The sequence below is a fragment of the Marmota flaviventris genome, chromosome 3, assembly GCF_047511675.1.
Source record: "Marmota flaviventris isolate mMarFla1 chromosome 3, mMarFla1.hap1, whole genome shotgun sequence".
Classification (NCBI taxonomy): Eukaryota; Metazoa; Chordata; class Mammalia; order Rodentia; family Sciuridae; genus Marmota; species Marmota flaviventris.
This window is the reverse complement of record NC_092500.1, coordinates 637,965-758,868: the sequence shown is the minus strand read 5'-3', so window position 1 is coordinate 758,868 and position 120,904 is coordinate 637,965. Positions and strand designations below refer to the sequence as shown.

Here is a 120,904-nt window from a genome sequence, read left to right as displayed (position 1 = left end):
ACCCGCCCTGGCACTTAGGCCCCTGCCAAGTCACAAAGACCGCGGTCACACCCTGCCCCTCTAGGGGCACCAGTCCAGGCCCTCGCCCCCTTGCTGCCCACAAGACACCCCACCCCAGCCAGAAGTAGGGGGTGCAGGGGCCGGTGTTGTGGTGGGGTCCTTCCCCACAAACTGCATAGGGCCTTCTCCCTGGACAGGGTGTCCTCTAGAGGGTGATGGCGATGGGGCGGCAGGAGCAGCTAATAGGTCCCACAAGGAGCCTGCAGCAGCCTTGGCACCCTTAAGGTCATTCTTGGGAGCAGACGCACTCTCACATGGGCACTTCCTGGTGTTTTGCTGGACCCGTCTTCCTGGCCAGTATTGCTTGCCATGCAGGACCCCTGCAGTTCCTTTCTTCTTTGTCCCTGCCAGCCCAGCTTTTTTGGGGGGTGGTGAGGAGAGACCCACCCACTCCATCAGGGCATTCACTGCCGGGGATGGTTTAGAACATGGAGGTTATCTACATTTGGTTTAAATGCATCTTTATTTTGGAAGTTCTCCCCTCTGTGCACAGGTGGGCAGCTTCTCCTGGGCTGGCCAGTGCCTTCACCCACCAACACCTCTGCTCTGCCCCAGGCCCCACCTCCAAGGGTTATATCTAAATCAAGGAATCGATACCAAGGTGCCCTCAGCTCAGCTCACCCTCCTGTTTTACATCTCCATTTGTTAAGAATGTGGGCAGGCAGATGCCCGAACACCCCACATAAACAAACTGCTGGCCACATTTGTATGTTAGCATTTATTTATTGTTCTAGCGTATTAAATGATATATAAAAAAAGTGTAAATCAGAACTGACAATTTTGAAATTCCACTTGGGTTGTTTAGTTCTGTGGAGTGCAAGCCAGTAGTGATCCTCCAGCCACATCTGTCCCCTGATGACCACTGCCCCAGGGCAGTCCCTGTGACTCCCACCCACTCTCAGGAACAGGGGAGCAGATCCCACCTGGCCTCCTCAGGGCAGAGCTGCAGGGAGGCAGTGGCCTAGCCTGAGGACCTGGGCCTCACGTAGGCAGGAGAATGACCTCCATGGTGGTGCTCGTCTGGGCATGGCCTAGCTGGCCCTGACTTTGTCCTTTGGAGCTGCCCAGGACAAGGGCTGCAGAGAGGTCACCCAGGGCTGGAGATAGCTGCTTTCTTGGCACCTTCCAGCTTCCTGAGTCTTATCTGCATTCCTCTTCTCCAGCTGAACATAATGACCTCCCAATCATGATTCCTGGCAACCAGGGCCACTGGGATCAAGAGTAAGATCTGCTGAGAAGGTCCTCACATCCCCCTGGCCAGGCTGCCCATCCCACCCAGTCCCTGGTTTACAGGTCCATTGGTGATAATGGCCTCCAGGCCTTTCTTCAGCCTCCCTGAGGTGGGGGCAGCAGTTAACACCCAGCAGCCTCCCTGAGGTGGGGGCAGCAGTTAACACCCAGCTCAGTGGACAGCGAACATCAGTGCCTTCCTGAGCACGGCTTCTCCTCTTGTGCAGGGAGGGAAAAAACATTTTGACTGCAAAAAATGCTGGAACCCAACTCACCAGGGATTAACAGGTGCCATGTCAGCGGGAGGATCCTGTGTCCTCGGAGGATAGGCAGAGGGCACACAAGCCAACTTGTGGCCATGGTTTTAACCGAAACCAATATTATTCTCACCCAAACTGTCCCTGTAGCCTGGCAGCAGGCAGTGACAGACATGCTGGAGAGGTACACAAGTGCCTGAGACACCAACAGCTGACCCTGGCCAGAGCTTGGTGAGCAGGGATCAGTCAGGCAGTGAGAGGCCTGGGGCACAGGGACTGCCCGCGCTCAAATGGGGTCTATCCTGCAGGAGCCAGGCAAATGTGGAGAGACCAGCTTCAACTGTCACTGCCGCAGGGTGGTGAGTGGCTATGCAGTCAGATCCATTTTTCCAAAGCCCCACAATCAGCTCCCTCCCTGAGAACACTGGCGGTCAGTGGTCATGCAAAGCTCCAACTGGACCTGAGGATCCCAGGGACACCCTCCAGGGCTGGGGAGGAGGTGGAGCCTCTGGAATGTATGGAAGACCCGGTGGAGACTTGGGGTGTGGGAAAGCAGTGGCAACTATGTGAAGTGGCCAGTTCTAGGGGTGGGACAGAGCGCTGGCCTGCTCTGCGGGGTGGGGAAGGATGCTTGGCGGGCTGGGCCCTTGAGAGGTGTCATCTCAGAAGGGGAAAGCGCAAAGTGAGGAAGAGCCACAGCACACACAGGCCACAGGGAAGGGCACACCAAGGAAGCTGGACCAGAGAGGCCTGGAATGTGGAGAGACCTCTGCCCAGCTGCCCTTCTGCCATCTTCGCAGGGGCCTGGGTGGCTGGGCCACCAAAGTAGCATTAAGCTGACGGATCCCACAGGACAAAACAGCCCACATTCACCTACTTCAAAGTTAAGTCTGATGAGAATAAAAGCTGCCCTCAGGAAGGGAAAGGGTGTGTTAGAGAGTCGTGGCCACAGGACAGTGGGGTCTGTGCAGCTGGACGTCTACTCTGGTCACTGGGCCATCTGCACCACAACGGCTCTCCAGGCTTTCTCCTTGTCAAACTCCTTCAGGGGGCTTCTGGCCACCTGTGAGGGAGACAGGACCTGGGTTAGCTCACCAGAGCCACGCCTGCTGCAGAAGGCAGAGCAGCAGCCCCCAATGCACCAGCAAGCTGGACAGGAGGTTGAGAGAGGCCTCCACTGTCCTGCTGTCCTCAAAATGACAGGCCCCTCACTCAGGGTTGGTCTCTGAGTCTCTGCACGTATGGAGCCTGGGGTGGGGCAGGCTCCAGGGGTGGCTGGGCACATTCCTGGCAGCTGAGGAACAGGTCACCTGAGGCAGAGGTGACTGCATGCTGCCAGGCAGCAGGGAGGACAGCAGCCAGCCTCGTGGTGCACCCAAGCGCTAGCATGGGCAGTTCTGGACTCTGGAAGCACAAGGTGTCCACCTAGCACTGCCCCATTCTGGACTTGACGCAGAACCAGGAGGGTCTGCACTAGGCCAGGGACAATGCTGGGACAGACCGGAGACCTCCCTGGAGCAGAGAGGACCAGGTACAGGGGCCCTGTGGCTGCTGCTCCCAAGGGGCCATGAGCAGCTTTGTCCAGGGACACACTGCCTGGAGGGGCAGCCCACAGAGAGCTGCTGAGCCCCTGCTGTCAGCTGTGGCAGCCTCGGGACTCAGGCTGGCAGCAGGAGGTGGGCAAGAGGCAGGGTCTGAGCAGAGGGCCATGCAGGTGGCTGTGGCCTGGCCGAGGGGTGGGCATGACAACCTATATTCCAGGCTGGGTGGGCACCCCTCCCCTGCAGACCTGGCACCCTCTGGAGCCAGGGAGGGAACTCTGATGCATGGGAGTCCCTGGAAGGAGGCTCTATGTTTGTGAGAGCAAAGAAAAGCCTGAGGCCCTGGTACTTTTCAGGATCAGAAATGGGTTTGTATTTGCCTAATTTTTTTTTAAAATAATGTATTTCCTAATTTACTTCTTCAAGATTTCTTTCTGGGTTAATTTTAAAATACAAAAAAGCATGAAAGGTTTTGAAGGACATTAGTGCAGGGGATGGTCACCTCCCCTGGGTTCTCAGAGGCCCCCAAGACAGGGAGTCTGTGAGAACAGGCCACTCACCTCCCCCTCTGGGCGCTCCTGGTGGCCAGCCTGGGTGTCCCAGGACGTGCACTGCAGCTTCGTGCTGACCTTGAAGCTCACGCACTGGATGGCGGTGCCAGTGTTGAGGCCGCCCTGCAGCAGCAGCACCAGTAGCAGCAGCAGCAACAGCAGGTCATAGGACTGCAAGGCAGATCGAGCTGTGAGCAACCAAGCAGCAGACCTGCCCACGGGCTTCCCCAGCACCCAGCACCTGCCAGATCCATCAGCCACTACCGTCCCCTGCACCTTCTGCTGGTGGTGTTAACAGGCCTAAGAGTGCCCCAGAGGCCGCCAGGCCCCGTGGACAGCATGGCTGCTGCTCCTCTCCTCACCTCAAGGACCCCAAGGACAGATAAGGAGCCTACAAGACCACTGTGCTTCACACTCAGAGGGGAGCTGGCAGAAGGAACCACAACCTTCCAATGAGGGAAGGAGAGAGAGGGTGGGGGTCCTGGGCAGTGGGACTCTGACCCACCAGCAGAGTGGCCCAGCTGCTGGAGACGCAGGACCGAGTGCCGTGAGGAGGGGAAGGAGGTGGGAAGGGCTCCGGGGAGGAGGACAGGCCCAGAGTCCTCCTGGTGGCCAGAGAGCCCAGGCCAGACACAGCACCTAGGTGCAGCAAGGGAAAGCCCCTGTAAAGCACCCAGCACCTTCTGCTCCACACAGGGACGTCCCTCTAGGTGGCCCATGAAACACAAAGCACAGGAAGGAGTACAGCTGGCACTGAAGGGGAGGAAGTGGGAGGGAAACAGGGCACAGTTCCCAGAGGACCGCAGTGCTGGCCTCCTGCAGCCAGGCCCTGGATCTGAAATGCATGTAGAAAAGCAGGTGTGCCCCAAGAGAAGGCACCCAGCCCTGCCTGGCAGAGAAGGAGGCAGGTGCCCACTCTACCATGGGCACAGGGTCCTGGCACAGGTGAAGATGGCCATGGCAGAGAATGGGAAGAGAACAAACAGACCTCCTGGGTAGGAGCACTGCAGATGAAGGGGCTGAGGAAAAGATGGGTTTTTAATTTTTAAAAAAATGAAGGGTCTCATGACACAGGTCTAGCTGGGTCCCGGCCTGTTCTTACGAAACCTGGCTGAAGACACAACTCAGATGTCCAGATGCAACTCAGGACATGTCGAAGAAACTCCCCCATGCAGGGCCAGGAGCAGAGGGGAAACCACTGCCAGGCCCTGAACCCTGCTCCACACCTGGAGGGCGCCTCCCCAATAGCAAAGCCCCCTAGAAAGTGGGCTGGAGATGGGAGCAGAGCTTGCCGGGCTCAACGAGGCCACACACGCTTCACCTGCATGGCCAAAGCAGTCTCCCCTGCCTGAGGAGGAGGTGACCAGCCCACAGCATGGATGCACCTTCCCCTGCAGGCCCTCTCCCAGCCAGCACTCCGATAAAGTGCTGTGCAGATGGCTGGCAGCGGCCGGGCTCCCATCCCTAGGGCTGGTGGGATAAGGGCTGGTTATAGCTGCACGGGGTAGTAAAGGAGGACAGAGGAACACTGACTCCTGGGTGTTCAGGAACCACCAGAATAAATTAAGTTAAAAAGAAAAAAAGTTGGGTATGGTGGCCACACCTGTAATCCCAGCAACTGAGGCAGGAAGATTGCAAGTTTGAGGCCAGCCTCAGCAACTTAGTGAGGCCCTGTCTCTAAATAAAAAATAAAAACAAAAGGGCCTGGGAATGTAGCTCAGGTGTTGAGCACCTCTGGGTTCAATCCCCAGAAACAAACAAACAAAAAAGGGCCAAGGTCCAGAGTGACGGTTTTCGAGTCAACCTGTCCAGCATGGAAGGGAAGACTGTGGTGATGTGGCCACCTCCTGGACAGCAAGTCAGCAGGGCTGGCACCAGCCCCCCAGCAGGTCTTTACACAGCTTTGACTCTCGAACCATACAAACGTTCTAAACATTTACAAAATATCATTAAAAAGGAAAAAGGAGGGGCTGGGGTTGAAAGCTCAGTGGCAGGGCACTCGCCTTGCATGTGTGAGGCACAGGGTCTGACCCTCAGCACCACATATAAATACATAAAGGTATCGTGTCCATCTACAGCTAAAAAAATAAGAAAAAAAGGAACCAAACCCTAAAGCTGAACACATTCAGAAACCATACACTGGGCATGGCACGACCCTCGGAGAGCCACACAGCAGGTGCCCGCCCTCCTTGGTGGGATGGACCTTAAGACTGCCAGTAGGGACGCCAGCCCCTGCGGTGGCAAGCAGCTGTGTGTGCCTGAGAAGACAAAATCTGGAGCCAGTGCATGGCAGCCAAGGAGCCCCATGCCTGGAACTGGAGCAAAGAGGAGCAGACCCAGGACTTGCAGAGTCTGACTGGAGACAGCATGCGAACCCCACTGCTGAATAAGTCTGTCCGGCTCTGTCCGCCGAAGGTTCAGGAGCTGTGGTCCTCAGGAAGGTGTCAGTGCTCGCAGCCCCATCTAAGCTGTGCACACTGTCCCCACCCAGCCCTCGTGCATGTCTGGACAGAGACAGAAAGGGCAGGCCTTCCGGTGTCTACCAGAAGCACAGTGCTGGCCACATTTGGGTCAACTTGAGTATTGAGAGAGGGACAGCTGTGACCCTCTAAAGCCTGGAAAACTTGGCGGGTCCTTGGCAGTGCTCAGCAGAGGAGGGTGGCAGCCCACCACACAGAGTGCCAGCACAGGAGCAGAGGAGGGGTCTGAGTCCCCAGGCTTACCCTTATTCACTTCCTGAGGTAAAAATGCCACCCTAGTGCCCTCACTAGACCAGGGGAAGACAGCAGGGACTAGGACCTGTGTGCAGCCAGAGCCTGGCCAGAGCCCAGCTCCACAAGCACCCTGCACCACATATAAATAAATAAAGGTATTGTGTCCATGCGCCCCATGCATCCAGGTGCACGGAGGGCCCTCCCAGTCAGGGAGGAAAGGAAGAGGGCCCCTGTGCTAAGGAGCTAGAGACCAGGCATCCACTCTGGGGCTAAAAATCACATGAGGACAGACACCAAACAACACTGTGTCGGAATTTTGATGGTCACAGGTGTGATGATGAGACTGTGATATGTGGGGGCAGCTGTCACTTTTAGAAATGCTGACCTAAGGCCAGCCAGCGTGAAGGGTCAGTTGTCCACACCAGACTGCACTTTCAGATCTTCTCATCAGTAGGAGCAGCAGATGCGGAAGGCAAGCTGCTATGGCACCTGTGTCCACTGCATGGTCTTTTCAGCCTGTGCTGAAGTTTCTGGGAGTGAACTTGGGGGACACCACTTATGCTGGTCACAAAAGACGCAAAGTATCTAAGGAGCCGTGAGGAGGCAGCTGGAAGGCCACGCAGAGCTCCACCTGGAGACAGTCAGACTCTAGCTTTTCTCTGACTGACCTGCGCCCTCAGTGCAATTCCGAGCTAGACCCAATGACAGCTGGTTCTACCGTGGCACGATGCTCAAGATCAAGAAACCCACTGCCACTGTGGAGGAGGGCGGGGGCCTGTGCAGGCTGTGCTAGGGCAGGCAACGTCCCACAGCTAGAGAATTCAGAGGCAGCCTGGGTGGAGGCCAGGGCAGAGCTGCCCGCTGAGCGGCAGCAGCAGGGCAGTCAGGTGGGCAGCCATGCCACTGTCCAGCGGGAAAGGCACGTTAGATCCACCTCACCGTGCACGCATACTGGCTGCACCTGCGGCCGACTGAGGAGCCACTGTGGCCACGTGGTAGGTGCTTGTCTGCGCTGGCCACTGCCAGGACAGATCCAGTCTGCCCCAGAGTCCTCCTCAGACTCCCACTGACTACGAGTGGCAGTTTCTAGGAAGTTTCAGAAGAAAATGAAGGGATACGTACTTTGATGGCTGGTGGGTAATCTTTGAAGATCTCCACGAGCCTCACCACGCTGAAGGACAAGTACCCGGACGCCGTGAACAGCAGTGGGGACGTCAGGCTGCTGATGGCCAGCAGCACCTCCACCTGGGGAGGCAGGCAAGGGCAGACGGGGCGGGCCGTGTCACTGCAGTCAGGCAGCGGGCGCCAGCGCAGGGCAGCCTCGGGAGCAGTGGGCATCACAGGTTGCCCAGCCCTTCCACACACCACTCCGCTCACCAGTCCCTGCCTCTGAGATCTGTCCCGCTGACCTCCCCATCTTCCCAACTCCTAGGGTACTGCAGGTCAGACTGGGGAGGGGCTTTGAAGCCAGGAGCAGATGCTGCCCGCACAGAGCCTCAAGCATGGGCAGCACAGGGCCGAGGACAGCCCACTGAGAAAGGACTGGTTCCTCCCCTCCCTTGCTCAGCCTCAGGAGTATCTCTGTCCACATCCGAAGTGCTCACTTCCCTGCTACCCACAGGCAGGCAGCCCTGAGCCCTCTGCTGGGGGTGGGTCCAGCTGCAGCCCTCCCACTGCCTCAAGAGCTGCTCCTCCCTGCACCCCCCCCCCCAGCCCTGCAGCTGCCAGTGTGGGCCAGAGCCTTGTCTCTGGCACGGGGGAGGGGCGGGCAGACCTTCACCCACCAGGCACTTGCTGGGACATTCCGCCGTCACATGACTGGCAATGGCGCTTGGAAAACACTAGAAGAAAAAAACAATAACAGATTTTTTTCTTAAATTTTGAGACAGGGTCTAAGTTGCTGAGGGCCTCCCTAAGCCACCCAGGCTGGCTTTGAACTGGAATTACAGGATTACCACACTCAGCTGGGTTTTGTGAACAAAGAAAGATCTCAGAGCCGCTGCAGTAAGATGGAGTGTTGTGCTCTGCTCCGCCACGCTGAGCAGAGTTCCTGCTTCCAGCCAGGGCCGAGGAGCTGGGGCCCTTTGGGGCTGATGGCTGGCCTGGGCTGTTCCCTGGGGGCCTGGAGGCAGTGGTCTCTCACTGGCTTGGTGGGCTCCTTGTTCCTTGAGCATTCATTAAAAATTTTAAGCCCCTAGAAAATCTACAAGAATGGTGTGACTCCCCAGAGTCACCTTGCTGGTGCCTTCTGTGCCCTCAGCTGAGCACCTGGTCACTTGTGTCCACACACTGGGCGTGGTCCTCACACAGCAGGTGTGGTGCAGTCCTGGCTGCCATCCTGCAGACCCTCTGCTTCCAGATCCAGGGCCCGGTCCCCATCACACTCTGCACCTGTCTCTTCTGTGGGCCAACTCTCGGCTCTGGCACCCCTGAGGGCTGCGCACCCCTGCTGCTCAGGTTCTCCCTGGGAGTCCAGGTGCTTCAGGGCTAGACAGGGGCTGCAGCTCCCAGGCGTCCACGTAGCCCACAGGGTCAGGCATCTGCTGGCTCTTCCCCTTTGAACCAAGAAGTGCCTCTTCCCATCTACCTCAAGGAGCTTGATCTAGTTCCAAGGCCAGAGCAGGCAGAGGGAAGGTGGTGGGTGGCTACCCACCTGGGTGTGCCCTCTGGTCATCCCCCTGGGCCATCACCCCTAGGCCTCCGAGTGCCTGACATGGCCTGGTGAGCTAGTGACCCAGGCAGTTTCCCAGCTCCAAAGTTCCTATCCACACCTTGGGGCAGTGGTGTTGGCCAGTGACGACTGACTCCTCTCAAACAGGAATGACCCTTTTGTCAGGGCCCTGAGGAGAAGGTAAGTAAACGCAGAGAGAGTTGATGAGGGAGGTGAAGAAACTGCATGTGCAAAGTCCCCGGGGTTGGACCAGATGTGGCTGCAGAGGTGGGCTTGGCCTCAGCCAGGAGGCAGAAGCATCCACACATTTCCCAAAGGGCCTCTGGCTACAGCAGGGCAAGTACTGAGGAGGGAATAAAAGATGGGGCACAGCCAGTTAGAAAGCAGCTGGGGTGGCCACCCACCATGGGGAGAATGGGGAGGACCCAGCCTTCAGCCTAACTCCAGGCCCTGGACCCTGCCTGGCGTCCAGTGATCTATGCCCTTGACCTCTCTGGCCACCCCTGGCAGGGATGCAGGCAAGCCGAGCCAGGTAGCTTCCTACCCGAGAAGGTGTCCCACCTGAAGTGCCCCACCCTCTTCCTGGGGTCTCCTTACCCCATAGCTGCTTGTTCCCTGCAGGAGGAGGGAGGGCACTGTGGGTGCATTTAGGAATGGCCAGGGGACAAGGAAGAGCACCTTCCATTGTGAACTTGGTCTCTGCACTCAGGGGCACAGGGTCTAACCCCCACTCAGCTCTGTTGCAGACACAGATATCAGACATGTCCCCTGCTCCTTCTGGGGACTGTGTGCTCAGGCTGCACCCTGGGGAGTTCTCCTCCACTGGACCTGCCAGCTGAGTGGCTCACCCCACCCCGATTCCTGCACTGTTCCAGGAGCCCCTGGGCAGAGAGGTCTAGGGAGTCACGGGCCCCCAGGGGGAAGCAAGCTGCGGCCCCCATGCACCACCCAGCACGTCAGACTCCACCAGGGCCAGTTTCCCTACAGTGGGGGTCGACTGCAGCCAAGCCTGCGGGGCAGCCTCAGGAAGGACCGCTGCTGCTCTGAGGAGATGTGGACAGGACACGGGTGCTTGCCATGTCCTGTTCTTTTCTATGAGATGGTAGGGCAAAACTGAAAGGTCCGCAAGGCCAGGCACCCAGCGCGGACAAGCTGTGGCTGGCGGCTGGGCACACAGGTGGCAGGTGCAAAATGACGCCTGGGGCCCAGGTCTTCTGCACAAAGTACAGAGGGATAGCAGCTCTGGGTGTGAAGGGACACTGTGGTGTGACGGTCCCCAGGGGGGCCAGGATGGCCGACTGGTACACACTGTGCAGGTTTGGGCTTAGCCCTGAACAGCGTGAGATCACATGGCAACTGAAAAGACCCGCACAGTGACCCCAGGACCAAGTTCAGAACAGAGGCCATGCGTCCACACTTCCTTCGTGCCAGGTGTCCTGCTAAGCATCTGCTGTATCAGCATTTAGTATGAATTACAGCAGAAGTATCACATTTTATAAAACACATGCTACAAGTTGCATGGGATAATACAAGTAATTGGCTGTCTTAGGAAACACAGGAGTGATATAAAATATTAGCAACGAATATAAAATCACACGCTGATCGTCCAGCCCTGTTTCCAAGTGTTCTGGGTCAGGGGCCAGCAGGACTCTCTCCAGGTGCTTTCCTGTCAGAATGCCATAAGACAGAGCTCAAGACCAGCCACCTTGGTTCAAGAAGAGGAGCCCAGAGCTGTGGCCAAGACTGTGTGGCCAGAGCAGCTGTGCATGGACAGGGTGGCCAGCCAGGAAGTACTCACAGCCACTAAGATCCAGAAGAATGTCACTGAGAGGTGTGGGCCTGAGACCGCTTCATCCACGTTCATAGCAATGACCCCACCGAGGACAGCAGAGACACCAGCAATGACCTCGACCACCTGGGAGGGGACAGTGGGACAGCATCACCTCACAGGGCCACCACTCTGAGGGTCTGCACCCACCATGAGGGAGAGAAGGCACTGTGTAGATTTCGGCTCCCAGGGTAGGCCATGGGGTCAGTGGGCAGCCTGCTCTCAGGCTGAACAGGCTGAGCCCCTAGAAGCTGATGCAGGGGACCCAGCTGGCCTTGGGTGAAGCTCACGGAGGCCACGGGAAAGCTGGATGTGGATGTGGCCAGCAGGAGTGCCAGAGGACACACTGTCACAGGGCTTGTGCTGGGGACAAGACCGGCCGGCCATCCTCCTTGCATTCAGACCCCACCAGACCCCACATGGACAAAGAAAACTGCCCCGTTCAGAGCAGTCACAACACAGGACAGAAAGCTCCCCAAAGAGAGGACACCTGCAGAGGGCGGTGGCAATGGCCCACCACAGACCCGCAGGGACACCGTTGGCCTGGAACTAACACTCTACTGGGCAAAACAGTCTCCATGAATGAGGTGACCTGCAAAAGTGGAAGCTGACCAAAAGAGACACCCCTCCCAAGGTGTCTGAGGAAGATGCACTAAACAGGAGCAAAGTGGGGCAGGAGGAGGACAGAAGCTTGGCAGAGGTGGACACAGAGGCCTGGGAAGCCCAGGAGCAAGTCAGGAGCCAGATCGCGGAGGCAGGAAGGCACCTGGCGCCCTCCCCTCCCCAACCAGGCCAAGGGGAGAGATGCACACTGTCTACAGGAGGCAGACTGAACAGGAGGAGGTCTCCAGCTGAGAAATGTGCAACTTCTAGTCCAAAACCACCATGAAGAGGACAGGAGAAGCCTCGGCTGGAGGTAAAGGCAGAGGAGAAAAATCCAGAAGTAGGGAGGAATAAAAAGGGTAAAATAGATAAAATTATGTTAGAAACCACTCTCAGAGGAAATGGGCTAAACTCAAAAGCCAGGCAGATTAGACAGAAAAACTAAAATAGAGCCTTGCACCATTGTAAGAAACATACCCAAAATCACCAGAACAAGATAAGCTGGAAATAAGAAGGGTAAAGATGCCTTCGGCCGAGGCCAGCAGAGGACAGTGATGTGCTCACGCAGTGGGAAGAGTCCGTGGCCGGCCCTATCCGACACAGAGAATGTCGCTACACAATGCTCAAGGAAGAGCTGCTTGTCTGTAACTGAGAACACGGGCTCCCAGATCCAGGCTGGAAAGCGACAGAATTACAAGAAGTCAGTACCCACACTCTACTGGAGGTTTCTGTCTGAACTTCCCCAGGAGAACAAGCGATCCTGAACAAATAGGAAATGGAAAGGGCCTCCAGAGCTGGAGGTTCCAGGGCACAGTGCAAGCCAGGCCCCTCCTTCTTCAGCTGAGACCCCAGAAGCTCAGGAAGACCAGCTTCTCTGAGCAAGGCGCTGCTGGCCCCAGTGATGGATGGCTGCAGTGGCTTCAGACGAGGGCAGGACTCACGCGCACGCCCTGGCCAAGTCCTGGACATCTTTAAACATGAGGACGAGGATCTGACCCAGCCTCACACACCCCACCAGTGAGAGGAAATTAAAAGGGAAGTTTTTCTTACCGAATAGGATTTCAGGACCCGAGCAGGAAACGGCACTTCCTCCAGAGTGTTGCTGCTGTCGGAGATGGAGCCCTTCAAGGAAGCGAGGCTCATCAGCCACAGTGCATGGGCTCGGGGTTCAGCAGTGCTGACCATGGTACGAAGGGGCCACTGGGTGGTGTGGCCCAACAGACTTAAGGGGCATGCTGAATTGCCACCACTGTGGGTCCCAGGCACCACGGGCCCCAGGCACTGTGGGCAGACTTGGGGGCAGAGATGCCTTCCTAGGTAACAGCCAGGGGCACCACCCCACGCCCGCCTCCTTGTGGCCTGAGTTGCCTATGGGGATCCTGGGGCAGCCAGGCCACCTCAGGGTCATGATGCCATTGTGGAGGCCACCCACCTTCTTCCTCCTGCAGGGCTCCTCACTGGACCGTGCAGAGATGATCACTGTGGCTGCCATGAGAAGCTCCAGCAGGAGGAGCAGAATGAGGTTGAAGTTTATCTGCAAGGGAAGCAGGAGCCTCAGCCGCCCTGTTAGCCTCTCATGGTGGCACAGCAGGCCAGGCTGCGGGCCAGCGCCCAGCCCTGGATGGGCCCTGCACCCTACACTGCCTCGGTCCCACGCGGGCCTTTGGGATTTTTGTTTATTTCCCCACTCTCATCAAGGGCTATGCAAGAACAGGCTGTGGATGGATCAGGTTGCTGGGTGGCATCTGCCGTTCCCTGAGCTAACCCTCTCACTTATACAACAGGCTGACACTCGGTTTACAGCAGCTCCCAGCGTGACTGCCAAAAACTGCAAACACAGGGGTCTGAAGGGAAACAGAACTATTCTGGGTCCTGACTGCACTGGCAGTTTCCAGAATTTGCACACTTGTTAATATTCTCAGAACCAAGCCAGTCAGAGCCCCTGAGAAAGGCAGATGCACTCTGAGAACTGAACCAACAGCCTGTCCACCAATAAAAGATGGTATGTGCTTCCTCCTGTTTGCCAGCCCTCAAAAAGTATGCTGTGCACTCCTCCATTCTCCACTGGCTCACAGGATCGCTCAGCCTCAAAACCAGGGCATCACTAAAGCTGGAGGCCTGGCCTGCCCATCTCCAAGCAGGGACTGGACCAGAGCCTGGCTCCACACCACCACTGGCACATCTGCGCTCCTCCCTCCCTCCCCTGTGGCTGAGCCATGGAGTCTAGAGCCTTGCCTGGCAAGTGCAATGTTCTGGATTTGATCCCAGCCCCACAAATACATAAACACGATAACAAGACAATTTAACTGATAACTAAAAAATAAATTTATAAAAGAAAGAATGTGCTGGATACAGTGGTACACAACTGTAATCTCAGCTACTCGGGAGGCTGAGGCAGGAGGATTGCAAGTACTAGGCCAGCCTCAGCAACTTAGCAAGACTCTGTCTCAAAATAAGATAAAAAGCATGGGGGTGTGGCTTAGTGGTAGAGCACCCCTGGCTTCAACCCCTACATACTGCAAAAACACATGTGGAACCACATGAAATTAACAATAGCATCTCAAAATACACAAAGTAATTAATAACAGAACCACAGGAAGAAATAGGTGAACCAATGGTGATAGGTGAACAATTTGACATACTTTCCTCAGAAACTGACAGAGGAAAAAGACAAAAGTGTAAGAACTCTCACAATCACAAGAAAGTTGCTGCATTAACCATGTCTCCTTTGACGCTCTTCCATCTGGGGCTGGGCTGCCCGGGACAGGCTGCCCCTCCTAGGGCTGGCTAATTCTGGGATTGGCCAACGACATCATGTTCAAAGCACCCAACCTGCGCCCTTCTATCTGCTTGCCCATGTGGGGCCACCACCCACCTGCCCAGTCACCCCAAGGCAGCCAGGGACAGCTCTGTGTCCAGTACCTGCTGAAGGTATCCAGACTGGCTGATCCTAAGCCCCCTACGTGCCACGCCTGCTCCTTCCTGACTCCGCACCACCACTAGTAGATCCATGCTCCTCCCTCCTGCCCCTGTGGCTGAGCCACGAGTCACAGTGGGGATGCTTCCTCTGCCTGTACCAACCCTGATGCTCCCCTGAGTGGCCCTGCGTGCCCCTCCTCTGGGGTCTGTTAGACTGTTAGAAGGTCTTTCAATAGCCGGCATCTCCTGCTCTGCTGACCTCACCATATCTGAACAGTAAAAAGCCTAGATTTTAAAACAAATGCAACTAATAAGCTCATCTACAAAACTCTGCATGCCAAATAAGGCAGAATTTCCATTCTTTATAGTAGTTGTATAGTACTAACAGAACTGAGCATCTATTAGTCCATAAACAGGCCTGGTAAATTTCAAAGAACCAATGCACTCTAGATCATGTGTTCTGGTCATAATACAATAATGTCATGCAAAAATAAGCAGCTGATATTTAAAAATAGGGACTGGGATTGTGGCTCAGCTGTAGAGCGCTCACCTAGCAGGTGCAAGGCCTGGGTTCGATCCTCAGCACCACATAAAAAAACCAGACCCATGCATCTGTTTTATTGGGTCCTAGATAGTTTATGGACTTTGTTGTTGACAATAATGGAGTCATGTTTTTTGTTTTTTAAGTTGGACACAATACCTTTATTTATTTATTTTATTTGGTGCTGAGGATTGAACCCAGGGCTTTGCACGTGCTAGGCTAGCCCTCTACCGCTGAGCTACAGCCCAACCCTGGAGTCTTATTTTTTTTTAAGTTGTATTTTCAGATAGACTACTGCTAGTACAGAGAGACGCTTATTGAATTTTTAAAGAAAGATTTATTTTGAAATATTTTGAACTAAAAAAATTGTAATAATACTACAGACTTCCTATATGTCCCTTTTAAATATTTTACATTTTTATTTATTTATTTTTTTTAATTTTGAGAGAGGGTCTTGCTGAGTTGCCCATGTTATGGGCCAGGCTATATGGGCAATGACCAAACAGACTCCATTTTGCCCTGAAACTCCACGTCCTGTAAGAAATGCTTCCCCCAGGGAAAGCCCCACCTCTGTACCCATCAACAGTTGCTTAGCATAGCATGTTTGGCAACACAACATGGCAATTCTTATACAATGTAAAATTGTTCTCTCTTTGGTTCCCATTTTTCTTGGATAATGTACCTTGTCAGAGATTGAGTGTCTAGATGTTAGAAACCATTCTTTAACTTGTACACAACTAGAGATGTTTTGGCCCACTCTCTTTTCTGCTTGATTTTAGATCTCATGACATTTGTTTATGGGTTTTGAATCATAGCAACAGTCATGTAGACTTGCAGCCTACCCGCTTGGACCACCAGCTGGTGGACCCGGACCTCCAACTGGTGAATAAAGTTTCTGTCTCCTGCTTTAAGATTGACACGGTGATTTATTGCAATCTTGTCTTAACACCCAGATGGCCTTGAACTTGTGATCCTCCAGGGTCAGCCCCCAAATTGCTGGGATTACAGGTGTGGACTGTCACTCTCAGCAACTTACACTGGATTTTTATAAGTTGGTTTTGTGTTTCACAACTTTTCAGAATTCTTATTTTTCTTCCATCCTAGGAGTGAAACCCAGGGGCTCGTGCATGCTGAGTAAGTGCTCTGCCACTGAGCCACAACCCAACCCTTCATCTTGTTCCACAGTTTAATTTGTATCTTCATGGCAACTATCATGCCAGTCTTTTCAGAGACCCAGCTTTTGGGTGTGCTGAGCTCTGTTCACTTGTTTGCTCCATGTTATTCTTTTCCTTCTATTCAGCACCCTTTCACCCACCGTACTGTCCTGATGAGCTGGTTTCCTTCCAGCTCTGGAGCGGCCTGTGTTCCAGACTGTGACCTGGACTAGTCTGGAAGTTCAGGCAGGCTCTGCTACACTGCTCTGCTGGGGGCTCTCTGAGCATCCCCTGCCCCTTCAGCCACCTGCTGCCCCCCCAGCCACCCTGTGCAGACTGTGGGAATGATCCCCTCCCTAACTGTACACTCCCTTTTGACTGTCCCTTCTGCTTCTTGCCAGACCCTAAAAAACAGGAATGTGGGGCTATCTTTAAGTAGCACCCACTTATTGATTTATAATATCATTAGATTATGACTAGAATACATGACACTCAGAACTGCAGCTCTGAAGGCCACGTGAAAACAAGAAGTCCGTATCTCCGCTGTCCTCTGACTGGGAACAGTGTGAGTTGATGACCCCGGGCAGGCGAAGCTGCGGGATGCTCAGGCTGGTGGGGAGGACTTGCAGCAGGAGGCACTCTGAGCCTGACAGAGCACAGGCATGACCCACAGCCAGCAGCCTCACTCCTGTGGCCCAGAGCAGCCTGGCCTCGGGGGCTAGAATGCAGAGTGCGCAGGCGCAAGGCGATGACATGCCACCAACAGGGAACGTGGTGGTTTGGAACTCTGGGGAGAGTGACAGGCTGCAGAGACCTATGACAAGATAGGCAGGTGGAAGGATCAGGAACGGGTGCGCTGTGCCACCAGCGGCCAGCAGTGTACACCTCCGAGAGCCCAGAGGACCTGGTGATGGCTAACAGGACACTCATGGCACACAGAGCGTGGATCCAGCCTCCAGCCTGTCTGGCTCTTTCCCACTGTGTGGTGTCCTGCCCCATGGCTCCTGCCTGTGTCCTTGAGCACAAGACAAGCACAAGCAGCTCCAGGCTTCCTTCCTGGGTCCCCACTGCTCAGTCCTGTCACAGCTCTGTGGTCGGAGCTCGGGTGGTGCTGGGATTCTGCAGGTGCGAGGCCCAGGAGATCCATGGCCACCAGGGGATGTGGTTCACCCCCCTTTCACCACGTGGTCATCCGTCTTGTCTCCCACTCTGTAGTTCACCTGCGTGCACAGGCACTGTTCTAGGTTACGGACATCTGTTTAGACAAGGAGTTTGTGATGGCAAGTGTCACTGCTGTGACCTTCACATGTGTACTGCCTGGTCACAGGTGTGAAGCAGTTCTCCAGGGCTTGCACCTGGGGTGGCACAGCAAATATCTTAGAATGTCTACCAAATCCTTAACAGTTTTTCAAAGGGCCGGCACTGGGCATCAGAGTTTCCCTGGGTGTGCGCTGAGCATGTAGATGGCTCTCGCTGGCTGTAGTACGCCTCTTCTCCCTGCTGCGCGCCTCTTCTGCCTGCTGCCAGGCAAGCTGAGCCCAGCCCTCGAAGGCTGTGGCTTCCTCCTGGGGCACTGGTCTCCCTGGGGAACTGAAGGGGCGCTCCATGTGTACTGGGCAGCTTCCCCATCCATCACCCTCTCCCTCACAGCATGCTTCAGAGTCTCAGGTCTGGATCTCCATGGCAGGCGGGAGGTGGTCCACCCCAGGTGACCAGGCACTTGTTGCGTTCCAGATCACAGACTGCCATCCATACATGTGAGGAGGCCCAGGCTGACCCAGTCAGGGTTGGTTCCCCTGCCTTTGCCAAGACCACCCTGGCAAGGACAGCTTTTTAATAAGCCTGGGGGTGTGCCCCAATCTGTTCTTCAAGGGGCTTCCTTTCCCAGCCCGAGTTCCTGTGCAGAGCTGCAGGAATTCCATGCATTCTGGAAGATTCCAAGAGGTATCCCCCCCCCCATGCCAACATGTATGAGTCTCCTGCATGGCCTTGCCCTCCGATGGTTCAGGATGTCTTGAAGAAAGAAGCCTTGTATGCCTGAGTATCTGATAATAACTAACAGAAAAGACTCTTCTAAAAGTCATGTTGTCCTGAGTTAATTTGTCTGACCAACAGAACTGCAATTGACAAATCCAGGTCCCAAAATGTGCACAGGTACCCAGAAGCCATGTAGAGCTCCCTTGTCTGCTTTGTCTACTGCTGCCTTTATCAAGGCCTCGGGCTGCATCCTGCGTTTCTTCATCTCCTAGGATCTTTCAGACTGCAACAGCCTCTTGGTTAAGATGATGTCAACATAAGATGCCATCCGTCCCAGCAACTGAGACAAGTCTCTTCTGTCCCCATTGCACCACACTGACAGAGACTTCAGATCCCTGGCTAGACAGGGCCATCACCCCTATCATCTCAAAGCAGCCACAGAAGATACATCTTGACCCTTTAAGAATAAGGGATCACAAGGCTGGGGGTCGGGGTGAGATAGGAATTTGGGGATACAGAAAAGGAAAGACAGCCCATCCCAAAAGAGAAGTACCCCCAGAGCTATTGGGATGCAGGAAACACCCATGTATTTTTTCAATGCAAAACAAGCATTGTGAACAACCCAGCCCGTCCTTAACCTGCACTGGGGCCCTTACCCTTGATCCTTGCCCTTGCCTGCAAAAGTTACCCAGGGGCCATGACCAAGTGCAGAGAAAACTGGCCTAGAATTGTGTACCCTGGCCCTGGCTTCACCTCTAGTGCACCTTGTGGCCCCTGTACCTCCACATTAACACTCACATCCAAGGGTTGCTGTCTCTCCCTCTGGAGATGGCCTGCATTCTCCCTTGAATGTATATTTCTTACTTTACCCCAAAAGACATCTCCCTTGATACAGCCCACATCTTCCCTGGAATGTATATCTGCTTTCCTAAAAAAGGAAGGGCGTGCCATCATTTTTTCACTGTAGGGTCTCACAGATCTCAGATTTCATTGGATTTATCCCAGGAATTTGATATGTTCAATTCTACAGAATGATATCTGCATGTAGGTTGTTGATACGGTTAAAAGTTTTATGCTGTTTTCATGTTCAGCAAGTTTGCTACATGCTCTGAGTCCCTGTGTGAAACTGGCAGGAATCGTTCTTTCTGTAGGTGGCAGGTAGAAGTCCCTTTCCCATCCTTCATTGTCCTTTCTGTTTCTCACCTTGCAAGGCTAAGACACTTCAAATTTTGTTGAGGTTTTTGTTCTGTTTTGTTTGGTACCAGAGATTGAACTCAGGGGCACCCAACCTCTGAGCCATATCTCCAGTCTTTTTTTTTTTTAGAGCCTCACTAAGTTGCTGAGGCTGGCTTTGAACTTGCAATCCTCTTGCCGAAGCCTCCCAAGCTCCTGGGATTACAGGCACGAGCCACTGCACCCAGTTGGTGATATTTTTATTTGGAGGCAAAATGAGGTGACAATGTTCTTCCACTTCCCTTAGTAATATGTAAACTGACTGTTTCTTATAATCAACAGCATCACAGTTATTAAAACGTGTTTTTGTCCTGCCAGGTATGGAGCCCAGAGCCTGCTCGTGCAGGGCGAGCACTCTATCACTGAGCCACATCCACAGCCCTGTTACTATTAATTTTTTAAGAGTTGTTGCAAAAGAGATGTTAAAATATTGCTTATAAATAAATTAATTCACTGAAATCAGTTAAGTGTTCAGTGGAGATAATTCTCCTCAAAAGCATGAATCCAGTTCTCAACACTGTCAATTTGGGAGTCTTGGAAAACATCAGGGCATATCCCCACTCACTCAGACATCCACTGCACCCCCTCAGTGCTGGCAGAAGCCCAGCAGCTGATGTCAGCAGAAGGTGTGGCCCAGGTCCCTTCCAGTGACTCACGTTGATTGCTGATGGATTCAGGACCAGTTTGCACCCAAACCATATCAAGCACGTGGTGGTGACAGCAAATGTGGAAACAAACAGTATCTGAAAGTTGGGAATCTGGAAGACAAGGCAGCTCGTCAGCTAGAACCCTGAGCACATGAGGGGAAGCACTGGGGGTGGCCCCACCTATCCCTGGGCAGCCCTATGGGCAGCCCTGTGGCTGACCCACCTCCCTCCACCGCCCTGCCCTGTGGAGGCTGCCCAGAAGGACTTACCGCACTGACATTTCTCCTTGAAACAGCGAAGCTCACGATGGCTGAGGGGATGCACTGCAAAGAAAGCAGAGCTGGTGAGCACCCTGCTGGCCATGGCTTCAGTCCCAGCCCTGCAGTGACAGCAATGCCTGATGGGATAATCCCAGCCATGTTGGCAAACAAGTGTTGGGAGTCACTTGATGCAGGGGACCCTCGACACTGACAGCCCCAGTTACTTCAAGACAATTCATCCTGAAAAAGGGTTTCTAGCCAGGCACACTTGGATCCCAAATATAATTTAGTATCATTGCACAAGACCAGAATGTTCTCACCTGGAGAACTACACAGAAGGAAAAAGCCTTGGTGGGGAGGAGGCACAAGAGTTCTCTGGTGTCCAGGGTCCCACAGCCCAGGAGTGCTCATCCAGGCCACACCCTCTGACCCCACTATGGTCCCAAGGCTGGGAGTGGGCCAGCTAATAAGGGGACCAAACCCTGGGGGGAGCTGTGGATAGGGCCTCTGAGAAGCAGAGAGGATGTGTCTGCAGACAGTGGGGATGCGAGCAGGAGGAGCCCATGGGGGGCCTGAGCTGAGGATCCAGGGGGACAGGTTGGCTGGTGTCCTAGGGGCCAAGCTCTGGTAGCCAAGACAGGCCACCAGAGGCAGAGCTCTCTCCCAGACAACTATGAGGGGGAAGGGACACTGCTAATGTGGAGCCGACCGGGAGCACTCTGGGTCTCAGGTGGAGGTCACTGCCCCCGACAAGGGCAGCTCCCACGGTGAGGACCTGAGGCCAAGAAGGTGGTTCCAGAGAGAGCAGGAGGGAAAGGTGTCACCTTCTGCTAAGAAGGTCTGTCCTAAGAGCCCAAGGGAGATGCTGGGCGTGGGGCGTGAGGAAGCTCATGTGTTGTCTTTTAGGGCATGTGGCCACTGATGGGGTGGGGCAGGAGAACTAGCTGGAGGCTGGAAAGGGACAGACTCCCAGGACCTTCTGCCTGTACAGGCCTGTCACCAGCTGGAACCCCAAGGAGAACCCAGACCTTGGTGGCTTTCCCTACTGACATACAAGACCTCAGTGGACAGTATGCTTTGTGATTGAGCTGGCCAGACAGGGGATGGCTGAAACCACAGGCACTGGAGGTCTGCGGTTGTCTCTCCTCCCCTCCTGTGAGGACCACTGTCACTCCCCAGCCAGCCTGGGCACTAGTGAAATTCCATAAACAGGGCACCAAGCTTTGGTCCCCCAAAGACAGATTCCCCCACCAGCTCACTGTCAGCTGGAGCCTATGCAACTGCAGGTAGGAATCAAAAGTGCTATTTCTTGTACCAAGTCTCGGGAATGAGACTCAGACCTACTTAACTGGAGCTTTAGAAGTAGTAAACCCTATTTGAAATTAAAGTCATACAAGAGATCATTGAATGAGAAACAAGTGGCAGGGACCCAAAGTCAGGGCAGGGACTAGGGCACTGGCAGGCATGGCTGGAGGGCTGCTTACAGAGCCCGCTGCACACCGTAAGTAATCCATCTCAGTGGGGAACACGTTGCCCAGGTAGAGGGAGAATCCCGAGGTCACAAGAAGGCAGCTCTGCAAAACAGCAACACAAACTCAGTTCACAACATGGTTCTGTCTGCAAATTACACATGCAAGGAGTGAGTGGCCTGACACTGCAGCATCTCAGAGCCTGCATCTGGCCCTGTCTGACCAGGGCCCTCTCCAGGGACAAACGAGTCCTATGCCTAAGGCCAGAGCAGGGACCCCTGTGCTGTTATTTAGTGGAGAGGACAGGGGCTGTGTCAAAATCAAAGGCAAGAAGTGGTACCTCTCCCCAGGGAAGCCCTAGCTCCACCTGGTGTGACCACCTGACACAGGTCCACTCAGAACCTGGACACAGTGCCTGCCCCACCGCTCTGCAGAAGTAAACCCTAGCAAACATCTAGAACTGACTGCTGGAGTCAGACTCTACAGCCCAAGGTCCGGGCTAAACCTGGAAGAGGCTGCTGAGGGCCAGATGTGGTTGTGGCCATCCATGGGGGTTGCTGCAGGTTGGCCAGAAGAGCCTGGGCAGGAGAGAGGTTGCAGCCAAGATGTTGATTCTCAGTCCAGAGCCACAGGGAACTGGGTCCTGCCGTGGAATGGTGTGTCCAGGGGCCTGTCCCTCAGCTATGAGGACCACACCACTCCTTCAGGTCTCCAGTTGTCTGCCATCTATGTAGGAACATCCCAGGAAAGACACTCCGACATTTGATGCAGCCCTGCCTGGGGCCAGCTCAGACCTGAGACCCCCTCCCACCCTTGCAGCCCCGGCCTCAGGGACCCACAGGAGTAAGGAGGCCACCTTGAGCTAGTGTTGACCGTGGGCTCAGTACAGTCTCCTGGTGGGATAGCCGTAGACCTGAGTGGTAGGTGCTAATTGAAAAAAACAATTCAGAGGACACAAGCATGATAAACTCATCAGTCTCCAAGAGGCTCTCCAGCATTCACCTGGTGGCTGCTCCTGCCCGTCTCTAGCCTGGGAACAAGCAACACCTCCGCCGGGGGCCTCGGGCCACTGTCTTCACTGAAGGGGTATGCTTGTGGACCTCACCCCAGGGCCGTTGTCAGGCTACTCACCCCCATCAACACGGAGAAGACCCAGGTCTTGTAGCTGAAGCACGAGGGCAGCCTCTTAGACAGCCGAAGGTCGCCAGGCTTTGCGTCCGGGGTGTAGCTGCCCTGGTCCTGCCGGCCTGGGTCCTGCCGTCCCCGCTCCAGTGTGGGCATTCGGTCGTAGCCCAGCTCCTCCCTGAACTGCCCCTCCCGTGTCATGGCACTGGGGACAGGCATGCTGCGAGTGGTGACATGCGGCCGTGCTGAGACTCACAGTTACAGGCCAGCGTTCACTGGTTTGTAACAAAATTATCAACTTTGACCCCTGAGAAAGCTTCAATTGCAATAAGCTGTTTTCAAGAAATAATTTTTCTTAACAAAGAAATATTGTGCACACGGAAATGCTATGAATTTAAAAAATAAATACTTATTTCTATAAGTGAACAAATCACTTTCCCAGTAAGACAGACCTAGGCAACATGGATTCGGGGTAAGACTTGAGGCTTCACTTGCTTTGGCAACCTGGGTCCTCAAACACACCCCACTTCCACTCAGTGAGCAACTTCCTACACACCTCACGCTGCCCTGGGGTCTCACTGCTACTAGGCTCAAGGTGGTGACTGCCCAGGAGACAGCCCAAGACTCACTTGTTCTGCAGCTTACGTCTGTGTGCTTACCTCCGCTGCTGTCCGGCCGTTGGGAGAACTTGTCTTGGGGTGAGGGGCTTCCAGCAAGAACTATTCACACATGGAACAAAAGCCCAGCAAAACTGCACTTGAGCCAAGGGAAGGAGCACTGCCTCCTGAATTTCAATGAGATGGAGTAGATCCTAGAAACATCGCTGCTTGGTTGTGTAACCATGGCTCAGAGCCGTCCTAACCCAGCAGGAGAGAAAGGGCCTCCCTGCTCCTGCTCATCACAGACTCGCCAGGTGGGCATCTCCGAGGAAGAAGCGTAGCTGAGAGCAGAGTCCACCATGTGCAGGATCCCGGCCAGCCTGTGCCTGGAGCATAGCTCTATTCAAAGGGTGTACTGCATTCTCCTGCAGCCCTTTTCTGTCCCCTGTGATCACATGATGGACTCTCCTTCACAAGGTCACACAGACCTTTCTGTTGAGGACTGGCTGGACTGGCCCTTGCTGTGGTCCAGGTTCCGCCCACTGGTTCCTGTGGCAGTCCCTAGGGCTGGCATGGTGTCGCTGCACCCTTTATTTCTGCTCACCAAGCAGAGAAAAAGGACATGAACATATTTCATCCAGAGACACTGGCCCCTGGCAGTTTCTTTGTGAAAACTGAAAAAAGTACTAAAGTACTTTGAAAAACTGGCTCTTTAAACCACAAACCCACATCAAACCTGGACACTGTCGTCAAGTTTCAGATCACGGGGGGTTTGCTTGTATCAGCTTCTCAACCAAGCAAGCACTAGGGATGATTCACAGAAACTAGCACCTGTGAAGTCAAGAACTTATTTTGAGTGGGTTGAGAAACTTTCGAAACTTTTAATTTTAAGGCAATTAACAGTTACAGGAATTGGTCCAACTGGATTGAACCCTGTGTTTCTTTTTGTTTGAAGAAAAATGCGGAGCCAATTTCACCCTTTGGAATCTTTCAAAAGCTGCTCCCTACCAAGAAACAAACAGTGGCCTTGACTCAGAAGTTGCAAAGCACACCCCAAGGCCCCCAACGCACAGAGCAGAAGTGCATCCTCCTGGCTGGAACAAGTCCTGTGCTCCTGCATGCTCTTCCAACCATTCTGTCTCAGAGCTCTCCTCTGCCCCGACATTTACACGGCCTTCAGCAAATATCTGAGTGAACAGCACAGTGAACAACACAGTCCTCCACACAAAGGTTCCTGCATGGACAGGAACACGTGTGCACCATAAATCATGTCAGCCGCATGGCACCTGACCTTCTGTCTCCAGGAAGAGAAACAGGAGGGGGACAGGCCTCAGTGAGAAGACATGAGAGCCAAGGCCCGGGGTGGCCTGGGCAAGGCTGGAAGAAGTGGGCACATGATCCTGGGATGCAAGGGTGTCCAGGTACAAGATGCCTGTGGGTGTGCAGACCACTTGCCTTTGACTCTGAGACAGACCTGCTGCAGGGGTCTGCTGGAGAGCAGGTGGGGAAATAGGGCACGTGCTGCCTGGCACCAAGGTGGCAGCACTGGGAGTGGAGAGAAGAGAGCCATTCAGGAGAGACCTGAAAGAGTCAATACTATGTGCTGTCAGTGGCGTGGGCTGTGCTCAGCCAGCCGGGGGGAAGCAGGCTCAGAGCTAGGGTCTTGCTTTTCATTTTGGCAAACCTGTGGATGTCTCAAGTAGATGGAGTTCAGGGATAGTCCTGCCTGGCGGTAACTTCCACCACAAACCACCCCTGTTGGGAAGCTGGACCCGTGAACCCAGCCCCCATGTCAAATGCCCTGGTCTCTAGGGTGTCTCTTCCTACCAACCCAATACATCCCTGGGATCCTTCTCATTCACCTGTGAACTCCCAGGATGAGTCCCAGGTGGAGGCATGGCAGGACTCCACAAGTGTATAAGGAAGGGGTCACTCCCTCCCAGCCCTCAGAAAGGAGGTTGTCAATCAGACTGTCAGGTCTGGTCTAGTAAAATACAGATGTCCTGATCAGAACTAAGTGGAACCCTTGGCCAACACAGCAGAACACACATTGCTTATAGCAGTATGTGGAACATTCTGGTAAGAAAACTATTTGTGGGCTGGGGATGTGGCTCAAGCGGTAGCGCGCTCGCCTGGCATGCGTGCGGCCCGGTTCGATCCTCAGCACCACATACCAACAAAGATGCTGTGTCTGCTGAAAACTAAAAAAATAAATATTAAAAGAAAAAAGAAAACTATTTGTAAGAGAAAGAAAGCCTCAATAAATTTCAAAGACTGAAACATCCGGGTTTCATTCTCCAACCATGACCAAATTAAACTGGAAATCAGGAAAGTTCTCAGGAAAATCTCCAAATTTTTATAAATTGATCAATCTACGTTAAAAAAATTAACAAAACAAAAGCCCCTGTGGTCAAAGTAGAGATCACAAGGGAAATTGGAAACTCAATGAAAATGGAAGTCAAATAAATCAGAGGATACAGGTAAATCAGAGCTCAAAGAGAAACTATTAAATCTTAAATGCTTACGTTGTCTAGAGAAGAAAGTTCCCAAATTAATTAGATAACTCTCCACCTGAAGAAGCTAATAAAAACACAAATTAAACCAAAAAGGTAGGTGAGAAATAATCAAAAAATAACTGAAATAGTAAAGACATACACAATAAAGATCAATGGAACTTGGAGGTGTTTTTAAAAAGGCAACAAAATTGGTAACTCTTAAGCCGGTTGAAGGAAACAGAAAGCTGACTTGAACAACTGGCATCGGGAACAGACGCTCTGCGCTGCAGACGGGAGGGACAACTTCATGCCAGCAATCTGTCAGGTGGGAAGAAACGGACAGGTTCCTTACAGGGCAGAACCAGCAAACCTGGACAACCCTACAGCTACGGCCCGATGAGTCCCGCCAGCCCTACAGCCTCCACAGGAGGAAGGGGAGAGGGCCGGCCAAGAGGAGGCCAAGGCCAGAACGCCGCGGGGGGCGGAGGCAAGAGCGAGCCCTGGCCCCGCCCCGCCCCGCCCCGCCCAGGCCCACCCCTGCCCTGCGGGGGAGGCCTACCCGGACCCGCCTCAGGCTGCTGCACGCACTACTCAGGCATGACGTCACTGCAGAGCGCAGGGTCTTCCAGAATGCTGACCAACGCCAACCGCCAACCGTCGCAGGCACGATGAGCTCCAAGGGAGTCAACGCAGGCGCAGGCGCAGGCGCAGGCGCAGGCGCAACCGCGGCGCCCCCATTGGCCAGGAGCAGAGCGAGGCGATGGCATACGCAGCAATCCCATTGGCTGAGCTCCGCGGGCGGCGCCCCCATTGGCCGAGGCAGGTGGCCGCGTGCCGTGCCTCACGTGGCCCGCGAAGTCAACTCGGCGGGGAGAGCGGAGCCATGCTGCGCCTCGCGGCCAAACTCGTGGCCTTTTTCTGGAGGAGGGAGGACGTCCCCGAGGAGGAGCCCGGGCAGCCGGAGCTCGCGGAAGGTGCGCGTGGGGTGGGCGGGCGCCCCTCAGAGAGCCTCCGCTGGGAGTCCCAGGGCTGCGGGCTGCGACCAGCCTGACCTGTGACCGTGACCCCAGGGAGCCGCCTACCCTCGCGTGTTGGGGCCGCAGCACGTTCTGCGTTGCGCGCGGACCAGGGCCTCGCCTGTCCTCCAGCCCCGTCAAGCTGAAGCCGCGCCTTCAGCTTGGCCGTCAGTTCCTCCCCTCCCAGCGGAACGCCGGGCGGCCCTTTTGGCTTATGCACAGTTCCTGGTTTGGACGCGGGTCCTTCCCACCCTTTCTGGGAAGAACGATCTGGCGGTCCATCTCCCGCCGGGACGTCGCGCCCCCTTGCTCTCGCGTGTGTGCCTACGAGGGCACCTCCGTCTCTGCACGCCTCTGCCTTATCTCTTTCCCTGGCGTCACTTGCAGTTGTGAGCTTTCCTCATTCCAAAAAAACGTCATCCGACCCTCTTCCAGCGTCCTTTCTGAATGTGATGAAATCGCTCCTCCTCTCAGATTCTCTCCTTTCTTGTGCCGCTAATGCTGGCAGACTGCCTCTCCCTGGTGCAGCTTTCCCCCAAGGTGGCAGCTGTTTCTCCCTGTTCCTCCTTCTCTACAGGAATTGAGTTCAGGGTAGTGCTTCCCTTTGGCTTTCTCTAACCTCTAAAACGATGACATTCTCCACAAGAGAAGCCAGAAATAGAGTGAATTGGGGCAGCACAGTAAAGGCCACCCTATGCTGATGTGTTAAGGCCTACAGCCAACTGCAACCTGGAGCAGGTCACTCATCCAGCTGGTCTCATCTATAGAATGGCTTTCAGCAACAGCTTGCACTCCAGCAATGTGCATCACTGAGATTGCTCAGCTCTGATGTGGCCTGGGCCCCAGGCTTTCTCCTGTGAGAAGTCGCAGGGAAGGCACAGCAAGGACTGCAATTACAGTTCTCAGGAGATCTCTCTGGCTGAGGGCCAGTTGGTCCTTTCGCAGTCTCCCTGGGCTGCTGCCGCTGCTGCTCTTGATAATAATAAGGGAAGATGATAGTAACAGTTCCTGAAAGCCAAGCAGGAGTACGTTGTGTGTGTGTGTTGGTACTTGACTCTCCAACAGCACTCATGGGTAGTGACCAGTATTCTCTCCATTTCACAGATGGAAACTGAGAAGCCCAGGGTGACACATGGCAGTAGAAGAGCCAGGAGGCAAAGCCAGACAGTTTGGGTTCTCCCTACCACATCTACCACCTATGTCCCCCGGAATCTGAGCCTACATTCCAAACACTCCATGCCATGTCAGGGTCTCTACATCTCAAATCCCGCCCATAGGCTCCTGTCCCCTGTGGATGCTCATGGTCTTTCTCTGGTAGGGCAGAATTGTAGCTGATCTTTCTAACCTCTTTGCTTGCCTGTTTCAGGTGACACTAGGTTGAAAACTGTTCAGGGTGTCGTGACAAGGTACTGCAGTGATTATGGCATGATTGATGACTTGATCTACTTCTCCAATGAGGCTGTGACTAGCAAAGTGCTTCTGAACGTTGGACAAGAAGTCATTGCAGTTGTTGAAGAAAACAAAGTGTCAAATGGACTGAAAGCAATCAGGGTGAGTCCGGATTCATTCAGGAACTGTCTGCATGCTCCACATTTGTCAGCCTCTCAGATATGGCCTGGCCAAGGGAGAGTGGAGTGTACCTGAAGGGGAAGCGTTTGTTTTAAAGTTCAAAAGGTAAAGTTTGGGGATGTAGCTGTAGCTCAGTGGTAGAGCACTTGCCTGGCATGTGTGATGCATGGGTTTGATCCTCAGCACCACATAAAAATAAATAATTAAAAAAGGTATTGTGTTCATCTATAACTAAAAAAAAATTCAAAAAGGTGAAGTTTGCTTATAAATGTATGTTAGAATACTGTTAACAGTTCGTTGTTCTTCTAGCCATTTTTAAAAACTGTTCTTTAAATGATAATGATTGAATCCTTTATTAACAGGTCAGCAAAACTCAGTGGACTCTATTATTCAGCAACTTTTTCACATAAAATAGTATTTTTGTAGCACAAATTCTTGGAGGTACAGTTGCTAAGTCAAAAGGGTATGGAGATTTCATAAGATTATCATCAATTTGGCATCAATAATATTGTATGAGTTTATAGTCTCAGTTGCAGAATGGAGACTGCCTGCTAACTGGTGTTTGTAGGGATATCGTTATTCCTGAGCTTGGAAATATTTGCCAGTTTACTAAATGAAGAGTGGTCTCATGATTTTATTTGTGTGTAAGCCTTAAAGTATGTTAATTTTTCAAATTTTTCACTGAGATATCTTCATATCCTTTATCAACTTTTTGTTGGGTTTAGCTTTTTTGCTTATTAAAGCTTACCTAATAATGAAAATTAGAGCTTTTTTTAAATTTTTTATTGTTGGTTGTTCAAAACATTACAAATTTCTTGATATATCATATTTCAAACTTTGATTCAAGTGGGTTATGAACTCCCATTTTTACCCCATATACAGATTGCAGAATTACATCAGTTACACATCCATTGATTTACATACTGCCATACTAGTGTCTGTTGTGTTCTGCTGCCTTTCCTATCCTCTACTATCCCCCCTCCCCTCCCCTCCCCTCTTCTCTCTCTACCCCCTCTACTGTCATTCATTTCTCCCCCTTGTATTATTTTCCCTTTCCCCTCACTTCCTCTTGTATGTACTTTTGTATAACCCTGAGGGTCTCCTTCCATTTCCATGCAATTTCCCTTCTCTCTCCCTTTCCCTCCCACCTCCATCCCTGTTTAATGTTAATCTTCTTCTCATGCTCTTCGTCCCTACTCTGTTCTTAGTTACTCTCCTTATATCAAAGAAGACATTTGGCATTTGTTTTTTAGGGATTGGCTAGCTTCACTTAGCATAATCTGCTCTAATGCCATCCATTTCCCTGCAAATTCTATGATTTTGTCATTTTTTAATGCAGAGTAATACTCCATTGTGTATAAATGCCACATTTTTTTTATCCATTCGTCTATTGAAGGGCATCTAGGTTGGTTCCACAGTCTTGCTATTGTGAATTGTGCTGCTATGAACATCGATGTAGCAGTGTCCCTGTAGCATGCTCTTTTTAGGTCTTTAGGGAATAGACCGAGAAGGGGAATAGCTGGGTCAAATGGTGGCTCCATTCCCAGCTTTCCAAGAAATCTCCATACTGCTTTCCAAATTGGCTGCACCAATTTGCAGTCCCACCAGCAATATACAAGTATACCCTTTTCCCCACATCCTCGCCAGCACTTGTTGTTGTTTGACTTCATAATGGCTGCCAATCTTACTGGAGTGAGATGGTATCTTAGGGTGGTTTTGATTTGCATTTCTCTGACAGCTAGAGATGGTGAGCATTTTTTCATGTACTTGTTGATTGACTGTATGTCCTCCTCTGAGAAGTGTCTGTTCAGGTCCTTGGCCCATTTGTTGATTGGGTTGTTTGTTCTCTTATTGTCTAATTTTTTGAGTTCTTTGTATACTCTGGATATTAGGGCTCTATCTGAAGTGTGAGGAGTAAAGATTTGTTCCCAGGGTGTAGGCTCCCTATTTACCTCTCTTATTGTTTCTTTTGTTGAGAAAAAACTTTTTAGTTTGAGTAAGTCCCATTTGTTGATTCTAGTTATTAACTTTTGTGCTATGGGTGTCCTATTGAGGAATTTGGAGCCCGACCCCACAGTATGTAGATCGTAGCCAACTTTTTCTTCTATCAGACGGCGTGTCTCTGATTTGATATCAAGCTCCTTGATCCATTTTGAATTCACTTTTGTGCATGGCGAGAGAAAGGGATTCAGTTTCATTTTGTTGCATATGGATTTCCAGTTTTCCCAGCACCATTTGTTGAAGATGCTATCCTTCCTCCATTGCATGCTTTTAGCCCCTTTATCAAATATAAGATAGTTGTAGTTTTGTGGATTGGTTTCTGTGTCCTCTATTCTGTACCATGAAAATTAGAGCTTTTAAAGGAAATTTATTATGTGAAAGTGTTAAAATTATTTTCTCTAAGATCATCTTTGACTTTGTTTTACAGTTTCATTTAAAGAGAGAGAAAGAGAATTTTTTAATATTTATTTTTTAGTTTTCGGTGGACACAACATCTTTATTTTATTTTTATGTGGTGCTGAGGATCGAACCCAGCACCCTGCGCATGCCAGACGAGCGTGCTACCGCTTGAGCCACATCCCCAGCCCTACAGTTTCATTTTATGTAGTTAAAGGTGTCTTAATTTATTGGATGGATTTGGGTCTCTTAAGCATCCTTTGAGAAGCCGGGCATGTTGGCACCTGCCTGTGATCCCTGTGGCCGGGAAGCTGAGGCAGGATCGCAAGTTCAAAGCAGCCTCAGCAGCTTAGCAAGACACTAAGCAACTTAATGAGACCCTGTCTCAAAAAAATAAAATAAAAAAGAATCCTTTGAGAGGGTTATTCTACTTCTTATCATAAATATTCACTCAGATTTTCCTCTGAAAATTATTTGTTTATTGATATTAATCTTGAGTCATTTGTTGTGTCCTGTAGACTGCCAGATGTTCCTTTTCTCACAGCTCACCAATCACCCTACTGAGACATCTACTTTTTTCCTGCTGACTTGAAAGGTTTCTTTCCATGTATCAGAATCCCACTTTCTTGTGGTTATGGGTCCCTGTGTGTCCTTTGGATCCCTGTGGCATGGCCACTATCACTGATGGTAGGCAGGTTTCCTTTCCTTACCTTTATTTGTGGGTGGAATTTGCTTGGCTTTCATATGTTCTGGGCGAGATGTATTTTTTGTTGTTAATTTTCTGCTCTGATTGTTTTTGTGCTGAGTTTATGGATTCCATTTAGGCTTAATTGACATAAGCTTCAACTATAAATTATGTCTGTTTATTTATGTAGTTTTTTTCACAATTTAATAGTTTTTTTAAGGTTCTGCAAACTTTTAAGTTATTTCAAGTAATTTTGGGGTTTGTTCCATTATTGGTATAATTTTATTTTTTTATTTGGTACCAAGGATTTAACCTAGGGACACTTAACCACTGAGTTCATCCCCAGCCCTTTCTATTTTTTATTTTTTGAGACAGGGTCTTGCTAAATTGCTTAGGGCCTCACTAAGTTGCTGAGACTGGCCTCAAACTTGTGATCCTCCTGCCTCAGCCTCCCAAGTCTCTGGGATTACAGGTGTGCTCTGCCACAAATATTCAGTATAATTTTGCATAGTATTTTCAAATTAATCTTTTTCTTTATAGGAAAGCTATTGATTTTTAATGTAACTTATAAGGTGGCAAACTTATTGAGTGCTTAACTACTTCTTGGAAATGTGTGGGTTATATAATGTTATCTTAATGTTTCATATCATAATTTTTAAATGATACATATAAAAATAATTCAGATTGCAGAATTACATTGGTCAGTGTGTAGCTACTTGAATTTATTAAAACTAAGTAAAATTTAAAATTGGTTCTTCAGTTTCTTCTACTAGTGCTATTTGTAGTAGTAGCTGCCAAGTCAGGTGGCACAATCAAAGGAAGTCCATGCCCCACAGAAGGTGCTTGAGGCAGCCCTGGCCTGGATGCTGTGATGTGGGAAGCAGAGCCTTTCCATGCTCCCAGCTGCATCTCACCTCTCACACCTGCGTCTTCCAGCCACGATGCAGTGTATTTCCACTTATGAGGCTTCATTCCCTCCCTCAGTGGTTTGCAGTTGGTAGGGTAAATCTTACGTCTCCTTGTTGTTTCCTAAGTATCCTCTTTCTTTTGATGCTCGATTTCCTCTGCAGATTCTTCATAGAGTCTTATAAAAATAAAACTAATTTTGTGTGTGGACTTTGTATCCTGCTACTTTGCTGAGTTTATCAGCTCTACATTTTTGGGAGGGTAGGGACAAAACATGCAGTTGTAGCAGTTCTCATGAATACAGATGTGTGACCCAGTCAGCTCCCAGAGGCCTCACCTGCTGTCCTGGGGCAGCTTTAGGTATTTTACATGTAAGATCAAGCCATGTGTGAACAGAGATAATTCTACTTCTTCTCTAGCTTGGATGCCTTTTATTTCCTTTCTTTGCCTAATTGCTTTGGTGAGGACTTGCAGTGCTGTATTGAATAGAAGGAGAGAGTGGGCCTCCTTGTCTCCTTCCTGATCTTAGGGGAGAACTATTCATCTTTCAGTGCTGGGTTGATGCTAGCATTGAACTTTTATTTATGACCTTTATCACATTGAGGAAGTTTCCTTTTACTCCTGGTTTGTGTAATGTGTGGTGAAGAGATGTACAGTTTAATCAGATGCCCTTTTTTTTTTTTTAGATGGACACAATACCTTTATTTTATTTATGTATTTTTATGTGGTGCCGAGCATCGAACCCAGTGCCTCACACTTGCTAGGCAAGCGCTCTACCACTGAGCCCCAGCCCCAGTCACATGACAGGTCATGTGGTGTCTTCTGGTCAATGTGGTATGTTCTTCTGCTGGCTGGGTCTCAGGTGTTGGGCTGCTCTTGAGTTCTGGGATAAGCCCACTGGGTCAGGGAGTATAAACCTTTCAATATGCTGTGCACTCATTTTGCTATTTTGGTGAAGATTCTCATCTGCATTCATGAGGTATTGCTAGATAGACTTCTCTATGGTGATCAATAGTATCAGCAGGTGGGCCTTTGGGGAGTGACTGTCATGAAGGCAGGGGCTTCATAAATGGGATTCAGGCCCTTGGAGACTACAGGGAGCTCCTCATCCCTTCTCGCATATGAGGACACGTTATGAAGGTGCCAGATGTGAATCGGGTGCTGAAACGGCTGCCTGATCTTGGACCCCAGCCCAAATGGACTAAGACAAGGCGTTGGCCTGCAGTCTGCTTATCTGGTCCTCCTTTATAACGCTGCACGTCGTGGGTGTGTGATCTGTCTCTACAGGTGGAAGCTGTCTCTGATAAATGGGAGGACGACAGCAAAAGCTGCGGCAGAGGGCTGTCCGACTCCAGTCCCCGGGTGCTGATCGGCTGCGTGACTTCCCTGATGGAAGGCACTGGCTATATCAGTCAGACCACGTACTTCTCTCTGGAGAGCGTGTGTGAAGGTAGCTGGATGGGCTTCCGCTTCACATTTAAGATTGGGCTTTGCGATTTAACTGGCTTGGATTTGAGATGGCAACGTGCATTCTTGGAAGGGTTGGGTTCAGTCATGCCTCTGCCAGTGCCAGCCCTGTGCAGGGGTCTCCATGCTAACCGTAGCCCCCCAAAATGAAATCAACAGGCAGCTGCTGGGGATTTTGAAATCTGCTCTCTCTGTGGAACTCCTGAGTCCTGGGAAATGCTGCCTGGGATTGTCTGTTCCCCTCAGCCATACCAACAGGAGCCGCTGCCTCGGTGGCCTTGTGGAGAGAGGTCTCATGGAGAGATGGGGAATGTTTCATGCTGTAGATATTGACAAGAGACACACAAGGGAAGGCTTACCCTGAGGAGTAAAGACAAGCCCAGGCAGAGGGTTTTGCTGATAACCGAAAAACTCAATTGAGGCAAAACCAACTCCTCTGGAAGCTGAGGGAGGGTCATGCTCAGAGATGTCCCTGGGTGGCAGAATGGCCCTGATGTAATCCTCTGGCTCAAACTTTTGAGCCCAAACTGTGAGTGGAGGCCTAAGGGCCCTTAGCCCAGTGGGGTCTGCCCTGTCTCAGATGTCTTTCTGGTAACCAATATGGTTGCTCCAGGGACCTATTCTCATCTTTGACATTCCCAAGGTCCTCAGATTGTTGCTCTAAAGCCTGTGCCCCATCACCGCCCCCCCATCCCTGCTGTCTAACAAAAGAAAAATCTGGATATGTTAGAACAGTTGTCATATTGATAATCTGAACTGTGCAGTTGGATGCCATTTCTCTCTTGCCATTTCAGGTTTCCAGCCATGCAAAGGAGACTGGGTGGAGGCTGAGTACTGGATCCGGCCAGGCACGTGGAGCAGTGAGGCCATATCAGTGAAGCCGCTGAGGTACAAGCGCATGGACAAGGTAGTGTGTGACAAGTGGCTCCTCCCTGTGTTTCTGCCACACCTGCCTCCAGGATTCACTTCCATGCCCCAGGTTCTCCCAGAGGTTCTGGGAAACCTAGATGAGCACAGCTCAGCCAGGCCTGTGTTTCCTCGGGGAAGTAGAGACAACCTGAGTTCTCATAGATGTGGGCGTGTTTAACATGTTCTAGGGGCAAAACGTGCCTGGTAGAGAATTGTGGGGTGAGTGGGTGGGCTGTGGGACTTGCCCTTCCTCCTGAGCTGGTGTGATTGGGGAGTGAGGTGCGAATGAGGAGGAATTGAGTTTGCACCAGGGCGAGATGGGGGCACGGCTGGTCCGTGACTGAAAAGTGGGGAAGGTATGTGGGCCACCTCCGTAGCCCTCTCAGCCCTAGCTCACAGACCCCGCACGTCCTCCTGGGTCAGGCCTCCTGGGTCTGCTGCAGGGTTGGAGAGCTGTGCCCCTTGCCAGCAGTGTTGTCAAGCTCAGCACCACACTCGCAGGTCTGCGTCTCCAGCCTGTGTGGGAGGAACGGGGTGCTGGAGGACAGCATCTTCTTCAGCCTGGACTCCCTGAAGCTGCCGGAGGGGTACACGCCACGGAGGCACGATGTGGTCAACGCCGTGGTGGTGGAGAGCAGTCAGTCGTGTTATGTGTGGAGAGCGCTCTGTATGACTCCTGTGAGGAGGAGGTAAGCAGCAGCACTCCTGTTTGGGTGGGGACAGGCCAGACTTGAGGAGTCAGTCACGTGCTGTGCCACAGTGGTTTGGATGACCGTTTCCATGCAGTGCTGGTCCCCTAAGATACACTGCTCAGTGACATTGCAGCCTTCCTAGTTCATGTAGGTACACCCTGGTGCTCACACTAGGACGGACTTGCCTGAGGACAGTCACATTTCTCAGAACATGTCCCCATCTGAGAACGCATCACTGCCCTTTGGTGAGGCAGAGAGCAGGCCTTCCAAGTCCCGCGTTTGCTGTAGGAGCTGAGTGTGGAGGCTCGGCCTCCCGGTGGAGTGCAGGTAGATTTCCAGTGTCCTTCTGTCTCTTAGTCCCTTCGTCCTCCTAAGGTGATGACTGTCTAGGCCTCTTTTCTGTTGCTAATGACACAGTACCACAGACTGGGCAAGTCATAAAAGAAAGAGGTTTGTTTTGGCTCAGGGTTCTAGTCCAGGGTCAGGGGCTGCATCTGGTGATGAGCTTCTTGCTGGCAGAGCCCCTAGGCCATGCAGGGCACTTCATGGCAAGAGGCCAGACTGGCCTTTATTTGCTGATCCCTGCAGATGACTATTAATGCATTAATCGCATGAGTGGATTAACCCCTTCATGAGGGCAGAGCCCTAATCACCTCTCTAAGGTGCCACCTGGTCCCACTCTTACGATCTTGTAATGGGGACTAGATTTCACCTGAGTTTCAGAGGAGACAGAGCATAATCAGATCATAGTGATAGTTGCCATTTGGTGTAGAGTCTTGTATCTTTTGTTCTTTCATGTTTTGGCATTTAAAAGCACATGTTGGACATAGCAGGTTCTTGGGGTGATTGTAAGGGCATCCTTGCATGTGGTGTCCTTCTTGTGTGAACACACATAGCGTGGTGTGGCCCTTCCTGAGCCCTGCACATGGCTGCCCAAGCCCTGCCTGCCTTTTCCCTGGGCAGGCTCCTCACTCCTTTATTATTCTCATCACCGCCCCATTTCCTCAGTTGAGTGCAAGCTCTGTGTGGGGAGTGTTTTGTCTGTTTTCCCGCCCCACATCTGGGGCCCAGCTTGGTGTCTGGGTTGGGCAGGCCAGGCCTGTGTCTCCCAACGGCCACAGGTGCATGAGGGAGGTGCATGAGTTGACCAGTGGTGCTCTGCCCTCACTCTGCTCAAGACCTTCACCTGACTCTGGCCACGTGGAGCCTGTTTCCTTTCCCAGGGGACCCTGCTTTCCTCCTGGGGCAGGGAAGAGAGATGTGGCCCTGTCTGCCAAGCAAGGCCAGCTGATCACTGACTGGAGCCCCAGCCCTGGGTCTTGATGACCACAGGCTTCCTCTGCATTGTGCCTTGCTGTAAAGCCCCCTCCGTGGCCTTGAGAAGCATGGCCAGCAGGTCTTACTGTGGGCCTGTGGTTGGCATGACCACTTGAAGGACATGCCCCACCACTCCACCCTGCTGTCTTCTTCAGGCCACAAGTGCATGGAGGTAGGTGTATTTCTGCCCCACAGCACATCTGTCTTCTCATCCTCGCTCGGGTTTCCTGTCCAAGGTGTGGTGCTGCTAGGCTGTGGAGTCGCACGTACACTGCCCCTTCTTGCTGGGGTCAGGCCTCATGTGCAGCTACTGGGCTTTGCTTCCAACTTTGGCTGCCCCCTGTAATTGCAGACTCCTGGTATCTCCCTGTGTCTGATTGACAGCACAGATAAGCAAGGAAGCGTCTGTTCAACTCTCAGTTCCAGTACCCCCCTGAAAACAGCCTGTCCTGTACGTGGGTTGAACCAGAAACCTGGAGGCTGCTTGCCTCCCTTCTTACTTCCTCTGGCCTCATCCATAGCAGACGTGGACAGTGCACACCAGGCCTTTGCACAGAGAGGGGAGAAGAGAAAGGAAGGGACAGTACAGACCCAAGAAGGGACCTCTGAGTTTGTGAGCAGGGCCAGAAATGGAGAGGTTCATTCTTGAGGCCTGTTTTCTTACGGGCTGCAGGCCAGGGTAGTGCTCAAGACTGGGTTGACCTTCTGGGCAGAGTGAATGGCAGAGGGAAAAGACACTCTGTTTTGAGGCAAAGTAAAAACTTCTCATCTTCTAAAGAGCCAGACTTGCTATAGTTGGCGCTGCTTAACCAGAGGTGTTGGGAGTGCACGCTCAAAGCCCTGGTGGTGATGCCTTTCGCCACACATTGCCATGCCGAGCTCAGCAGGTGTGGTGAGGTCTGCCTCTGAACACAGATGTGGGAAAACTACCATAAGTGTGAGGAGGCGACTTTCAGCTCCCTTTTAGTGTTACAGTACCACTGTCACACATGTAGTCCCTTGTGAGGACACTGTCATGCTGCCTGTCACTGCGTGTCAAAGCAGAAAGTGTCTCTTCCTCCCTCCCTCCCTGCCCTGGACCCTGGAGCTGGAGAGAAGGGGAGCAGACCTGATGACATCTGTGCTGCCTGGTTTTCTAGACTTCTCTGTGGGATAGCCTGCTATCCCTGGAAATTCTGGGTCTTGGGGAGTTTCTGCCTGTAGTCAGGTGGGCACCTCTAGGCTCATCCACAGTCTGCCCTGGAGCTAGAGCAGGGGCCTTCTGACGTCCCACACCTACAATTGGCCCTTGCTTCAGAGACCCTGCTGCTGCTGGTGAAGCCCCAGAGGAGTCCTGGGGAGCCCTGCTGTTGAAAAACAAAGGCAACATTGAAGTCACAAGGATGACAGACTTTGGAACCCTGAAGGAAGGAGGAAGCAAAACCATGGTGATCTGCATAGAGTAAGTGCCTCTGGGGGTTTGAATAAAGCCACAGGACAGCAGTAGTTTCAGCTGCATGCCTGTAGATTTTCGAAGGCCTGTAGAACCAGCTGGACTTTCCCTGTTTGTTGTTTCCCTCTGAGAGTATTTTCAAACTTTTGACTCCAAAATGTCCTTTTAACTTAAACCCATAAAGGCATTTGCAGTTGCTGTTCGCCAGGTTGATTTCTCCTTTGGGGTGACTGCGCCTCAGCTCTGGAAATCTGCAGGCTGTTCTCTCCTCCTTCAGGAATAAAGGAGACGTTCCTCAAGACCTAGTCAGCTGCAAACTGGCTGGCTGGGACAGAGCGCAGCAGTTCAGGTTTCAGACCCTGGACAAAGGCCACACCTGCCTAGAGGAGTCTGTTCCAGAGAAGGAGAAGCATTTTTCAGATGACGATCTTAATTCGTTAAACAGCTATCAAAAAACCCGCAGTGATGGGGCACTGGAAAACACAGAAGTCTCTCCAGGTAGGCAGTCCAGCTGCTAAGGAGGAGCCCGTCCACGCAGCTGTCACAGCATAAGGACTGGGATCTGAGGCAGCTTGCAGTCCACGAACCAATGGGGTCTCAGCCTCGGCACTTGGTAGTGGTCTATGCTAAAGTCTTGAGTCTGGACCCTTCTGCTCTTAATGTTTCAGGGCTAGGGAGGGGGACCAAAACAGCCTGACGTACCAACTTCAGCTTCCAGCAGAGCCTGTGTCCTGGTGGGGCGGGTGGGCTCCAAGGTCAAGCTGTAGACTGGAGTTCCTGTCTGGAGACTCTGATGACACACTTTCCTCCTGCCGGCTGCTTCCTCCTGAGATTGGCTTTGTGTGCATCTGAGTGTTTCTGTGTCTGGCCATTCATTTCCAGCTACATTAGAAATGACTTACCTTTTGGTCTAACTTTGGATTTAAACTTCCTCCTCCAGGTGGCTGTACCTGTGAAGAAGAAAGTAGAGAAAAAGAAAACAACCCATCAAAGAAGCAGCTGACGGAGACCAAGCCCGGGGGGCTCATCCCTCCAGGGGGAAAAACCTTCATTCCCATTACGTGTGAAGCCAAGTAGGCCACTGGGGGGCTGCAGAGAGCTCCCTCGGGGCCCTGTGCATGTTCCCTCTACACGTCATCTGGGGTGCTTCTCGGCTGGGTGTCCTAAGAGCACCTGTGGCTGTCTGGGATGTAACCAGGTCGCAAGGAGAAGCACAGGTCCAGAAAGCAGCCAGCCGAGGCAAGGGGTGCCCAGCCTCAATGTCTTTCCTAGTTCTCAGCAAATGGCCCAGGGTCTTTACAAAGAAAATAGAACATTCATGATCCATCGGGCATGAGCTCCCTCCACGACTTGTGAGCCCTCCTGATTGTAGCCCTCTAAGGACTCCTGCACTGCGTGCTGGGTCTCTGAGGCCTTGGTTCATCCCTGTGCCTCCCCACCTCCCCGGGCATCTGGCTGAGACACAGTGCCAGGAGCGAGGGCCAGAGGAGAGAAAGATAGGGATGGAGCTTCCTTCCCACTCAGACCCAGCTTACACATCTGGCCTTCATGCCCCCCTCTTTCCCCTGGGCCCCTAAACCTGTCCCTGGTTCCTCCTCAAGTCCCGTGTGGAGGCTGCTTGCCAGTGAGTGGCCGTCTCTCAGCTGGGCATTCGAGTCCCATCCTCCTTTTGTCTCACCAACCATCTGAATAACTGTCTTGCATCAGGGCCATCGGTGTCCAACTGTGAGTGACAATCATGCACCAGTAGTCCTTTAGTGAATCACGTGAGATGCTGTCCACCTAGCTGTGGTAGCATAGGCATAGGTGAGAGCAGAGCACACCTGCACAGAGTATGCTAGGCTGGCCACTGCTGGAAAGGAGAAGGGAACAGGTAGAAAGCAGTGCTATTGGTGGTTAGGTGACACTCTTCTCACTTAGCATGTCACCTGGAGCTGGGTGTGGTGCATGCCTGTAAGTCCCGGTACTTGGGAGGCCAAGGTAGGAGGATGGTTGATTGCAGGCCAGCCTGTTCAACTCACCAAGACCCTGTCTCAGGATGTAAAAAAAAATTGAAAAGGACTAGTATTGTGGCTCAGTGGCAGAGTGCTAGCCTAGTGGCGGGAGGCCCCGGGTTGTCTCCAGCACATGCTCCTGTACACATGCGTGTGATCTTGGCAATGTTGAAAACAGTGTTTGTTCTGATTAAGTTAAAGAGAACTACAGGAAGGACAGTTTTAAGCCCTTGATTCTGTCTTGGGAAAAAGCATTGTTTGTTTTATGAAGTAAACGTGTATGTAGGTTCTTAAAGCCTCAGCCTGACTCTCCTCTGTAGCCCTGTCACTTTCCCTGTGTGTGCCGAGGGGAGCTATGGCCCGTCTGGCTGCTGATTGACGGTTTCCCTTGTTTCTCAAGGCACTCGGGCCGCTGCAGGGAGCTGCTCCTGCTGTGCTTCTCCAGCTTCCTCATCGGGCGGCACCTGGAAGTGAATGTGGTCAGTGGCGAGGAAGCGCTGATTGCCATACGTGAGCCCTTCTCCTGGAAGAAGCCTAAAAGCTCCCAAGCGTTGGCCTCCACAAAGACAACTGTCGTGGTGACTACACAGAAGAGGTGGGCCCCTGAATCCTGCAGCTTGTTGGTCAGTACCGGCTCTGGCTGTGGACAGGCGTGCGTCCTGGCAGGCTGGGTTTGCAGTGCTTTTTCTTCCTGTATTTGGGGCAGGGTGCATTTTTACAGAATGCTCAAGGTCAGATTTTGTCTTTGCCACTGGCACCACCATGGCAGTGTGGAGGACAGGGCAAAGTGCCTGCATGTCCCAGTGCCCTGCTCCACCCTGGAAGGTCCCAGCGTGATTCTCGGAACAGACTGGACTTGCCCTCTGCTCCTTATGACCTCTCCTATCTCCTGAGGTCAGGACGAGCTCTGGCATCCAGTGTCCACACATGTGCCCAGCAGCACCGTCAGCCTTGGGTTAACATGATGCTGGCTAGTGTCCTCCGCGGTAGCTCAGGCGTCCCATGCAGCTCACACGGGGCACTGAGATTGCTGGTTGCTCAGGCTGTTTGCAGGAGTGCCACCGTTTCAGAAGGAAGGGAAGGAAAGCAGCATGTTCTCTGTTAGCCGCTGGCTGGGGATACATGGTGTGCTTTAGTGGCTGTCTCCTGCACGATGGGGCATTAATCTGGCACTAGCACCACAGCGGGTTTGGCACAGGTGCTGCCCAGAACCCATTGGGGTGAGAGACAATGCTTTTCTAATACTGGAAAATTCCAGATTTCAAGTCACATGTTATCCCAGTGATAGTTTGAGATAAGGGTCAGGGGACTTTTGTCGATGAAGGCCACAGGGAAGTGTGATAGCAGAGAAGGGTGCTGTATGACTGGTCAAGTCCAGAACATGGTTTGAGTCACAGCACTACTACCAAGAAGCCGTGTGACTTTGGGCAAGTTTTTATCGTTCTCTGAGCATTGGTCTCACTTATAAGTGGAGTCCCTGCCTCAGAGGGCTTGAGGAGTGAATGAGATAGAGCATGTCAGATGTGCAGCCTTTGGGCACAGAGCAGGCAGTGAATGCTGATGGTGCTGCTCGCCTCAGGGCACGTTCTAGGTGGGGACCCAGGAAAGGAGCAGCTGTCTCCATAGCCTGCAGCACAGAGTCCTGGATGATGGCAGCTGGTGACACCTGGTTCTCACCCAGGGGCACAGGAGTCACAGCGGCTCCATAAGAGAGAGTGCTGCACACACCAGCTGCCACCAGCGTCTCAGTCCCTGGGCATGTATGTCCTTGATGTGATAGCATAGCCCCCTTCAGGTGTCTCTAGAGCACGGTCGTTGGTTTCCTGGTGGTCAGCCTGTGGACCAGTGTGCCTGGCCCTGGTTGGCTGCAGAGTGCCTGCCCAGGGCCCACACCAGGCGCTGGTGTTCAGTCTCACTGCTATTAGACCTCTCTACCAGCACCTCCTTGCCAAGTCCCCAGTATGTTGTGCACTGAGGTCAGAGTGGCCAGTGGTCTACCACGTCCTGGTCTTTTGGTCTCCTTCACTTTGTATCTGTGAGGAGTCGGTGCCTGGCACTAAGTCTTGAGCGTCCCTGCTTTCCCAGCGAGCTTCCCAGCTGTGCTGCTCTGGTGTTGCCCTCTGCTCACTCACGGGGAGGACACCCTGTTTTTTGGTGGGGGCAGTGGCCTGCCATGCTGTCAGTGACTCTGGGGTGGCCTGCAGCTGTCCAGCCAAAGCTGCACTCGACCTAGGTGGACGGTCTCTGAAATTCCAGTCTCCTCATCTCCCTGGTCCTTTTTCTGCATCACTGTTTGACTCAGGGTCTCGTGCATGCTAGGTAAGTCCTGTACCACTGAGTCATACCCCAGTCCTTTTAAAATTTTATTTTGAGGCCAGATATTGCCTCAGCCTGGCCTTGAACTTGAGATCCTCCTGTCTCAGCACCACAGCACACATGCTAGAATTACAGGCATGGCCACTGCACCCAACTCTCAGAATCTGAGTGACTCAGATGACCCTGTTCTTGGAGAAAGCAGAGGCTTGGAGAGTAAAGCCAGCTTTCCCCAGGGAGTCACAGCTGAAAACAAAAACAGTTAAGGCTGCCCGTGTGTTCTTGCAGTGATGTGTGGGTATAGTTTCTGATACTCGTGTCCTTATTAGAAACACAGTCACAGTTGGGCTCAGAGGGACATGCCTGTAATCCCAGCAATTTAGCAAGGCCCTCAGCAACTTAGACCCTGTCACAAAAAAACAGGGTGGGGGGTGGTGCTTGGAATGTGGCTGAGTGGTAAAGCACCCTAGATTCAATCCCCAGTATCCAAAGAAAAAAACAAAACATGTAGTGAAAACCGAGCTCATTCAAATTCCCTGGTCCAGTAGGCTCCTGGGAAGCCAGTCTGGCTCCAGGGGGAGGAGCAGCCCTGCTGCCCTGCAGAGGTGAGAGGCCAGCTAGAGCTGGGGAACTTGGGACCCAGGACCAGGAGCAGAGGCTCGGCACAGCCAGCCTACGCCGGTGGCTCCTGTATCTGGTCCTCCTGAAGCAGGAAGTGAAGTCTGATCAGGTTGAGCACTCTTCATTTGAAAATTCAAAATCCTGGAGTATGAAGCTTCAGTGCTGATGTGGTGCTCCAAAAGCTTCAGATTTCGAAGCATTTCACATATGGATGCTCAGCTGGTAGAGTCCACACAGGTATTCCAAAATCAAAATCTCCAAAGTCTGAAACACTCTGGTCCCAAGCATTTCGGATAGGGGATACTCCAAAACTACACACGGAAATCTGGGGTAGCAAAGAGCTGCTTTAACTTGTGGATTTGTGTCTTAAGGAACTCGCGACGACAGCTCCCAAGCTTTCTTCCACAGTACCCTATACCAGACAGGCTGAGAAGATGTGTGGAGCACAAAGTGGACATCCTGACCTTCCAGCCACTGCTTGCAGAGGTAGGACATCAGAGGGTGCCAGGGCATGCACCCATGCCCCTCACACAGTGTCCCAACAAAAGCAGGAGGACCCTTCAGTTTCACCATAGACAGCCTGAGCTTAAGGGTGACATGGGAGGGGCAGCTTGGTGTTTCTCTGGAGACTGCCCCTGGGGATGTGGGGCAGGGAGCAGGGCTTTTGCCAAGCCCAGCCTCTTAGGTGCGAGCAGGAGGGTTTCCAGTCATGACAAAACCCTAGCACTCCAGGGGCCGACGGAGCTGGCTGTCAGGGGAGGCTGAGAAAGTTGGGTCTGTGGGAAAGCCTTGTGGACATGTGAGCCCTTGTAAAGGTCAGCAGCCAGGCGGGAGAGTTGGGGGCAGAAGTGTCCACCTGGCCTCAGGGGGAGCATTGTCCTGTGCCGGGAGGCACTTGCTGTCAGGAATTTGAGGTCATTCATCCAGAAGCAAGTGGGTGACTGTGAAGTGGGGCATGGCACGACCCAGGGACAGGCTGGATGGCTGGAAGCTGGTGTCGGGTCATGGAGTGCTTGTTCTGCAGGACAGGCCTTGAGCCGTCAGCAGGCTAGGGTGAGAGCCATGCAGGAGGGACAGACAGACCTGCGTGGAGGGTGGGCCAGTGCTCCTGCAGGCCCGGCTCAGGGCCCTCTGGAGCCTGAAGTGCTTTGTGCCTATGACACTGACGAGGCCGGCAGTTGGAATGGTGCTGGCTTCCGTCAGCATGTGGTGGCTGCGTGGCCATGCAGCTGAGGTGAGCCTGATACGTGTCTGCTCCTTGGTTGACCCTGGTTTCCCGCCCCTTGCAGGTTGGTCTCCTTTCCCAGAATTCTGTGTGAATATTACCCACAGCATGGACTTTCCCTTTATTCTAATTTCTACTCAGCAGTTATTTTAGTTTGAGGTTATGGAAGGGCTGAGTAACAGCCCTTGCTGATGTCCTGATCAGTGCCTGGGAGCCAAGGATGTGACCTCTGTCAAGGGAATGAGGTCGAGAACCTTGACCTGGAAGATGACCCTGACTGAGTGGCACCACATCATCTCAAGGTCCTTATAGAGAGGCAGGAGGGTCCAAGGTTGAGGAGCATGGCATCTGCAGAAGCTCAGACTACGCTGCTGCTCCCTGGAGCCTCCAGGACGAGCCGCCTGCCATACTTCAAAAAACACCCCTGACCCCTTCTGTGTGCTGCCAGGCCACAGGGTTGGTTGTGGTGGCCTAAAAAGCTCACCTGGCCTCCGTGCTGTGTGAACATAGCCAGGCTTTTCTGGCTTGTGCCTGGTGATGCTGAGGGAGGGATCCCACACCCAAGGTCACAGTTTGCGTGATTCCATTTGTACAGATTCCCAGAACAGGTTAGCCCTCAGAGACCAAAGAGGTGGACAGCTACCAGGAGGGTGCTGGACGAGGCGTGTCCCCTCTGGGCTGTTGGGTGTCTTGGAAGGATAGGTGTGGTGGTTGCAGGAGGTCGTGACTTCTCCGAGTGTCCTGTTCTGTGAAGTGGTTCATCTTAAGTGCTTTTCCTGCCTCTCTTGAGAAGACTGTGTGGCTTTCTTCCTGAGTGTATTGCCTTGGTGACTCGCATTGGTCTTCAGGGGCTAGGCTCACCTCGTGTCCCTGGGTGGATCCCCACCCACGGTGCTGTCATTGGTGTGTGCATTTTACTCTGCAAGCCCCAGACTCTGGGGGGTTCCAGTGCCAGGGCTGGGAATGAAGGGAAGCCCGGCGTGGGTGTTGGCAGGGTGCCCTGAAGGACCCTTTTTACCTGCTGGACAGCCTCATGACAATAGTCTGATGGTGCCGTGGTCCCACCCCCAGGAAACTTGTTCACGCTGCCAGGTGCATCTGACCCGCTTCAGCTTGTGCTACCTGACCCTCACTGCACACAGCTAGTGCAGCCAGCATCCTGTGGGAAAACCTGGCCTGCTCCAGGGCAGCCCCTGGTTCTTGAGATCCACTGTGCGAATTTGACACTGCCTCCCTCCAAAAAAGGTTCTGGGCAGGGAGGGCCCCACGAGTCAGAGGGCCGTCCTTCCTCCTGAGTCCCGCCAGACCAGAGAGACAGGTGGAGCTGCTGGAGAGGCAGAGGCAAGTGGCCCTGGGTGTTCAGTCTCCCTCGGGGCCAGAGAGACTCTAAGCCTCGCTTGGCTCTCCTGGGCCCTTGGGTGTGGCAGCGTCCTCCCGGTGCCCAGGCAGCACCCTCACTGTGCATCTGCCGTCACACACCACATGCCCACTGACAATTTTGCACCTGTGTTGGTGGGAGGTATTGGTCTGCAGTCTTCTTTCCTTGAAGGGTCCTTCGTAGGTGCTGCATAGTGCCCTCAGGGACTTGGAGGAACTCTGGCCTTGTGGCCGTCCTAGAGTTCATGCAGAACTGGCCCCACATCTTCCTAGTGGTGATGGAAGGTTCCAGTGATGCCTTGTGACTGAGCTCTTGGCCCGCAGACTGAGCCAGGAATTGCTTCTTCTGGCTCCCTGTTGGTTCTCTTTTCTCTGCGCTATGGGGATTTTCCCCCTGAAAGAATGTGCGCCTTTCGTCTGATGTGCCTGACTGGTTGCACGCAGCTATTGGGCTCCTGTTAGGCTGTTGGTGATGGTGCTTCTCTTTCCTCAGGCACTGGGCTGGCAGAGGGGGCTGCTCGCTGCATCAGTCTTCTCAAAGAAACAGCTCTTTGCTTTTGTTGGTTTTGTCTTGTTCTGATTTCCCTTTAATCTGTCACCTACTGTGTTCTTTTGTTTTGGTTTTTTGTCTTTTTTTTTTTTTTCTTTCACTAGTGTATTTGGTTTCTTTTGCTCTTTTTTAAAGAAGGAAGCCAAAGTCATTTGGTTTAAAATCCTTGGTTTTTTGCTAACATAGGTTTTTAGTGTTAGAAAATTTCTTCTTAAGTACTAAATTGGCTGTGTCCTGCAAATTTTAATACATTATATTTGTATTTTCATTTAGTTCAAAGTGTCTCTTTCTTTTCCTACTGACTTCTGATCTGTGGTTATGTAAAAGCATGTTGAGTTTCTGAACCTGTGGGTACTGCTAACTTGATTCCACTGTGGCCGTCAAACATACTTTATGACTGAATGCCATTGCATTTATTGACAACGCAGCCTCTTTGGGTAAATATTGCTTGTATGTTTGTCTTGTCTCAGGAATGTCAGATAGGTGAAGTCAATCGGTGGAGCTCTTTATTTTATGTTTTTCTTATTTTATTGTGTTTTAAATTTTGAGGTAGGGTCTCACTGTATTGCTGAAGCTGACCTGGAACTCCTGATCTTCCTGCCTCAGCCTCTCAAGTTGCTGGGTTCCTAGGCGTGCACCACTGCCAAGCTTCTAGTGCTCCTTACCCTTTTGTATAAATCCAGATTTCCATTTGGGATCATTGCACTCCTGCCTGGAGGACTTGGACTCTTCATGTCATGCTTGCCTATGGGATTGATTCTTTCAGTCTTTTATTCTGAAGAAGTCCTATTTTACTTTCATTTTTTAATAGGCTCTACTGTAGAGCAGTTTTAGGTTCACAGAGGAAGGTACAGACATTTCCACGTAGCCTCTGCACCCAAGCTCAGCTCCCCGCCATCTACATTCCCACCAGGGTGGTACATTGCTGAAATTGATGAGCCTACATTGACATGCCCTGGTGGCCAGAAGCCCATAGTTTATGTTAGTGAACTGAATGTTGAACATTCTGTAGTTTAGGACAAAAGGATAATGTCATGCTGAGCACAGTGACTCTCTCCTGCAATCCCAGCAACTCTAGAGGCCAAAGCAGGAGGATCACCAGTTCCAGGCCAGCCTCAGCAACCTAGGGAGATCCTGTATCAAAATAAAAAGGGTTGGGATGCAGCTCAGTGGTAGAGCACCCCTGGGTTCAGTTCCCAGTACAAAAAAGTTAAAGTATAATGTCACGTGTGCACCATTATAGTGTCACACAGAGCAGTTTCACTGCCCTGAATCTTCAGGGCTCAGCCTTTTTGTTCGGCCCTCCCTCAGCCCATGGCAGCCACAGCTGTTTCTTGTGTCTGTAGTTTTCCTTTTCCGGAATGCCATGTGGTGGAGTTACACACATGCAGCCTTTTCAGGTAGACTTCTTTCACTTACAAAGGCACATTTGATTTTCTTCCATGTCTGTGCATGGCTGGCAGCCCTGTTCCTTTTAATGCTGAGAATATCCCATAGTCCGGATGGACCACAGTTTGTTTATCCACTTCCCTTCTGAAGGACATCTTGGTTGCTTCCAGTTTCAGAAATTAGAATAAAGCGTGATGAGACACCCAGTGCAGACTTTCTGCTAATTTTTTAAAATATTTTTTTAGTTGTAGATGGATACAATGCCTTTATTTATTGATTTTTATGTGGTGCTGAGGGTCAAACCCAGTGCCTCACACGTGCTAGGCAAGTGCTCTACCACTGAGTCACAACCCCAACCTAACCATACAGTTTTAATGACTGTGGCTTCATAGTAGGTTGTGAAATTATGAAGTATGAGTCCCCCATCCTCGTTCTTCTTTTGAAAGATGACCGTTCAGCATCCCTTGAGATTTTCTGTGAACTCTAGAGTGAATTTTTCTTTTTCTGCAAAAAGTATCAGTGGAATTGTGATAGGAATTGCATTTAATCTATAGATTACTTTGGTTAATGTAGACATTTACTGTTCTAACATTAAGTGTCCATGAACATGGGTTGTGTTTCTATTTATTTTTTTCTTTGAGCAGTATTTTGTAGTTCTTAACATACAAGTCTTTGACACTTTGGTTAAATTCATAAGTGTTTTTGTGCTATTATAAATGGAATTATTTTGTTACTTTCTTTTTTAGAGTGTTCTTTGTTAGTATTTAAGAGATGCAACTTGTTTTTGTGTTTTGACTATATCCTGCTGCTTTGATGAATTCACATATAAATTCTAACAGTTTATTGTGAAATCTTTAGGTTTCTTACATGTAAAGTCATGCCATCTGCAAACAGATGATTTTACTTCTTATTTCTAACTTGGACACCTCTATTTTCTTTTCCTTGCATACTTGCTCTAGCCAGGAGTTCCAGAAATGTGTTGAATGGAAGTGGTGAGAGTGGGCATCCTTGTTCTGTTCCTGACCTTGGAGGAAAAGCTTTGCATTGAGAAGATGTCAGCTATGGGCTTTAATGACCTTTACTGTGTGGAGGAGACTCCCTCCTCCCTGTAGCTCACTGTCCCTTGATGAGGGCACTGGACTTGTCATGCTCTTTCTGCATTAATTGAGCTCGTGTACGTTTTCCACTTGGTCCTGTGAAGGTGTACACTGCTCAGCAGCCTCCAGAGGCTGCACCACCCTGGGTCCCGGGAACAGGCCTCCTGGTCGTGACATGGGGCCCTCTCAAGGGCTGCGGCTTTCGTTTGCTAATTAGTTGTGTTTGCATCAGAATCTCTTTTCTGGTCAGAGTTGTTTTTGTGTTAAGATGGGTCTCGCTGGGTGGCCCTTGGATTTCTGGACTTAGATGGTCCCTCCCTTCTTGGGCTTCTGAGCAGCTTCAGTGTGTGCCTCCAGCCCGTTCTCTCTCTACGTTTTTTTAAATTTTATATATATATATGTGTGTGTGTTTTTCAGTTGTCAGTGGACCTTTATTTTATTCATTTATTTATATGTAGTGCTGAAAATCGAACGGAGGGCCTCACACCTGCTAGGCAGGTGCCCACCACTGAGCCCCAGCCCCAACCCACGCTCTCTCTTCTTGAAGTCTCTTAGTCTGGCTTTGGTATCCTTGCAGCGTGGCCCCTTTGAATGATTTTCAAATGTCCTCTTCAGTGTTGGAACAATGTGCGACAGGTATCATTCTTCTTTAGTGTTTAGTAGAGTTTACCGTGAGGCCCCCAGGCCCAGGGCTGTTCTCCAACAGGAGGGTTTTGACCACTGATTCAATCTCCTTAGAAGCCGTAGCTCTGTTCAGAAGACCCAGTAGAGAAAACAGTGATGACAGAGGCATGGTCGCTAGGGAAGGGGTCTTCCTGCCAGAACTCCCTGGTCCTCTGGAGGCTGAAGGCTGGGAAGCATGCTGACTTAACCCTCACCAGGGCAGACCCGTGGGTGGGTGCCAGCCATGTGGACATGCTCACGCTGGGCTGCTGCTCCCTGGACATGGGCCTACAGGACCTGCTGCTCTGCTCTCACGGATGTAATCCTGTTTTTTTCAGCTTTTGAACATGTCAAACTATAAGGAGAAGTTCTCTACTCTGCTGTGGTTGGAGGAGATCCATGCAGAAATAGAACTGAAGGAGTACAACATGAGCGGAGTCACCCTGAAGAGGAACGGGGACCTGCTGGTGCTGGAGGTCCCCGGGCTGGCGGAAAGCAGGCCCTCCCTATATGCAGGTGCGCTGGCCCTGGGGGCTCCCTCCCACTGTCTCTCGCATCTTGTCATGGAGCACTCCACTTGGACACCGTCAGCGCTGTGTAAATGTTAAGCATGCCACTTTGCCAACTCACAGTTGTCTGGGAGCTGATCCCAGGACTGTTCTTCGTTCACATCCTCCGGGCTTGGTTTCACAGTGTAGCAGGAGACATTTGTGATCTTGTCTTAGTTTGACACATGATAATTTATGTTTTGACTAGGTGACAAACTGATCTTAAAATCCCAGGAGTACAACGGGCATGTCATTGAGTACATTGGCTATGTGATCGAGGTAAGAGGACTCCCTCCTGACCCATTGGGCTGACCCATTCATTCTCAGGAAAGGTGCTCCCTTGGGCTTTGGCTTCCTGTTGGGAAGTGTGAAGATAAAGTAAATCTTTAAATAATCTTTGATGTGTGAAAGGAACTTGGTGTCTAAAGAGATTCTGTCATTTTCAACCTCATAAGTCACCTATGTTGTGATGCCTGCATTGGGTTGACTTGGGCACACTCTGGAAGAGCCAACAGGGCAGTACCCTGCACAGGGAGGACTCTAGAGCGTGTAGAGCTCGGGGTGGGGCAGGAGGTCCCGTTGGCTTGGCTCAGATCGCAGCCTGGACCTCCCTGCCTGCATGGTATGTGCTTCTCAGGCTGATTTTCACTGCTTCTATCCTGAGCCAAGTCCCAGGAGTACTGCTGGGAGCTGCATGGGAAAGGCCTGCTCAGTGTGTGCAGGGAGCCCATGCTGCCCAATGTGGAGAGGGAGGGGCATGCCCAACTTCACTCTCAAAGGAGAAGGACTGGGACCAGAGGCTCTGACGAGGATTCCAAGGGGACCCACAGAGCTCTGGTGTGGAGCTGTGCTGTGGCTGAGATGAGAGGGAGGTGTTTTCCTGAGCTCCAAGACTCTAGTGACCCAGAGCCTCAGCTGTTGATGGCGCTGCAAATCACACTTGGCCCCGGGCTCATCCTGGGGGTGCATGAGTGGCAGTGGCGGAAGGTGCAGGGAGGACAGGCTTGTCAATCTGCCTGACAAGAGGAGGGTGCCTTGAGTAGCTGGAGGGCGTGGAGAGCCCTGGAGAGGCACAGGGACTTGGCAGCACTGGAGGCTAGCGGCTTTGTGGTCAAGGTGTCTAGTCTTTGGACGAGGCTGGAGCAAGCTACCTGACCACGCCTCTTGCTGTGGGTGTCAACTGTGCGAACTGGTGGAAACAGAACAGTATGATTCTGAAACAGTGGGTGGCCCCAAAGCTGCCACTGAGGTGGGCAAGCCAGAGGAAGGGGCAGGTGCAGAATGCAGCCAGCCAAAGTGCGTGGCCAGGTCTCAGGAAGACACACCCTGCCCGCCCCCTACCCTCCTCCTACAGGTGGCACAACGGGCATCACTGCACCTGGGGTCAAATGCCAACACCATGGCTGTCCTCAGAAGCAGGTCTTCCGTCCCTAGGTCAGCCTGGAGTGTCTAAGCAGTACAGTGCCCAGCACAGGGACACTGGGCACCTGGCACCCCTGTAACTGCTGCGCTGCGATCCCATTATCACGCCTCCTTTTCTTTGAGTTTGAATTCCACCTGAGACCGGCTGAGCAGCCTGAGTGGGAGCCAGCTGGAGAGCTGTCCAGCCGCAAGTCTCCTTTTCCTGGTGAGGCTTCCACTCTGTTAGGCTGTAGGCACCATCCTGTCACAGCTTCCGTACCCACCCAGAGGGGGTTCAGAGCAGGAGCCAGGAGGAGAGTCCTTGTCACCCGAGAGAGTGTCAGCCTGCACTTCTTCACAGGCCCTGAAGAGCTTGCTCCAGCTTCTTTCTCCAGGATCACACCCATGAGTCCTGTCCCCCCACTGGCACGCCCTGCACCCTGACGTGTCGCCAGCACATACAGTATTGAGAGTGAGAGGATGGGGAGAACGGTTGTGAGTACCAGCATGATCAGGGCAGGACCCTGGCCACAGCCCATCCATCCAGCTGGCAGTAAAGCCAGTCCCTCCTGCTGGTCAGGCCCACCAGGCCCAACCATACTCCATGTGGGAAAAAATCACCCTTTTGTGCTTATACCCGTGGGCCCCTGAGCACTCATCGTGAGTGGCAGTGTGGTGACAGGGCTCAGGGGTCTGTTCACCTTGCCAACTCTTTAGCCCACTCCAGCTGTTGACAAGTGGCATGAGGATCCCACAGATTGCCAGGCGACTGTCTTACCTTTCACACCACAGACCAGTTACGCATCAAGGAGGAAAGCCCTGGGTACCAGAGCCTCCAAGTAGGACCAGAGATCTCAGCAAGAGGCACTGTCCACTAATTCCTGTGGGGTGGTGGCACCACCTGGGCACTCGCGCAGAGCTCTGGTATTGGAGGCCGACTAGCACTTGACTGGTCTGACTCCCCTGCTGACCGGTGCGGCATCCTAGGGTCACACTGTGATCTGGATAGCCCCGTCTTCTAGAGTGTGAGCGACTGTGTCTTGTGCATGGGCGTGCCTTCCCACATCCTCATGGGTGGAGCTTTGCTCACCTGTTCCTTTGTGATATTACCTCTTTCCTTTGTGTGTCCCTGTCTCTTACTGTGCCCTTGGGTGTGGCCTTCCTAGGTGTCAGTCAACCTGCTGAGAGCAGACATCATGAAGATAGACTCAACCCCCTAAAACCTGACCTCTTGCCTCATTTGAATGGCTTCTCCTCAATAAAAGGGGTCAGCACATGCTCACTCTCTTTCTGCGGACCCTTAAGGTCAGAGGAGCCGTCATAGCACCCCCAAAGAAAAAGGTATTTCTGTCTCTTGGTGGTTATTTCACGCAGTCCAGTTATTTCAGTTTCCCTGGAGTGACCCCGGAGTATTTTAGTCATGTGCAACCCAGCAAATGGCGTCCCTGGGTGGGCAAAAGGTCTGAGTGTTTAAGTTGCCGGGAGAGTGACACTCTGGGTCTCGAGGCAGAGTGGGCCACCCACTGCTCAGGTGGTGCATTCTGTGGGTCCCCCTAGCTGTACTTGGTTTTGCCATTGGTGTCTTGGCCAGAGAGCACGGTGAGGGACTCAGGTCCTGAATGGCGTGGCTGGCGGAGGAGACCCAGAGAACAATTAGTCACCACACTGAAGTCAGATTGCCATCTCCAGCCAACAGGGACACCACTCTGGCGAGTTGGGCCCTCTACAGGTTAGCAGTTCTGGAGCCTGGGGAGAGAAGGCTCCTGTGCTGAGTCTGTATCTAGCACTGCCCACTGGCCGTGCCCACAGAGGGCCTCCTGCCTGCCCTCCTGTCTCCCTCTCTGTCCTCACTTCTCAGTGCCCTGCGTGGTTTTGTAAAGCTGCCCTGACCCTTCATGTTGCCTGGTGCTACTTGTCTTTGTCTTTCGCCTTCTGACTCCAGGCCCAGCCTCTTAGATTCCTCTAAGTGGTCAAGTCAGCCTGTGGCATCCTGACATCAGATCTGCCACAGGCTCTCTGCCCTTGTCCTTGTGTTAGGAAGCTAACACAGGTTAGTTTCCTGTGTGTGTGGTGATCTTTGGTTATGAGCTCACGTTCATTTCTTGCAGTTTCCTCTGGTGAGCTGGCTTTCCCTGTAATGGAGTTGTGGCCACGTCTGCTGAGAGTAGGAGGGCGTTGACCGGGGTCCTTTCCAGCATTTGACTCTTCATTGACCTCATGCCCATGGTTTCAGTTGCTCAAATTGCAGCTTCTGCACCCTTTGCTGGTGTTGGCCTGGCCCTCAGGAAGTGGCCCTGCCTGAGTGGTCCTTATTTACCTGAGAAGGTTTGAGCTCCTTCTGCAGCTCTGAGTTTTCCTTCCTATTTTTGCTTCCCATGTTTGCTCAGAAGTTTCCTCTTCCTGCTTGCCCAGGAAAGAATATGAGGATTGTTTAATGCAGAATCTGGCCTCACCCCTTCCCACTGCCAGCAGGAGGGCAAGTCTAAATGATCTTTCTGTGGCAGCTGTGACCGACAAGAGCACCTGGCTGCACCTGCAGCTGTTGGCTGGTTGGCCTCCTGAGTCGCAGCCTGGCTCAGCCCTGTCTCCTCAGAGCCTATGCCTGGGGAGACGCTGGCCAAGTGTGGCTGCTGTGAGTGGAAACACTGACCATTGACTCCTGTCTGTGTGACTTAATGACTTCAAGATGTGATTCTTTCTGTTAATTTTGCAGATATCTAAGATATAAAATGTGGCTCACGTTTGTAAAATGAGTTTTTCTTGTTATGTTGCTGGACATGGATGGATTATTCCAAGAAGTCAAGGTTAATGTAAGAACTTGTCTAATGTAAATCCCTTGTCTTTTTTCAGATTCACGAAGAAGATGTAACTCTTAAACTTAATCCAGAATTTGAGCAGACGTACAACTTTGAACCCATGGATGTGGAGTTTACGTACAACAGGTAGGCGCCAGGTAGTCCCACCATGCCTTCCTCACCATGATGGGCATGCTCCCAGCAAGGCCACTGACGTCTCCCTGGGGATAGGGGAGCTGCTGTGTTGATGCCGTATCTGTGGCTTTGGTGCTCTGTGTATCACTTGCCTGTGCCTGTGAGTACAGCTTCATTACAGATAACTTGTGAGATAAAGACGCAGATGATTCTCTGCCCACTCATTTTTGGAACTTCCCTGCACCCAATCCCGTCGCCCACGTCACCTCCAGTCCACCAGCTCCTTCGCCTCGCCACCCCTTTCTGTCTCCCACTGACCTTTCCAACCATTAACTGGAGCTTTTTTTTGGTGGGGGGGACTTGGCCTGGGACCTGTGCTTCTCCTGCCTCAGCCTCCCAAGTACTGGGATTACAGGCGTGTGCCCTCACTTTTATAAGACATTGTATGTCTGTGTATGCACATGTGTGCACATGAGAGGTGCGTCCTTTGGCTTCAGTTCTTCTGAACCTTTTGGAAGGCTGGTTGCTGCGTGCAGTTGCAGGAGCTGTGCTTCTCACTGAGAACCGTTACCAGGAGCGCCCCGGTCCTGTCTGTAACTGGGGCTCCTATTTCCACCACTGTACTCTGCGCTGTCGTGTGACTCTCCACCCCCATCTGCTCCTCCGTTGATGCACATTCTCATCATTTCTGAAGTTGACGGTTTGTTTATTGAACAAGCTTCGTGCACACTGGGGTGACATTGCAGGGTTGGAGTTCAGTGGCAGGTCCACACCTCACATGGGTGCACCTGTGCTTCCAGGAACAGTGTGTTGGCCCGTGCCCCTGAGCCTGGTGGTTAAACTTCATAGTTTGTTCCAGCCAGGTGGGCAGATAACACACTTCATTGTGATTTTTTTTTTAACCCAAGATTTTTTAAAATATTTTTTTTTAATTTATTTTTATGGGGTGCTGAGGATCCAACAGGACCTTATGCGTGCGAGGCAAGTGCTCTAAAGCTGAACCATAACCCCAGCTGCCCTCATTGTGATTTTACCTTGCATTTCTTTACCTACAAACTGAGAATCTCCACATTCATTGGCCATAAAATTTTCATCTTCTGTGAAATATTTGCTTGTATCTTTTGCCCTCTTTTTTTATTGAATAATTTGTCTGACTTTTATTATTTGCAGGAATTTTTCTGTATTCATTATGTGAAACTATTCTGAGATTTTAAATCTTTTCTGGGCTTGTCATTTATCTTTTAACTCTATTTAAAATTCTTTTATTAACTGAAAGTGTTAATTTTTTCAGGCTCATCAGTTCTTTTCTTACCGCCATGCTTATCCTCTATGGTTTGAGAAGTCAGGGCTGCACCCAGTCTGGGCTGTGTGGAGGGTGAAGGGGCTAGGGAAATGGAGCAGTGGAGCTAGTTCTCTTTTAAGGTGTTTGACCGTGGAAGCAGAGGGGCAGTGCGTGTGGCCTCCACAGGGACACTGGGCTGTTTGCTCTTGGGGTGAGAAGCAGCAGAGCAATGAGACGTGTTTGGAGCCTGGGAGAATATGAAGTGCAAGGTTGAGGGAAGGTGTGACCAGGTGGGCCACCGGGTCAGCGACCTGTGCAGGGATGTGCAGGGGTCCATCTTGCTGGGGTGGGAGGGCTGAAGATCTCAGCTGGTCAGTGAGCCTGAACTTCTGGTAAAGCCGTTGCAGCCAGCGGCAGTATGGCTGGTTGTGAGTTTATTAGCATTCCTCCATTGGTGAGGAGCGGGACACCTTTTCACAGTCGTGCCATTTGTACTTTCATGGGTCACACTTTCAGTGAAACATCTTAGAAATCTTTGCTTAACTCAAGATCCTGAAAGAGTCCTCTGGGTACCTTTTGTAAAGACTCTAGTCCTGTTCATGAAGACAGAGCCCTCATGGTCTTCTGTCCTTTCAGAGACCCCACCTCCAAACACTGTCCTGTTGAGGATTAGAGTGCTGGGGGATGCACACACTCCGTCTGTTGTGTGTGGCTTTGTGGCAAGTTCAGGAATCAGGCAGGCCGCGCTCCACCTCGCTCTGCCCGGAGTTGTCTGGTCTTCTAGGCCGTCTGTGTTCCCACACGGGTTTTAGCTCATCCGTCAGTGTCTATAAAAAGCCTGTGAGATTTGGATCAGAATCACGTTAACTCTAGGTCGGTTTAAGGGAGAATTGTTGATGTTAAGTACTGAGTCTTCCAATCTCTGAAAACGCTGCGTCCGTCGCTCCATTGATTCTCCCCACTTCTTGTCTCCATGTCTTTTGCAGTGGTTTGCACTATTCAATGTACAGGTTTTGTGTATCTTTTGTCAGTTATTCCTACTTAAAGAAATTTTAACTATTGCAAGTATCAATTTTAACTTAAGTTTCCAACTACTAATTTTCAGTATTTATAAAAGCAATTGATTTTTGTGCCCTTATCTTACGTTCTGCAAAATTGCTAAACTCACTTAGTTCTAGCGGCTTTTTTACAGATTACATAGGATTTTCTACATGTGTAATTGTGGTTTTAAATGAAAGGTTCCTTCTTCCTGTCTTGCCCTGTGCATTTTGTGGTGTCCTTCACCCTGGGGCGTGGCCTGAAGCCTCTGGGGAGGGTTGTGCGGCCGTGGATGTGGCCCACCGCCTTATTCCTGACCTCGCAGTCTGCCAGTCTCACAGCATCAGTGCAGTGGGAGTGGAGGATGCTGTGCCGTCCCTTGGGGGGAGGAGACATAGCCCTCACTGGCTGGAGTTTCTACCTGGGGATGGACGTGATGGTGTCCAGGGCTCTCTGCTACAACGCCATGGTGCTCCTGTCTCCTGAGCGGTGGAGGTGCTGGTGAGCTCCTGGGAGCAAGCACCGTGGCTGTGACCAGGTGCTGTGTGTCCAGGTCTCACCTGCAGGTGTGCCACTCGTGTCTGCATCTGTGTGGAGGGCCGTGTTAGGCTGTGGCGTCCACTCCTCCGCCTTTCTGGGAGTGTGTGTGGAGCGAGTTCCTTTTCTCCCTAGGTGTTGGTAGAATTCACCTCGAGGCCCTCTGTGGCTCGGCTCTTGTGGGGCACTCTTCTTTCCCGGTCCCAGGAACGGAACCCAGTGGCCCTCGCCCCCAAGCTCCTTTGCCTTTTATTTTGAAGTAGGGTCTTGCTGAATCACTGAGGCTGGCTCCGCTGGCCTTAACTTGCCATCGTGCTGCTGTAGGCATGGCCACTGCGTCTAGCTGTGGGCACTTCCATACTCCCTGTCCTTAAAGACACAGGACCCTTGGGTTGTCCGCTTTTCCCTGAATGGGCTTTGGTGTCTGAAGGAAGCTGATCCACCCAGCTCTAGCTGCTTTGCGAGAGTGGCTCCGTCTCCGGTGGCCCCTTCCACAGCTCCCGCTACTTCTGGCTCCTGGTGTTCTCACGTGTGCTCTCTTCCTGTCTCTCAGCAATCTGGCCACGTGTCTGTCATTGGATGATCTTCTCGCAGACTCTAGCGCTTCTCATCTCACTGCTGTTCTGTTTTCTCCAGTGTCCGTGGCCCTGTCCCGCTCGCCCTGGGTCCCGCCTGCCTCTCTCTGGTTCCCTCTGGTGGCGAGGAGTCGGGGGTCTGAGCCTTTCTTCTTGCTTGGTGCTTGGTGCTGGTGAGTGCCACCCTCGGGGAAGTGCCCCAAGGGCTCTGCCCCTGGCCACTGTGCCACAGGACCATCGAGCGGAGAGGTCCTTTTACCTGGGTGCAGTGACGCTCAAATGCAGGGGGAATTGTCATCCTTGACGCTGTATCCTCTTCTTGGACAGTGGCTTCTTTCTCTTCCTTGTCCTTTTTTGGGATTCTCGTTTACTGTCTCTCTCCTGGCACCCTCCTGTTTTCTTTTTTCTAGTAGTTTTCTGGTGCTTTGTGTCTTTGTCTTGTTTCTTATTTTAGGGAAATGCCTTTGGTATTTTACCCCTCAGTGTCTTGATTGGTCAGGTCCTATTTTAAGAAACTGATTTTGAATATTTTTTAGTTAACCTGTTCAACATTTCCTGAGGTAATTGTGTTTTCCTTCGGCCTTGCAATAGGAAGTATTTCAGCTGGAGAACTTTGACCACCTTTCTTCTATACCCAGAATGGAAGGAGGTGTTTTGGTGCATCCCGAGCCTCTAGGCTCATGGCTGGGCTGCACTGGTGTTTCTTCATGGCTCTTGGGAGGCCAGACAGTGGTCTCCGGGTGCCGGTGTGGTTTTCTTGCCTGCTGCTTTCATTGTCACGTGTTTGGAGTCTGTCGTGTCCCTCTTCTCTCTGCCTTGGTGAGGCTGGGGTGCGTGGGCAGCTGTGTTACTCCTTGGAGGCAGTGCTGTTGAGTCCTCCGTGTATCTTTTCTAGCTCTTGCTCCTCCTTGGGTGGAGGTGGTCATGCCCAGGCAGGGTCCATCAGGGGCAGAGAACTGGATGCCCTCGGGAGGCACTTTGGTACACCTCACAGACCTCTTGCCGGGCTCCACGCCATGGGGGTGGGTCCTGCAGTGACCTTGAGCACCACCTGCCCTGGCTGTGCAGTTGGGGTTGAGGGGTGGCCCTGCAGGCCCATGTCTGCCCTTTCCAGGTTCTGAGAGGCTGCAGCAGCTCCTGGGGGACCCCTGCTGCGGGACCCTTTACAGACCATCCTCTTCATTTGCACTTTGGAGCTGTGGCCATCCTGTGTCACTGAAGATGGCTTTTATTTTCCATGTTTTTCTTCTTGGTTATTTTCAGTGAATTTCAAGAGAGCAAACCCTTAAAATACCATCTCCCTTCTGTTAACACCGTGATATTGGCATTGTCCTGACACTTCATGGCTGCACCTTCAGCTTCTTCTACGCGCCTGCTTCATGCATAGAATATAGAATCCAAGCTCTCCTGATAACATAAACTATCTTTTTTTATAACTTGGAATAAAACTTGTGATTTTGTGTAGATAGACTCAGTAAAGCACTCCTCACACCCCAGGGCTGCCTTCAAGGCCTTATAAGACCTGAGCTCTACCATGGCCTTTATTTTCCAGTGCTTTGTGAAGGACATGTTAGTTTGACGCCTTGAAGATTCTCATCTTAGTCTGACTTACGTTGCTGTATCAGAATGCCACAGACCAGGCAATTTATAAGAAAAAGACAATCATTTCTCCCAGTGGTGGCAGCTGGGGAGCCCATCTGGCGAAAGCTTCTTGCTGTACCTTGAGGAGCAGCAGACACCAGGGACAGGAGAGCATCTGGAGGGAGGAGGGCGGGAAAGGGGAACTCGTCTTCCTGACAAGGCCTATAAATGCCCCATAAGTGTTGGAGGGGATGTTCACCCATGCCGGCCAGGCCCGTCCTGCGAGCTTTGCTGGCCTTCGTGGCTCCAGGCCACGTGGCTCACTGTGCTTTCTCTCTGGCAGGACCACAAGCAGACGGTCGCACTTTGCCCTGGAACAGGTGGTGCACTTGGGTGTGAAAGGTAGAACTTCGTGGCCTGCTGGCCTTGCTTACGTCTGTCTTCCCAGCGCTCTCCCAGGCTTCCTGCAAGACTGTGTGTGAAGCAGTCTCTTCCATCCTGTGTCAGAAATGAAGCAGCATAATATCCGTGGTTTTTACTTTTCTGTTGGGAAGCTTGCGGGTCTTTTACTGGTTCAACTACATAAAAAATAGCATGCTTGGGCTGGGGTTGTAGCTCAGTGGTACAGCATTTGTCTAGCCTGCATGAGGCACTGGGTTCAATTCTGAGCACCACATATAAATAAATGGATAAAATAAAGGTCCATCAACAACTAAAAAAATTAAAAGGAAAAAGAATAGCATGCTTAAATCATTGGATATAGGTCCATTACCCTCTGCATAGCTTCCCTTGTAATGTAAATCATTTTTGTACTCACAGAAAGACAAGTGGGTGACTTTGTTGTGAAGAATAGGCAGTACTGGTGCTATGCTGAGTTCACAAGTAGATGAAGGGGGTCCAGAGAGGAATAGAGTGGCATGTGGGCCGCTGCACACAGTGAGCCAGAGACATTCCAGGTGCTGCCATGTGTTTCTTCTGAGCTCTTCAGTAATATCTACCCTCTCACCTTTTCTCATTTTCAAGTGTTGTTTCCAGAAGAAATCATTTTGCAGTCTCCTCAGGTTACAGGGAACTGGAGCCATGCCCAAGACACCAGGAGGAACAGAGAGCCCACCACCAAGGTAGTGCTTTGACGACTCCCACTGTCTAAGTAGGTGATGTTACAAATTCACGTCCAGGTAGATTAGCTCATGTGGACTAGAGAATTAGAGGAACGTAGTCCTCAAATAAGCAAAATCAGTGAAAACCAAAGTATGCATAAAATTGATTTAGTGTGCATTTATATACAATTACATATAGGTGTAAGATGCTGCAATAAGTGGGGAAACAAGATCTAGGTGTGTATGTGATCTTGTTGTTTTATTTTAAAATTGGTTTTGGATACATTTACATAATTATATATTCATAGAAAATGAATGCCCACTCAGCAATATTTTTCTTCCATGTTGGAAATGGAAGCCAGATGTTGGTGTAACAGAATGCCACAGACCAGGCAATTTATAAGAAAAAGAAAATAATTTCTCCCAGTGGTGGCAGCTGGGGAGCCCATCTGGCGAAGGCTTCTTGCTGTACCTTGAGGAGCAGCAGACACCAGGGACAGGAGAGCATCTGGAGGGAGGAGGGCGGGAAAGGGGAACTCGTCTTCCTGACAAGGCCTGTTAAATGCCATCAATACTTTTGCCTCACACATGCCAGGTGAGCACAGTACCACTGAGCCACCCCCCAACCCAAGCAGCTCCTTCACATCTGTGGTTTTGTGAGTGCTGCAAAGAGGTGCTACCTTTGCTTCTCCAGTCAGTCCCTCCATAGTGGCAGTGTGGCACCTGCTGTGTGCTAGGTGTTGTCCCAGACTCTCAGTGTATTTTTGAATAAAACAGAAGCCGGCTGGGGAGGCAGCTCAGTAGTTGACTCACACTCAACATGGGTGGGGTCCTGATTAAACACAAGCCACAAAGAGAAAGTCTGACTGATTAGAGCCACCTCCCCCCAGAATAACAGCAGTCACAGTTAGCAGAGACGTTGAAACAGGTGTTGTAATTAAGTGCATCCAGGAGCCTCAGAGAAAGACACGTGCGCATTCAGTGGACATGTGAAACAGGAGGCACACGTTGTCATCTCGAGGTGAGAAATGTAGTGCCTGTGATGAGCAGTGTGCTGGACAGAGTGGGCATGGGACCGTGCAGTCCACAGGAAAAGGGAGAAAACCAAACAGAGAAAAGAGAGCAACCCCACTTTACTCTAAAACTAAATCTCTTTAAAATATGTAACGAGCACTGGTGAGTCGTGGGCCAGCTCGGTGACCCTAGGTTTGTGTGCCTGGAGTCCCAGAGAGGGGCACAGGGCCTTCTGAGAGCCACAGTGGGCAGCTGTGGATCTGAGAGATCTGCATGTGGGAAACTCCTCAAGCCCTCAAGAGAGGACTGGGCAGCGACTGGACACGGGACACCAGATCCCTCAGGGCCAGTGATGGCCAGCAAAGTGCATCTCCCGGCTGCGTGCAGCAGTGCCTCCACACAGACTAGAGATGGGACAGCCCCTTTCTGAAGCAGCACAGAGCAGGTTGCATTGGGATGCTGTCTTTAAAGTGTGGAAAGGAAAGAGAAAACTGCCAGCCTGGAAATCTGTGCGACCTCCTCACGGCTGAGACATTCCCACACACCGTGGTCATGACCCCTGGCAGAGGCGCCAGAACGTGCTGGAGAAAAGAGCCTTATAACAAGTGGTGCTGGGAAGACTGGTTGTCCACATGGAGAGGAACGGCCTGGGCCCTGCACAGTCAGCCCACCGTGCATCTGCCTGGGGACGGGCCAGGAGCTCCATGTGCCTGTGGGTAGTACATGTGCCTGTAGCTAGTACAGCCACTTTGCAGTCACCAGGGAGGCTCCTCAGAGACCAGGCCTTGACCCGCCATGGGCCCCAGCTCTGCCACTCCTCAGTATTCACCCTGAAGAATCAAAGTCAGCGTGCAACAGTGAGACATACACACCCTGTTTACACCAGCACAGCTCATAGTCACCCACTGTGGACCAACCCAGGCCCGCCAATGGACAGTGGATGAGTGAGTGGATAAAGGAAATTGTGTGTGTGTGTGTGTGTGTGTGTGCACAGAATGAGGTTTATTTAGCCTAAAGAGAAATAAAATTATGTCATTTGTAGGAAATTGGATGGAATTTGCGAGCATTATATCAAGCAAAATAAAGCAGATTCAGGTCAAGGTTTGTGTTTTCTCTCATGTGGAAGCTAGAGAGTAAAATGGAAATAAGGATCTTATAAAAATAGAAGGGAGCCATAGGGTAGAGGAAGAGGTCAGGAAGGGGTTGGGAGGCGCTAGGGAGTGAGATTGACCCAGTGCTGTTCTTTGCGTGTGCATGTGTCACAGTGAATGCAGTTTTTGTATGATTATTATGCACTAATAACACTTTTTAAACATTTATTTTTCAGTTGTAGTTGACAAATACCTTTATTTTATTTTTATGTGGTGCTGAGGATCGAACCCAGTGCCTCACGCATGCTAGGCAAGTGCTCTTCCTCTGAGCCACAACCCCAGCCCCATTAATAACATTAAAAAAAAAAAAAAATCTTTAGATGGGCCGGCTTGTGGCTCAGATGTAGAGCACTTGCCTAGCATGTGTGAGGCACTGGGTTAGATCCTCAGCATCCATAAAAATAAACAAATAAAATAAAGGCATTGTGTCATCTCCAACTTAAAAAAAAAAAAAAAAACATTTATTTAAAAAAAAAAAACTTTAGACATACAAAATCTGAAAGATCAAAGAATTAGTGACCAGCATACCTGCCTTGCTAAAAATAAAGTCCTTCAGGCATGAAGAAAATGATATCAAATGGGAATAAGGATCTATACAAAGTAGTGGAAACTACCAGAAATTAATTATACATATACAGGTAGTATAAAAACATTTTTATTTCTAAAAACTCTCTTTAAATGACTTTTTTTTTTTTTTTGATAGCAGGGATTTAACACAGGGGCACTTAACTGTTGAGCCACATACCCAGCCTGTTTTTTTATGTTTGATTTGAGACAGAGTTGCTTAGAGCCTCGCCAACTTTCCGAGGTTGGCCCCAAATTGGTGATGCTCCTGCCTCAGCCTCTGGAGCTGCTAAGATTACAGGTGTGCATCATGGCACTGAACTAAAAGACACTGTGAAGCTGGAATGCCAGCAGTATATTGTGGATTTGTCAGATTCACGGGTATAAAGCACGCAGTGAGGACAGCACAAGCAGAAGAGTGAAGAACGATGTTGTGAGGTTTTTAGAGGATGTGCGAGGCCAAGCAGTGTCACTTACAAGTAGGCTGTAGTCAGCTAAAGATGGTCACTGGAAACCTGAGGCAGCCCTGAACAGTACAGAGTAAGTAACTGAGAAGTAGGGACACGTGCCCCAGGGTCTGTGACCTTGCTGATGTCCAGTCCACTTGGACAGTCAGAGAGAGGTATTGAAATCTGTGACTGTAATTCTGTACCCAGAACAGATGAAACACAGAAAACATATCAAGGTGACAGTTTCAGGGTTTCTGGTACTAGAGATTGAAGCAGGGTCATTCTACCACTGAGCCACATCCCCCATCCTTTTTATTTTTTATTTTGAGGCAGGGTCTTGCTAAGTTGCTGAGGGTCTTGCTGAGTTACTAAGTCTGGCCTTGAATTTGGTCCCCCTGCCTTAGCCTCCTGAGTCACTAGGATTGTAGGTGTATGCCACTTGTACCCATCTCATGGTGGTAGATTTAAGTCTGAGCACATCAGTGTTCTAAACACTGCAGTTAAACAGTTCAGATTGTCAGATGAGATGAAAAAGAAATACCTACCATCGTCCTCAGTGTCCTCAAGGGCTTGGTCCAGGACTCAGACCATGCCCAGGATACTAAAGTCCGTGGACACCCGGGGAGTCCTTCAGACACACAGTGCCATCTTGTCCAGCCCGCACACATCCTCCTGATGCCGAGTTGACCACAGGTGGCATGTGGTGCCTGGGAGGGCATAAACGCTCCCTCGGTGGTGGCCACACAGCATTCAGTGGGTAATGACAGAAGGTTTGCACATGAGGCTGCAGGTGTGGAACCCAGGGATGCAGAGAAGAGACTGTGTGTGCTGCCAGGACAGGTAAGGAAGAAAGTAAATGATGGGGAAAGACGGGTAAGGAAGAAAGGCAATGATGCCAACCATTCGTGTCAAAGAAAGTGGGTCTCAGAGCCAAGAGCTCTTAGAAGATGGAGAAGAACCAGGAGAAGATTGCAGTGTCGCCACAGGGTCATCCGTCAGGAGCACATGACCGTGCCAGGTGCCTCCGTGCTACAGACAGCCCTGAGTGCCTGGCTGCCTAGGAGTACCTCCAGCACCCGGACTCACGCAGCCCAGCACCACACAGGCCCAGTCAGCCAGCACTGTCTGCACCCCAATTTCAGAGTCCACGGAAGGAAGCAGTAAGTCCAGAGCTGGGACCGGAACAGCAACACCAACCAGAGTGACTTCAGAAGTCAGAATTCCCCAGAACCTGGAGATCAGGTGTGGACCCGCAAATAACCTATGGATCAAAGAATTGAGTGGAATTGGAAAGTTCTTACCAGACCAAAAATGGTGACTCGACTTGTCAAAAGTTGTGAGATGCCACCAGAGACGCCTTGGGGAAAGTTTATAGCACCAACTGCCTAATTTTGAAAAAAGACTTCAAGTCAGTGGCCTCAGCTTCCTCCTTTAAAAACAAATTAGAACGGGCACAGTGGCACACACCTGTAATCCCAGGGCTCGAGAGGCAAAGGCAGGAGATCACAAGTTCAAGGCCAGCCTCGGGAGACCCTGTCTCAAAAAATAAAAAGGACTAGGGATATGGCTCAGTGGTTAAGGACCCCTGGGGTTTAATCCCAGTACCAAATAAATAAATAAAATGTTTAAGAAGTATAAATGCCAGACAAAAACAAATAGAACTTGAATAAAGCAAAAGAGAATAATATACATTGAGTAGAAATTGAAGATGAATTGCTGAGTAAAAGTCTGTCCTTTGAGAAGATGAGTGAAGTTGCTGAACCTTGAACCAGACTGATGGGGTTATAAGAAATGCGCTGCCCCCTGAATCCACGGGTGTTGGCTAACCGCATGCTTCACTTTCACTGGCCACTGGTGCTCAGATATTTGGTCAGACCTAATTCTGGGTCCACTAAGGTCAACGATCTCAAAGAGAAAAATTGTTTGCACAGCAAGAACAAACCTATCCTGTGAAATTCCAAGAAAGGAAAAGGAAATTTGTTCTCGTTTTGCTGTGTTACCTTAAAACTGCAAAGATTATGACTACACCACCTGCTGAGTGCCTGGGAAGGTGGGAAGGTGGCTGGGACAGAGCGCAGGGGTGGACGGGTCAGCCCCAGCACTGCATCTGCAGGAGAAAGCACACGTGCAGCTTGGCCCTGTCCACAGTCGGCATCCCACTGGGGCCACGGCAGTGTTCAATTTTCCCTAGAGAATTCTGGCTCATACAGCTATGAACAGATTACTGATTAATACAGCAACTTGCATAAACAACTTCCATATTTGTTGAAAGCACAAGTTGCTAAAGCTCCCTCAACAAGAAATCGTGCCTGATTAGCCCTAGATCTGTTCAAGAATGAACTTCCAGTTAGAAACATCACCACCTTCCCCACAAAAAACCTCTGCTACACAGCGTTGCTGGTGAATTTATCAAGCTGGTGAAATTTTCAGGAAAAGATGACACCAGTTCTACAGACTCTAGCTCAGGGAAGTTTAATTTCACACTCATGGCCAGTGTTGCTAGGTCTGGCGGCTCATGCCTGTAACTCCAGCACCTCAAGTGGCTGAGGTAGGAGGATTGCAAGTTCAAGGCCAGCCTGGGCAACTTAGACCTTGCATCAAAATAAAAATAAAAGGTCTAGGAATGTAGTTCATTGGTAGGGTGCCCCTGGGCTCTAGCCTCGGTACCATGAACAAATGAATGAGTAAGCAAGCAGCCGGTCGGCGCATTGAGGACAGACTCCATTGCAGAGAGCTTCGGCACCTGAGAGCTCATCCTGACAGGACAGGTGTCCACTAGAGGACACTTAGGATGTCCAGTACTCGAGGTGACACTGCATCTGTGAAGCAGAAAAATAAATGGAATGGCCTTTTTCCCTCTTATCTTAGTGTCGTTTTCCTGACTCCTGCCAGGGTCACTCGGGAGCACAGAAGTCCAAGTCTTGGAACAAAGTATCAGCAAGTTGAACATGAATGAGGCCAGGAAGCACTCCCCTTGGGAATGGGACACGGGTTACTGTCCCTCACATCAGCCAGTGTCCTTCACCTTATTGACAAGCTGAAGAGGAAATCCCAAGTGTCCTCTAGTGGACACCTGTCCTGTCAGGATGTCCTTCCCCAGAGAAGCCTGCTCAGTGGTGAGGGCTCTCTCCTTGTGAGATCAGGACCCTGGCATTTCTGGGTGACACTGAGCAGGCCCTGGTGGATGATTAGTGTGGCGAGGCAGAGGAGGAGGGACCTACAGGGTGCGCGGGAGTCTGATGGACTCTTCAGGGCATCCTCAGGGCTGAGCGGCTTAGCAGGACAGAAGACATGAGGCTGGCGTGCAAAAACAAGCCACTCACGTCCTTTCACAGACACAGGTGGGGTGTTGGAATACCACTTAAGATAGCATCTAAATGTTTTAAGACCTCAGGGATAGATCAGAGGAGCTGTGCAGGACTGTCTGCTGGCCACTAGGGAGCGCTGATGGTACCTGCCCCAGCTCAGACTCAGTATGGTTTAGACGCCTGTTTTCTCCAAGTTGATGTATAAATTCAGAGCACATGCAGAAATGCACACCTGGATTTATACCTGACAACAAGTACAAAGCTAACAAGAGATGGCCAGAGCCCAGACCACAGAACTTCAGGAAAGCACACAGAAGACTGCCCCATCCTGTACTGGGAGGGTCATATGTGACCCATAGAGAAGAAGTTGACAGGCTAGACTTCAGTGAAATGAAACAGCTTATTGTCAGGAGACACTGAAGACCACAGACGACAAGAAGCAGGTAGAGAGAAAACTCTTATGCAAATCCTCCATCTTGAAAAGGACTGGTGTCCAGGTCTTCAGCAAAGAACTGCAAGCTCAGCAGGAAGATGGCCAGCCCTTTACCAAAGAACACAGAGGTGGCCGACCCTGGGAAGGCCATCAGCGTTGGCTGTCATCGTGGGGGAGACAGCCACAGTGAGCTACCACCACACACCTGTTGCAAGGGCCAAAACTTGAGAGGAAATGGAAAGCGGGCTTATACGCGGCTGTTCCAAGATGCGTACTGAGAGTTCATAGCATGTTGGTTACTGCCCGAAGCTGGAAACGGCCGGGTCAGTCAACAGAAGAATGGACAGAGAAATGAGGTGTGTTCTTGGAGTAGAGCCCCCCCCACTCGGACATAGGAAGGACCTACCCAGCAGCATGGACGGTCTAGGAGCCGTGGGAAAGGGCACAGGCCAAAGGAGTTCCTGCCACGTGCTTCCCTGTGCGTGAGGACCAGTGCAGCAAGCCTGTGGCACCACCTGGACATCACATGCATGTGGCTGATGGCACCACAGTTGTGCTCCACAGCACCTGGCAACAGTTGTAGACAGATCACCTGGACGGAGGCTTCTGGGATAAAGTTTGGCGATATGTGCAAATTTTTTATGAGGAAACTTTTATGTAGCAGTTATACAGATCCAAGAATCTATCCTCTGAAAGTGGTCAAGTTAATTTACAAAGGTGCTTGCACAAGCAGTGAATATCCTTGTAATGGCAAAGAAGTTTCATTGGTCCAGGGCCAACTCTATCTATGTTTAAACGTGTCTGCCAGACCAGTTCCTGGGCAGGACCTTGCCCGGCCCAGCTGTGCCTGGAGGGGCTGCCAGGACCACCCACCTCTGGGCAGCTCATCAGCCTCTCGCAGGCCAGCGGGAGGCCAGCTGAAGGCCAGCCAAGGAGTGGAAGGGTGTGCCTTTGTCAAGTAAAATGTAACCCTTTATTTTGGTTTCATTGCCACAAAATTTATATTTGTTTTTAAGAGACACAGAAAACAAAAACTGATGGAATCTTTTGATCAGATATCCTGTATTTTCATTATATTTTGAAAAATATGACTGTGGCCCATATCAAGAGCTGTTAAGCATTAGAAGCAGATATTGGTAGATGTTTATGTCTGTTCTTCAAACTAACCCAGTGCATTCAAAGCTAAGTTTTTAACATCCTCTGCGTGATCATTTCTAGAACAGGAAAACTGGGAAGGACCAAACTAAACATGCCGGGAAACAGAGGCACACTGGGGCCAAGGACCTGCCAGGGGTGGCTGCCCTCACCATAGAGATGAGCAGCCTGGGTGCGTGAGTACCAGGACTCAGAGCAGAGCGGCCTGCTGCACGTGGGTGCCACGAGATGCGGGTTGCCGCTCTGCTCAGGGGACGGGCCAGGGCCTCATCCTGATTTTGGCTTAGGCACTTTAGAAAGACTCAGATTGTGGGTTATTTTTGGCCATTTGAGCTTTTAAGCAGTTGTAGACAGGTGTGTTTGAGACAGGTCTCAAACTCCTGGGCTTGAGCAGTGCTCCCTCCTCGGCCTCCCCAGTACAGGGGCTACAAGTGTATGCCACCGCACCTGGCTGATCACAGACATTTTTAAATCCCGTGTCCAGTACTCGAGGTGACACTGCATCTGTGAAGCAGAAAAATAAATGGGATGGCCCTTTTCCCTCCTAGTGTAGTTTTCCTGGCTGCCCCGCACTGCTCAGATAGGCATTCCCAGGGGCGTGTTGTGCAGGCGTCTGTGGTGGGCGTGCTCCAGAGCCTGTCTGCCGCTGCCTTTCAGCCATCAAGGCGTCTGTGCTCCGACTCCTGGCCTCTAACTGAACCCCTCTCTTCACTCCCAACACAGCCGACGAAACCCAGACCCCCAAAGTAAGAGACACGGAGTTCTTCAACCCAGTGCTGAACGAGAACCAGAAGCTGGCCGTGAGAAGAATCCTCAGTGGCGACTGCCGCCCCCTCCCGTACGTCCTCTTTGGACCTCCTGGGACTGGGAAGACCGTGACCATCATCGAGGCGGTTCTGCAGGTAAGGTCAGCAGCTGGCTGCTTTGAGCTCCGTGCTGTGTTCCTGCGTCTCAGCCTGCAGGATGGGTCAGTCCACACTGTGGTCAGAAGGGCTAAGAAGGCCAGCGCTCCATGGTCAAGCGAACTGGTGTGGATGCTAGGGTGGTGGAAGCCTCCTTGGGGAGGTACGACTTAGTGTCCAGAACAGAACCACTGCACAAGCTGCCTTGGCTGTGGCTGAAGCTACTACCACTCTGCAGGAGCTGCCAGTGTCTTTTATATTTCAGATCAAATTTATGAAGATAGTGTGTATTGAGTATTTCTGTGCCATTCAGGGTTCCGTTAGCAAGCTCACCTGAGTGCCTGCTGGTGCCATACAGTGGTGCGACCTGGTCCTGCCTTAGGAGGTGGTTTAGGACCATGGGGAATGCAGAGCCTCACCGCCTACCCTGGTGCCTGGGGACGCCTTGTGAGGCAGAACCCTTGCTGTGCTGTGTTCAGGGGTCTCAGGGGTCGAGCCGGCATCCACGTCTGGCAAAGCAGCCTGTGTGCACTGCACATCAGGCCTGGGGTTTCTGCTGTGCAGGGTTGAGAGTTATGATCCTCGGTCTCTTGTGTCTTGGATGAAGGTACATTATGCTTTGCCGGACAGTCGGATTTTGGTCTGTGCCCCCTCTAACAGTGCTGCTGACCTCGTGTGTTTGCGACTGCATGAAAGCAAGATGCTGAGACCAGCCGCCATGGTCCGGGTTAACGCCACCTGCAGGTTTGAGGAGGTGAGCCCCAGGCATGGAATGGTAGCAGGCTGCCTCCTCAGCAGGTGCCCTGGGCAGGCAGGGGCAGGGGCAGGAGGGTGACAGCCCCAAGCCGCCTGCAATTCTGGTGTGTGCCCTGCACGCCTTGTTCACTGTCACATTCCAGGTTGTCTGTCCTGTCACAGGTGTCCTGAGCTTCCTTAAAGTTTTTTGTTCCTCTCTTATTTGACCTGCAAATGAATTGTTCTGTTTTAGTTCTGTTTTGTTGGCTTGGTTACAAGTAGAGCTTCAGGGAACTGGTAGGCTTCTGGTTTGCTTATGGACTGAAATGTTGCTTAAAAAAAAAAAATTGAAGCCAGGCTCAGTGTGGTGCACATCTGTAATCTCAGCCAATCAGGAGGCTGAGGCAGGAGGATCACAAGTTCAAGGCCAGCCTCAACAACTTAGCGAAAGCCTGTCTCAAAATAAAATTTTAAAAATGGGCTGGGGAAGTAGCTTAGTGCTAGAGCACAACCGTAACACATGAGGGTCCCTGGTTCCATTCCCAGACATCTCAAAAAATAATAATGAGTTAAGATGAGGAAATGTTGTTTCCTGGAAGGCTCTGCAGGGGTACGTTATGTTCATGGCTCTAGAGCCCACAAAACATGGACTTAATCAATATGAAAATGTAAAACATGCTAATTAAGAAAAAAGCCATGGGGCTGGAGATAACAGCTCAGTTGGTGGAGTGCTTGCCTGGCATGCACAAGGACCTGGGTTCGATCCCCAACACCACCACCAAAAAAAAAAAAAAACCAGTCCTGAATCACTAGGTAGTTCCCTCCCTGGGAAGTGGCGAAGGGAAGATGATCTCAGAATTCATTTTGGCTTTGTCATTCTGCCCAGTTTAAAGGAGCACTTAATAATTTGAAGACCAAATGTGTTCTGCCTTCCTTGCCCTAGACCATCATTGATGCCATCAAGCCCTATTGCAGAGACGGGGAGGATATCTGGAGAGCATCGCGCTTCAGGATAATAATCACAACGTGCAGCAGTGCGGGGCTGTTCTACCAGATAGGAGTGAGGTGAGCACGGTGTTGGCAGGGACGTCTGCAGGAGGCCGCCTGCGCAGAGGCCAGGTGGTGGGACAAGCAGCAGCCAGGGGCTAGATGACAGACCAGGATAGCTTCGGTCCAACTGAGGAAGTGGTATTTGTCCTGGACCCTAGAGGCTCACACAGCCCAATAGAGGGACACACCAGCAGATGGATGAGTGCATACAAAGATCCTGTGGCTAGAGGGCCCCAAGTATTTTACCCAGAGGGGCCTCTGGAGCTGGAGCCTGTGAACAAAAGGAGTGGCAGGAGGGGAGCTGGAAGAGGAGACTGTGTCCCAGGGATTGAGGTCCAGGGAGGCACTGGACATGACCCCTGGTGTGGCAGAAAGATTCCGAGGCCTCTGTACATGGGGGTGAGTTGCTTAGAGGATGTGAGGAGGCAGGACACATAGGAAGTAGTTGGGCGCTGAGGTCCAGTTCTGTGGACCTCAAACCCACTGGTGCGTGGGCTCTGTGGGAAGGTGGAGTAACGTGGGGTGCCCTGTTGACCAGAGGCACTTCTGCTGGACTTCCGAGCTATAGGAGGAGGCTGCCTGAGACGCACGCTCAGTCACTCAGTGCTGTGGGGAGGGAGGCAGGGACAGTGAGGGCCACCAAGTGGTGTGCAGCAGGCTGAAGTACCAAGGAGCCCCACCTTCCCCGGACACATGAGGGGCAGGCTGTGGCCTCTGGCAGGGGCAGCCTGAGGCAGTGGCTGTGAGGGTGCCTGGCCAAGGACTCCAGGCCTCTGCCAGTGTCACAGGGAGCTGCATCTAGGGGTCACAGTTGAGCCCGTGCCTGCTGGCTCCTCTCACCTCATAGAGCACCGCCGTGCACATGCCGGGGAGTGACAGGTCAGACGGTGATTGTTTTTCAAGGACCAGAGACTTAAAAACCCCGTCTTCACCCTTATAACATGGCGTGTTTCTGGCTCGCCACCTGAAGTGCCCCAGGGCCACACGTGGCAGCTGAGGTCCCTGCATGGGATGGGGCAGGTCTGGACAGGTTAAGGGACTTCATCAACGCACTGGCGGCCTGGGGGTGCAGAGGCTTCAGCAGAGACAGCCCGTCCTTCTCTTGTTCGGGTCTGGTGTCATTGGGGTGCAGGTTTCGTGCAGGGCAGGGTAGCCTGGTGTGCGGAGCGTGGGTGCACCAACGTCCAGGTCCCAGGGGAAGAGGTACCTGGCTGGGCCAGCTGCTGTGCTGGTGACAACCCAGAGCTGCGGCTGTGAAGCCCTACAGGACAGAGGGGGCAGTGTCTTCTGAGAGAAGTGCCTTTAAGTGACACCAGCTAATGCAGCACTCAGCTTCGTCCTCCTGTGCTGGGTTAGTGTCCAGCAGAGGTGGTTCACCTCCTCGTCTCTCACAGGGGCCCTGACTCTGGCCACGGTGGGAGGTGGGAGCGAGGAGCCTCCCTGGCACTTCTGACTACGGGTTTGATGTCCTAGTGGGACCACTGAGGCTTGGAGGCCAGGTAGGCGCAGGCAGTGTCCCCTCCACCCTGGGCGCCGTCCTGCTGTCACCATGGCCGTGCCACCTAGAGACTGCTGGGTGTGTGGTGAGAGGCCGGTGTGGCTGGTGGGACCAGTCAGGAGGAGGTGCCCAGGCCACCTGCTGCCAGCTGCCCAGTGCTGCTCCTTGGCCAGTCTCCCCTCACTCCCAGGGAAGCAGGCAGAGAGCGGAGCAGCCAGCTTGGGGTTGCGAGCTCACTCACGGTGGGGAGGCCGAGCCTGATGGAGCTCTGGGGAAGCTGCTGCAAGGCCATGCAGTGTCCTAAGGTGCTCAGGCTTTGGTCATGCCCACTCTCACACTGTCCTGTCCATGTCCTTTTGAGCAACACACAGCGCCAGGCACTGATCTGTCACGGGCTCTCCTTGCCAGCCTGTACCCAGTCATTCAGCTGGGGAGGCAGGCACGCGGCCCTTCTGGGTGCCACTCGACCCACAGGTGCAGAATGGGGCCTGGCACCGGGTGCTAAGAGCCATGGTGGGCATGACCACTCAGACACCTCTGCTTCTAGAGTCGGACACTTCACCCACGTGTTCGTGGACGAGGCCGGGCAGGCGAGTGAGCCAGAGTGCCTCATTCCTCTGGGGCTGATCTCCGACGTCAGCGGCCAGGTAAGGCCTGTGTGCAGCGGCACACTCTGTCTCCTTCGCCCGGTCTTCCCTTGGCCGGCCGGCCGCAGTGGTCATGGCCTCGGGCCAGGAGAATGCACCAGGCCTAGCAGAGGGAGCTCAGTTCTGCTTGCTGCAGCACAGTGCGGGGGGCTGCCATGGTGGGGTTTTTCACTGGCAAAACAAAGCGAAGAACATTCTAGGTGTTGGAGACCCAGTGGCAAAGTCAGCAGCTGCTCCCTGCCCTTGGTGATCCCCCCGCCCCCGCCCCGTGCCAGAAGGCAGGGCTGGGCCTTGTGCCTGCTCCCTCTGGGCTGCTCTGGGCCTCTCCCCTCTGACCCCCAGCCCCTCCTGCTCCATGTGCCTGTCAGGCCCACCTGCTGCTTCCTGTGGAGCCTCGGAATCATCTTAACCCCTGTTGTTCCCTGCACCCCTGGCAAGGAGCAGTCATCTAGACCTGCCATGTGGGAGTGGGCTCCTTGAGAATAGGAGGGGTGAGAAAGTGCTCCCTTTCCCTGCCCCTCCCTTTCTCCTCCAGAGGGCACACCCGCCTCCTCTCAGGTCCCCAGACTCTGGGCAGAGCACAGGAGGGTCGGGGAGGAAACAGGGACAGTCAGCCTGATATGGCCACATGTGGGGCCTCCCAGGACGGAGTGCTGCCCACTTCCCTGCCCTCTGGAAGTCCTCATGGCTCCAGCAGCACCCTCTCTGTCTGTCACGCATCCACAGTGGACGTGGGCCCCTGCCTGCACAGCCTGACCCTGACCCGGGAAGCCAGCCTGCTGCTCTCCCAGGGTGCTCCTCCTGAGGCGGGGACCATGTGCCACGCTGGTCCCCATCAAGCCCTTGTGTGTGCCACAGATTGTGCTTGCTGGAGACCCCATGCAGCTTGGCCCCGTCATCAAGTCCAGGCTGGCCATGGCCTACGGGCTCAACGTGTCCATGTTGGAGAGACTGATGTCCCGTCCAGTGTACCTGCGTGACGAGAGTGCATTCGGTGCTTGTGGCGCGTACAACCCCCTGCTGGTGAGTCGGCCAGGCCTATTGAGTGGCTTGAGCACTGCGAGGCAGGAGTAGCCCAGGATGGCAGGCCAGCAGGGGAGGCTGCCACACTGCTGTCCGCCTACTTCCCCTTGTCCACTGGCTGTGGCTGTGAGCGGGCACCCCTGTCTGTCATGCCCAGGAGAGGCATGGAGCGTGCACCTCCTCCACAGGAACACCAGTGTCCTCCACCCGCCCACGCCAAGGCTGCACCCTGAAGCAGGAGCCAGCACGGATGCCTGTCAGCGCATGGGACGCTTTGCCCGCTGCCCTGCCTCCCAGATGGGATTTAGGCACTTGCATCCGCTCTCCTTTCCCAGGAGCCATGCAGTGCGCCTCACAGGGCCTGTGCTGGGGCCAGGGACACCAGGCAGCCTGGCACTGATGGCAGGGGTCCTTGGGGTCCAGGACAATGGGAGCTAACTTGGAAGTGCCCCATCGCAGCAGGAGAAACGGGAACTGGTTCTGTAACTGTGACTAAAATAAGAGAAGATCTGCCCGGGAAAGGCTGTGGGAGTGTCTCTGGTGAGCTCTCCTGACTTGAGGTGCTCATCCGACTGGGGGCAGCCCTGTCTCACTGAACCCGGGAGCCTTGGGTCTGTGGGGCCTGTTGCAAGACAGTGAGAAACTGCCACAGTACCCCCAAAAAATGCCCAGCATGGTGGCCATATGCCTATGATCCAAGCAACTCAGGAGGCTGAGGCAGGAGTATCGCAAGTTCAAGGACAGCCTCATCAACTTAGCAAGAGTCTCTCTCAAAATAACAGCTGGGTGTACCTCAGTGGTGGAGTACCCCGAGTTTAACCCCCAGTACCACCAGAAAAACTATTCTCCTAAACAGCTATGTCATTACATCACTAACGTGCCATAATACAAAAAGAAGACAGGTTTCCATCTGATGGTGGATTCCTGGTGTGGGTGAGGTACAGTGCTCATGAGAGGCTTGGGGAAAGGGGCTGGAGCCTCCTGGGGCCTTTACCTCACTGAAATAAGAGGGGTGAGACTGTGGGAGGGGGTATTGGGGATCTTCGGGCTGAGGAGGGCCTCCCAGGCCACCCACCTGAAAGGCACCCACTGTGGGAGGAGTGAACAACCCAGAGTGGCTGCCCCAGGAGGTGATGGTGGCCAGCATCTTCTGAACCTAGATAGGGTCCTGAGAGCTCTGCTGCCAGGGGAGGGGCAAGCCGTGCTCCAGCCTCCTGGGCACCTGCCAGCGGCCTCTGTGGCAGAGCTGCTGCTGCATGCCAGCCCTGCCACACCACCTGCAGGTGCGCCCAGCAGTGGCCACCAGGCTCCGGGAGCCTCCGCCGGCCCAGGGCTTGGTTCTGAAGCTCCCACCTGCATATTGAGAGCAGCTCTAGGGAACGTGGCTCTTCCTCCCCAGGCCCTGTGCTGCTCTGGGCTGGTGGTGTGGTGGACAGGTGAGGTCTAGCGTTGTGATTGGCTTCTTGGAAGCGGGACACATGTCCTGCTCCCTGGATTAACAAGTCCCTTGCCCTGGGTCAGCAGTCCAGAGCGTTTGCCAGGAACCAGGGAAGAAGTGTGTAAGGTAAGCACGTGAACTTTGCAGACCAGATGGAGGAGGAGTGTGGAGCCGTCCTCACAGCGTACAGCCCATCAGGGAGGGCACCGCGGCTCTGCCTGCCCGCCTGCCTGCCATCCAGGGCTGGGGTCATGAGACTGGATCCAGAGTGAAGCAGACGGCACACAGTGGTGCGTCTGGAGCCGTCTGTGCCCCTTGGGAGATTCCCAGCCCATTAGGACCCAGGAGAGGAGCAGTCCTTGCTGTTAAACAGACCCTTGCAGAGACCGTCATCTGGGGAGCTAGTGTGGTGGCAGGTTTCAGGCTCAGGGAGGTACAGGCAGGAGTGGGGAACTGCCCTGGGGAGTGGACGAGCTCCAGTGCTGCCTCCCCTAGCGCTCTGCACCTGTCTTCTTCCTGCAGGTCACAAAATTAGTGAAGAACTACAGATCCCACTCGGCCCTGCTGGCGCTGCCCTCTCGGCTTTTCTATCACAGGGAGCTTGAAGTCTGTGCAGACCCCAAAGTGGTGACCTCTTTACTGGGCTGGGAGAAGCTGCCCAAGAAAGGCTTCCCTCTCATCTTCCACGGGGTGAGGGTAAGTCACACCTTGGACTACGGATGCTCTGCGCCAGCCAGGCAGGAGGTGCTCATCTCTATCCCCTGAGTGTGGCCTCACTGTGTCAGGGACTGAGTAGTTTCTCAAGAGCCTGGGGAGGGGCAGAGGGATGCTCATGGTCCCCAAGAGCAGCAGGCAACAGGAGGACTGCCGCCAGCCTCTCCTGTGGGACAGCTCAGGAGTGGCCTGCAGGGTGGGCCTCCCAGGGCAGCGTCTTGTGATGCTCACAGCAGTCAAGCACTGGTCCCAAGAAGAGGCCCAGGCTGGCGCCCATCAGAAGGCCGGGGAGGCACGGCGGGCAGGACACGGGAAGCGGGGCCTAGGAAGCTTGCTGCCCAGCAGTGCCCACCCACCCTGCAGAGCACATCCATCAGCACCGGAGTCCCAGGTCAGGGGAGACCCCAGGTGACAGCCTCCCCCTCACCAGGACCTCACACAGGGAGGGGCTGGATGCTCCACAGCTAAACACAAGTTCAGCCGTCACTGGAGCCAGACAGTCGGATTAGGAGTTGGGTTTCCCATGCACTGCCAAAGAAGGAGGTTTGAGAGCTGGGACGGCACCAGACAGGACAGGGCGCACGGGTGCCAGGGACCCCTCCCGTCAGCTGCACACAACACAGCCCCTGCGCGGTTCCTCTCTAAACCCCTTGTCAAGACGCGTGTTTGAGGTCCATTTGTCTCGGGTGGCTTGGAGTCCAGTGGCTGGGGGAATCCCACCCTCACATGGGAGAGGAATTGAGAGGGGTCTGCCCTGAGGCTGTCCCTCCCCGACAGCCAGTGCTCCTGAGCCTCAGTCACGCCCACTGCCTGGCTGACTCTGCACACCCTCAGAAGCTGCCTGTGCATCAGAAAAACAATGAGAAACTGTATCCGAGGGGACCCCTCTGGAGTGTCTCCAGGTGAGCCTCAGCGGATGTAAGGGCGAGGCTGGAGAGGCTCGAGGCTATGCCCGAGCACAGAGTGGGCCCTAGGTGCAGGTCTGGTTCACGCAAGGCTTCTCCTGGCCTCTCTCCACAAATTAGCTAGTGTGCTCAGTGCCATCTAAAAATTACCACAGGCTTTACATGAGAAACTGATTACAAAATGAAGTTGTGGATTTTTTATAAAAGAACAATTAGTCTTAGTATGCTACAAAACACACTGACCTAGCTGAGCAGCTCAGGAGGCTGAGGCAGGAAGATCGTGAGTTCAAAGCCAGCCTCAGCAAAAGCAAGGTGTGACCCCATCTCTAAATAAAATACAAAATAGCGATGGGGATGGGGCTCAGCAGTTGAGTGCCCTGGAGTTCAACCCCCAGTGCTCTCCCCAGAAAAAAAGTCACTTTAGTAGATGACAAACAACATATATATAGTTGACAAAAAGAAGTCCTGAGTTGGTCCAAAAACTTAGAGAGAGAGAGAGAGTGTGTGTGTGTGTGTGTTGTTGGGGTTTTTTGCTTTTTTTTGGTACTAGGGAGCAAACTCAGGAGCACTCAACTATTGAACCACATCCCCACCCCTTTTTGTATTTTATTTAATGACAGGGTCTGAGTTGCTTAGCTTAGGGCTTCCCTAAGTTGCTGAGGCTGGCTTTGAACTCATGATCCTCCTGCCTCAGCCTCCCAAGCCATTGGGATTACAGGAACATAGGTGTTTTAATGTAGGGTCTTATGATGGGAGAGGCCCACCTCAGTGCTTAGGAGACACGAGATGGAATAAAGATTCCATGACACACAGGCCCCCAGGTACACAGCCTACGTGGCGGCCACGCATGGAGGTCCAGGACTTGGGGGGGCGTGGGCCCATGCCTCTATCAGGCCCAGAGTGTTATCCAAACAGATTTCCCACAGGCAGTTTTAACTGGGCGTCCAGATCAAGCACAGAGTTCCAGGAAGTCACGTGGAGGCAAGAGGTGGTCACTGCAGCAGGTCTACACAGTCCTTGCAGGTGTGAGGGTGAGGTGTGGGCGGCCCAAGCAGGCCTCATCTAGCTGACCCATGGGGAGGTGGTCATCAGGGGCAGCCATATGAGGCAGAGATCTAGGTGGGCCGCAGGAGAGCTGGGAGGAGGTGCAGAACTGGGAACCGTCAGGGGTGAGCCCTGCTTCTGGTGTGAGGACGTCCAACGTGCATTCCCATGGACGCTGAGGCAGTGTCGACTTGTGCAGGCTCACTGCAGTGGGCTGATGTAGTACGTGACCTCTAAATGCCGACTCGTCTACAGGCATTGTTCTGAGGCTGAGGTGGGGTGATACTGCAGTCCTGCTGCTGCGGCCCACCCCACCCTTGCCTGGCCCTTGCTCCCTGCACACTCAGGCTCCCTCCACTGAGAGGAGATAGACCTCCACCTCACTGGCTGCCCATCCCCCACAGAGCTCGGGGGCAGCGGTCCATTTGCTGTGCCCACCCAGCCCTCAGGGGTCTAGGCAGAAGGAGGTCAGTAGAGGGTCTCCATGGCACCCACGGGCAGGGCTGAGTGCTGCTGTCTCTCTGCCCTGAGGAAGCCAAGGGTCTCAGATCTTGGACTCTGCTGCCTTTGGATTTGACCACAGTGTTGGGCAGGACTGTAAGGCTTAAAGCATTGACCATCTGGGCACAAAGGCCGGGCGGCAGCCTCTGCTTCAGCTGGAAAGCCAGCTCATGCCTGTCCTCTGCTCCATTGTCTGCAGCATGTCGTCTTCACCCTGGCTCCCTTCCTTTGCTGACCTCTGGTTTCTTACTGGCTTTTAAGTCCCCCTCCCCTCTAGTCTTCCTCCGCCTGCCCTCCCAGACCTGTGACTTCTCAGGGACTTTCTTTTCCATTCAAGGGAGGTAGAACTCTAGGGCCCAGCTTTCCCACTCCTGGGCATTTCTCCAGAGTCACTAGATTAGCCTTCTGTGGAGGCACAGCCACACCAGCCCTCCTAGCCAGGCTGGGAACCAGCCCAGGAACCAGCCCAGGTGCCTGTCAGTGGAGAGAGGGTCCATGTACACCAGGGAGTTGTCCAGTCATCAGGAAGACTGGGATCATGGGGCCGTGGGTGGGTGGGAACGGAAACCTCGTGCTGGGGGAAGTAAGCCAGACGCAGGAATCGGGGCGTTTCCTCTCCTGTGTGGAACTAGAGCACAATAGGCAGAGAAGGCCTGGGGAGGGAACCAGATGTCACAAACGGAAGATCGGTGGCGGAGAAGGAGGGAGGAAAGGGGGGGAAGGGGGTCCAGTTTAGCTGTGTGCAAATGCAGATATACCACAGGGAATTCCACCTTCATGAATCTCTACAGAGCACCAATCAAAAATAAACAAGCCATCAAAAGGAGGGTCAGGAGAGCAGAGGGAGGAGGACAGGGAGGAGGGTGGAGGGAAACGGACGCATCACACATTCCACGCAGGCATCATCTGTCACGAGTCCAACTTCTATGTGTGACTTAACGCTCTGATTAGAAAAGTACCAAGGGAAGCAGAAAACAGAACACTCCATTTGAAATGGAAAAAAAGGATGGTGGGGAGTAATTTTCTTAATTTCCATGTGACAAAGAATTTTGTGATACCTCATTTTTTCTATTTCTGATTTTATTAAGTTCTGATCAAGGACTTTGGCCTGTAAACTCCTGCGTTTAGAAAAGTGTGGCCAGTTAGGTGTCAGCTTTGGTCATTGTCCCAAGTCTGTCCTGTGGGAGTGTGCCAGCTGCTCTGTGCCCTGCTCGGGACAGGCCTGGTGTGGCCCACGCTGTGTGTGACGGAGAACTTAGAGCAGCTTCTCCTGCAGCTTGGCTCAGGCTGGCGCCCGCACACAGGCCCCATCTCGCCCTCCTGTGCGGTTCTCCGTGGCAGCCAGGTGCTGCTCTCACACCGCACCAGCCTCTGCCTGAGGAGCGACCTCAGCTCCCTTCTCCTGTGTTACTCAGGGTCCTCTCCACCTTTCCTGATGTTTCCAGTTCAGCATTTGCTGTTCCTCGGATTTTTCCTCCTCAGCGTAGAAGTTCTGCTCTAAGTTTCCATTCTTAGTCTTTTTAAAACTTTACTTCAGTTGTTCATTGTAAATCTGAAGGGATAAGTTGCATATAGCTTGACAGAAAAAAATTCTGAAAAGTAGTAAATTTTTGTTGCCTTACATGGTGTTTGCTTTTTAAAATTGGAACCTAAATACACATAACAAGTCTCCCACGTGAGCCATCCTGAGTGTGGAGCTGAGCGCTGTTAGTATGCGTGTCTTGCTCTGTACCCAGCGTCCCAGAGCCTTGTCATCTTGCTAACCCAAATGCTCCCCAGTGAACACGGCACCCTGCCCCTCCTTTCCTGCTTCCTGCAGGACAACTGGGAGGAGGTGCAGAACTGTGTGTGTGAGACTCACTTAGGAGTGAGGGTCCGTCACCCGTGGGACCTCTGGGAAAAATGGCAGTCTTGGCTCTGCCACTAAGCTGGTGTCCTCTGGGTTCATCCAGGTCCTGGCGTGGGTGTCAGAATTCCCTTCCTTTTAAGGGCTGAACACGGGAGCCCGCGCGCCTGTCACCCCAGCGACTCACCCCAGGGACTCGGAAGCTAAGGATCGGATCGCAGGTCCCAGGGGGCCTTGGCAACTTAGGGAGTCCCTGTCAAAGTAAGAACAGGAGCCGGGGGCGTGGCTCAGTGCCAAGCCCCTGGGGCACCTTCCCCAGCTTGCCCTCGAAGCACCTGCTGCTGTGGCCCACTGCATTTTGTTCACCCCCCTGTCCATCAGTGGACGCTTAAGTTCTGGACACTTGCTACTAGTTTTTAAAAGACTAAGAATGGAAACTCAGAAGTGCTGCTGTGAACGTGGAGAGTGTGGAGGCTCTGGTGGGATTCTGTGGGCCTTTCCTGCTCTCCACAGCAGCTGCGCTGTCCGGGCTCCTTTCTCTCCATCTCTTGCACCACTTTACATCTGTACCACCAGCGCACAAGAGTTCTCTTTTCCCCATATTCTCACCAACAGTGTTTTCCCTTTTGTTTTTTAATAGTATCATTCTGTGGCCATGGGGTAGGTTTTTTTAGTGTGTTTTGCAGTAGTGGGAACGGAAAACCCAGGGCCTCCCACGTGCTAGGCAACTGCTCTGCCACCCAGCTGTTTCCCCAGGGAGACAAGTTTTGCTGAGCTCCTCAGGCTGGCCTCAAATTCCTCCTGCCTCCACCTCCCAGGTAACTGGGATCAGGCTGTGGCCACATGCCCAGCACAGGGTGGTTTTGGTTTGCGTCTCCCTAGGGATTGGGGATGTTGGGCAGCTCGTCCTTCCCTTTGTCTTCTGTGGAGAAATAGCAGGTCCTTTGCATGCGCTTACTTGGTTGTGGGTTTTGTCGTTGAGTGGCATGAGTTCTGAACGTATTGGGGACATTTTCTCCTGTCCCAGACTGTCTCTGCACTCAGGATTGTTCTCTGATGAGTAAGTTTAGTTTTGAGGTCATCCATTTTTCTGGTGTTTTATGTTGCTTCCTGTGCTTCAGCATCACGCCCAGGATGTCGCCACCAACTACAATGCTGGGGAGCTTCCTCTGTGTTCTCTTGTAAGTGCCTGCAGACCTGGTCTTGTTCAGTCTCTTGTCCATCTCTAGTTAGCGTCCACACGGGCCCAGATCAGGCCCAGCTTTGCCCTCTCGCAGGTGCGCATCCAGTCTGAGTCATCTGCTGGGAAGACTGTCCTCCTGGTGGCCTTGGTACCCTTGCTAAGGACATTGAACTATGTGTGTGAGACTCACTTATGAGTATCCTGTGTCTTGGTCTGTTTGTCCCTAGAGCAGTGCATCCTTCATGCTTCAAGGAAGAGTTTCTCAAGTTGAGAAATGTCATCTGTTCTCTCCTGGGAATGATCCAGAGAGTGACAGCTGCCCTCCCTGTAGCCAGGGGCTGGCTGGAGTGGGCAGGACGCGAGCACCTAGCTCTTGGTGGACTGCCGGGTCTGTGCAACTGGCCACAGCTGGCTGGTTCCTGTCAGGCCACGCTGTCCGCTGCACATGGCTCCCAGGCTTTGGGCACATGGTCTTTTCCCTTGTGGGCCATGAACCCTTCTGTGTCAGGCCCTGCGTGGCCTCCAGCCCAGCCTGCTCCTTGACAGCGACTGCCCATCCTGTCCTCAGTGGAGCTCCCTGAAGGAATTCTGCCCTGGCCTTCCACCCGTCAGCCCTGAGGCAGGTTGTACGGCGTGTTGTGATTGCATGACTGTTTAACACTTGCCCTCCTAGACTGTAAGCTCTGCATGAAAGAGGGACTTTCTTTTCTTTTTCTTTTTCTTTTTTTTTTCTAAGAATGTGACCTTTATTTTAGTTGTTGTTGCTTCTTATGTGGTGCTGAGGATCCAGCCCAGGACCTCCCAAGTGCTAGGCAAGCGCTCTACCACTGAGGCCCAGCCCCAGCACCTGAAAGAGGGACTTTCTCTCTGTCAATTCAGTGTGTATTTTATAACATCAGGGATCCCGATCCTTGACCGTGGGCCCGGGGTGATCGTCACTGAGTCAATGAAGTCTTCTCTCCTCCTTACCTCAGGGCAGCGAGGCACGGGAAGGAAGAAGCCCGTCATGGTTCAACCCCGCCGAGGCTGTCCAGGTCATGCGCTACTGCTGCCTGCTGGCCCGGAGCGTCTCCAGCCAGGTGTCTGCCAGGGACATCGGTGTCATCACGCCCTACCGGAAACAGGTGTGCCTGCAGGGATGTCCCTTGTTCTACAGTCACTGGGGCCCAGGTTCCCCATTTTGTGGAGTCTGTAGAAGGCAGAAACAAACTCATTGTGAACAGCAGCAGGTTTTTAGAGAAGCAGGACCACGTTCGAGTGCTCTGGAGGGAAGTCTGCAAACTGCTTCCCCCAGCCATCCCTGCTCTGCAGAGCTGAGCTTGCTTCTGTTTCTAAATGGTTACATCATAAAACTTTGCATAAGAATCTGTGGAATACCCTGGATATTTGGCCCTTTAAGGAGAAGCTCGCCAACCCCACCGTCAACAGGTGTTTCTCAAAAGGGGTGGTGTGTCATCCTTGGAGGGGACTGTGCTTGTTCCGTGTGGCTCTTCCACCTAGGTACAGGACGGTGGGTGGCCTTACCCTGTGTTGTGGTTAGCATTTTACATCACTGTGACAAATGACTTGACAAAAATAATTAATAGTTTATTTGGGGCTCACAGTTTCAGAGGTTCAGTCCATAGCTGGCCGACTCCGCAGTTCTGGGCCCACGGTGAGGCAGCACGCCATGGAGGAAGGGTGTGGCGGAGGGAAGCAGCTTGGGACCTGATAGCCAGGAAGCAGAGAGAGCTCTGCTCACCAGGGACAAAGTATAATTCCCAAAGCCATGCCCGCTGTGTCCCACATCCTCAATGACCCTCCAGTCACCACCCAGTTAATCTGCTCAAGTGGATCAGTGCACTGCTGAGGGTGTCCTCTGGTAAAATGATCTCTTCACCCCTAGACTCTGAGCATCACCTCACATCTAAGCCTCGTCCCAGTCAGGCTCTCCTGAGTTGCACAACAGGCCCCTGCACCCCTGCCTGGCCTGGAGCCGTGGTGGAGTTTCAGTCACTGAGCGCTTGCTCCTGGGGGGTACAAGCCGCCCAGGCCTGGGGAAGAAGCCCCGGAGAGGCAGGCAGCGGCCGGCCACATAGGTGAAGGTCAGAGGGCATGCCCTTGGTGTGTGCCCTGCACGGAGCCCTTCGGCCAGGCCGTGTCTCTTCTGTGCCTGAGGTTGAACCGAGTGCCTGGCGCTCCAGCGGCAGCGGCCGTGAAGGCTGGAGCAGGTAAGCCTCTGTGGAGGAGCCCAGGCAGCCTTCCCTCAGGGCTGGGCTGGGTGGCCTGCTCGCGGCTCGGCGTGTCCACTGGGCCGAGTTCAGGCATTGGTGAGCTCCTGATGACTCCTGATGTGAATTCTTCACATTGGGCCTTTCCCGGCCAGTGACCAGACGGTCCTTCTCACTTGACTTCTTTTGCTGCTTTCTCTGTTTCTGTTTGTTTTTTTGTTTGTTTTTAAGTCGTGGTAAATGTAAGAAGCCTGCAGTTGGGAATGCTGAAGATGCCAGCCCTGGCTGCCTGAGTCCCTTGGGGTGGAGCCCCTGGTCCTGTGCATGGACATCGTCCTTCCCTGCCATCCCTGCAGGCACAGGACCACTGTCCTCTGTGTGGACACGTCCTTCTTGCTGGCTATGGATCCCTGGGTATTTGTCCTGCTTGGGGTTTGTGGAGCTTCTTGGCTGTCTGTGATCTGATGTGACCCCTTCCAGGGCTTGTGGGCTCGGGAATCACAGTTCTCAGCCTGAGGCGTGTGTGGCTGGTCCTGTGACAGTTGCTGTTCTTGCTGGGACTTACCGCAGTCCTCATGCTTGCCTGAAGGTTTTTAGCATGGTCTCCTGTAGTTCCCTGGACCCGTGGTTCTGCTAAGCCATCACCTGGGGATACTCCCAGTTCCTGCTATGCATTTCTTCTCGAGTGCGGGTCACATACTTAGATTCTTTGCATGTCTTATCATTCTTTGTTGAAAATGGAATTTTAAAAAATTTTACAACTTTGGAAGCCAGGAGCAGTGGTGCACGCCTGTAATCCCAGTGGCTCGGGAGGCTGAGGCAGGATGATCGCGCGTTCAAAGGCAGCCTCAGCAACGGCGAGGTGCTAAGCAACTCAGTGAGACCCTGTCTCTAAATAAAACACACAACAGGGCTGGGATGTGGCTCAGTGGTCGAGTGCCCCTGAGTTCAATCCCCAGTACCAAAAAAAAAAAAAAAGTAAAGAAAACGTTACAGCTCTGGGTCCTGATTCCCACTGCTGGTGATGCATGTTGTGCTTTTGCTGGCTGCTTTGTGTCGTGGCTGCCTGCACTCAGCTGGTCCTGTCCTTGTTGAGGTTTTGTTTTGTTCTGCTTGAGCTGAGGGCACACAGCTTGGCGGTTGGCGGGTGTTGCCCGGCAGTGGGCAGCAGTTGTGCCTACCACCAGGAGCAGGTAAGACTGCCCCCTGCTGGTGGAGGGTCTCCTGGCCTCACAGCTTCAGCAAGGAGTGCTCATCCAGCCTCACCTCACGGGGTGGGGCTCAGCCCTTCTCTGAGGTCACTCTGCACTAGTCCCACTAGGCCTAGCCTCACCCCAGAGCAGAGCACCTCTGTCTGCACCCACGTGCGGTGCTTCAGGCCTCAGCGCCTCTCGGGTTGTGCGCCTCTGGTCCCCAGAGCTCCCAGAGGTGTGTCAGGTTTTTCCAGCTACATGGCTGCTTTGGGCGCACCTGGCTATCGCCATCCTGCCTGCCACGTCCTGACCTGGAGCCCTCAGGCACACCAGCAAGGCCCAGGAGAAGCAGCCCATATGACACCAGGCTGGTCCAAAAGCTCAGGCCCGTCCTTGTGGCTGCGCTCAGGCACGGGTCCTTGAGCCACGCTGGCCCTGAGCCTGGTGAAGCTCCCAGGGCTTCCACGCTGCCCTAGTCTCTGCACAGCCAGCTCGGCTAGTTCCTGCTTCAGGGTCTGTCCACTCAACTGATTTCTCTTGGGGACCAGTGAGAGTCCACCCTCTACCATATTCCACACACAGTCTGGCACATGTGGGCCTGGGAGCCCTGAGCTATGGAGAGGGGTGAGTCATTGCTCTGGCAGGAACTGCGAGGTCGTCAGTGAAGGTGGCACCTGCTGGCAGCAGGTGGCTAGTTGGCTGAGAACTGTTGCAGGCAGCTTCTGCAGCCTCCCTACTCCCAACCCTGATCCAGCACAGCCCTGGCCAGCCTTCAGAGTCCCTGCCTCCACTGGCCACTCCTCCTGCAAGTCCCATTGCCCCCCACACTGTCTGCTGTCCTGCTGGGCTCTGCCACCCTCTCAGCCTGGGACTGGCAGGCAGGCTAGGCCTGGGTCGGCCAATCTGGGCACAGGCGCGAGCATCCCCTGTTGGTGTCTGAGGTGCAGCCAGTCGGGGGGCCGTGCTGCCCTCTCGCATCTTCGCAGCCTTTGCCCTGCACGTCTCCTCACCCCCTTCCCTAAGGCTGGGTGTAGGCATGGCTTGCAGGGGACACAGAGGCCACATGCTCTGAGGTGACCTGGCTGGGTGACAACGGGTGCTGAGGGCCTCCCTCTCCAAGGCACATGCTGCTGGGACTGCCTAGGGGTGGGCATGGGGGCCTCCTTGAAAGGGCAGTGCATTGAGAACCTCTCTCTGCCCACGGCCCTGGATTGACTGTTGCCTGGGCAGTTGCTCCATGTGATGCCCATCTACGTGGAGCTGTGTCTAGTTCTCCCAGCAGCACGTCTTTCCACATTGTTCTGGGCTCTGCCCTTGGGGGCTGAGTTAGGGGTCTCATCCAGCTGCACCTGGCTTTGCTGTTGGTTGGGGTGTTTCTGATTCTTGCATGGTGGGACGTGCACTCGCTCGTGGCCTTCAGTCTGTGGGCGTGTACTGTCCCTCAGGCCTCCGTCCACCCACCGCCTCCTGGCTGTGTTGGTCTTATCTGTTGCCCACTCTGCTCTCCAGAGGTCCAGCTGAGCTCACTCCTCACCACAGGCCGGCTCTCCACGGGTGTCATCCCGCTGCAGCCCCTGGCACCTCAGCAGCTCCTCCTGCCCGAGCAGCGCTGTCCCTGAGTTAGGTGGCTGCTCCTGCCCCGCTCACCTCCTGTGCTCTCCTTGGTGGTCACACTTCTGGAGCTCAGCCCCACGGGGTGTGCAGTCCCCCAGAAGGGGCCCAGCAGAGGTCTTGGGGCCTGCTGCCATCGTGGTGCACAGCCCACTGTGAGCAGCAGTGCACCCTCTCATTCCTTAACCCCTGCTCCTGGGAGAGGGCAGGTGCTCCCCAAGGAGCTGAGCCCTCCTGACGAGCAGCTTATGCCCACTGAGTTAGACTGAAGTAGATGTGGTGCGTGCCTGAAAGCAGCACTGCACGTGGGCTGGCATTTGCTGTACACCAAGATGAGAAAGAACTGATCGGATTTGTGCAGGGTTATCTTTAACATTTCAACCTCTTTTAAAGGTGGAGAAAATAAAAATTCTTCTGCGAAATGTTGATTTGATGGACATAAAGGTTGGATCAGTAGAGGAATTTCAAGGGCAAGAATATTTGGTCATTGTGATTTCAACGGTAGGTATCGCTGTCTTGCAGCCACCTCGCTGTTGTGGGGGCTGAGAACCCTGGGGTCTAAAGCGGCAGAGCTGGATGCCTGCCCTAGGCAAAGTGCAAGGCGAGGCCTTCCAGGCCCAGGTGCACCGCAGGTGCTGACTGCGGAAGTTCTTCAGCAGACCCAGAGGTCAGGGCCAGAAGTAAAGGGAAGCCCCCAGGAGGCAGAAAGAGGCAGCTGAAAAGGAGCCCCACCATGGCAGCTTCTGCAGCACTGCCGCCTGCGGAGCCAGGTCGGACTCACGGCCCCACGCGTTACTTTTACATTAACTTTATTGAAGAGTACATGTTAATTGCAGACAAGGTGAAAGTTCAGATACAACAAAGAGATTAGGAGCCACCTAAACCCTGCCACGTGGGGTCCCTGTCGGCTGTGTGGCCGTGTGGCCATGTTCCCTGCTTCTTCCCAAACAGTACAGACTCCTGCTAGTACCCCTTCCTACACGTCTGCATGGGGCAAGAGTTTTCCATGCAAAAACAAGAACAAAAAGTGTACAATGCCATTTTTTATTCCTCTTTTGTGTTTTCCAGGTGCGGTCAAATGAAGACAGATTTGAAGATGATCGCTATTTTTTGGGTTTTCTGTCCAACTCAAAAAGGTTCAATGTTGCAATCACCAGACCCAAAGCCTTGCTGATTGTGCTGGGAAACCCGCATGTGCTAGTCAGAGTGAGTATGCAAGACAGGGGACTGAGGGAGGAGGGCTTTGGGGAAGGGCCAGGCCACCCAGAAGTGGCCGCTGAGGTGAGGGATGTGTGTGGGGCACAGGAGACATGGCTCCCTCGTATTCAACAGGACCCCTGCTTTGGTGCCTTGTTGGAATACAGCGTTACCAACGGTGTGTACACCGGCTGTGATCTGCCTCCCGAGCTGCAGGCTTTGCAGAAGTGAGTGTTCCTGCTGCTTCCTAAAGGCTGGGCTGGCTTTAGGATGGCCCGGCCCCTCCTCTGCTGGCCCTCACTCAGGACCCCCACACCCATGCCTGCCACACTGCTTCCCAGGCTCTCTGCAGCCCCTGGACTGCAGGAGCCACTCTGTCCTGATCATTCAGGGCTGGCATCAGCCTCCCCTCACACACACAGGGATAAACAAAGCACCTGGTAGGAACCCTGGGGAAGGGGGCAGGTGGAGCCAGATCCACATGCTGCTCCTCCCTGCAGCTGTGCCTAGAGGAGGTGGGTCCAGCCCCCAGTGCCAGCATCTGCCAACAGAGGAGCCGGGCCCACTGGAAGCACAGCAGCCTGTGTGCAGGGGACTGTGCACCTCATGCTATGGGCCTGAGACCCTGCCTGCCCGTGTTCCTGTTTCTGCCTGTCCTGCAAATCCTGTGGCCCCTTGTCTTGCAGCCGTGGGCATTGGTGTGGGCAGCAGCTGATCCTGCGCTGGCTGCTGACCTTGGCACACACCAGCATGTTCCTGCCATTTGGCAGTCACTGCGGCTACCTCCCCCCCAATAAATACTTTGGTGACCCCTAACCTCCTGTGCACCTGAAAATGTGCCCATCATTGATGACAGTCTCACGAGGCCTCTGCCTGCCACTGACTGCAGTCTTTGGAGCTGACCCCAGCAGCTCCATCCTGATCCAGACACGTGCCGGGCAGCAGGCCAGCCACCAGCTCTCCTCAAAGCATGCAAAGCCCCCGGGGTCTGTGGGGCTCTGCCTGGGGTTGAGGGGAGGTGGCAGCAGCATTCAGGCCTGTCCAAGACCCAGTACTTCTGGAAGGCTCAGCAGGCAGGCCTGTGCCGGGGCCTCTGCCTGTCCTGCTAGCCAAGAGCTTTTTGGTCCCTGTGCCACATGGACACCAGGCTCCCTCAGCACCTTCATGGGTGGGCGGGCTCCCTGGCGGGCCGTGCTGGGCCTGTGGGCCTTCACTCCAGAGGCACTGAGTGCAGAATCAGCAGGTCACTGAGTCCTCGTGCCCTGGCCAACAAGAGGCCAGCACAGTCGTGCCCCATGCCAGCTCTGCCACAGCCACCTCCGCCCACCCTGGGGACTGTTGCTGAGTTTGCAGCCCTTGGAGATGAGCGCTCTCCAGGTCCAGGAGGAAGCAGTGCCAGGCCGGTGCTGTGTGAGCAAGTGGGAGTCTGGCTGGCTGGCGGGTCCCTCCTGCCCTGCCAGTCCTGCAGCACCCTCCCTTCACAGGACTGCCCCGCCCAGGTCCTGGGGCAGCGGGAAGAGGCTGGTGTGGTGCCCTGGAAAGACTCACGTCCTACAAGCCTGCACCCATCCCACTGTGTCCTCCCCACAGGGACTGGCCTTGCCCAGGTGGAGCACTTAGGCCAGAAGGCCCAAGGGATGAGCCCCACAGAGGAAATGGCTGAGGCCTCCCACCCCAGGGACCAGCATGGGCAAGGTGTCCTCCCCAGGTGGAGAACAGAGAACCTTTGGGGAGACACTTAACTCCAGATAGAACTGAGGGCAGATCAGACCAGTCAGGTGGTTCTGCCCAGTCCTGCACCTCCTCCACTCAGCAGCCAGGTGGTGTCCCATGGCTGATGGTGCCATCGACCAGGAGTCACCCACACAGCAGCCAGCCCTGTCCACCCCAGGGGCAGCGCCCAGCCTCTGCACGCCTGCCTCGGGGCCTTCCTATGCCCCGCCCTCTATCTGCAGCCGCTCAGCTGCTCCCTACAGGCTCTTCTTGGCTTCATGGCCCCTGACTTTCCTTGCACCCTGTCAACATGAGTCACACACAGCCACCCGGGAGGTCTTCAGTGTTGGCTGGCATGTGAGCAAGTGAGGGCAGGAGCAGGCCCAGGCCTGACACTTAGAGGTGACCAGTCTGTCCCACAAAAGCTGGGCACGTGAGATGGATCATGGTCCCGTGTCATCAGTGATGTGGTCCCGTGTCATCAGTGATGGAACCAGCCTCTGTCCTTCCACCACCAAGCACTGAGCTAAGGTCAGTCCTGGGCCTGTGGGCTCTAGCACCTCCTCCCCAGGGGCAGTGCCCAGCACCACCCCTCACCCTCCACCCCAGAATCATCCACACAGCCAGGGCTTCACCTACACCTGCTGTGATTTCACCTGGATATTACGGTACAGGAAAAAGGCCAGGCCTTGTGGGACCACAGCTCCAGAAGACCCGTGGCCCAAGGGCAGGGGGTGTCCCGCAGACAGGGGAGACCAGCACCAGGAAGGTGGGAGTCCCTGCGAGGACTTGGTGCCCTGTGTTGAGGGCAGGACAGAGTGGGTGGGAGCCCCGGGACAGGTGGCAGGGAGGGAAGCAGGCTGCCTGGGCCAACATGGGGGTGTTAAGATCTGCACCTGGAGATCCCCAAGGAAACTTTAAAACAGCATCTCCCTGCTTGTTCTTTAAGTTAGCTGAAATGTTTTTTTCATTTTTAAAAACTGTTGGTGTCCTTCCCAGCACATGGTTTAAGTATTGCCATCTTAAGGCAGAAGAGTCAGTGGTTCGCCAGCCTCAGCGGAGGAATCAAAATGCCGCCATCACCCATGGGACGCCGGCCAGCCGTCTGCGGCAGCTCCTTGAACGCAGGCCCTAGCCAAGTCCCACAGCTTGTCCTAGTGCAAAACATGCTGGACAGCTGTGCACCACACACCTTCCTCCTCTCCTGAGCATGGAGTGGGAGCTCAGACCCACTGCCCACAGCCACAGGGGTGTGAACAGGTGAGGGTTCAGCCAGTGGGGCCAGAGTAGAAGGCACGTGGCCTGAGACAGAAGCTTGAAGGGTGGAGTGCTGCTCACCACCCCTCCCCTGCTCGGCACCTGGCTGCCTATCCAGAGAGTGGACAGCATTCCACAGTGGGGACAGAACCCCCAGCCGCCCTGGGGTTCACAGGGGAGGGCTGGAATTGCCCTGTGCTGTTCACCATTGAAAACCTGGGGGCCTGGCCTGGCCTTTCCTGCCCATGTCTTAGCTCACCTCTCCTGCTTTTTGGAGACAACATACACATACACTGAGAACGTCATTGTCATAATCTGTGAAACCCTGCGGCTGAGCATGGTAAACAAGAATTTCATCTGGATCATCCTTATAATTAATTCTAAATACACAATCAAAATGACACACATTGCCATATTTCACCAGGAACTGAACATGCAGGTGAAGGTGAACTGGAAGCGGAGCCCTCAGTGGTCTGCAGGGGCTTGTTGGCAAGCACTCATGACCTCATGGAGGGTGTTGTGTAGGGCTGCAATGAGACAGGCTGCCGTGCCATTGTTTTCCATCTTCCATCCTCATGGAGAGAAGAGCCGAGAAACCCTCTTCACCTAAATAAGAGATGGGATGAATATTTTGCTGTAGTACTCTTCCCTCAACCAGTCAGGAACCGGCTGGTCAACGCCACATGTTAACATATCCCCAAGAGAAGGGACGAGCTGCTCCCCAGTGCAGTTCCTTCCGCAGATAGGATCTGGGGAGAGCACCCTGCAGTCTGGGCTGCCTTAGTGTGAGATGCAGACATGGACCCCACTCTCCACTCCCTCATGCCTTCTCCTGGGAGGACCACAAAGCGGAGAGGCTGGGCACCAGGGGTCCCTGCAGGATCTGAGCCCCTAACCAGGGTGCCATCAAGGACCTTGGCTCTGGCTCCTACCCCACTCCCACCTAGGCCCCTCTCTGGGTATGAGGTTTCAAGGTGGCTACTGCAGTGGGTGGCAAAGACAGAGAGCTTGAGGCCCAAGTTCCAGTTTGGCCAGGTGCCCCTTTCCCAGGATTCCATGCTTCCTCTGCTAGATGTCAAGATAGTAACCATCCAGCAACTCTTAGGGACACAGGACCCCATCCACACATTTACCATTAGTTTTTACTGAGCATCTATTATGCTCTGGATGCTGCTCTAGGCCAAAACAACTTCATCCACTCTGCAACTGGCATGCCAGATCAGAGTTCCTCTGGAAATCAGCAGCCTCCCTTATGCCAGAATCATCAACCAAGATGCATAACAGAAATAGGATGCCTTTTGTGCTGAGGATGTGGCTCAAGTGGTAGCACGCTTGCCTGGCATGCGTGAGGCACTGGGTTCGATTCTCGGCACCACATAAAAATAAAGATATTGTGTCCACCTAAAACCAAAAAATATTTAAAAGAATAGGATGCCTTTTATAGATAAAAAGTGCATGATCTAGGAAATGACCTGATGAACTAATGCAGTTAGACCTTCATGTAGGAAGCATTTTGATTCTATTACATGATAGATCAAAATAAAGCAAGAGATGTACTATGTTCATGGATAGTATGACAGTACATATTTCAATTTTCCTCAATCTACACATTCAAGACAATTTCATTGTTCCAGCTAGATTTTTCAAAAACTAGATCATTCTAAAATACATATGAAAAATAAAGTCTGTGCATACCCACATCAATATTAAAAAAGAACAATGGAGATACCTGCCCACTGCAGATTAAGGTATACTACCAAGCCATCATTATACAAACAGAGGTACAGGGCCAGGCACATGGACCAAGAACACAGAGACCCATCTAGGATGCATGGCCAGTGCCTGAGAAAGGGATCTGCGAGAGGGTGCTTGCTTCCTTGGCATTGAGAAAACTAGCTCATTTTGTGGAAAACTAAGCTGCACTCCTACATGAAAGTACTCTTCCAGCTAAAGATTTATGTCAAATTGGTAACATACTCCATGGGATTTTTTGGATTGAAATTTTATGGTAGAATCATCTAAAAATCTCCAAATTACAAACTACTTCAACTGATTTGCCTCAAAACGCAAGGTTGTTTTCTAATACTTATTCTCTCTGAAGTCACTGAATGACTGAAACACTATCACTCCCCTGGACAGACACCAGATACCTTTGTGACATCAGAAAGAAAATCCCAAACTACAAGCCTTATTTAAAAAAAAAAAAAAAAAAAAAGATGGTTTTGACTCCATCAAAATTAAGGATCTCCATTCAGACCCCACGGATGATAAGGCCAACAGACAGAAGGACATGGAGGGGTCCACAGCTGGTAACAAAGGGCATGTATGGAAAGGGAAGAACTGCAAACTGCCAGGGAAAGAGGGAGTTCAGAGGCAGCTTTGAGCAGCCCAAGTGAGGACTGACTGCCCCAGTAACCAGGAGAGGACTGATGACAGCACTGAAGACCCACACCCTGCACCTGGGAGTAGATGCTAGGAAGTGTGGCAGCCCCGCCCTGGGAGTCCTCAGAGGGCTTTAGGTGACTGTGCCGGGGAGTCTGGGGTACCTGGGGGAGGGTCTTAGAAGCGGCTGACTCAGCATGGAGAAAGCGAATCTGCATTAGCCGGAGCACATCCTTCAGAGGTCAGGGTTTGGGGGGCAGAGAGGGTCGAAGGTCCAGAAACTGGCCAGGCTGGGAGAGGGTGGGAGCAGGCTGGGCACCGCACATCCCCTCCAGAACATCCCCGGGGGTGGGCCGGCTACCGGTGTGCTCACGAATGCTGGGGCTCGGGAGGCACCTACTGGATGGCTTTCTGCAGGACGTGGAAACCCCAGGCACACTACACTTACAAATGCTGAGGGAGGGGGCAGCAGCGGAAGACCTGAGCCAGAGAGTCCTGCAGGCGGCCCCGGGGCCCGAGGCTAAACCCACAAATGGGCCTGCAGTCAGTCGCTCCCGAGGGAGCAGCGGGCCTGGATGGCCCCAGATGTCGGATGAGGGTCAGAGAGGTGGCAAGGAAGCCCCAGAGCACTGGCGACAGCCGATGGCGCGGTGGGGCGGAGGTGCGGGGCTGAGGAGCCAGGGGACCCGCACCGGGTGACGTCGGACCACCGCCGTGGACCCGGAGGCCTGGAGTTGGGGGCGATGGCTGCTGCAGTGGAGGGTCGTGCGAGAGGGAAGACGCTGGGGAGGGCGCCCCAGAGTGTCCGCGTGCCGGCGCCAGCAGGGGAAGCGGAGGCCCGGCCTCCCCGCCGGTGCCCGCAAACCAGGCCGGACCGGCTCCGGGCTGGGAGCTGGAGAGCCGAGGTGGCCCGACGCGGAGCCGGGCGCGACCCGACCCCGGGGGCCCGCGGCGCAACGGTGCAGCCCAGCGCGCGTCCCCCGCCTCCGCCCGCGCGCCCCCGCCCGCGCCCAGGGCAGGGTAGCCCGGCTCGGCCCATCCCGCGGCGCAGGGGCCGGGCACCTCGACTCCGCTCTTTTGATTTAAATATTTTTTGCCAAGTCATCGCCGGCGCCGCATCTACGTGGCGGGCGGTGGGGGCGGAGCCACGCCGCGGAGTTGCCGCAGGTAAACAGCCCCCTCCCCGGCGGGAGCGGGCCGCGCGGCCCGGGCTGGAGAGCCGCCGCCGCCCCCGGGAGGGACGCAGGGCGCGGGCCGGCTGCAGCGCGGCGGCGGGGGCGGCGGCGGCCCTGCGCCCCGGCGGCCCGACCCCTCCCGCGGGGCGGCGGACCCCCGAGCCCCGCGAGGTGCCGCGTCCCCACTGACCTCCCGGTCCCGGAGCCCCGCGCCCCCGCTGCCCCGTCCCCCGGCGCCAGCTGCCGCCCCTTCCCGCGCCCACCCACTCACGCGCCAGCAGCATCCCGACGCCCCGCGCCCCCTCCCGCCGCGGGCCCGCCCGCGCCCCCCGCCCGCGCCCCGCAGGGCCGCGCCCCCGCCCCCCATGCACCACCTCCTGGAGCAGTCGGCGGACATGGCGACCGCGCTCCTGGCTGGCGAGAAGCTGCGGGAGCTGATCCTGCCGGGCGCGCAGGACGACAAGGCGGGCGCGCTGGCCGCGCTGCTGCTGCAGCTCAAGCTGGAACTGCCGTTCGACCGCGTGGTCACCATCGGCACCGTGCTCGTGCCCATCCTGCTGGTCACCCTGGTCTTCACCAAGAACTTCGCAGGTGAGGCAGCGCGGGAGGCGGCGCGTCCGCAAGTGTCCGGCGCTGGGTGCTCCCCGCGCCCCTGCACGCCCCGGCGCTCACTCCAGCCAGGCCGCACCCACCTTGCGCGGCACTGTCCAGGGCTGTCCTGAGACCCTCTCTGTTTTATTGCTGCTTTACCTTGCATGTCTTCAGCTTCAGGCCCCCGGAGGACTAGGCCTGCGCTTCACTTGCTGGGCTCAGATGTAAAAGGGACGTGGGGTCTGAGATGTTGAAGTGTCCATGTGAACACCAGAAAAGGATCTTATAGGTGTTGAGGGCAGACAGCCCTGGGAAGGGATGGTGGAGACCCCAACTGCTGGGGAGTTGGGGGGGGGGGTGTCTGTGGAGCCCTGTTCCTGGCCAGGAGGGTAGAGGAACCCGGGTCTCTCAGGTACAGGCCCAGAGAGCCTCTGTAGGTCTGCAGCAGAGGAGGCCAGGCAAGGTGCGCCACGGAGGCAACATCAGGCTGGTCCAAGTGATGGTCCAAGCTGGCTGCCCAGGGAGGAGGGAGGGACTGGTCCACTCATGGTAGAGTGGACCCATGAGATGTAAAGGTGTTACCAGCAGAACCAAGACCTGGGTATGTGCCAGGTAGTGTCAGGGGCCACAGGTCACCCTCAGAGGTGCGTAGGTGCACAGTGGGGTCTCCTACTGACGTGAGCCTCCTAGTGAAGTGATCTGGACAGAGGGCATTGGGCTAGTCCACAGGTGCTGGGGGGAGCTGCACCACCTGGGGCTGGATGGAGACAAGGAGGCCTCAGCCCAACTGTCCACGGAAGTGCCTATGGTCCACAGGGGCCAGTGTGTGACGGTGAGAGGGCTTTTAGAGTTCCTGTGCATCACTTAGGAGCTGTGTCCTCTGTGTACACTGGGCAACAGGGACAGGTGTTGCCTTTACACCTGGGTCTTCACCAACCTCTAGAAATGCCTCAGGTTTCAGGAGACCCTGACACCTGGACTCCAGACCTGGTGGTGGTCATTGTGCAGGCTGCCGAAGCCCACTCAGGTGCAGGGGGTTCTGCTGGTCTCTATCCTTGGACACTGTTGTCAAATTCCAACACTCAAGACTAGATGCTCCTGCAGGCTGGACAGGAATCCAGCACACTGAGATCCAATCGGTGTGCACACACCCACGGTGGGGCCTCAGGTCATGCCCTAGTGTTCACCGAGGCCCCGAGGGGTCTCGGGGCACAGTGTAGTAACTGTATCACAGCTGGATGTCATAAAACAACAGAAACTTATATCTCATGGTTCTGGAGACCAGAAATCCAAACTCTAGGTTGTGAGCAGGGCTGGGCTCCCTCTGAGGCTCTGGGGGAGGACACTTCCTGCCAGAGTTCCCTGCCTGTAGCTGTGGCACCCAAGCCTCTATGACTGTCCTTGCCCAGGCAACTCCACCGCATCTCTCCTGGACCAAATTTCCCCAGTGATTCAAGAACACAGTCACACACACTACTTCACAATGACTTCATCTCACTTCGGTGGCACCTGCAAAAGCTGTTTCCGCATAGTGTGCAGACATGTAGCTAGGGGGTCAGCTCCACCCATGATGGACAAGCCTCCTAGGACAGACACGGATTCAGGTGCACACGTGGGCTTGGCCTCTCTGGTGCTCTCTGCATGGGGCTCCATGTTCTGACACTGCTAAGCCCAGCTCCCCATCTCTGGGGCATCAGCACACCCCTATATCCAGCTGGGCCTGGGGCTGGCAGGCTCCAAGTGCATCCCTGACCCCAGGGCCTGCCCCTTCAGACCCTCTGCATTTGCACACAGACGCACCTGGGGACCACATGCCCTGGCCCTCCCCCCACTGCCATTCGGGGCCCACTGCAGTGTCAGGAGGGGTCCCAGGGCCTCTCCAGCACAGACAGGTAGGGTTCTGAGCAGCAGAATGTGCCCGGCCTGCGAGGTCACTCCAGGGGATGGGCCTGGGAGGGCTCTCTGAACTGCTCTTCCGCTAGTGAAGGAGCCCGTGAACCCATGTCTTCCAAGCTCGACCACAAAGCACTGGCTGTGTCTCCTGCTGGCTTTGATCAGGGTCTCACTGAACCTGAAACCATCCAGGGTCCCCAGACACATGCTAACTCCTGGGGTGAGGTGACCCCGGACAAAAGGGAAATTGTGGTACCACTCAGGTGGGAACCACATACGACCTGGGTGGACTTGGGGGGCCCCTGCCCACTCGTGGGAACTCCTGGGCTAGGTGGGGTGGAGGGTCTGGTCAGAAGCTCTGGCCTCTCTAGAGACCCCCCACTTTCTGCTCTGGACAAGAGCACCAGGAACCGGTGCCGGGGTTCTGAGATGTGACTGCCCTGAGAGGCTGTGGGGCTGCTTCTCGGCTGTGTCTGCTTCTGTCTGCCAGGACCTGAGCCTGAGGAGGCAGGCCCAGGGCCACCAGGGTGAGCCCCTGAGGCTCCCTCAGCCCTACCGGCTGGGCGTTTCAGTGGGTGGGCGTCAACCCTTCTGGCTGAGGCAAGATGCTGAGACCCATGTCCTGTGTCCCTGGTTTGTGCACCAGGGACACAGAGTAGGCCCGTGCCATGGCCTGTAGAGGTGCAGTGGAGGCAGGGCCTAGTGTGGCAGCACCTGGCCCGTGCTCATCAGCCTGGCACCATCGCCGTGCCAGGGCCTGGCCTGCCCTCCTGGGGGGTCCTGGCCCTCGGTGCAGCCCGTTCTGCTGTGTTAGGACCAGCCCTCCCTTGCCACACAGCTGCTTACCACTGGGCCGAGCTCAAGGTAGAGGTGGACTTTGGAAGACCCCACACGCCTGCCTGAAGCCCAGCTGGTGGTGGGCCAGGGCTGCCATGAAATCCCACTCTCGCGCTCCGTCCCCTCCCCAGGACTCTCTACTGGGGATGGCATAGAGTGGGGGATCAGGTGGGCAGAGCCCAGACACACTGAAAGGGGGGAGGCCAAGGGTCGCCAGATTCCTCAGATGCTGCTGAGACCCTGAGGGGAGGCCACCTGCTTTCCCTAAAACAGATGACCAGGCCCAGGTGGGCAGTGTCCTCAGTGTCTCCTGGGTGAGCCGTGCAGCCCACCCCAGGGGTGTCTTCTTCTCAGCCCTCTGACTTCCCACTCAGGAAAGGCACCAGGGATCTGCCTGGATCTAAGTGTAGGCTGCCCAGGGCCTGCGCCGGGCAGCTGGGGCCTCTCTGCCTCAGGGTCCCAGGAGGGCTGGGTCTCCAGGGTAAGCGCCCACTTACCCACTCTTTTCCGCCACCTCTGAGGGTGAGCCCTCTCCTCCCCGGTGGGGCCCCCCTTACAGGCCCAGCATCTGGGGCCTTGTTTTTGTGGGGATCAGTTCTGGGCACTCGCTCAGCTGTGGCAAGAAGGTGCTGGGTGGGCCCAAGGCCTGCTGCCGGCACAGATTAGCAGACTGGCTGGGACGTAGCCCGGCGGGGGGGCACCTGCTGGATGTGCAGGCCCTGGGTCCAACCACCAGGACTTAAAAAGAAACAAACCACAGCTGCCGCCTCAGAGTTCTGCAGTCGGGAATCTGAGTGAGGCGCAGGGGCTACGGCCACGCCCGTGGGCACGGTCCTTCCAGAGCAGGTCTGTTCCTCCGCTTCCAGCTGCTAGATGTCCAGCCAGCAGCACCTCCCTCTCTGGCACCCTTGCCGCTCCTCTAGCCCTCCCCAGCACCCTCCCCCGGGGACCTTAGGATCACACATCCCACCCAGATCCCTGTTACTCAGCCTGGGTGGTGGAGGTCTGGGCAGGACACTGTCAAGCGTGAGCCCGGGGACCGCTTCCAAGCAGTGGCCACATGGGTGTGTGCCGACTTCCCTGGGGCTGCATCAGGCACTAGGCTCCCGGGCACTGCACTGGGCCCCATGTCCCCAGGTGAGTTGAACAGCCTGGGCAGGTGCCTGGTTACCAAGCTTCTTGGGTGGGAATCCCAGTGTCCCCTCATCAGGGACAACGATGCCCGTGGCCAGGGCCCATAGAATGCTCTCCTGTAGGGAAAGGGCTGCCCAGAACTGCCTCTGTCTATGGGCTGGGCAGGCCTGTGTCTCCCCGACATCTCCCTGGCCCAGCGGGGGCCACAGGGCCCCTGGGAAACCCCAGGGGAGTCCCCTCGAGGGTCTGGCAGCTGCCTTCTAGGCTGGGCATCTGCGCCCCAGTCCCACTGCCCCACTCAGTGTCAGGTCCGTGGTAGCCCCTGCTCTGCAGGGCCACCTCACCCTGCTCTGCACACCTCCGTGAACTGCTGCACTGCAGGGAGCACAGGGTACCTCCGTAGGTGCAGGCCCCTCAGGAGGAGGGTAGCCCCAACTTCCTGTGCCGTGTGAACCTTGGGGCAGGCCTCTCACCTGCATGGTCCTGGGGAGCAGATTAGGAAATGGGCAGAGTGGCAAGTGGGGCTTGTCTCCCTTACTGCCACCGCCCAGCAGACAGGGAGGTGGTGGCAGGCTCTCCACACCTGCCCCAGAGGCACTGCACCAGCCACTCAGGGGTTGGGGGCCACCCCCATCCCAGAGCCTGTTTCCCTGTGGCCTCCCCACATGTGGTCACCACAGGTGGGTGCGTGCCCCAGGGAGAAGAATATCCACCCCTCTACAACTCCTAGGATTGGTGATAGGGACCAAAAGGGAATAAAATGATATTTTTTCAACCAAAAGAACTGATCCCTCTGCCTTTCCCTGTTTGCTTTTCTCTGAACTTTGCTTGGCTCTTGGTCTGGACCCCTGTCCTCAGGGAACTCAGGCCATGGGGACAGTCCAGGCTCCCATCTCATGAGGATGTGGTGCCAGCTGCTTCAAAGAACCCTGGCCCCCACCCCCTCTAAGCAGGGCTCCCTCTGCCCAACCCACGCCTCCCTAGAGCCCCCCACAGCTCCCCAGGACTGTCCCATAGAGTCTGTGGGCCCTGTCTTTGAAACCACCCTTGGGGGACCCACCTGGGTCCTTGCTGTGTGGACTGGAAGACACACCCCTGGTGAGAACAGTGGCAACCACGGGATCTGCACTGGGTTCTGGAGGGCTGGGGGGGCCTGCTACTGAGTGGAGGCCAGGGCTGGAGGCACCTGCAAGGCGTGGGGTCTCTGAGTCTCCCTCTGGGTGCAACTCAAAGGCTGGGCACACACAGGCTGCTGTGAGTGCAAGCCTTATAGCATGGTGGTTCTGAGCTCACCTGCCCTGGTACCTGAGGGTGCCAGTCCCATTTGTGCAGAAGAGGGCGGGAGGAGGCTGGAGCCCGGCCTGAACGCACATTGGCTAGGGGCCCTCAGGCTCAGAGCCTCAAGGGCTCCACTCCCAAGAAGCCTCAAAATCCAGAATCCCTGCATGGGCAGACCCGTGCTGTAGGCTGTACTGACATCGGGCAGACAGGCTCCTGGGGGAAAGGTGCCCTGCAGCAATGACCATGGGACTGCAGTTACAGTGGCAGGTGTGAAGTCAGGTCCCTGGCCAGGTTTGGTGGCGCACACCTACCTGTCATCTCTGCCACTCAGGAGACTGAGGCAAGAGAATCCCTCACAAATTCAAGGCCAGCCTCAGCAACTCAGTGAGACCTTGCATCAAAATTAAAGAGCTGAGGGTGTCTCTCAGGGGTCGGGTGCCCCTGGGTTCAGAACATCCCTAGTACAGAACAAAAAGGGGATGAGTCCCTCCCGGGATGCTCAGGCCACCAGCCAGGACCTGGGTTTCAGCTGAGCTGGAGTGTTGGAAGACGGCCAAGTGGTGTGGCCTGTCTTGTTCTCTTTGGGACTGTTTCCCCTTGTGCCCAGTCTCTGTGGCATTTAGAGACCAACATACATATATAGGCCAGTTCCTGGGGCTGGCATGGGCAGGGCTTAACCCTTGGCTGACCACCTTGTGGGGGTATTCAGGATAAGATGGTGATTAGAAGATGGGGAGAAGCTAGTGGGGGCGGGTCCATTGGGGCACAGCATCCCGGCACAAAGCAAGTAGCTGTGTGGGAAGGACTGTAGTACTGAGGCCAGCAGCTGGAGCAGGAGTGGGTCCCCGGTGCCCTTTGCCCCAAGCCCTTGCTCCACCAGGCCAGTCCCACCTCTGTCTCCTCTCTGCCCCCAGAGGAACCCATTTACTGTTACACCCCGCACAACTTCACTCGTGACCAGGCGCTGTACGCCCGCGGCTACTGCTGGACGGAGCTGCGGGACGCGCTGCCCGGTGTGGACGCCAGCCTGTGGCCTTCCCTGTTTGAGCACAAGTTCCTGCCCTACGCCCTGCTGGCCTTCGCCGCCATCATGTACGTGCCCGCCCTGGGCTGGGAGTTCCTCGCCTCCACTCGCCTCACCTCTGAGCTCAACTTCCTGCTGCAGGAGATTGACAACTGCTACCACCGGGCGGCCGAGGGCCGCGCGCCCAAGATCGAGAAGCAGATCCAGTCCAAGGGGCCCGGCATCACGGAGCGCGAGAAGCGCGAGATCATCGAGAACGCCGAGAAGGAGAAGAGCCCCGAGCAGAACCTGTTCGAGAAGTACCTGGAGCGCAGGGGCCGCAGCAACTTCCTGGCCAAGCTGTACCTCGCACGGCACGTGCTCATCCTGCTGCTCAGCGTGGTGCCCATCTCCTATCTGTGCACCTACTACGCCACCCAGAAGCAGAACGAGTTCACCTGCGCGCTGGGCGCCTCCCCCGATGGGCCGGCGGGGGCCGGGGGCCCTGCGGTGCGCGTCAGCTGCAAGCTGCCCTCGGTGCAGCTGCAGCGGATCATCGCGGGCGTGGACATCGTGCTGCTCTGCTTCATGAACCTCATCATCCTCGTCAACCTCATCCACCTCTTCATCTTCCGCAAGAGCAACTTCATCTTCGACAAGCTGCACAAGGTGGGCATCAAGACTCGCCGGCAGTGGCGCCGCTCCCAGTTCTGCGACATCAACATCCTGGCCATGTTCTGCAACGAGAACCGCGACCACATCAAGTCGCTGAACCGGCTGGACTTCATCACCAACGAGAGCGACCTCATGTACGACAACGTGGTGCGGCAGCTGCTGGCCGCCCTGGCCCAGTCCAACCACGACGCCACGCCCACAGTGCGCGACTCGGGCATCCAGACGGTGGACCCCAGCGCCAACCCCGCGGAGCCCGACGGCTCGGCCGAGCCTCCAGTGGTCAAGCGGCCTCGCAAGAAGATGAAGTGGATCCCCACCAGCAACCCGCTGCCACAGCCCTTCAAGGAGCAGCTGGCCATCATGCGCGTGGAGAACAGCAAAGCCGACAAGCCCAAGCCGGTGCGCAGGAAGACGGCCACAGACACGCTCATCGCGCCGCTGCTGGACGCCGGAGCTCGTGCTGCCCACCACTACAAGGGGGGCGGGGGTGACGCAGGCCCGGCCCCGCCCCCGGCCCCCGACAAGAAGCACGCCCGCCACTTCTCCCTGGATGTCCACCCCTACATCCTGGGCACCAAGAAGGCCAAGGCTGAGGCAGTGCCCGCTGCCCTGCCCGCGTCCCGGAGCCAGGAAGGCGGCTTTCTGTCCCAGGCAGAGGAGTGCGGGCTGGGCCTGGCCGAGGCACCCACCAAAGGTAGGGTACAGAGTGGTCTTGGGTGGGAGAAGGAGGGTGGACCCCCACAGAGCCCCGGACAGGGAGCCTAGGAGGGAAGCAGGTGCTGGGAGCCGGGCGAACAAGGCGAGGTTGAATAGGCTGGGTCTAAGGAGGGCGCAGGCACAGGCCTATCCGCAGCTTGGAGGACCTCCCCAGCCCCGAGAAGGCAGGCTGGGCTCAGGACTGAAGGCTGCTCTTCCCCAGTGGGCTTCAGCTCCCCTGGCCCGAGAGGTGCTTCAGGCAGATGAGGGCACCAGGTTCCTGGAGCAGGCTGCCTCTGCAGGCCTGGGCAGGAAGCTCAGGGAGGGGAGGGCCAGCCCCTCTGGGAGGCTTTGGAGCCGGGAGCCTCTCCGCAGGCCCTGGAGGGCATGGGGAGGGGCACGGCAGCTGGTGGGACTAGAGTGTGAGGTGCCTGTACACCTGGCTGTTCGCAGATGCTCCACTCCCGGAGAAGGAGGCTCCCTACCCCACGGAGCCAGCTCTGGCAGGGCTTCCCTCCGGTGGCCCGTTTCATGTCTGCTCATCCCCAGCAGCCCCTGCCACGGGCCCTCTGTCACCAGCCAGCCTGGGCAAGGCTGACCCCCTTGCCATCCTGAGCCGAAACGCCACTCACCCCCTGCTCCACATCAACACACTGTACGAGACTCGGGAGGAGGAGGAAGGGGGTCCCCATGTGCCCCCAGACATGGGCGACCTCATCACCATCCCCCCACCCCAGCAGATCCTCATCGCCACCTTCGACGAGCCAAGAACAGTTGTGAGTACTGTGGAGTTCTGAGGGCACCGGACACCCAAGCCAGTGAAAGCCCTCTGCATGAGCAAGGGATGTCCAGCCCCGAGTGGACATGGCCTCGCTCACCCAGTGCAGCCCACATCCCCAGTCTCCCATCGCATGCTGCGGGGCTCAGCACCCTCCCAGTGGGCCCGAGCTGGCACAGGTGCGTGGGCGGATTGGGCAGAAGGTGGGGTGCCGGGCTGCCAGATGAAGAGTTTATTTTTTTAGTCAGTTTTGCTGTGGACCAAGGCTGTGGCACGACAACTCGGTGCCCCCAGCCCGGATCCAACCCCGAGCAAGCCAGGAGGACACTGGGGAAGGAGGTGCCAGCTGCAGAGCCACTCCCCAGGCATCACCGGCCCAGGGCTTGCCCCTGCAGGGACCTGATGCCCTCAGGTGGGGGCCCGGGCGGCCCTGGGTCTGATCAACATGCACTTTCCTCAAAGCCTGACCTACAGTTTATTTTACTATGGCTACTGTAACTGACGAGCATATTGTCATCAGGAGACTTAGGGTGAGTTGAAAGCAGAGGGTGTGTGTGTGTGTGTGTGTGTGTGTGTGACAGTGTGAGCAGAGATGGTGTGAGCGTGGGTGCAGGTGTGGGCGAGTGACTGAGTGAGTGTGTGGGCGAGGCTGAACAGGTGTGTCTGCGGGAGTACCTGGTGCATGTGAGCAGGAGGGCAGGGCAGGCCTCCAGGGAGGGACTCCTACGCAATAACCACGCCCCTCCTGGGCCCCAGCTGCCAGTGAGGCCCATGCGGCTTTCCAGGGGAGCCCAGGCCGCGGCTGGCCCCGTCCCTATTACCTCAGCCACCGTGGCCGGTGACAGTATCAACAAGGTAGCACTGAGCATATCAATAAATATTATTCTGATAACCGCCTGTGCTGCTGCCGAGTCCGCCTCCCTGCCTCTGGCGCCACCTGCCCACCCCCAGCACAGCCTGTCAGCATCATCATGGGGGCACCTGAAGGGCCCAGAGTGTCAGGAGGGGGAGCATGGCCACTGCATTGAGGAGCATGTGGAGGGCACTCCTACAGGGTCGCCACCGGACTCAGCCCCTGGGCACAGGCACGAATCGGGGCTCCTACACTGAGGGGACCCCAGGGAAGACGACCCTAGGTCAGGTGCTTGGAAGCGGGGCCAGGGGTACTGCCCGAGGAGCGGGGCTGCAGAACCCAGGACGGCTTCTAGGAGGAGGGGCCCTTGCTGTGGGCAAGGGTGCTCACCATGTCAGGGGTCCCTGCAGGGCATCTGCCACCTCAAGCCCAGGGTTCGGTGGAACAAGGCTGGCCCCGTGGAGCCACATTCCCTGCAGGTTGGACCTGTGGGCTCCTTGGAGGCAGGTGGCCGGGGCAGAGGGGGCCAGAATCCATGGGCAGTGGGAGGTATCAGCCCCAGACTGCTGAGGTCAGAGGGCACCCGCCTGCTCCCTGGCCAAGGCCTTCTGGAGGCTCTCTAACAGGGACCTCTCTGAACAGTCCTGGACACCCAGTGTCCCCATGAGTCAGGATAGTCCACCCTCCAACTTCAGTGGCCAAGTCTGCAGCCACCACATCCCAAGCCCGGGCATGAGGGGCATGAGGACCAGGCTGGAGTCCACATTCATTTAAAACACAGGTTTTATTCTCAGAATGCTTAAAATTTTTATTACTGTTCAGTTGTGGTGAGGTCAGCAGAGCAGGAGACGCCGGCCATTGAAAGACAGTCTGTTGTTAACAGACCCCAGAGGAGGGGGCTCCCCACACCAGGCAGGGCCTCTCAGGGAAGCACCAGGGTCAGTGCAGGCAGAGGGAGCAACGGGCAGCACCCCACTGTGGCCTCCACAGGAAGGAGCAGGCAGGGCACGTAGGGGGCTTAGGATCAGCCAGTCTGAATACCTTCAGCAGGTGCTGGACACAGAGCTGTCCCTGGCTGCCCTGGGGTGACTGGGCAGGTGGGTGGTGGCCCCACATGGGCCAGCAGATAGAGGGGCGCAGGTTGGGTGCTTTGTACATGACGTCGTTGGCCAGCCCCAGAGTTAGCCAGCCCTAGGAGGGGCAGCCTGTCCAGGGCAGCCCAGCCCAGGTGTGCAGAAAACAAAAGGTGTGGCTGGTGCACCCTGTCCCCCGAGAGCCGGACACCTCCCTTGGCCTGCCTCCAGGTGGCACTCAGCGTCTCACAGTTCAGGGAGTCACCCTGTGGCCTGGGCCGCTGCCTCCAGGCTGCTGCTCCTGGAGACCAGGTCCTGGCCCCTCGGCTCAGGCCCTCCCTTCCCAGCACTTCTGCACAATGACAAGCCGCACCTGGCAGCCAGGTGACCCCAGAAAGCTCACTGGTGCTGGCCTCATTCCTGTCCCCTCACCCTCGCATGCAGAGATGTCCCCGAGTTACCTGGGAGCCCACTGATTTGGGCAGTGCCCACGAGTCCAGCTCCTGCACTTGCCTTGCATCCTGGCTAGTGAAGGGAAATGTCACGGGCCACAGAGTGTCCAGGCAGGGGCTGTGCACACCAGCCCCTGGGCTCAAGCAGAACAGAGGTGGACACAGGAGATCCTCGGCGTCTGATGGGACCAGGGCAAGGGCAGCTGTTCTGCCCACAGGTGCTCTGGGCCACAGCCTTGCAGGGCGTTTCAGAGCCAGTCCTGTCTGGGAAGAGTTCTGTGTTGTAAACCCATGGCCCTTTGTGCGAGGCTGACCTTCTGCAAGGGGAGGTGGCACCGGTCAGCGTCCTGTAGAAGTAGCCACGGCACTGTGCGTGCTGGGGATGCTGCTGCCTGCCCCCCAGAGCTGTCCTCTGGCTGTGTCCCAGTGGGCCACCCCATCTTCCCAAAATCAGATGGCCAGAGTCCTGAAGGAAAGGGTCCTGTTGGCCCCTTGGGGTCAGGAAAGACTGAGCCGAGCCTTTCCTCCAGCACTTCCTCCTCTTACCTGTGACCAGGTTCCTACTTCCATCTGGTTGGGATGATTGATCCTGCTCCACTTCAGACCAAACTCCTCTGCTTGTGCATCTGGTTGGGGACCCAGGAGGGCCTTCCCTCCCCAGACTAGCAAATAGTTTCAAGCCAAGCTCATTTCTCTTCTTAAGGGCCCAAGGGCCCCTCTGGTTTGGTACAAGCCCTGGTCACTGCTCCTAGGGCCATGTGGACCCCTCTCCCTCAGTCTCCTCCGAAGACCCTCCACAGCTCACCTCAAGAAGCCCCCCCTCTGGATGCTTGGATGAACAGAGGGAGCTTCAGCGGACAGCCACCCAGGCTGAGGGCCCACAGTGTCAGGATAGACCCGCCCCCAGCAGCATGCTGGGAGTGGCTGTGACAACACCAAAGCTGGCTGTTCTCCAAGCACAGCCCGGGACGCGGGGAGGCCCAGGCCCTGCCAGCATGGACTCCCGCTGTACTCTCCTGCTTCTGGCCTCTCAGCCATGCACGGTGTGGACTGAGCACAGGCCTCTGCGGGTGATCAGAGGGCGGTGCTAATTCCCACCACCCACCAGGGGCTAGGGTTTCAGGCACCTTCCTCTCCCCACAGGCCACCCTGTGGCTGCCACGGGGTCAGCATTGCCTTCCCCTCTTTGGTCCCCTTCCCTCCAGTCCTGAGCAGAGACAGCAGGGCAAAGGGTGCACATTTCCTCCTACTGACGAGGACGTGTTCTGGGAGAACCCCGAACCCATCCAGACAGCCAGGCCTGAGTCCCAGGCCTCTTCCCACCACGCAAGCCTAGAGCTGGGAATTTCAACACTCCAGACCCTGGTGCCTCAGGGTGACCTCGGTGGGCCTGCCAAATGAGTGGGGTGCAGCTGGTGGTCTCTGCTGGTGCTCCAAACCCACCCCTTGGTACTTGCGGCTCTCTTTTGAACTTGGCCTTGGTGGGCAGAGAGGCAGAAATGAGGATAAAGTCCAGGTGCAAGAACGCAAAGTGGGTGGAGAGGAGAACACCAGCGCCATGGCTGAGCTGGTGTCCTTCCACCAAGGGGGACCAGGTCAGGCCCTCTGGGACCCAGAAAGCTGTATGAGGGAGGAGGGTGGCCTCCTGTATGGGCAGTCTGCTGCAGGGGACCTGCCTAGTGCAGCATGGACAGCATTATCTCCCACAGTGATATAGCGCTGTGGCCACCCCCATACTCAAGACATGGGAATCTGCCACATCTACACATCACCAGGGTCAGCTCTTTAGAAGCTTTGGGCTGGGGCCTGGGAACTGGACAGGGCAACACTCCCACCTGGGGCCTGGTGGGTCATCAAACCAGGACCTGCTCTGGGCAGTCAATGACAAGCCCGCCCTGGGGCACTCAAGTGGAGAGAGGGACGCCTTCTCCCGGACCCCCTGGCCTCTTCCGCCCACTCACCAGCGCCTGGGCGGGAAGACAGGCACCCACCCGAGCAGCTGCCAGAGTCTGGGACCTGACCCCCCCACGGTCCTGATGCGGGGTGGTTGGCTTGGTCGGGGCCCCTGCTTCCGCTGTCCTGCCGGCCCATCCCTGCCTGCGCGCTGGGTCCCAAGAGGCCGGGTGGAGGCCTCGTGGGCGCGAGACCTCACCCCCGCGATCAAGTCTCTTTCCTGTCCCATTAACGGCTCACAGAACGCTTCGGTTCCAAAGTCACTGAGCCCAAGCCGTCAGGTGGACGCCCAGTGGACACTGCCCCTGTGCACAGACCTGGCAAAGGCGCCGGCTCTTCAGAGCCTGGCGAGGCCGCGCGATAAGAGAAAGGGGACACCTAGCGGTGCGCGCTAGGCCCCGGGGACGTGGGACGGGAGGTTGTGGCGTGCGCTAGAGGGCGAAATGCCAGGCGGCAGGGCGCACTAGGACGCGGGGAGGACCGGGGCATGCGCTCGGGAGACGGGAGCGCTAGGACCTGGGGGCGCGGGGCGGATCGCGGCGTGCGCTCGGGAGACGGGCGCGCTAGGACCCGGGGGCGCGGGGCGGATCGCGGCGGGCGCTCGGGAGCGCGGGCCGGGCGCGCTAGGACCTGGGGGCGCGGGGAGGAGCGCGGCGTGCGCTCGGGAGACGGGCGCGCTAGGACCCGGGGGCGCGGCGTGCGCTCGGGAGGCGGGAGCGCGGGCGGGCGGCGGGCGGCGCGCGGGCCCCTGGGAGCTTCCCGGCGTGCCGCGCGCCCGGGCCCGTCCGGCGGCGCGCATGAGGCGGCTGCGGAGCGCCGCCGACTGCTTGGTACGCGGCGGCCGGGCGGGCGGGGCGGCGGGCGCAGTCTGCGGCCCCCGCGCGCGTCGGGCCCCCGGGCGGAGTGCGGCGCCTCGCGGGCGCGGGCTGCCCCGGCCGAGCCCGGCTCCCGGGCCTGCCTGCGAGGGGCCGCCGAGGGGCCGGGCGGCCGCGGGCCGGAGGCGCCTCCCGGGCCGCCCGCGCGGGGAGCCCGGCGGGCCTGGGTGTCCGAGGGCGCGGGGCCCCGGCAGGACGGCGGGGCGGGACCTCAGCCGGCGGCGTTTGTTGCCGTCCGAGGCTGGAGGCTGGAGGCTGGAGCCCGAGCCCCGGCGCTGGGCGGCCCGGCGCCGGGGCTCCAGCCCCACGTGGGGTCCCGCCCTCCGGGGCTCCCCGAAGGCCCTGCCCCTAACAGGCGTCCGTCTCCGCGGTAGGACTTGAGCGTGTGGGTTTCGGGAGGACGCGGTTCCGTTCCTAGTAATGGGACCGGGAGGGACAGCTGCCAGGCCGTGCGGTGGGCAGTGCGGTAGGTGTGGCCACGCACTGCAGCCGGCAGCCGCGTGGGCAGTTGCGTCCCACCCTGGATCCTGTTACTCCGACCTGGGGCGCAGGGTTGCAGCGCCAGGCGCCCAGACGAGAGCCGCCTTACCTGCCCTTGAAGCCGATGGCCCTCTCTGGGCGACACAGGCTGTCGAGCTCTCGATCAGAGGCTGCTTTTCTGGGAGTCTCGCAGGAGGCTTCTCCCACCCCGTGTCCATCTCCCACCCCAGTCCTGCTCTGTAGGGAGAGCTGGCTGGGGACATCTGACCGACGAAGTCCCACCCAGCACAGTAGCCTGGTGGTGTGGCCAGGAACAGGGCCGGAAACTGCCTGCAAGCTGCCCCGGAATTGGGGAGAAGAGGAGGCATTTATCTCCCCTGAGGGTAGCAGCAAGTGGTCTGCTGGGCTCCAGGGAGGACTGGAACCTGTCTCAAAAGGACAGAAAGCACAGGAAAGTGGAAGCCAGGCTCTGCTCCCCACTAGAGATATGGTGGCTGATAGGGGAGCACAGCAACCTGCTGAAATCACACCTGAGAGTATGGAAACCAGAGTTTGGGGAAGTGTGTGTGTGTTCACATCAGAGAGAGACGCTCAGACTCACAGACCTTGCGCCTGTAGCCTTCCTGCTTAACTGTCCCACGCTGGGCAGTACTGCCCTTGGTGGGTGGCTGCAGGGGCTAGGGCTGGGAGCCTCAGTGGTCCTGGTGCTGCATTTCTGTAGCTTGGTCATCATGGGGCTTAAGGCTTGGCTCCTGGCCAGACAGGCTCCTCTGACCCACAGCCCCTATGAGAACAAGGCAAGACCCATTCCTGCTGCAGTCCTGGGCCTCTCCAGAGCAGCTTTGGAGTCATTCCTCCAACCCTAGAGGCCGAACTGTCCTCCTCAGTCTCAGGCGTGCCCTGGGCAGGCTGACCACAGACTTGTCTGCCACACCCGTGGGAGGGCAGGGCAGGCTGAGGCAACGTGGTCCCCTCCCATTCGCTGGTGGTGCCACGTCCTCCCGCCCAGCTGCAAAGGGTGTTTTTTTTTTTTTTTAAAGAAGTTTTTTTCCTTCATGCTTTGGCAACCTTGTTCTGCTGATAAATAAGAACACTTTCGCGTATTAAGATGGATTAAGGATGATCATCTCCCATTTCCCCATTGAGCTGCTCCTCTGGAGCTGAGGGGTCTTCTCCCCCCAGCTCTAACTGCTCTCCACCCTCTGCTTTCTTTTTTCCAGCTAGCCACACTGCCCTGGAAGGCAGGCTCCCCCAATCCTCCTGGCACTTCTCCCTTTTGCGTTTTGGTCAGTGCTTTGAATAGATGGAGCACTTTAAAGAAGGGAAGGAGGAGGTCCCTAGGGGTGAGGCTCAGATGAGCCAAGGCCTGGACAGTTTGGCAGAATCCTTAGATGTGCACAGACCCAGAGCCAACAATGGTCCTTCCCAGATGAGCTGACCCTGATAACACCCACAGGCTAAGGCAGCTTCCAGGCTTGAAAGCCCAGGTGCAGGGGAGTGGCACACAGCTATGCAGTGGTGTGGACTCCCCTCTCTCATACAGTGACTAGTGGTTTCAAGGGACCCGAGGACTAGGTTTCAGAGGCCAGCCTGGGGTCTGTCTCCCTTAGTCTCAACTGAACTTCCTCCACCCTGGCCCGAGTAGCTTCCTGCCCTGCCCTCTGCTGCCCCTTTCTCCACGGCAGTTCCTCTTCCAGGAGGCCCAGCCATGCTTAGAATGGCCTTCTTCCTCTTGTTCAGCTCCAGGGCATGTCTGTGTCCCTGGACACCACATCAGGTGTTCAGTTACATCTAGAGAGAACCCTGTCCACCCAGGTGCTTCACCGAGTCCTGCCTGCTGCAGATGCGGAGTTGAGCTCAGAGGTGCTGTGCTGGCTCAGCCGTTCAGCCAGGTGCCACGGAGCTCTCTGTTGGTGCTTACCACAGTGGGGTAGCCCTAGCGTGCCAAGGGGAAGAGCTTGGGAGAGCACTGTGTCCGTTCGCTGCTCATTTCTTCTTTGTCATGAGACCTCTGAGAAGCTTATGACAGCGCAGAGGATCCCAGCATCTGCGGGCTGGAGCCTTGTCCACCAGCACCTGACCCCAGCGTGGCCTCTGAGGCACATTCCCCTCAGCACACACTTCTGACACATACGCATGTCTGCAGACAGAACTGTGGAACCATGCTTCCTGCCGCAGCTGACAGCACAGTGGAATGTTCTGGTTCCTGAGCATTACAACACCTAGTGGCCAGATTTCCCCAGTGGAAAGAGCTTATTTAAACAGTTTTCGCAAGCTGGGGCCCAAACTCAGCTCTGCACTGCCCTCGCCAACTTGCCCGAGTCTTTTCCCTGGCAGTGTGCCGTGCTGTGAGCCTGGCGGCCTCTGCCTGTGACTGTGTCCCAGGTGTCCCTGCCACGTCAGTTCTCAGCTCCTGCAGCACTATGAGCGGAAGACACTTGGATATTTTAATAGCTCTGCCAGGTGGTGCATGAAGTCCACTGAGCAGGTCCAGGAAGAGCCACACGAAGGGACAGGGCATGTGGCCAGCACTCAGCATGACACTGGTCTCCACCATGGCCTCAGTCACCTCAGGCATGGGTCTGACTGGTGTTCTGCTTGTCCCTCTGTGCTGTCTGACATTCCAGCCCCTCATTCCCAGAGCTCCTGGTACCTTTCTGAGGGACACAGTGTGAAACCATGGTGTGGCACCAATCTAGGCCTTGTCAGCATTCTTTTTTGTGGGAGTGGCAGGGTACTTGGGATTGAACTCATGGGTGCTCTGCCTCCTCAGTCTTTTTTTTTTTTTTTGAGACAGGGCTTCCCTAAGTTGCCCATTGCAGTCCTTATACCTCAGCCTCCCAAGTTGCTGGTATTACAGGTGTGTGCCACGCACGAGGTCCCTTGTCAGCATTTCTAAGGCAGGTTCTTCTGCATTGTGTTTGTCTTAAACTGAAGAAATGGTAATCTAAGGATGATAACTGTCTGACGGACAGCCGTACTATTGTCACCACCCGCACTGCCATTACTAAAAGAGATTGAGGGTTTCTTTGCAGTGATTACCACATTGCTGTGTCCTGAAATGGACTTCAGGAGTTTGGTACTACCTGACCTGATCCACTCCCGCTTGCTCTCAGTGCTGGGGGTGGCGGGGTCTCCTGTGTGCCTGCCCTGCTTGCTATTTTTGTTTTGTTCATCAAGGCTGCCGGCCTCTCCCCAGCCAGGCCCCACCCAAAAAGACCCTAGACTTCAGTAGCCAGTGTCAAGGTGGGAAGCCTCAGGTCCTACTCCAGCGCCATTGTGCCAAGAGCCCTGAGCCCTGTCCTGGGGCCTCTGTGAGGACCATGTCCTATCTCCTCAGGCGTCCATCGGTCAGGAAGCCAAGTCCCAGACATGGAGGTGGAGGAGCAGCCACCTCAGGAGGTGAGGGGGGTTGCTGGGCGCTTCTTGAACAACCCTGGGGTCTGCAGCATTTGTGCTGCTGCTGCTCAGCTCGGTGCCCACCCCAGTGTGGCCTCTGTCACTCCAGCTGTTTCTCTGCAAAGAACCTGGCACAGCCACTGGGTTTTCTAGAGTCCAGCAGGAAAACCCCCAAGGGGAAGGTCCCTGTAACAGGCTGGCCTGGGGGTGGCCTTCAGTGGCAGAGGTCAGCCTGATCTGGGAGGCCAGAGTTCAGGGAACATGATCACCCAGCTTGGAACTCTCCCTCCACCCACAGGCTGATGGGGAGCCCGTCCTGACATCAGGGGCCTCGGGGTCAGTGCCCAGGGTGCTTTCCGGAGAACCCCAGAACCTGTGTACGTCTTCCCTTGCATCCTGGCGCATTTCCTGGGGTGGGCCCCTAGGCTGGGGGAGGCAGCTGGCCTGGCTACTGCTGAGAGCCTGGCAGAGCTGCAGGCATCCCTGGCCCACCAGGGAGTGGAAGGAGCTCTTGAGTGCATCAGGAGCCCCTTCTTGCTGTGCCCCAGTTCTGCCTGCTCGGAGCCCCTGTCCTTTACCCAATCCAGCCCTAGTTGGAGTTGAGCAGTGGCTGGGACACTTGGTCCCCTTGCTGTCACCTGCCCTGGGTGATCCCTTGCAGCAGCCTGGGTGGGATAAGGGACAGATGTAGCCTAGATGCCCACACAGTCACAGGAGCAGCCATGGGTAGATGTGCCCAGGAGGCTTGCCCCCCCCACACACACACTTGCCTGCAGTGCTGGCTTCATCCCACTGTGGCCTTTGCTGTTGGTGCAGCTGACGTGGATGCCTTCAACCTGCTCCTGGAGATGAAGCTGAAACGGCGGCGAGAGCAGCCCAACCTGCCTCGCACTGTGACCCAGCTGGTGGCTGAGGACGGGAGCCGGGTGTATGTGGTGGGCACTGCCCACTTCAGTGATGACAGCAAGCGGGATGTTGTGAAGGTCAGTACCACCTCTGTTCGCCATTTGCCCTGGCCTGTTCTCCAGGGCCACCCCCACAGGCCTGGATGCAGGTCTGGGTGGGCTGAGCCCCAGGACTGCAGTGGAAGTTTCTGCTTCGACGTGGTCAGTCACTAGAAGGTGGACTCTCACTGTGGCCCTGTGCTTTCTTCCCTTAGAAGCCCACCTGCTTCGTGACTTTATTTTTATTTGTTTTTTAATTTTTTTTGGTTGTAAATAGACAGAATGCCTTTATTTTACTTGTTTATCTTTATGTGGTGCTGAGGATCTAACCCAGTGCTTCACGCATGCTAGAGAAGCACTCTGCCACTGAGCTACAGCCCCATGACTTTATTTGTTGCTTAAAGAAGTAAACTGTCCCCCGCAGCACGGTTGTTGGCACCAGGCTAGTGCCTTCCTGGCCACCTCTGGGAGGGAGGGGGCTTGGTCTGGGTGTGGGCCCTGCCCTATGGTGGCCAGCATGTATCTAGGAGAGAGGTGACCCACCTTGCAGACCATCCGGGAGGTGCAGCCTGATGTGGTGGTGGTGGAGCTCTGCCAATACCGTGTGTCCATGCTGAAGATGGATGAGAGGACGCTGCTGCGTGAGGCCCGGGAGGTCAGCCTAGAGAAGCTGCAGCAGGCTGTGAGGCAGGTGCGCAGGCAGGTGGTGGGTGAGGCCTCCCAGGTTTACGTGGGGATGCGGGGCTGCCCTGTTCCCTGCAGAGAAGGTGTTGGGCTCAGGGCCAGGGTCCCAAGTGTATTGCATCCTGGCTTCTGATCAGCACCCAGCCTACTCTGACCCTCCACCTTGGCTGTGGAGGGGAGGGGGCATTTCTATCAAGTTTCAGATGAGGAAGGACAAGGTAGATGATGATCTGACCCTAAGGCAAAGATTCCTGATGTCAGGATCTCAGCAGCATCTGGCCTGTCTGTGCCCCACCTTGTGGCTACATGGCCCTCATCCGGCACTGCTTCTCATTCGTGTGTGTGTGTCTTGGGGGCAGCCCAGCACCATACACCCAGCTGCAGCCAGCTTGCACTGCAGGGGTATCCCAGACAGCTTGGCCTGCTGTTCACCTGGTGCCCCCCAAGTGAGGGAAGTCACAGTGGACCTTCACAGCCCATCTTAAGAGAGGTGGTTCCCTCTCCAGCCAGGGATCATTAGCACCCATCCCACCCCCAGAGAGAGGGTCAGTAATCTGCTGGGAAGCACATAGCTGCAGCTGGGCACAGGTAAAGGGGCACAGAGGAAAGAGGCATGAGTCAGGTCTGGGAGACACCAGCACCAGCTACACCTCAGTCCTGTAGGGAGTCTGAGCACTCAGTCTCCCCAGCTACAATGTGACAACACAAACATGTTGCTGACGGGATGGAGGGCCTCCTGTGCCCTGGTGTCCAGAGCATTTGGGGGGCTCAGCCTCCAACCTCTCTGGAGGTCAGATTGGTACCATGTGGTCTAGATTCCTGTGAGTCTTGTGGTTAGCCTGGACCGCCTGGTGTGGCCTGAGCCCCAGGTAAGCAAGGACACTCCTGTCAGCAGAACATCCCCAGGGCTCCAGGTACCTTCCAGGGGTCAAAGGCCAACCTTGCTGGGATGTGAACAGTCTACCAGCAGCTCATGGGTAGAATCCACCCAGGGCAGTAGGCTTGGACCAGAGCCTCATGGTCCTGCCATTTTTGGGGTGCTGGGGGATCTCCTAAGTGTACCCAACTGCCTCGAGCCCACTGGTCTGGCCAGACCCAGAGGCAGCCTGGGCTGTGATCTGTGTGAACATGGCCTACCAGGTGACCATAGTGCCATCCGTATTGGCCTTGGCAGGAGGTGTGGCGAGCAGTGAGGCAGCCTCTTGGAGACCCTGAACATCACTGTTTGCCCAGGATCAGCCTGTGTCTCACACACATGGTCAGGCCATCTGACTGTGAGCTGGCTCCTTGCCAAAGCCTTGACTGTCCTATAAAGAAAGAAAATGTGTTTGAAAGGTGGCTGTTGAGGCCAGGATGCCTCTGCTCTGGTACCCACCTGGACCCTCCTTACATGCCAGGGCAGCCTCCCCTTGAGTGTGGAAGGAGCCCAAGGGTGTTGGGCACTGCCCTACCTCCCTCCCTGTGGGCGCCACCTGCTAACATAAGGCCTCTCCCTGCAGAACGGACTCATGTCTGGGCTCATGCAGATGCTGCTGCTGAAGGTGTCTGCCCACATCACAGAGCAACTGGGCATGGCCCCTGGCGGAGAGTTCAGGGAGGCCTTCAAGGAGGTGGGTACCAGGCATGGCCTGCAAGGGATCGGGGAGCTGCTGCACCCATGAGTCCTGACACTCAGCCTCTGCTCCAGGCAAGTAAGGTGCCTTTCTGCAAGTTCCACCTGGGTGACCGACCCATCCCAGTCACCTTCAAGAGGGCCATCGCTGCACTCTCCTTCTGGCAGAAGGTCAAGCTGGCCTGGGGCCTGTGCTTCCTGTCAGACCCAATCAGGTAGGGCAGCCCACCTGGCCCTCCATGTACATGTCCAGCAGCTGTCCCTGCCTCCTCTTCCAGCTGAGCCTCCTCCCACAAGGACCCCCAACCTCCTCCCACCATAAACCCCAAGTAAACAATGTGGTGGTCCCTGCCCTGGGCCAGCAGGACCAGCCTCCGCTGGCCTATCTCTGCGGGCTGGCAGCGTGCCCTCTGCCCCTAGCAAGGACGATGTGGAGCGCTGCAAGCAGAAGGACCTGCTGGAGCAGATGATGGCCGAGATGATCGGGGAGTTCCCTGACCTGCACCGCACCATCGTCGCGGAGCGCGACGTCTACCTGACCCACGCGCTGCGGCAGGCCGCCCGGCGCCTTGAGCTGCCACGCGCCTCTGAAGGTGGCGGGAGGGCCGGGCGGGGGCTCCCTGGGATGCAGTGTTCCCGCGCCGCAGCTGACCTCCGCCCTCCCCCACAGCCGAGCCTAGGAAGTGTGTCCCTTCCGTGGTCGTGGGCGTGGTGGGCATGGGCCATGTGCCCGGCATCGAGAAGAACTGGAGCACCGACCTCAACATCCAGGAGATCATGACGTGAGTGCCCAGGCCCGTCCCTGCAGCCCCCAGCGGAGGCCACGCCGGGTCCCCCAATGCTCGGTGGTGCCCACACGTGGGGGGCTGGGGCTGGGGAGCGTGTGCCCCAGCGAGGCCCAGCCCCCCCTTCCTCCCCCAGCATCCCCCCGCCGTCCATCTCGAGCAGAGTGTCCAGGCTGGCCTTGAAGGCCGCCTTCTTCGGCCTGCTGGGCTACGGCCTGTACTGGATGGGCCGCCGCACCGTGAGCCTGGTCCTGTCGCTGCCCGCTATGCAGTACTGCCTCCAGAGGGTGTCTGAGTCCCGGCCGCGCCAGTAGGCAGCCCGCGGGGGAGACGAGAAGCCGGCACCGCCCTGGAGTCGTCTTGGGTGCAGGTGCATTAAAGCCACCCCCCATGGGGGTCCAGGCCAAGCCTCGCTGCCCTCCCCAGTCCCTGCCCACCAAATAAAAGATTATTGAATCATCTGAGCTCGGGCCTCCCAGCAGCCCCCTCCACACCGCAGGGGCTGTCCATGGGCTTCAGCACCCAGGCCAGCTCCGGGGGCGGGATGGGAGGTGCCAGGTGCACAAGACCCGTCCCCCTGGGCTGGGCCCGGTGAGCTGCTGACTCTACCTACCTCACTGTGCCTTGTGCTGCAGCTGGCAGGAGCGTCTGGTCCCAAGTGCGTCTCCCGGTGGGTTTAGGGCCGGCCGGTTCGGCAAGGGCCGGACGCCCCACACCGCTGTGTACTGGCAGCTCCGCGGGAGATTTGCTGACCTGGATGTGCCTTGGCTGCAATCTCTGCCTACAGAGATTCTGTGTTTGGGTTTTTTTTAATGTCTAAAAATTTTTCACTCAGGTAATTTTAGCTTCAAAGAAAAACAAAAACTGGAGCAAATGTCAGGAAATACAAGCCTTAAAACCAGCTGGGACAAAGAGGAAGGCTTCCTTTGTGTCTCTGATCTGAGTGGGCGTGTGCACGTTGGGTCAGCTTGGGGTCCAACCCAGCCCTCTGGGGGCTGTACCTGAAGGCTGGCACAGGCCTGGGCTGCTTCAGGTGTGAGGTTGCTGTCTAGGTCCACCCTCCTTGAGGTCAGGAGGGCCTTGAACCTGCTGTCTGCATCCAGTGGGGGTACCTGGGCCACCTTGACTCTTGGTGGACACCCAGTCTGTGTGTCAGCCTGTGCCACGCAGCGCTCCTGGTCAGCTGTGGCCAGCATCTGTACAACTCCCCAATCAGGGCCCAGGGTCATTTGTCCTGTGTTGACTGTCAGCTGAATCAGGTAAAACCCACCCATTTTGAGCTGGACAGGGACTGCCAAGCTGGCTGGGCTGTGTCTTCCTGTCTCATGTTTGTGGATTTGTTCCCTTAGAAATTGAAATAAATTCTAATTTTGGAAGCTCCTGCTTTGTGAAGTGTGTGGAAGTGGGGCTCAGGTGAAGGCACAGGGAGGTCCTGGCCTCCCATGCCCACCCCCTGGGCCTGCAGGATGCTGAGGGCACTGCCTGAGGCCTGGGGAATGTGCCATCCACCTTAACGGAGGACACAGTTCTGGCACCTACGTATATTTAGCAAAGGCCTCCACCCAGAAAGGTAGACCGGGCCCAGCCAAGACAGCCTGCTCAGGGTCCCTTCATACCTCCCAGTACAGACTTGCACACATGAGGGGAGGAGGCCCAGTGGGGACCAACAGCATGAACCTACTCAAAAAGAGACCTACAGTGAATGGGGACGGAGGAGGCTGGAATGCAGAGGGCTTGGCTGTGGGTGCTGGGTGGCCTCTTCCCCACGTCTGTTCCCTAGGAAGCTTGACTGGATGCCCCAGGCTGGGTCTTACTGTCCTCTCTGGCCTGCATGAGTTCCATGGTACCAGCAGGTGGGCCTCACTAGCCCAGAGGTGGGCAGGGGCTTTAGGGATGCCACGCCTATGCCTGACCAGGTCTTCTCTCCACAGGCCCCAGGTGGTGCTGCTGAAACCCCAAGGTCTGGCTGGGTGGGGCATGAGGGATGAGAGGTCAGGCACCAGCTGGGCCCCTCTACAGGTCTTTCTAGCCTGCGTGCACCCACTCAGCCAGGTGGCTTCTGACCCATCACCCACACTCAGTGTCAAGACTGCTTCCTGCTTCCAGGACCTGCCTGGTTCCTGCCCAAGAATACTGGGGACAGGTCAGGACATCCACACAACAGGCTGCTTTAGGCTCATGCAGGAGGGTCTGGTGTGCCAGGGTACTCCTGGACCACTGCTAGGCCAGGGCAAGGTAAACCCCCACAGGCAGCCAGTAGGGCTCATGTTGGGTGTCAGAGACAGGTGTCAATGCACAGTGGGAGGATTACAGGACTGAAGCCCTGGCCAGCTGCTTCAGATAGAGGAGGCAGCTGTGGCCTCCAGTGGGAATGGTGGCTGACTGGTTGCTGGGACAAGGGTGAGGAAGTTTCTGCTGAGCCAGCTCAGCCCCATCCTGGGAGGAACTTCCCTCAGATCTGGGTGGATAACCCCAGGGCCTGCTGTGGCAGGTACACCATCCAGCCCAAGGGGACCAGTGCCCCTTCCAGGTGAGCAGCCACCCACACACTGTACTACAGCCTGGGGTAGGGACCCACCAGTGCTTTGAGCCCAAGGGTGAGATGCTAATACACATGGGTGGAAAGAGGCAGGGAAGGTGGGCTGTGCTTTACCAGTGGGGCTCCAGCCCACCCCCTGAAGGCACAGAGGTGTTCACTGAGTGCTGTTCACTCCATAGGTGCTGGGCAGAATGTAGGCTTGGCTTCTGAGTCCCTGGATGGTAGAGACTTGGGTGCAACTTCAGAGCGCCGTCAGGACACTGGGTAGCAGCTGCATCTGACAGACTGTGGATCTTCACCCTAATTTTTAAAATTGTTATTATTTTAGTTGTAGATAGACACAATACCTTTATTAATTTTATGTGGTGCTGAGAATGGAACCCAGGGCCTCACACATGCTAGACAAGCAAGCGCTCCACTACTGAGCCACAACTGCAGCCCTCTTCATCCTATTTTTGAAAATCCAGATTTCTATTACAATATGTGTTTATACTACATTGATAACTGGGAAAAAAACAACGGGGTATATGTTTTTCAGATAAATACCTGTGAATCCTAGTGACTTGGGCCAAGGCACGATTGAAAGTTCCAGGCCAGCATGAACAACTTAGTGAGATCCTATCTCAAAACACAAAAAGGACTGGGGATGTGCTCACTGATGAAATACCCCTGGGTTCAATCTCCAGTACCTAAATAAATACTTAGGGGAATGTGGCTGTCAGAGAGGGGTAGGCGGCATGGGGCTGCTAAGGCTCCTGCCAGTTTCTCTGCAACACACGAGGGTGGTGTCTAGATGGTGATTCAGAGTTGAGACTGGGGCAGAAAGAATCCCTGGACTCTGAGAGGTCCTGGCAGGAGTACAAACAGAGCTTCAGAGGATAGGAGGATTGTACTGGTCATGGGCAAGGGCCTGAGTCTTGTCCTAGGGACTGCAACTTGGATCTCCACAGAACACAGGGGAGGGGAGTGGGGCCTCTAGATTAGGTCAAGCAGAAACAAGATGTGGCTGGGAGCTGCTGACCTGAACCTTGGCACCCACTCCTCAGACCATCACTAGCTGGGGCTGAAGCATGTCTGAGCCCTGACCTCCAGCTGGGTCTGCAGTCCTAGTTGGCTGTGGGCCTGCAGGACATGGACAGCCTCATACCTGGGCCCAGCCTACTATAACAGCTTCCATGCTGGCAAGGAGGGTCAGCTCCCCCGCTAACCTTGGCCAGCACTCAAGAAACATTGGTGAGCACCTGGGACTGCAGGGGGCTCTCCAGTCCACCTCCCCTGCTCCCAGGAGGACTCTCCTGCTTTGCTGAGAAGCTCCTACAGGCTAGGAATGAGGGTTGGGGGGAGGGAGGTCCCCAGTCCAGAGGTCCCAGATTTCCCAGTACCTCTGCCCTGAGGACTTTGCCCTGGGGGTCCCATATAGTGAAGCAGCTCTGAGCACCTTGGGACTGGGAAGGCCATGGAAACACACAGAGAGGGGCTGCCCATACCATCCAGGGGATATGGTTCCAGGGCTCAGGACAGGCTGACAGCCAGGTGGGCAGCGCCTTCAGCATACCAGATCAAGACCCTTCCAGAACAAAACTG

General features: G+C 54.7%; 4 protein-coding genes and 1 long non-coding RNA gene across 9 annotated transcripts; 3 read left to right on the top strand and 2 right to left on the bottom strand.

Annotated features, from left to right (window-relative positions):
* Window positions 1-759: 759 nt before the first annotated feature.
* On the bottom strand, window positions 760-23,559 carry Mlc1 (modulator of VRAC current 1). The gene is made up of 12 exons (XM_027953191.2): window positions 23,440-23,559; window positions 22,787-23,000; window positions 21,671-21,760; window positions 20,196-20,249; window positions 19,936-20,037; window positions 12,888-12,989; window positions 12,506-12,577; window positions 10,823-10,939; window positions 8,138-8,194; window positions 7,476-7,598; window positions 3,649-3,810; window positions 760-2,610 (listed from the first exon to the last, which is right to left on the bottom strand). The coding sequence occupies exons 2-12, from the start codon at window positions 22,997-22,999 to the stop codon at window positions 2,536-2,538; spliced, it is 1,167 nt and encodes a 388-aa protein (XP_027808992.2). The 5' UTR covers window position 23,000; window positions 23,440-23,559; the 3' UTR covers window positions 760-2,535.
* A 3,198-nt stretch (window positions 23,560-26,757) lies between these two features.
* On the top strand, window positions 26,758-89,072 carry Mov10l1 (Mov10 like RNA helicase 1). Its single transcript, XM_027953146.2, has 27 exons — window positions 26,758-26,848; window positions 28,257-28,441; window positions 33,735-33,897; window positions 34,709-34,821; window positions 35,325-35,512; window positions 38,130-38,273; window positions 38,542-38,762; window positions 39,205-39,337; window positions 40,659-40,853; window positions 43,564-43,678; window positions 49,832-50,009; window positions 50,250-50,320; window positions 54,293-54,384; window positions 59,729-59,787; window positions 60,409-60,509; window positions 68,623-68,731; window positions 69,283-69,461; window positions 70,069-70,215; window positions 71,140-71,261; window positions 73,292-73,391; window positions 74,250-74,414; window positions 76,375-76,548; window positions 83,020-83,169; window positions 87,453-87,560; window positions 88,128-88,265; window positions 88,392-88,483; window positions 88,757-89,072. The coding sequence occupies exons 1-27, from the start codon at window positions 26,758-26,760 to the stop codon at window positions 88,764-88,766; spliced, it is 3,543 nt and encodes a 1,180-aa protein (XP_027808947.2). The 3' UTR covers window positions 88,767-89,072.
* On the bottom strand, window positions 87,852-108,353 carry LOC139705129 (uncharacterized). Its single transcript, XR_011706964.1, has 3 exons — window positions 106,059-108,353; window positions 101,660-102,259; window positions 87,852-91,832 (listed from the first exon to the last, which is right to left on the bottom strand). It is a non-coding gene; the product is annotated as an uncharacterized lncRNA (long non-coding RNA).
* Window positions 94,957-104,568, top strand: Panx2 (pannexin 2). Of its 3 annotated transcripts, XM_027953148.2 has the most exons (4): window positions 94,957-95,374; window positions 101,434-102,891; window positions 103,347-103,548; window positions 103,634-103,759. In XM_027953148.2, exons 1-4 carry the CDS (start codon window positions 95,149-95,151, stop codon window positions 103,671-103,673), a joined length of 1,926 nt encoding a protein of 641 aa, XP_027808949.2. In that variant the 5' UTR covers window positions 94,957-95,148; the 3' UTR covers window positions 103,674-103,759. The 3 variants fall into 3 exon arrangements, with proteins under 3 accessions (XP_027808949.2, XP_071465474.1, XP_027808948.2); XM_071609373.1 differs by lacking the exon at window positions 103,347-103,548 and having other exon boundaries at window positions 103,634-104,568; XM_027953147.2 differs by having other exon boundaries at window positions 103,347-103,781.
* Window positions 108,354-108,767: 414 nt separating the features above from the next.
* On the top strand, window positions 108,768-118,157 carry Trabd (TraB domain containing). 3 transcript variants are annotated; one of them, XM_071609375.1, is made up of 10 exons: window positions 108,768-108,832; window positions 112,698-112,759; window positions 113,055-113,133; window positions 113,573-113,739; window positions 114,251-114,391; window positions 115,884-115,994; window positions 116,072-116,211; window positions 116,417-116,589; window positions 116,667-116,778; window positions 116,918-118,157. In XM_071609375.1, the coding sequence occupies exons 2-10, from the start codon at window positions 112,730-112,732 to the stop codon at window positions 117,093-117,095; spliced, it is 1,131 nt and encodes a 376-aa protein (XP_071465476.1). In that variant the 5' UTR covers window positions 108,768-108,832; window positions 112,698-112,729; the 3' UTR covers window positions 117,096-118,157. The 3 variants fall into 3 exon arrangements, with proteins under 3 accessions (XP_071465476.1, XP_071465477.1, XP_071465475.1); XM_071609374.1 differs by lacking the exons at window positions 108,768-108,832; window positions 113,055-113,133 and adding an exon at window positions 109,199-111,249; XM_071609376.1 differs by lacking the exons at window positions 108,768-108,832; window positions 113,055-113,133; window positions 114,251-114,391 and adding an exon at window positions 109,186-111,249.
* Window positions 118,158-120,904: the final 2,747 nt, after the last annotated feature.

Coding starts and splice junctions, on each gene's coding strand:
- Trabd (XM_071609374.1), top strand. CDS start 111,107: ATGTCTGTGTCCCTGGACACCACATCAGGTGTTCAGTTACATCTAGAG. Junction 112,760..113,572: donor AGGAGCAGCCACCTCAGGAG/GTGAGGGGGGTT, acceptor CTGTTGGTGCAG/CTGACGTGGATGCCTTCAAC. Junction 116,779..116,917: donor AACATCCAGGAGATCATGAC/GTGAGTGCCCAG, acceptor TTCCTCCCCCAG/CATCCCCCCGCCGTCCATCT.
- Mlc1 (XM_027953191.2), bottom strand. CDS start 22,999: ATGCCTGTCCCCAGTGCCATGACACGGGAGGGGCAGTTCAGGGAGGAG. Junction 20,250..21,670: donor TACGGTGTGCAGCGGGCTCT/GTAAGCAGCCCT, acceptor CTTTCTTTGCAG/TGCATCCCCTCAGCCATCGT. Junction 8,195..10,822: donor TCTTCTGGATCTTAGTGGCT/GTGAGTACTTCC, acceptor TTTTTCTTCTAG/TGTTTTCCAAGCGCCATTGC.
- Panx2 (XM_071609373.1), top strand. CDS start 95,149: ATGCACCACCTCCTGGAGCAGTCGGCGGACATGGCGACCGCGCTCCTG. Junction 95,375..101,433: donor CTTCACCAAGAACTTCGCAG/GTGAGGCAGCGC, acceptor CTCTGCCCCCAG/AGGAACCCATTTACTGTTAC. Junction 102,892..103,633: donor GGCCGAGGCACCCACCAAAG/GTAGGGTACAGA, acceptor CCACCCCAGCAG/ATCCTCATCGCCACCTTCGA.
- Mov10l1 (XM_027953146.2), top strand. CDS start 26,758: ATGCTGCGCCTCGCGGCCAAACTCGTGGCCTTTTTCTGGAGGAGGGAG. Junction 43,679..49,831: donor TCCAGCCACTGCTTGCAGAG/GTAGGACATCAG, acceptor TGTTTTTTTCAG/CTTTTGAACATGTCAAACTA. Junction 59,788..60,408: donor GGTGCACTTGGGTGTGAAAG/GTAGAACTTCGT, acceptor CTCATTTTCAAG/TGTTGTTTCCAGAAGAAATC.